Genomic DNA, 144,179 nt, shown 5'->3' on the forward strand with positions numbered 1-144,179 from the left:
TAAAATAGTACACATGAAAAGGGTTTATCATCAAATTTGCATGACCACAGAAATGCTTATGCAAGGTAAGGAATGGAGGAATCAACAAATGCAGCTGACTGGCCAAGTAGTAGCATTATTTCAACTAGAGGTCATTGCAATGTGCCTCCTGAATACTTGGCCAAACAATATCTGAAGTTCTCCTCGAGTAAACAAGTGTTTCAACACAAGGAAAGACCAAAATGCCCCTTATCCCAGAAAGACATTGATCCAGAGAGGTAAACAAGAACAGAGTGCTGGAAATATTGGGAACAAGGATTTTATAACATTCTCAAGCCTTTCAGCCTTGTCAGAATTTCAAGAGATAATTGTATCACACCATTGAAACTCCCAATGATAACTGCCAGTACGGTTAAAAGCCAGGCATCGGGCGCCTGGGTGGCTCAGTTGGTGAAGCGACGGCCTTCGGCTCAGGTCATGATCCTGGAGTCCCGGGATCGAGTTCCGCATCGGGCTCTCTGCTCAGCAGGGAGTCTGCTTCTCCCTCTGACCCTCTTCCCTCTCATGCTATCTCTCATTCTCTCTTTCTCAAATAAATAAATAAATAAATCTTTAAAAAAATAAAAGCCAGGCATCTGCTAGCAGTCCCTCTCAATGGGGACATTAGGGAATAAAGCCAGCTGGTCATCTCCTCCTGTTTCAGACCTTGTACAAGTGTGTCTAACTGCACATAGAAGTAAGTGTGAATACCTGAACTTTGCTGCCAACATTAACTGCTTTCTCATTTTCTAAGTTAATTAACAATAAAACCAATAGCTACCATTCACTGAACATGTTATTATGTGCCAATACACGGGCTATTTCCCTTCTGTATATTATCTCATTCATTCTCCTAAACAAATTATGATGTTGATATTACAATTATTATTTTTCCTATGAGGAGATTCAACCATAGAACAATTAAGTATATTTTTAAAAGTTCACATACTTAGAAATATGATAGAATAGGGATTTAAGCTCAGGCAGCCTAACCACAGGGTAAAGACTTTAACCCAAATTTAGAAGGGCATCTGGCTGGCTTAGTTGGAAGAGCATGTGACTCTTGGTCTTAGGGTTGTGAGTTCAAGCCCCATGTTGGGTATAGAGATTACTAAAAAAATAATCTTTAAAAAGGATAAAAAATAAACTACAAATTTAGAAGGAATCGTTAGGTGCACTTGGAGATGAATTTTTTTTAATATAAAACTTTATCTTGTAACAATGTTTTCTTTCCACACTGGAATTACATTGAGTATTTTTTCGTTTCAAAGTTTTTAATATTTAAGATTTAATTCCATATATTTTATTACATATTTATTCTTATCCTTTCTACATTTTCTTTTGAAGAATTTATATTTTTTTATTTCTTTGCATTTTATAAATAAAAACATACCATTAGTCTTCACTTTTTTTTTCACCATTTATACTTCAGCATTTCTGGGGATTTTTCACTTTAATTTTTATGTTTAAAATGTGTTTATTGGGGCACCTGGGTGGCTCAGTCGTTTGAACTTCTGCCTTTGGCTCAGGTCATGATCCCAGGGTCCTGGGATCAAGCCCCGTATCAGGCTCTCTGCTCAGTGGGGAGCCTGCTTTTCCCTTTCCTTCTGCCTACTGCTCTGCCTACTTGTACTCTCTCTCTTTGTCAAAGAAATAAATAAAATCTTAAAAAATAAAATAAATAAAATGTGTTTATCATATTTTTGCCTCTTTTTAACATTTAAGATAATTTTATGATTGTTTCTTCCAATATAGCAGACTAAATGTCTTAACAGTCCTCTTTATACTAACAAGAGTAAAATGGAGCAAACATCCTTCAAAAGGCATTGTTAAACTGGTACAAAAATAAAGAAAATATCTTGGGGATAAAAGTTAAAAGGAAATGGAAACCAGAGTATGGAACTGAAATTCTACTTATGTGTTTCCTGTGGATCCTTGTTGATTCCTGAAACCAACAGGATTGAACATTACAGAGCCCAAATCCCAGAAGACAAGGTCATGAGCCTACTCAAAGGGTAGACCCAGAACGTAGACTCCCAGAATCAGGACCCTTATAAAGCAAGAACTTAAAAAAACTGCTTTTGCTTTATAGCAAGGCAAGATAACATACTACCAGTGTGATTTAAGAAACCCTACAGTGAAAAATTAAACTTGTCTTGGTCACATGTGAAAAACAAATGTAAATCTTAACTAGGGACACACACTAGTGTAGATCTCCCAATATGCCCACAGATTAAGGCCCCTCCCTGAAATGAGTTTATAAAAAATTACCATACATGAAGAAAACAAACCACTATAAACAAGAGACAGCAAATTAATAGTCAACATAAATACAGCAACAATAACTTCAGACATCTCTTTGTTGAGTAAAGAATATAAAATATGATGTCTAAAATGTATAAAAAGTAAAGCATACAAATGAAAACAGAAATAATAAGATGTTTCCATCCTTGACCTCCTACAGTCTATTCTGAACGTGGAGTCCCAAGTGATCAACTTAATATATATGTCAGATATGATGATTCCTCTGTTTAAACCCTGTGATGGCTCCCATCTCATTCAGAATAAAGACGAAGTCCTCAAAATGGTCTGTAATGCCCTACATGATCTCACCACCATTACCTCTTCCGCCACCTTTGTCCTTCTTCATGGACATGCTCCAGTCAGACTGGCCCCCTTGCTTTCTTTGACCCCACTTTAGTGCCTTTGCGTTGGCTAACAAATCTGCTTGGAACTATCTTCTCCCAGATACCCATATCCTTCACTTCTTCACATCTTTAGAATCTTGCTTACCTTCTCAATGACACTTTCCATGAACACCCCTTTTAAAATGGTAACCAACTTCCAACCATAGCGCTACCAATATCTTATACCATGCTCATGCTTACTCTATGTTTTCTTTTACATAATATTACTTGCCTTCAATGGACTTATTATATCCATTGTTTTCTGCCTACCTTGTTCCACTATGCTTTATACAAACAAAGATCTTGCTTTTGTCTGTTTTTATTTTTCATTAAAATATCCCAAGTGCCTAAGAAGTACCTGGCATAGTAGGCAAATTTGTTGAATTAACACTATCAAACAAAGATCAGGCATATTTGATAAAGAATTAACTGAGAAAATTCACCAGACTTTAATCAATGGGGTGTCTTGGTGGCTCAGTCACGTGTCTGACTCTTGATTTCAACTCAGGTCATGCTCTCAGGGTTGTGAGATTGAACCCCATATTGGTCTCTGCACTGGACATGGAGCCTGCTTAAGATTCTCTTTCTCAACCTATCTCCCTGTCCTCTCCCCTGCACGCTCTCTTTCTCTCTCTCTATGAAAAAAAAAAAAAGGTAACTTCTGAAAGATGAAATTTCTTTTTTTTTAAGAATTTATTTAGTTAGGTGACAGAGAGAAAGACAACAACAAAGATAGTGAGAGAGAGCATGAGCGGGGAGGAGAAGGAGAAGGCTCCCTACTCAGCAGGGCTCCATCCCAGGACCCTGGGATCATGACCTGAGCTGAAGACAGTTAAGCATCTGCTTAACTGACTGAGCCACCCAGGCACACCTGAAGGATGAAATTCCAAAGGGGAAAAAAAATAACTCCAGAAGGAAATTGTAATATTACAAAAGTTACAGTGAGCAAAGAAATTGGTGGACATCTGTGTAAATCTAAACATACATTTATTTTATAACATGAAATATTTTTATAACAAGAAATAATGACACATTGTCTAGAGATAAAGCAATCAAGAAGGGCAGACTCAGTAATGACCTATATGCTAAAATTATTAGACAAGAACATTAAAATAATTATTATTACCAGATTTTATGTTATAAACATATGCCAACACAATAATTTTTTCTCAAAAACAGAGAAAAAGAAGCCATTAAAAATAATGCGGTAGATTATAAATACTGATCAATGGAATAGAACAGAGAGTTACCAAGTAGACCCACACATATACAGTCAATTGATTTTGACAGAGATAGCAAGATAATTCAATGGAGCAAGAGTAGTCTTTCCAATGAGTAGTGCCGTAACAGTTGGATATCCATATGCAATATGGATAACTGTCAACCCTTACCTTTCATCATATAAAAAAATTAACTTGAAATGGATCAGAGGCCTTAATAATAACTGACAAAAGGAAAATATTGGCAAGTTGAACTTAATAAAACTTAAAACTTCTAATCTTTGAAAGGCCACTGTTAAGAAAACGAAAATATAAGACACTGGGAGGAAATATTTACAAAACTTATATTTATCTGTTAAATAACTTTTTTCTAAATATATTAACATTTACCACTTAATTATAAGTAAATAAACAACACAATTTTTAAAATGGGCAAAATATTGCAACAAATATTTCACCAAAGAAGAAATGTGAATGGCAGATAATCACATGAAAAGATGCTTAAGCTGATTTTACTCATTAAAAAAATGTCAGTTGAAACCACAATGTGATACAACTACACAGTTCTGGAATGACTTAAAAACCATACAACAACAACAATAGCAAAACAGATGATATGAAAAGCTTACCAAGTGCAGGGCAACTGGAACTCACATTTCTGGTGGGAATGCAAATGTGATAGCACCCAGGAAAATAGTTTGGCGGTTTCTTCTAAGGTTACACACACTGGACATGGGACACATAAGGAGGAGGAGTTAAGATGGCAGAGGAGTAGGGAAACCATAGGCTTGCCTCATCCCTTGAACACAGCTAGATAAATATCAAACCATTTGGAACACCCAAAAAATCGATCTGAGGACTAGAGGGCAAACATGTACAATGAGAGGTGAAAAAACTGCCACATCATGGAAGGTAGGAGCTGTGGGGAGTTGATTTGGGAGAGAGAAGAGCTGCATGCTGGTGAAGGAGCGCTGGGGAAGGAGCGCTGAACGTGAGAGAGAATCAAGAGAGAAAAAAGGAGACAGAGAGAAAGAGTGAAAGTACATATGGGGAATTGCACAAGAAAAATTCTTCCCCAAAATCATTGACTGAAAAAAGGAGAGGGGCTGAATACCACAAGTTTTTATAAAACGGTGCAGTGAAGAGTCTGAAGTTTCAGAGGTCTGTGCCATCACCAGGGTCGCACCTAGCAGGCTGGGACCTGGGAACAGGTAGCAAAGTCTGAGAATCCCCTAAGTCACACAGGGAGAAGCAGTTCCCCTGCTTGGACTGCATTTGGGAGAAGTGACACAGCCTCCCTGGGGATGAAAAACCTGCCGGGCACCACTGAGCTGCCCTATTCACTAACATAAGAATGGGGATGCTGGTTGAGGGCAGTGAGTGAGCCTTGGTGCGGTTTTCTGCTGTGCTTTACCATACATAAACTCCAAACCCCTGCTTGGCCGCACAACTGATTTCTGGGACAAGCCAGCACTGGCCACAGTACAGCGAGACCCTCCCCCAGGGGATCAGCAGGGTCCCACTGCACAGATCTCTAGAATTTGGAGTTTTGAAACCCAGCCGCACGCCTGAGATAAAACACAGGAGCGTTATGCCACCTGGCAGGCAGACAGCTCAGGCACAGGCAGGGAGAAGGCAGGGATTGGGAGGAAGCTGGGGACACAAGAGAGGTGATTGCTTGCTCTTCAGTGAGGGTTTCCTGAAGAGCAGTGGGCCAAGCTCCCTGCCCTGGGGTGGAGAGAATGGGGTGAGTCTATTTTCACCCTGCCCATTAGCACTGACCTACCTCAGTGAGGAAAACAGTGCCACCAAGTGGAGCCCAGAGCCGCTTACACAAAGCCCCACCCTCTTGCACCCTGAAGATGCATCTCCCTTAGGGTAAATCCATCTGAGAATCAGAACAGCAGGCCCCACCCCCAGAAGACCAGCACGAACCCCTCACATGAACCAAGTCCACTGATCATAGAGTGCTAGAAAGCTTCAGCTCTAGGAGAAATAGGATCTAGCTTCCTTTGTGTGTGTGTGTGTGTGTGTGTGTGTGTGTGTGTGTGTGTGTGTGTATTTTCCCTTGGCATACAGAAAAAGCAAATTTTTTCTAATAATCTTGGCTTTTTTTAATTTTTAATTTTATTTTATCCTATTGTGTGTGTGTGTGTGTGTGTGTGTGTGTGTGTGTGTGTATTTGGATATAGCTTCTTTTAACCAGCAGACCAAAACATTCCTAGGATCTAGCCTCCCTTTTTTTTGACCTTGACAGTATGACGAGATGGAGAAATACACCCCAAAAGAAAGAACAGGAAGAAGTAATGGCCAGGGATTTAATCAATACAGATACAAGCAAGATGTCTGAACTAGAATTTAAAACAACAATGATAAGGATACTAGTTAGGCTTGAAAAAGCATAGAAGAAACTAGAGATAAAAGAACTAAAAACTAGTCAGATTAAAATTAAAAATGCTATAACTGAGATACAAACCCAAATAGAAGCTATGACAATGAGGATGGATGAAGTAGAAGGATGAATTAGTGATTTGGAAGATAAATTATGGAAAATAATGAAACCGACGAGGGAAAAAAGGTACTTAATCACCAGTGTAGACTTAGAGAACTCAGCAACTCTTAAAGCATAACATTTATATCATAGGAGTCCCAGAAAATGAAGAGACAGAAAAGGGGGAAGAAGGTTTATTTTAGCAAATTACAGCTGAAAACTTCCCTAACCTGGGGAAGGAAACAGACATCAAAATCCAAGAAGCACAGAGAACTCCCACCAAATTCAACAAAAACCGATCATTGCCAAGGCATATCATTGTCAAATTCACAAATACACAGGCAAGGAAAGAATCCTGAAAGCAGCAAGGGAGAAAAGTTCTTAACCTACACGGGAAGACAGAATAGGTTCAGAGCAGATCTGTCCACAGAAACTTGACAGGCCAGAAGAGAATGGCAAGATATATTCAACATGTTGAATGGGAAAAATATGCAGCCAATAATACTTTATCCACCAAGACTGTCATTCAGAATAGAAGGAGAAATAAATAATTTCCCAGACAAACAAAAAATAAGGAGTTCATGACTACTAAATCAGCCCTGCAAGAAATATTAAAGGGGAATCTTTGAGTGGGGGGGGAAGACCAAAAGCAACAAAGACTAGAAAGGAACAGAGAACATCACCAGAAACACCAACTTTACAAGTAACACAAAGACACTAAATTCATATCTATCAATAATCACTCTTAATGGACAATGGACTGAATGTTCCAGTCAAAAGACATAGGGTGTCAAAATAGATTAAAAAAAAATAAGACTAATCTATATGCTGCCTACAAGAGACTCATTTTAGACCTAGACACCAGCAGATTGAAAGTGAAGAGATGGAGAACCATCTATCATGCTAATGGACATCAAAAGAAAGCCATAGTAGCCATACTTATATAAGAAAAACTAGATTTTAAAACAAAGATTGTAACAAGAGATGAAGAGGGGCATTACAACATAACTAAAGGGTCTATCCATCAAGAAGATCTAACAATTATAAATATTTATGCCCCCAACTTGGAAGCACCCAAATATATAAATCAATTAATGACAAACATAAAGAAACTTATTGATAGTAGTATAATAATAGTGAGGAACTTTAACACACCACTTACAGCAATGGACAAATCATCTAAGCAGAAAATCAACAAGGAAACAATGGCTTTGAATGACACAGTGGACTGGAGGAACTTAACAGATATATTCATCCTAAAGCAGCAGAATACATATTCTTCTCAAATGCATATGAAACATTCTCCAGAATAGATCACAAACTGGGGAACAAATCAGCCCTCAACAAGTACAAAAAGACTGAGATCATACCATGCATATTTTCAGACACCACCACTATGAAACTTGAAGTCAACCACAAGAAAAAACTTGGAAAGACCATAAATACATGGACAGTAAATAACATCCTACTAAGGAATGGATTGGTTAACCAAAAAATTAAAGAAGAAAGAAAAAAGTACATGGAAGCAAACAAAAATGAAAACACGACAATCCAAAACCTTTGAGATGAAGCAAAGGCAGACCTAAGAAGGAAGCATATTGTGATACAGGCCTAAATCAAGAAGCAAGAAAAGTCTCAAATATACAAACTAACCTTATAACTAAAAGAGCTAGAAGAGGGACAGCAAATAAAGCCTAAAGCCATCAGAAGATAAATAATAAAGATTAGAGCAAAAATAAATGATATAGAAACAAATAAACAAACAAAACCACTAGAACAGATCAATGAAACTAAGAGGTAGTTCTTTGAAAGAATTAATAAAATTGATAAACCCCTAGCCACATTTAAAGAATCCAGATAAATAAAATCATGAATGAAAGAGGAGAGATCACAAACACCACAGAAATACAAATGATTATAAGAAAATATTATCAAAAATTATATGCCAACCCATGGGCAATTTGGAAGAAATGGAGAAATTCCTAGAAATATACAAACTACCAAAACTGAAACAGGAAGAAATAGGTAATTTGAACATAACCAGAACGAGCAAAGAAATTGAATCAGTAATCAAAAATCTCCCAACAAATAAAGGTTTAGGGCCAGGTGGCTTCCCAGGGGAATTCTACCAGACATTTGAAGAATTAATACCTATTCTCAAACTGTTCCAAAACAAATAGAAATGGAAGGAAAACTCCCAAACTCATTCTACAAGGCCACCATTATCTCAATTCCAAAACCAGACAAAAACCCCACTAAAAAGGAGAATTATAGGCCAGTATCCCTGGTGAACATGGATGCAAGAATTCTCAGCAAGATACCTAGGAATAAACCTAGCCAAAGAGCTAAAAGATCTGTACCCTGAAAACTGTAGAACACTTATGTAAGAAGTTAAAGATAACACAAAGAAATGGGAAAAGATTCCATGCTTATGGATTGGAAGAACAAATATTGTTAAAATGTCTATACTACCCAAAGCAATCTACACATTTAATGCAATCCCTATCAAAGTATCAACAGCATTTTTCAAAGAGCTAGAACAAACAATCACAAAATTTGTATAGAACCACAGAAGAGCCAAAATAGCCAAAGCAATTCTGAAAAGGAAAAGCAAAGCTGGGGGTGTGTGAGTGGCTCAGTTGGATAGTCTAACTGTTGGTTTCAGCTCAGGTCATGATCTCAGGGTTGTGAGATCAAGCCCTGTGTGTCGGGTTCTACACTCAGTGCAGGGTCTGCTTGAAATTCTCTTCCTCGCCCTCCCTCCTTCTAAATAAATAAATAAATAAATAGATAAATAAATAAATAAATAAAATCTTAAAAAAAAAAGGAAGACAGGTAAAGCTGGAGCATCACAATTCCAGATTTCAAGCTATATTACAAATCTGTAGTCAACAAAACAGTACGGTACTGGCACAAATACAGACAGAGATCAATGGAACAAAGTAGAAAACAAAGTAGAAAACCAGAAACGGACCCTTAACTCTGTGGTCAACTAATCTTTGACAAAGCAGGAAAGAATATCCAATGGAAAAATGTCTCTTCAACAAATGGTGTTGGGAAAACTGGACAGCAACATGCAAAAGAACGAAACTGGACCACTTTCTTACAACATATGTAAAAATAAATTCAAAATGGATGAAAGACCTAAATGTGAAACAGGAAACCATCAAAATCATAGAGGAGAACACAGGCAGCAACCTCTTTGACATTGGCCATAACAAATTCTTACTAGACACGTCTCTGGAGGCAAAGGGAAACAAAAGCAAAAATGAACTATCGAGACTTCATCGAGATAAAAAGCTTCTGCACAGTGAGGAAACAATCCATAAAACTAAAAGGCACCCTAACTGAATGGGAGAAGATCTTTGCAAATGACATATCTTAAAAGGGGTTAGTATCCAAAATCTATAAAGAACTCACCAAACTCAACATCCAAAAAAAACAAATAATCCAATTAAAAACTGGCCAAATGAATAGATATTTTTCCAAAGAAGACATCCATATGGCTAACAGACACATGAAAAGATGCTCAACATCACTCATCATCAGGGAAATACAAATCAAAACCATGATGAGATACCACCTCACACAAGTTAGAATGGCTAAAATTAACAACACAAGAAACAACAAGTGTTGGAGAGGATGCAGAGAAAGAGGAACCCTCTTGCACTGTTGGTAGGAATGCAAACTGGTACAGCCATCTGGAAAACAGTTTGGAGAGTCCTCAAAAAGTTAAAAATAGAACTACCCTATAACCTAGCGATCACACTACTCGGTATTTACCCAAAGGATACAAAATACAGATTCAAAGGGGTACACGTACCCTGATGTTTATAGCAGCATTATCAACAATAGCCAAACTGCGGAAAGAGCCCAAATGTCCACTGAATGATGAATGGATAAATATGTGATACACACACACACACACACACACACACACACAATGGAATATTATTCGGCCATCAAAAGGAATGAAATATTTCCATTTGCAAAGACATGGATGGAGCTAGAGTATATTGTGCTAAGTGAAATAAGCCAGGCAATGAAAGACAAATATATGATTTCACTCACATGTGGAATTTAAGAAACCAACAGATGAACATATGGGAAGGGGGGGAAAAAGAGAGAGGGAAACAAACCCTAAGAGACTCTTTACAATAGAGAGAAAACAGGGTTGATGGAAGGTGGGGGATGCGGGATGGGCTAAGTTGGTGATGGGTATTAAGGAGAGCACTTTTTGTGTTGAGCACTGGGTGTTATATGTAAGTGATGAATTACTAAATTCTACCCCTGAAAATAATATTACACTATATGTTAACAAACTAGAATTTAAATAAAACTTTGAAAAGGGAAAAAAAAGTATCATAACCTTAAAAAAAGAATATATATATATGTAGATATATATATATAATGGAATATTATTCAGCCATATAAAGGAAGGAAATTCTGCCTTTTTCATCAACATGGACGGACATTGATGGCATTATGTGAAGTGAAATAAGTCAAACAAAGAAAGACAAATACTGCATGATACCACGTTATGCAGGATCTAAAAAAAGCTAAAGTCAGAAAGAAATAGAGTAGAATAATGGCTGCCAGGAGCTGGGATGGGGAAAATGGGGAGATTTGGCCAAAGGGTATAAACTTCCATCTATTAGAGGAGTAAGTTCTAGGAACCTAATTACAGCATCATAACTATGACTAACAGTACTTCAATATATACTTGAAAGTTTTTAAGAGAGTACACCTTAAATGTTATCTCATGCACATACAAAATGGTAATTATGTAAGGCGATGGAGATGTTAACTAACTTTACTGTGGTAATCATTTTGTAACATATACAAGCATCAAATTATCACATTATACACCTTAAACTTCCTTATGTTATGTATCTTCCTTGTGTCAATACTATTTCAACAAAGGTGGGAGAAAAAAAAAAAAGAAAGAAAAAATAAAATCAATCATACATTTACCATAGGATCCAGCAATCCAAGTCTTGGGTATTTTCTCAAGAGAATGAAAACACAGGTCCACACAAAAACTTCTACACAAATGTGTATAGTGCATTAATTCATAACAGCCGAAACTAGAAGGAAGCCAAACACCTACCAACAGATAAATAAACAAAGCATGGTACATCCATACAATGAGATTGTCAGCAATGAGATAATTGAGCAATAAATAGAACTAAACTACTGATTATGGGACAATATGGATGAACCTCAAAAACACTATGGTGAAGAAAGCCAGGTACAAAAATCTACATCCTATGTAATTTGATTTATATGACATTTTACAAAAGGCAAAACTATAAAAGTGAAATCAAATAAGTGGTTTTCAGAAGGTGGGGTTGGAAGAAGTCGATTAGCTTTTCCTGTTTTTGAACTTTAAATAAATGGAGTCATCTTTCTTTTAGGTCTATTTCCTTTTGGTCAACATTACATTTGTGGTTTTCATCTACAAGTTTGTGTAGAGATAAAGTTTGTTCATTCTCATTGCTGTATGGTAGACACTTGCAAAGCTGTGCCACAATTATGAAATTGCTACTGTCACATTCACATTTTAAAATTACAACATAATAGCCTAATTAAGTAAAATTCTTTTAAAATTTTTGTCTTAGTTAAGCCTTACAAAAAGTAAATGGGATTTTCCTTATCACATCACTTCTTAAACACACACTGAAACTCAGTATCTACCTATAAAATGCATTGAGCCTTTTTATGAAAAAAAAAAAAACCTTTTATCATTTGGTCAGTTCGGGTTCACCCACAAGTATTAATTATCACATCTGGTTTACCGCTACCTGTCCACTCCCAAGTTTTGTTTTTCTTTTTCCTATGGAATTTCCATTTTCTCAATTTTTAAATTTGGAACTGAAGATACTTTCACACTTCTTATGACAGTAAATAATTTCAGAATATTCATCTCCCAAATTATTGGCATCCTCCTCAAACAACATCAAAATACTCCCTGAAAGAAAAAAGGGAGTGTTGGCTTTCAGCTCAAATACAATTTAGATGATAAGCGCTTCTGCCCCAAACAATGACCACAGTAAATCAGGTTATCTGTAATACAAGACAAAATTCTTGAGAGCATTAACTTCAGTTACTATGGTAGATAGAGCCACGGATATGTGAGCTCATTTTAAGTGGAAGAGGTTTTGGCATGATCACGATGAGAGATTCTTTAGGACCACTCTACCGTGAATGTTTCCAACTCTCAGAAACCTGCACACATTGAGGTAACAAGGTAGGTTTAAACTTGATTGAGTATTGAGTTTTTGCATTTTATTGTCGCAGTGAAAATCATGTCATGAATACTCCATTTATTCCTCCATATAAGGATGTTCCTAATTAATCTGTTATTCAAAAGCCACCAGTATTATATTAGTAACTGCATTATTTCATGACATTGACTAAAGCCCAGAAGCAGGTTCCTATGGCCTAATTAATTTTTTTAAAGCCTTTTACTCAGCGGGATGCTGCATACCTGGATCTTTAAATGAAAGGGTATTAATGAAGCTGCAATGCAGATGATTATATTGAAAGTGATGAAGAATTTATTAGAAAGACAGTCATCACGGGCTGTGCAGTATATGAGGCATAAAACTGCTATAAGTAATGACAGAGTGTAGTTTAGGCAAGTAATGGGCAGCAGAGCTACAAAAAGAGAGCTTGGAGATATATTATTTAGTAATAAAGTTCCCATAAAAATTGAAATATGAGGTGGAAAGATTAACATGGTCATACAAGTCATCTTTAATGTTCATAGCCAAGTTCTGCCTTTTAGAAAGAGTAAACTGAATTTATGCCTATGACAACATGTAAGTCAAACCCCTTATTTATACATTTCATGCAAATAACTGCAGACCTTTGGTTTGCAGTTACCAAAGTAATGTTTAGTAGCATTTAAATTTATTACATTAACATTGGATCAGGAGCTGTATTTCTACCTGTCAAGTGGCTAACATTTGTAGGTCATGTCATCAATAAATAGACTGCAGTTTACAGACCCCTGCACTGTTAGTCCCATATCTATAAACAAAGGATTTTACATTTTTTTCTACCTTCAACTGAATATATATATGTTCTCATTTATTCCATAATGATATTCTAATATTATTAATGGACACACACTACTAGGTCTATGTTCACTTCCACAGAGGGGATGCATAATGCTCTAATTAAGAGCAAGGGCCTTTAACGGAGGTAGACCTAATGAAAACCCTGACAACCAATTACCAGCTGGGTGACCTTGGTTAAATAACTTTAAAACTTTGGTCTCATTTTTCTCATCTAGCAGAGGGATATAATAATACCAATCTCATGAGATTATTATAACAATTCAATAAAGTATATAAAAAGTATGCTTAGCCTGTGGTAACCAACTCAATAATTATTGTCACAATTACTCTTGTCAATATATTCTCAGTACTTCCAGAATGGATAGTGGCATCAAAAGTCTTGAAAGAATGGCAAAGAATACCTTTTTCTTCAAATAGTCCCAAATCAGCTTTATTTCTAAAATTAAAGCTCTGAAAGTTAACTTATGTCTGATGAGGTATGTAATTAAAATGACAGCCATTTGAATTTAACATTTAATATGCTTTATGAAAATTCTTTTATGATTTCTCAGAAGTGGGTACATAGTATAAAAATAAACTGAATCTTAATAGAGAACACAGATATTTATAAAACATTCTGAATGTGAAACCCTTCCCATTTAAAATCAATAGAGAATGGGTGTAATAAACATAGTAGTAACAGAGGTCTTAATGAGAAAATGCCATCTGAGGAAAGGCCTGAAGGAGGTAAGGATACAAACCACACGAGACTCATAAGAAAGAGTAATTAGGTAAAGGTAATAGCCATTCTAAAACCCCTAAGATGGAAACAAAGGCATAGCAAGGGAGGGAGTGGTCCGTGGTAGTAGTTCACCATGGATGCAAGGCAATAAGGTACACATTGTCCACAGAAATTTTTTAAAACTATAATAAAACTGGTTAAATTTTTGTTGTCGCCATGCATAGGCAAGTGTAAACAATATCAGTGATAAAATACTCCTCCATGAAAAAAAAATTTTTTGATCTAAGTTCTAAACAATCACTGTGGTTTCTATTGAGCTAGGTAAACTGCTTCCACTAGACTATCTTTGGTGTGCCACGTTGTGGGAACATATCAGGAAGGAACAGCAGGGGAAACGTGTGTCTGGATCAGAATGAATGAGAACAGTAGTAGTAGGAGAGGGGGGTCAATGAACGATAGAATGACTAGAATATGTAGGGCTTTGTAAGCAATGTTTGCTCTGGGGTTTTTTACTCTACATGAGATGAAAAGCCATTGACTGGGTTATAGCAGAGGATTTTCAAGATATCACTTATGTTACAACAAACTGATTGCAATGCTAACAATATTCTATGGATAAGGGAGAGGCAATAGTTGTGGCAGAGAAAAGACAAATAGATGGTGATTTTTCTGACTACCTCCTATTCACCCCATTGGTGAATAATGAATACCCCACCCTAAATAGTGTAAAATAGCTGAATGACACTTGACCTTAGAGGGATGAGATTGAGGACAGTTTCTTAGTCAAGCATACTTATAGCCTGGGAGAGGAGGATACCCCACACCATACAGGACCACACAAGAACACTTGGGAATACAGTGAATCAGCAGGGACCGTAGGAAGCAGGCTTTACAGTAACAAGAGGTTACGTCTTGAGGATGTGATTGATTTGGTTGAATAATTTTACAGGATGGCAAGGAAGTAAGATATATTAGGTTGAAATCCAGGTGGGGTGCAGCTGGCCTGCCTGATAGGGAACTAGGTGAATGTGGAGTCTTTCCCACTGAGTATGGGGCACATCTAGCAAAAACAGAGGAACTCACAGTTAAGCCTTTGGGGATCTGTGATATTCAAAGATGTCCAGGAAGCACATGATACCTCAGCCTTCGAATACAGTGACACCTTGGGATAGAAGTGGAAGTGGTAAAATTAGTGAGAAGTGAGTGGATGCTGAATGCATTTTGAAGGTAGAGCCAGCAAGAATTGTGGAGGAATTGGTTGTAGAATTTGAAAAAGAGGAGTCAGGAATGACAGTAAGGGGCAGACTATAGCAAATAGAAAGATAGAGTGTCAATTACTCAAATGAAAAAAATTATAGTAGTAGCACGTTATGGTATATATGTACACTGGAATACTATGCAGTTGTAACAAACAAACTCTTTATAAACTTGTATGGAACTATCTCAACATATAGTAAATGGAAAGTCAAGGCACATGGTATCCAATATAACATTTAGGATTTGTTTTTTTAAAAGGAAAGAAAAAATAGATATTTGCATTGGCTTGTACATGCATTTAAAAAAATATAAAATCTGTAGGAAATAAAATTAAGTAATGACAAAAGTTACCTTGTGGAGGGAAAGAATAGAAACTAATTGAGTGGACATTGGGAACAAAAAAGGAACCTATTCACTACATTTTTATAATTTCTGATGTTTGAATAATATGAATGCATTTTTTAGTTTAAAAAAAGGCTTAAAAAGATATAGGCAAAATTTCTGTTTTAAAAATGAGTATAGCTGAAAGTCCCAGAGATAGTATCTCCAGATATTCTCTTGAAGAAAGAAGAAGGAGGAGCGGAGGCGGGGGGAGGAGAAGGTGAAGAGGGAAGAGGAAGAGGAAAAAGAAAGAAGAGGAAGGAGAAAAGGGAGAAGATCAACAAAAATGATAATTATAATAAAAACAATTATAATAAAAACTTAAGACTAAGGGAAAAAGGCAAAAATTCATTATTAAATTATAAATATGGCAACCCATTACTTATTGCTATAATTTGGAGATGAATTCCCACTAACATGACTGATAAAATCAGGCATAAAAGTAAAATTCATGTTTTGTTCTGAAGGACAATCATCCTAAGAAAAAATAAGTCTTGTATTACACGAAGTGTTGGCAAATGTTTAACAAACGATTTTGGTGTGGGAATTGTAGCTCTATGGCTCTGATTTTTTTTAAAGATTTTATTTATTTATTTGAGAGAGAGAGAGTGAGAGAGAGAGAGCCCAAGAGGGGGTAGGGTCAGAGGGAGAAGCAGACTCCCTGCTGAGCAGGGAGCCCGATGTGGGACTCGATCCCGGGACTCCGGGATCATGACCTGAGCCGAAGGCAGTCGCGCAACCAACTGAGCCACCCAGGCACCCTGTGGCTCTGATTTTAATGTTTGCCAATTTTGTTGACATAAATATTTCCATTGTGGCTGATTTCAAGATACTAACATGACCTTACTTATTCCTTCTCTCTCTTCCTTTGTTTATACAGATACAAGTTTCAGATGTTTATCATTTTCATTCTTTATGAAGAACTTTTTTTTATTATGTTCAATTAGCCAACATATAGTACATCATTAGTTTTTGATGTAGTGGTCAATAATTCTTTAGTTGTATATAACACCCAGTGCTTATCACATCATGTACCTGCCTTAATACCCAACACCTGGTTACCCCATCCCCCACCCCCTCCCTTCTGCAACCCTCAGTTGGTTTCCTGGAGTCCAGAGTCTCTCATGGTTTGTCTTCCTCTCTGAATTCTTCCCATTCAGTTTTCCCTCCTTCCCCTGTGGTCCTCCACACTATTCCTTATATTCCACATATGAGTGAAACCATATGATAATTGTCTTTCTCTGCTTGATTTATTTCACTTAACATAATACCCTCCAGTTCCATCCATGTTGATACAAATAGTAAGTATTCGTCCTTTCTGATGGCTGAGTAATCTTCAACAGATGAATGGATAAAGAAGATGTGGTTCATATATACAATGAAGAACTTTTTTAAAAAAAGATTTATTTATGAGAGAGAGAGAGAGAGAGAGAGAGTTCATTGGGGAAAGACAGAGGGAGACAGAGACAATCTCCGACTCCATTCTGAGCCCAGTGCGGGGCTCAATCCCAAGACCCTGAAATCATGACCTGAGCTGAAACCAAGAGTCAGACATTTAACCAACTGAGCCACCCAGGCACCCCTGAAGAACTTCTTTTAAAATTTCTTGCAAGGCAGATCTATTGGTCACAAATACCCCAAATTTTTGTTTGTCTGAGGAAGTCATTATTTCTCCTTCACTTTTGTAGGATAATTTTTCTGGATACACAATTTTAGGTTGGTGTTTTTTCTCTCAACGCTCAATATTCTATTCCACTCTGTTCTTGCTTACATGGTTTCTGAATAAATGTTCAATGTAGTTCTTACATTATCCTTCCACAGATTAGGTGTTTTTCCCTCTTCCTTCTCTTAAGATTTTCCCTGTCCTTAACTTTATGCTGTTTGAATATGATATGCCTAGGTGTAAATTTTTCTGTATTTACTCTTCTTGCTGTTCTGAGTTTCCTGGATCTGTGGTTTGGTGTCTGTCATGAATGTTGGGAAATTCTCAGTCATTGTTGCTTCAAACATCTCTTCTATTTCTTTCTTTCCTTGCCATCTGGCATTCCCATCACATATATGTTATAGCTTTTATAATTGTCCCACAGTTCTCAGATAGTCTGTTCTGTCTTTTTTGTTATTTTTCCTCTTTGCATTTAAATAGTAGTTGTGCTATTGCAGTTGTGAAGCCTTTGCTTTTCAAGACTAACACGGAATTAAGGAAAAGATGGGAGTGAGATTAGAGACAGTTAAAGCCATACAAGTCTTGCTGTTCTTGTCAAGATTCAACCATTATTGTTTGATGATCATTTCCTGGGTTACTGAAAGATTGGAGTTAATTTCTAGAGTTCTAAAAATATTTAGAGAGGAGCAGATATTTGGAGGTCCTTACACTGGCATTTCAGAAGTCAAGCTGTGTCTGCTTTTCTTTTTTTTTTTTTTTTTGTAGCAGTTACCAGTTAAATGTTATTCAAACTCTCATCTGAAGTGAAATTACTGATCATTTGTTTATTGTCACTAATCAATTCCAATTAGAGCTGTCAACTTCCAATTAGAATTTGAGCTCCAGGAAGAGGGGCACTATCTTGTTTACTCTTCCATCTATCAAGAATTATAGAGGATCTGAGATTTTTACCCTACCTGCCATCTAACAAGTTAGCTTGCCACAGTTTCATGGAGGTTAGCAGAAGACACAAGATTCCCAGTTCAAAGACATTGGATTCTATTACTCACTGCACAGGAAGAAGCATAAACTCATATACACATCAATTCTCCTTGCCTCTCAAATTCCACAGGAACAATGGTAGTGTGGCCCCAGTAGATGATGTGTATGTGATGAGTTTGTACACAGATGAGGAACGTTAAGATTAAAAAATTAAATCTTCTATAATGGGCCATAAGCAAAACTGCCCTTTGCCTGGATGGAATCATTATTTTTATTTTACCACAAACCTTTCCTTTGTTCCAGATAGAGGCACTATCTATCTTCCAAGGCTATTTGCTATACAGACATTTTTGAAAAGACAGTGTGGAACAAAATCTGTTAGTATGTCTGTGAGCAAGATATGTAGAAAAAAAAAGAAACCTACAAAGAATTATTTCTCAATATCATCCCCGGCCTAAAATAGTATCTGACACATGGTAGACATGCAATAAATAAATGTTGGATAAAACCTCCAAAAATTTCCATTTTCATCAATATATTCTATTTCCACAAATAAGGAAAAGTATATATTTTTAAACCTTGGATATAAGGAAAGTCTTGAAAAAGAACTGTCTTCGTCAGTTTGGACTGCTCTAACAAAGTACCATAGACTGGTTGGTTTCTAAACAATAGAAATTTATTTCTCACTGTTCTGAAGGCTAGAATCCAAGATCATGGTGTCAGCATGGCAGGGTTCCTGAGGAGACCCCTGTACCGGGCTGCAGACTGCCAACTCCCTCTGTGTCCTTACGTGGCAAAAAGAGACCCAGGTAGCTCTCGGGTCTCTTCTTATAAAGGCACTAATCCTATTCATAAGGGTTCCATCCCCATGACATAATTAGCTCACAAAGGCCCCATCTCCAAATACTTTTGGGAATTGGATTATAACATACAAATTCTGGGGGAGACACAAACAAATCTAAGGATAAAAACTTGTGTGGAGATTTGCTACAGTAGAGTGGCAAAAGGAAATTATAAAACTCTTGGTTTTCTCATTGGTAAATAGAAATGACAAATGATACATTTACCTTTTGATCTCTTGAAGGAGCTCAGTCTTCTCTAATATTTCTTTCTTGCCTAGCTCTGAAAAGGAAGAACTGCTATGTTTGATCAAGGCAAGAACATCTAGTTAAACCATGCAGTTAAGGTCTTAGTATACCTATCTTTTGCAATTCCCAAATCCTAGAAAAGTAGAGAAATAAGGAAGCCTGGACTATAATTCTTTGTAGGTAAATGGGTGAATATCCAACTTGCTTGGCTGCTTCTCTTTCTCCCCCTCCCTCACCCTCTCCTCTCTCTTTCTTCCCCTCCTTCTCTCTCCCCCCGCCGACCTCTCTCTTTCCTACTTTCTCCTTACCCCCATGTACATATATGTCTGTGCACACATACACATAAATACACACAAACACACACTGTTCTTTCATTGTGTTTTTCTCATATCTAGGAACATGTTGACAGTTTCTCAACATGAAAAGAGTAATATTCAATATTAAGTTTTGGCCTTGGGGTAGAAGTAGGCAGAGTGGACCTTTTGGCTACCCCTTTTCTAGGACCTGTATACCAAAAGCTTCTAGGCAAAAGAGGTCCATATACCACACCAGTCATGTTCACTGGCATTCTTTCCTGAGACTTTGAGCCATACTCTTACATTAAGTGTAAAATCTACTTTGGCCTTGCTTTGTCTTCTGGAAGGCATAGCTAGGTAAGAATAGAATCTATTTTTCAGGAACCCCAATTCTGTGCAATACCCAGAACACACTGATTTCTTTTTAAGTAGAACTATAGAAGAGATTGCATCTCAGTCATTTTATATTCTACCTCATGATTTTTAAACAAATAAAAAATGCTATAAAAGTTATTTGCATGATTTAGTCACATACCAAACCCTTATGATATCCTTTTTGTATGTCTACATAGTTTTATCTTCAAGATTATCATTGCCATTTTCAGTTACAAATTACTTCATATGTATGTATTATACTGCCTTTCCTTGGTATGTTTAAAATTCATATAATTTTAGTTGTTTATTTTGTTTTGTTATTGAAATGGATTCATTTTGTGTTATTCTGAGAAATATACTTAATCTGTGGATCATTTATATGTCTCCAGTATAGCTAGCTACTCTAATGTTTGAACAGTTTGTCTCACTTAGTAGTTTTTATTTTTTTATCATAAATGTTTAAATTACTTTATTTAACTCTTATTGGGATTGCTCCTTTTCCCTTGTGAATGGATTTCCCAGCTTAGTAATATACTTTGGGCCAATTCTAACCTCATAGCTGAGAATATTATTTCTTCACAATTGTACACATTTTCCATATTTCACACAAACCAATTGTTTATTATATATATTCATATGTTTATAATTAATTTTAAAGTATCTGCTTCTTGTCTTGAAAGTGCCCAGAATATCAAAATAAATACTCATTGTAGTATATCACAATATGTCCTCATATTTTATAGTTTTAGTCCTCCTGCCTTTGACATTTTATTCAACCATAAATATATCTCAAACTCCTTAACCAAATCTTGCACCATAAGAAATTATTAATGATAAAATAAATAATTAAAAAGCAAATTAAAAAAGAGATTTTGCTGCTATTCTTCTTTTGTGGTAGGTTTTCTTTTTCTGTTCTTCCAGAGAAAATTAAAATATTTTAATAAAGGCATGCTTGCCTCTACTGAGAAACACATTGTTTTGCATGTAATAAAATACCATTCAGTAATTCTAAATTGAATTTCTGATCATAATAACCCACTCCACCACAGTTCCCAGTAATAACCCTCAAAAATATTAAAGAAGCAATTGCTTTATTAGCCAGACTAGGTATTTTACTGCAGGTATTTTATATCATTTTCAGTAATTTTCACATGAGTTCTCCATTATAATTATTCCCATTTTTCAGGTGAAAAAATCGAGACAGAATTTGACACTTGTGGTAGCTAAGCCAGAAATTAAACTCAAGTCTTTCAATTTCCAAATATATCAATATATCACGCCACAAATTTCTGTGTATCTCAATTTGGATGGACCAAAGTCAAAAGGACACTTGAACAATTGTTTTTTGATGTCTAAGTTTTGTTTTGTTTTGGAAAATATGTAGATATACTTCCTGTTCTGTTCAACTTCAGTTGTCTTTTTCACTTTTAAAAGTCGCCAAAGATAGCAAAGATGAAAAACAATGAAAAGGGGACATTACTTTTAAAGTCTCCTCAAATAAAAGTATTATTTGTAGCTTGCAAAGAATTTTCACTGGTGACAGATCTTGTGCCTTCTTACTATTCAGGGAGTGCTGGTGTTGCTTTGTCTTACCTTCTGTTACATTTCATCCACGATTAAAATCACGATGAAATTGTGGTAGGGCTCACTCCTATGACTCTTTCCACCTTACCTCAAATCAGTAGGCGCTGCAGTTTCTTTTCAAAATATGTTATTAAGTGAGAGATATAATTTTACTTTTCAGATCAAAAAACATGCTAAAAAGAGTCAATCTGTGGGGTGTTTTACTGAGAATCCAAGCCCTTGGAGTTTTTCTGCCACTTGCCTTGTGCCTTTCTACACATTTCCTTGTATTTCAAATTTCCTTCCTAAGTCTTTTATAGTTTATAATCTGTCCCAGAAGCAGGTTTAAATGACAGGCCTCATGGAATATTTTTTTAAGATCTAAAGAGTGGAAGAGGGAATACTTTCCAAAGGGGGGGGGGGGAGGTATTTACTTGGAAAGAGAAATTCTCTAAAGGACATATCTACCACGCATACTTCTATTTTTTACTATTCCTTTAGCACCACTGCATAGACTTTCCAGGCCACATTATGTGGTGAAAGGAGACTTCGGGAAGAAGCAAAGGAGCAGAGCAGGATGATCTTAAGATGGAGAAGAAAAAGAAGAAACTACATAAAAGCAGTATGACATTCCTGTTAAGTATGAAAAGAGACCCCAACCCAGTAGATATAATACAGATGTTAACAATGGGGACCTTAGGTGGGTCAGCCCTCGGGCACCAAACCCGCTAGTAAAAAAATATATATATATTCAAAGAGAAGAGAACCCTTTCTTCTGAGGAAAGATGGTCTCTTTTTTTAAAAAATTCACACTCCCTGGAATAAAATATGATTGAAAATGTGATGATCTGATTAAGCCTCCAAGTATAGTATTAGTCCATAAAGTTTCCTAAAATGTTGAGTTTATTCCAATTATCACCCAAGGTGAATCTAACAGTACCTTAACCTTTTAAGAGACTATTTATTGAGTACTTACAACACTGGTAGATAAAGAGATTATTCACAAGAAGTTTACAGTGCAGTAGAAAAAATAAACTATAAAATAGATGTCTCATGGATAATTGACAACCAGGTTTTAAGAGAACGTATAGAAAGAGAATTTAACCAAAATGGAAGTCATGAAAAGCCAGAGATTCAATGTTTATTTTGAAACTTAAATGATGAGGATGCATTAGCCATCCTTAAACCATGGTTAATCCTTAAACCATTAAGGATTAAATGGTTAAAGAATCATCCAAATTGATGGCATAGCCTGGAGAAAGTTCAGAGGTAAGAGAGGTCATTTAGAAAATTCAAGGTGGGTCCCCTGGGTGGCACAGTTGGTTTAGCATCAGATTTCCGCTCAGGTTATGATCTCAGTGTCATGACTGTAGGGTCTTCAGTTTGAGCGCCACTCCCCCGACCCCGCCAGGCTCTGTGCTGAGTGTGGAGCCTGCTTAAGGTTTTCTCTCTCTTTATTCCTCTGCTCCTCCCCCCATGCACACCCTACTCTGTCTCTCTCTCTCAAAAAAATTTTTTTAATAAATAAATAATAAAAAAATTCAGGGCTACTGAGTATTGCTGAAAATTTATGGAAGAAGGAAATGGTAGGGATAGAGGCACTGGATGAGGATGGAGTAGTAGATAGGATCACAGTACTTGAGGGCTTTTTCACAAAATTAAAGAAAAACTATCAAAGGGCTTAGTCAGTCAAGTGAAATTTAAGCTGTAATGAAGAGAATGAATAAGAGAGAAATGATACTTGTGTCAGGGAGAAAGTGAATGGGGCTATTACATCTGAGGAAAAAATGTAAAGGGTATGACAATGGACACAGAGAAGAGTGGACAAATGTATATATGGTATAATTATGACAGGTCTTGGGTATTTTTTTAGGAGGAGTTTAGGGGAGGGGAGAAGGGTGAAGAATGACTCTCAGGTTTTTGTTTGGTCAATCAGGATCCAAGTGATGCCATTTACTAAAATAGGGAACATGGGGGGGAATAACTGGTATGAGAATAAACATGATGAGTCTGAGTCTGAAGATACACATTTGGCAATAGCATGTTAGCTAATAATGCAGGCTTTGAGAGAAAAAAAAGACCTTATGGAAGATTATGAATGTTCTTTATCTGTTGTGCTTACTACAAATTCCTATTGCTTATCTCTCTATATAGCACTTAACACCCTCAATTATTATTCTCTTCATGCCCATCACTTATATCTGATGTTACCTCTAATGGCAGAGATGCAAGCAGGGGGAGAGGGAGAAGCAGGCCTCCCACCGAGCAGGGAGCCCGATGCAGGACTCGACCCCAGGACCCCGGGATCATGACCCGAGCCAAAGGCAGAAGCTTAACAACTGAGGCACCCAGGCGCCCCGTCAGGGATAATGTCTTATTCATTTCTGTGCCACCACAATTTACCATGTCTGGAACATATTAGTCTTCAAGAAATATTTGTTAAATGGGTAGGCGAATAAACAATTCTTTGAATGAATGAATAAAAAAAAAAACTTCAACTAGAACTCTGAACTTTCTTTAAATTCTAAAAGTTAGCCACCTATAGGATCTGAAATACCAGGAATCTTTCCCCAATCTCCATTTATGGTATCCATGATCCCTCTATGTTCCTGGCAGAACATAGAACTATGCTTTCTACATCTAGCTGCATACTACCATCACTGGAGTATTTAATATGCTACTTAATATACATGTTCCTGGATATCTCCTCATTCCTGATGAATCAGAATCTGTGAGGATTAAATTTAACAAGTCATTCAGATGATTCTTATGCAATGAGCCTAAAATTGGTCCATCTCTTGAAATGACCAACATGAGAAACCAATCATTGTAGTTCTCAAAATTAGAGAAGACATCCCAATTATCCCCATTATGTCAAAGGAAGAATATGAGCAGGTGCTTCAAGCATCCAAACTTTATGATTGGAATTTATATTTTAAATAAAAAAAAAAGTTAAGGCAAAACTTTCCAAGATAAAATGGATCACACATTTTCACCAGATGTCCTTACTTAGGAAAAATAAATGTTAAAGAATTAAACAGTGTCTAAACTGGAAAAGAAAATACAGAAATTTTCACCATTAAGCCATGTGCCTCGTACAACTCTGATTTAGCATTTGTTAAGCCTTAAACAACAGTCTCTATTTAGAACATTCATAAGTAACCAATTTTGTAGGAAACACCAATCTTTCCTCATAGGAAATACAAGACCGCTTTATATTCTTATTCCAACCTACCTTTTACACTTTATTTTCCACCATTTGGCAACTTACACCTTATACTCCAGTTTAAAAAAGAAATCTCTTGGAATCCTTTAAATATGCTGTGTTTGTTCTCATATCCAAGATGTTCCTCCTGCCTTATGTCCTTGACCTTTTCTCTAGATGGACAATTTCCAACATTCAAAACCCCTTCCTCATCGTTGACACTCTCTTCAGTATCCTCAAGCAATGTTGTTGCTCCAAGTTCTTTTTGCAAAATTACATTTTTATGATCTATTTAATAGCATATCTCCTTTCAATTTGTAATGAGTCATTTCCATATCTCTCACACTGTCTTTTGATTCTTGTAGGCTTTATTTTTTCTTTTGCTTCTGGCCCATAAAAACAGTGCTTGCTACATAGTTGGTGCTCAAAGGTGTTGGCTAATCCAGTAAAGACACCTACCAGCTCCAATATTTTGTGAATCTCATTTAAAATGACTTCAGACTACCTTTTCTTTTCTAACTTAATTTCTAGAGTGTGAACCCAAAACACAGTCAGTGGACTACAAAGTTAGTGCTCTCACTGGATCTCATGTATACAGTCACCTGTATAATTTTACGTATACAGTTGCCAGACAGGTTCTTAAAAAAAAAAAAAATCAACCCCTCACTTACTGGGAAACTTCCAGAAGCTCTCCATTGCTGGTTGCATCAGGTTTCACTTTTTCTACCTGATTTTTCAAATATCCTCTGTCTTAATCTACTTAGAACTGCCTTTTCTACTTTTGGCTTCATCTTCAATTGTATTCATATCATCATCTGCATTTAACCCATAGAACCAGGCATATTCCAGTGTCTTATATTAGTTTCCTCAATAGAGGTCAAAGAGGCAAGGACTATCATGATAAAATATTAAGTGGATAGATAGATGACAGAACTTAGTTTCACCGCACTGAGAAAATGACTACGTGGGACAAAATAATTCTGGGAACTGAAGGGATCAGCCCAGTCAGCTTTGTTTACTGCAGACTCGAATCAATGCCTTGTCTTTACCTGAGCTCTGGTTACATTTAGAAAAAAGTACTATTAATACAGTGAAGGGGCAGGGCCACTGAGATGTGTCTGGGTCCTTTGTACAGCACTTGGGGGGGTCGTAAACTTTGGTCAATGTTTGTTGACTGATGGATAGCTCAAGTTAAGCCTCACCATCAGAAGTCCAGATTTTTTAACGAGCTTCTCAAAGCTTTCGTTCCCAAAGAAGAAACTAAAGAAAACCAGATGACAATAATTTCAAATTGTAAAATGTTCTGGTTGTCAAATTTAAACAGGAATATCCTGTGCAATGGAGAGCCTGGCTGGTGCCAATTTCACATTTTGTTCTTTGGTGTCTGGACAAAGCCTGCTCTGCCAGTGAGCTGACAGGTCGAGAGCACTCCAGGTTCCAAGGCACAAGAGAACATTTTACTTTTCATAATGTTCCTGCATTACGTAGGGAAAGGACTATATTCACAACGAAAACAGTTATGATTAATCATCAATAGAAAGAGTCTTCCATTTTCTGGGTGCCCATATTAGAGTTTGGTATAGTCAACACTTCTTATAACATAGATCATGTATTGAAATAAGAAAACTATCACCTAATATGGCCAGAGAGATTAAGGGAGTTGGCCCCGCTGACCACAGGAGATACCCTTAATTCAAAACCTAAAACATGACCATAGTGACTGTGATCAAGGAGCTTTACAGCACATAAGGGATTCAAAAAGCATATTAATCCACCTCCAGCAACACTACCAATTTAAGATAATGATTAACCTTTTCTCCCACTTGATTCAACCTGGCATATGTATTATACCACTCTAAATGCTAGCAGACTCTATGCTTATGGCTTCCATTAGGTAGCATTTAGTATCCATGAAAACTTTTTTCAAGCAGTAATTACTTTTGAGACCATAAACATTTCAGATGGGAAAAGAAAAAAAGAAAAAAGGCACAAGTAAAGAGAACTAGAAAAAATAAGAAAATACCCCAAAATATAAGTAAGTTGATTCAAGAAGGTAATTTAAAGATTATTTAATGATACTAGATGAGCATTTGCTCTGTTTATGCTTTAAATAAAGTACTCTGTTCTACTTGTAGGTGTTGTTTATTATCTAGTGTATGTTAAAAGCCTTTTGAAAGAGAGATTTATTCATTCTGGTATTTCAAGCACCTAGCTAGATAAATAGCACAAGCAAGGGGAAATCATGGGGCATAATGGACCCCGCAGAGACTCTAGAATCCATCTCTTATGGTCTTTGAGTCTCAGTCTCCTTCTCTGTGTAATGTCATAAAACTTATTGTAGATAGAACACTGGAAACACAGAAGGTACTCAAGATTATAGATTTTTAAAAAGTAAGTATTCAATACTACCTTTCAAACATCTTTTAGTAAAACAAATGCATTTTCTTTGCAATGAGGCTTTCTTGTAAATTCCACACTTACAGAAAATAATACATTTAGTGAACAATATATTTGTTTGCCTCCCTGTCTTATTTTACTGACAATATTCAGGTGGGGTTATTTTTATCTCAAGCAGTTACCTTCTTGTGATTTGCATTTGCAAAAAAAAAAAAAAGATTTGGGGGGCACCTGGGTGGCTCAGTCGTTAAGCATCTGCCTTCGGCTCAGGTCATGATCCCAAGGTCCTAGGATCTAGCCCCACATCGGGCTCCCTGCTCAGCAGGAAGCCTGCTTCTCCCTCTCCCACTCCCCCTGCTTGTGTTCCCTCTCTCTGTGTGTCTCTGTCAAATAAATAAATCTTTAAAAAAAAAAAGATTTTTTTGCTCTTCTTTTCCACTCATGTCCATTCTACATAAAATGTCGTGATCCACTGTTAAAATGTAAAGGTCACTGGAAAAACAAGAATCAATTTGTCCATCGTTGCCAGTTCTAGAAGGACTATATCAGAGGCTAAATTATAAGTGATGAAGCCAGAGTTGGAACCATATCTGTCAACTTCAGAAATCAGAAATCTAGCTACTCCATGCTGCTTCATTGGAACTCAAATCAAGGCTGAGAATGGGGAGGAGGCTCCTGATCAGGAAGGGACAGTACATGAAGGGCAGCATTTAATTATTTAATAATCAGTAAAAGAATTACTATGATGTTTTTACAGAACAAAATATAAGACTGTGCTCAAACAAAATCCCTCAAAGTGACACAGCAACATAATGGAATCCACTTGAACTACAACCTTTCCTAAACCACACCATAACATTCTTCCCATGCAGCCTGGAAAGTCAAAAGAGAAAGGGGATACTCACCTGTATCACACTGCTATTAGATGCAGATCTAGTGTTAATGATGTTTTATTTCATGGACTGAGATGTTTCCCCAAAGAAAGTATGAGCTCTCTCTTCAAGCAACATCACTATGAAATCATCAAGGAGCTAAAGATGGTGATATTAATTATTCTAAGTGCAGGGATTTGTTCTGCAAAAGAAGTGGCAATCAGAAAGAGAAGTGCCCAATAACTATTTAACAAAATTGTTTCAGAAGTAAATTTTTAAATCTGTTTGGATTAATTAATTGCTAGATAAAGTTTCTTAAGTTTATTAATTTAGAGAAAATCTGAGTATGCTCCTGAAACCAAGAGGTATTTTACTAAACACTATTCAAGAGTTACTTTTTCCTCAAATGGCCACAACATAGTCATTTCTGACACCGAGAAGTAACAATAAGTATTTTTAGGAAACTAATGTGAAAGAAAAATTTACCATCTTATGATAAGATTTGTTGTAGCTGATTCTTTGATCTCATAAGCATGTATTAACTTCCTAAATTTGGGAGTGAATCCTGCCATTAGAAAATGCTCCTTGAAAAATTGCCCTGAAAATCTCCTATCTTTTATTCTTCAATATGAGCACTGCATATGTTATTAAAAGATCAATAAAAATGTTGGTATTGGGGCGCCTGGGTGCCTCAGTCATTAAGTGTCTGCTTTCGGCTCAGGTCGTGATCTCAGGGTGCTGGGATGGAGCCCCGCATTGGGCTCCCTGCTCCACAGGAAGCCTGCTTCTCCCTCTCCCACTCCCCCCTGCTTGTGTTCCCTTTCTCTCTGTGTCTCTCTGTCAAATAAATAAATAAAATCTTAAAGAAAAAAGTTGGTATTGACTACAAAATAATTTTCCTAGTAGTGGAATTGAGGAAAATACATCTTCTATTTTATTATATTTCTACAAAATGTTCTTTTCCACAAAGACTCTCATCAATGTTAACTCTGAAGAGACATTTGTAGTTGTCTCATTGTTTAGTGGTGACAGATTTGCACTTTTTCATATGCTTCTATTGTTGAAAATGGGGGCACATTTTACCATGCTGTGGTAGTAAAAGAAAAAAGAAAAAATATCCTCATTAACACTGTGCTTTAACTAGCCCAGTTAATGGGCCTCAGGCATTCTAAACAGTAGCAATTAAAAAATAACTTTAAATTTTATACCTTTTTTCCAGTAGGATGAAAAGCTGAGATATGTTAACCTTGATTTTATTATTTGGGCAAACAGAGTTAGATTACTCCCTGTCAAAGCAGAAATCAACCTCTTACAGAGAAAAAAATGCTAATTAAGAAAAGCAGTAAGCATATTTTATTAAGTATATTTGTTTCTTTCCTGAGCACTTTGGTTGCACAAGCTCTACACACAGTTTCCAGAGTGACCATCAATGCTTTCTAACAATGACAAGGCAGTGCTCTGTCCAATTAGTGGAGCACAGAGACCAGTCAGATGCTGATGCATTTCACAAAGGTAGTGGTGACAAGAAGCAAATACAATTAGGGAATATTATCTCTGTCCTGTGTGCTTTACAAAACAGTATCTTCTCATGACTCCTCTATCTTTTCCTTGACTAACATTACTTAATATGTGTAAATGTTATAAGTCCTAATAAGAGAAAACTGAAAATGCCCAGGAAAAAAGGTAAAACCACTTCAATGTAAAGAGGTCGCCCTGTTCCAGGTACAGAGGATCTAGAGTTACTAGGAAATATCCAACTCCTGAAATAACTGTATGAACATAGATGCTTCCAAGATTTGCCCAAGTTCTCACTGGCCAAGCTATAAGTAATTTTTATTATTATTCTTTAAGATTATAGTAGATAAAAAGTTTCAGTTATACCCTCTTTAACACTTGTTCACCTTTCTTGTTTATAGCCTTCCTTGTCCCAGGTAACAGCCAACAGTAGCAGTAACAGATACCCAGATCTTAAGAGGCCAGAACTACAATGGTGCATTGACTACAGAAAGAAAGGAAGAAACATAATGGTTCTTATATATTCATAAATTGAATCAGAATCAAAGGAAAAGTTTTTCCCAAGAATAAACTAGCAGCAAATAGTGGCTCCTATTAATAAATTCAAGAAAAACTGAAGTTATCAGCAACCATTGCTTCTGAAGCAACCAATAGCTTTGTAACTATTAGTTTACTTTGATTAATTTATTTTAGAGTAACTTATATTAGAATTTAATGCAATTTTTCACAAATTGTAAATAGTTTTGTACAGCAGTGTTCAGCAGTGTTCAGCATCTGTCTTTAGATAAAAAGTTTTCCTAAGCCCAATACCACTCTTTTTATATTGCATAAATAGTGAAATTGCTGTGGAATATCTGGCAACCCTGATAGGAAACCTCAGATGTCACCAATCTGCTGTGTAAGACATAATGTGGCCAACACAGTTAGTCTTCATCAGGAGCAATATTGGCAGGCTGACCCATGGGGCATGACCATCACATTCACCAAGGCTAACATGACTGAGGATCAAAGAGCAGTCAAACACAGACCTCTATGCCCAAATTCTACTAGCAAAAAATGACCTAAGTCAGCTCTTGTTATTGAAGAAAATAACCCTTTAGGAACCAGTGGGAATCCTATCTTAAGTTTTAGAGGAGGAATGATATTATTTAAACTATGATGAAATGTGATCCTTAATATCTGTTCATTGTACTGGGTACATAAGATTTCACTTTGTGTGGGGCACCTGGGTGGCTCAGATGTTAAGCGACTGCCTTCGGCTCAGATCATGATCCCGGGGTCCTGGGATCGAGCCCCACATCGGGCTCCCTGCTCAGCGGGGAGTCTGCTTCTCCCTCTCCCACTCCCCCACTTGTGTTCCCTCTCTCCCTGTGTCTTTCTCTGTCAAATAAATAAAATCTTTAAAAAAAAAAAGATTTCACTTTGTGAAAGATATGACAGATTTTGCAAAGGGAATTCTTTTCTATGACATTTTTGTGGTAGAGCCAACACAAGTGAGATCAATTTCTTTGAAAAAATAAGTAACAAATGTATAGAAAGTAAATTATAGTTTATTCTAAAAATGAGTTGAGTCAAAAGAACATGAAAATTGAAGAGAAAGAAGAGTGGGGGAAAGAAGGGGAAAGAAAGAAGGGACTTTCCTGATGTGCAATTGTGATCTTTCTTCTGGTGTCAAAAAAATGGTTATATAACCACTTTTATCCCAGTGGATTTTACAAACATACCAGAATCTTCAGGCTTTCATAAGCATTGATTATTGCCTCTTAACTCCACCCACACCAACTCTCTCACATGCATGTATTTTTTTTAAGATTTTATTTATTTATTCATGAGAGACAGAGAGAGAGAGAGAGAGAAGCAGAGGGAGAAGCAGGCTCCCCACTGAGCAGGGACCCCCCCAGGGACCCCCCTCCCCCAGGAGCCCCCCTCCCCCCCGATACGGGACTCGATCCCAGGACTCTGGGATCATGACTTGAGCCGAAGGCAGACATTTAACCATCTGAGCCACCCAGGCTCCCCACATACATGTATTTTTTATCAGTTGCCTTCAGAAGAGTTTCCTTTATATAATTATTGTAGTATGTTGTTAGACTATTGACCCCAGTGCATCATGTCTCACTATTTTCTTACTCTGTGTAGTTCCCTCCCACACTGACCTGGGCTTGGTCATGTGACTTGCTTTTGCCCAATAACATATCAAGAGCTGGAAAGTATTTGTGCATCAAGCTTGTCCTTATGGAAACCTGCCATGTGAGGAAGTCTGGCCAACCTAATGGAGATACCTGGCCAAGCTGACAGCCAATGCCAAGGACCAGACATGTGAAAGCAACCAGCCCCAGTCAAGTAACTAGATGTTGGCAAACTGGTGAGTGTCCTCAGGTAAAAGCAACATAGATCCATCCAATGGGTCCCAGCCCAAACTGCTGATTCACAAATTGTGAGGAGATAAAATGTTTGCTGTTTTAAACCACCAAGTTTAGGATTGGTTCATTGCATAGCAATAGCTACAACTATTTACACTGTTAAATTATCATCCTGTTTTATATTACATTTCCCCTCAAATGTTCCCAGATTCTAGAAAATAGATAGCGAATGATAGAGCCTTAACATTTTCCTCTCTCCTCCCTCTCTCTGTACACACACACACACACACACACACACACACACACACACATTTATACAGTTGACTCCTCAACAATGTGGGAGTTAGGAGTGTCAACTCCCTGCACAGTTGAAAATCTATTTATATATTTTGACTCCAAAAACTTAACCAATGATAGTATTGAACAGATGTCTTACCAATAACATGAACAGTCAATTAACATATATTTTGTATGTTATATATATAATATACTGTATTCTTACAATAAAGTAAGAGAGAGAAAAGAAAATATGAAAAAAATCACAAGGGAAGGGGTGCCTGGGTAGCATCCAACTCTTGGTTTCAGCCCAGGTTATGATCCCAGGGTCCTAGGATCGAGCCCCCCATTGGGCTCCACGGCCAACGTGGAGTCAGCTTGGGATTCTCTTTCTCCCCTCTCCCTTTGCCCCCTCCCCTCTCTAAAATAAATAAGTAAGGCTTTAAAAAAAGTTCTAAAAAAAAGGAAAATCACAAGAGAAAATATACTTATAGTACTCTACCATATTGGAAAAAAAACAATGTATAAGTGGACCTGTGCAGTTCAAACACACATTGTTCAAAAACCAACTGAGTGTGTGTGTATACAAACCAAAAATAATTTTATTTAACATGATAATAATAATAATTTTATTTAATAAAATCAATTTTTACTTTATCACAAAATTTTTTTCAGTTACTAAGAAGTAATGCAGAATTGTACTAAATTTGTAAATTTGAAGGCTCTAAAAATGTTTTATTCCTTGGATTCAAGTCAGTGTGCTTTATGTGGGAACTCATCTTTACAATATGATTCCAGGAAATTTGAGATTTCATATTAAACTTTCAGCCTAAAGATTCTTAGGACATTTTACCTGAGACAAATAATATATTAATCCACTTTCAGGCAGTAAGCTCATGGTTTCCTTTATTTTCTAAATTTCCTATCAGTGAAGAAAATAATGTAGAGTATAAGACTGCCATGATCAGGAGGAAGGCAGTACAGAAAAAGCCCCCAAACTTAAGCATTGTCCAATCATCTCAGTATACTACAGTGGGGAGCTATGTAGAACTTGAAGCCTGGAAAAGGAGACAGATACAATATAATTATGATTAAGATAGTAACTCCTTAATTTTGTTTTAAATATGAATGGCAGAGGATTTTGGGGAAATGATAGTAGCTTCAGAGAAGGTGTTCAGCTCTGAATATCTTATCCCTTCCCTAAATACACAGGCTAAAAAAGAAAAGAAAAAGCATCTGGTATAGCAAGAACACAAACTCACAGGCAACATCTATGATAAGGTACCAACATGAACTGCAACACACAACCAAGTAGGGACAAATCAGCAAGAGCAAAAAGACCTGCATATGGTATCTAAAAGTATGTGGAAAGAACTTGAAAGAAGAGAAAGGTGATTTTATCTTTCAGGAGAGCCAGAGATTCCAATGAGGGGCATCACGAACTCACAGAATACACCAGCAGAAACTAGGAGTGGACATTGCAGGCTCCAATTTGCAAATAAGTGCAAGAACTTTGAGATGTTCTGAGGATGACAAAATGTTCTGGGGCTTATGAAACATTGATACCCATCAAACCAAAGCACCCTTCTAGAATAAATCCCCAGGTTCAACAGGGCAGAAAAGAGGAGAACCTGAGAAATGAAAGTTAGAGGACTGAGGAGGGAGATTTTAGAATTTTTAAGATCATTTTTTTAATCATGTCATTAAACTAATAGAAGACAGTGAGAACTGGAGTTCTGAAGATAGAAAATATTTTCTGACCTATGCTTCTCTCCTCAAATGGAAATTTATTTCATTTAAAAATGAGGAAGAGAAGAACATTCCAGTCAAATATGACAGAAAGTTAGTGGGGGTAGGGAGGAAATAAGGGTAAGAAAGTCCCAGTAGACCCTGAAAGCATGACCGAAAGATACACGCGCAAAACAAATAAAATTCATTGCCTATGCTTTTTAAAAAGTAGAAGGAACTTAAAAATGATAGAAACTGGGATTTTAAAAACATAAAAAGATAATTACAAAAATTCAGAAATGAAGTGATTGGAGAATAGGGAGATTTGAAAAAGTGAAAGAACTCAACAAATAATTTCTTTGAAAAAATCATTTCTTGAATGAGGATCAAACTAGAAAGAACACGAGTTCGAATAAACACAATGGATAATGTCTCCTTGGAGAAATGGTTGATTTCAGATCCAGCACAGGAAATGAACAAGATGTTCCTGTTACATCTTGTCATACCAGAGAGTTGGGAAGACTATCAAAGACTACCTTGGATGTGTCAAAAGGACTCAGAAGCCAACCTGAATATGGTCCATGGACCTAATAGGGCACAATCTGTGTGCTGATAATTAAAATAATACTAATGAAAACAACAACGAGGAAATAAAATACTTCACTTATCGTCTTTGGAAGATACTCTGGAGTATTTTTTTTCTTTTTTTGGTAAAATTGGTAAATAAAAAAAAGAAAAATTTATTCTGCCCTTTCTAATTAAACTGTGACCCAGGGCAACCAAATAGTTGAAATGAATATTCTGGCTAATAAATGAAGAATAATAATATAATTAGTAGAATATCACTACCTTGGTACCCATAATAAATTAATGAGTCTAGGCATTGATAATTGGTGGTCACAACATCACAATAAGACAAGCAGACACTTTATAACTCATTTTGGAATTAATCAACATCACCTATGAAGTAGACTTGCCAAAAAAAATCAAACCTGAATTTTTTCCATCCTCTAGATCTATCTACAGATTGACAGTAAATACATAGGTCAAAGGAACATGATAAATGTATAAGCATGGAGGGGATGCAATTGACATAATGCAGACAGTTGGAAACCCCACAGGAGAAGTGCTTTGGATTCAATGGCAAATAAATAATTTCAGGAAAATATGGAGGTTTTGGGGGCACCTGAGTGGCTCAGTTGGTTAAGCGACTGCCTTCAGCTCAGGTCATGATCCTGGAGTCCCAGGATCGAGTCCCACATCGGGCTCCCTGCTCAGCAAGGAATCTGCTTCTCCCTCTGACCCTCCTCCCTCTCATGCTCTCTCTCTATCATTCCCTCTCTTTCTCAATAAATAAATAAAATTTCTTTAAAAAAAGAAGAAAAAGAAAATATGGAGGTTTTTTAACTTATAATTTAAAAGAAATTGTGTCTGGATCATTAATCAAAGAAATAATTGTTATTAAAATGAAAAATACAATAGGACAATCAAGGAAAAGTGAACTGACTGGCTATTTGTTAATATTAAGGAATTATTGTTATTTTGGGATGTGTGATGATATTATAGTTGGGCTTAAAAGGGGCAGTTCTTACATTTTAGAAATAGATATATTAAATTTTTTTCTGAGAAAGGAAAATCTGGAATTTGCTTCAAAATTGCTGGCAATTATGATGACGGAAGTAAAGGAGGCATAGAGAAAATAGCCAGCAATTGATATTTGATGAGATTAATTGATGAAGGTTTCCACTTGTTTTTTTCTACTTGTGCAGATGTTTGAAATTTTCCATAGTAAATTTTTTATAAATGTAGATAGATCGAAATTTGTTCTTCTGAGCTCTCAGAAGAGAGAAAGCTATTCTTAAGTCAGGAGCCTGCTCTGGCCAAGAAGTCTAATCATAATTCTGCCCTACCTGTCCAAGTTCAGAACTCTGGCACCTAGATTACTCTGAGGTCTTTGGTGATAAAATCTACAAGAATAATAAAAAAGGCTCTTAGTCTTACCTAGAAGACAAAAAGCCCAGATAACCAGCCAGAGTAAAGGCTGTTCCCAGGCCCGGGGCAGGTAATATAACTTCAATATATGACCAAAAAAATTTATATTCCTCTAAAAACTGGTTGTTACTATTATGTATACTTTGTAGAAAAATTTCTTTTCTGCATTTTCAATATCAAAGTATATCAACAATTAGGTAGCATTTGAATTATCATATACTCAAAGCCAAGAAATAATCATTTAGGCTGAAATAACATTAAATCTGTGTTGGCCAATGTAGTATACTCTCCAGTCTTATTTGCTTTGTCTATATTGACATGAAAAGGTGTGAGGAGAACTGCAAATCATTGATGCTATTTGAAATGGTTTATTTTACCTTGCTTCCTCCATACTCAACTCACTCTCAGGAACCTCTGCTCTCAGACTCATTTATTTATTTAATATCTCAGATTATCATATATATCACATCTTTCCAAATAAACCACAGGCTTCTTTAAGGGCAGCAACCAGTATTATAAACACTGAATTCACTTCTTTTTTAAGATTTTTGTTTATTTATCTGACAGAGAGAGAGAGACAGTGAGAGAGGAACACAAGCAGGGGGAGTGGGAGAGGGAGAAGCAGACTCCCCGCTGAGCAGGGAGCCTGATGCAGGGCTGGATCCCAGGACCCTGGGATCATGACCTGAGCCGAAGGCACACACTTAACGACTGAGCCACCCAGGTGCCCCTGAATTCACTTTTTGTCTCTCAATCCTCAACACCAGTGCTTTCAAAATCTGTATTACTTAGGAGATATTTGACCATAAAAAAAATATAGAAACAGCCCAATTCTAACTAAATAATAATAATTGTTGTACTACTACAACTACTACTACTACTACTACCACTAAAATACATGAAATAGAGTATAAAATAGGACAAAGTGAATTATCCCACTGGCCAACATATTGATTGCAAACAGGTACTTGTGAACTGGTCACCATTTAAATTCATAATTAAGCAAAGGGTCATAATGACTTTTATCACCAAAAAAAATATTTTTTATACCTAAAAAATTTTAGCTCAACTACCCTGTAGTTTTAATGGAAATAGATGAGATGTATTCATTCAGATTCCTAAATAATCCATTCCCTATTTTTTCTTATGAAACAATCAAGTAGAACTATTATAATTGGTCAAGAATTCACCAATCTCTCCTTTTATTTTCCACAGTTTGGTATCATTACAAAACCAAGACATTATGCAGAATTTAACAATTTCCAAAATCCCTCATCAATGTTACTTCCCTAGCTCAAAATAAGGTCAAAATTAGAATACCAATGGCTAATGCTGAGAAATGATCTCTCATGATTCACTCAAGGAGGACTAGCTTGAGATTACACCAGAACTGGGATTTGAATTCCCAAGTGGACCATAAACCACAGTTTATCTTCTCTCTTTAAAACCATCAGAAATGAACCTGCTCCCTGACCTTTGAAATTCTGCAGAGACAATAGTTAGATACTTTGTGTCTTTCAACTTCCCCAGCCACCTTCTCTAGTTTCAGGAATGGAAATTCCAGGTAAGTACAAAGGTGTGGTTAAAAGGGCAATTTTGTCTACTGTTGCAGTCAAGTTACTCAAAGAATAAACAAGTTGGTTCACACAATTATTAATTTCTTCAAGGGCTTTGTTTAGAGGGGTCTCAGCTTAAAGCAAGCAACCCTGTCAGTGGGTCGAAATAACTCTGTGGAAATCGAATTGCATATATATGAAATGTGTCTATGAAACTTTTTACTCAATCTTAGATGCAAAATTTTATTATTTCTTTGGGCTTGGAAAAATATATTCAGGAAAAAAAGGAGGAAAGAAAATTTATAATACCCCATACCTCTTCACCCCCAGCTCCTTATTTTCCCCCTATTTGATTGGAAAATGATATTCTGTAGGAAAGATTTTTTTAGTTAGTAGATCACATATTTAAGTGTGCTAAATGTCTATATTTATGAAAATTCCTGAAATATAGTTGCCTTTCCAGCACTTTCTAAAAGAAAGGAAAGGTACAGCTTTGTTTTTTTCTTAAGACTCAAGTTTTATTAATATTAATTATTATTACTATATTGAAGCCAAAGCTTGTTTTTAGGAGGCCTTTGAGATATTCCAAGCTATTTATTCCCATACTAAATGGCACTTCTTTCTCCTGTGCTTTCTGCTTGTATTTTTCCTGCTACAGTTATATCCTACTGAGGCTGCTACATGTCATTGTTTGATTTGAGGTTCTGAAGGTGAGATTGTATATTCTCTCTCCTATAGAATAATAAGAATGGGTTTTATGATGACCGTTTGCCTTCAGATGCCTTCTTTTCCATTTATTCTCACTTCATATCTATGATAAGATGTCTAAAATAGATGATAAACTCTCTCCTAGTGATGTGTGAACTTAATTATTTGATTTATTTGACTCATATTCAAACCAGCTACTCCCAAAATACGGCCTTTCTGCCTATGGGATGTTGCCTAATCTAGAGCCAGGATCTTCTGGTACCATTGGGAATTTTTCTCCATTGTAACAGCACCCAGATTTTGTCTGTTGTTACCTTAGTCACTTGTAGGAACTGCCTGAGTTTCCATTATTATACTGTTCACTAATGGATGAATGAATAAAGAAAATGTGATATATACAGGATTATGTAATACATAAGTATATAATATATGAACATTATTCGATCTTTAAAAAAAGGAAATCTTGCCACTTGTAACAACATAAATGAAACTTAAGGGCATTATGCTAAGTGAAATAAGTCAGAGAAAGACAAATACTGTATGACCTCACTTATATGTGGAAATTTTGATAAGCTGAACTCAGAGAATAGAATAATGGTTGCCAGTGCCTAGGAGTGGAGGAGATGTGATATTGGTCAAAAGGTACAAACGTCTACTTATAAGAGGACTAAGTTCTGGGGACTTAATGTACAGCATGGTGACTTTAGTTAATAATATTGTATAGTTGAAAGTTGCTAAGAGAGTAGATCTTAAATGTTCCCACCACACACACACACACACACACACACACATACACACACACACACACACAAAGCAATTATGTGAGGCGCTGTATTTGTTAACCTTAGTGTGGTAATCATTTTGCCATACAGGCATGTAACAAATCATCACATCACACACTTTAAACTTACACAGTGTTATATGCCAATTGCATTTCTATAAAGCTGGGGGAAGGGGGTGAAGAGTCAATGAGCTGGATGAGGCCTGTGAAGAACAGCCACTGCCCTGAGCAGTACCCAGGTGGGCAGGGAACTATGGGCCTGTGCCAGTATGGCCAGCCATCTGCAGGGAGAGGGTGGGGGTGGCACAGCTGTGAGGCTTGCTGTTCATTCTAGGTAGCCTCAGGCAGCTTTTCAAAGTTAGATGTTGAAAACCAATAAATGAAATTATAAGAAAGAACAGCATAAATGCCTTTACCTATGGTCCTCTTGGCAAATTTTTCCATCCAACTGCTGCTCTCTGCAGTCTCAAATCAGGAAAATTAATATAGAACAGAAGTTTCCAAACTTTTCATCATAAATCTCTCTACCAAAAGAAAAGTTAAAATTTTATGACCCCTAGTAAATAAAACATCTTTTAGATTTTTAATATTTATCAAGAGAACATCGAACAGTTACCTACTATGTGCCCAGGAAAAATAAAAACAAGACACAGACTTTAAACATCGACTTTGTTCCGGTATTATTCTTCCTTTTGACTTCTCTGTAAGAGTTTTTGGTGTCTGTGTAAGAGAATAAGCAGACGATGACAGAATGCAGGATATCTCTTTCCACATTTTGTGACTACAAGTTTCGAACAAGAATTGCTCGATAACTTTGCACTCTGATTTAAAAGAATATGAACAACCCACTTATCCTAAAGTACCTGTTATGTGGAAGTCAGAGGTGCCCTGCAATTGGCTAAAGATACCGTATATTTATTTAAACCGTAAAAGTGGTTTCTATTTAACAAATGAATACAGATTTTCACCAAAGTACCTACCCCACTACATAGCTCAGAGAAAAAAAATCTGAGGGAAAGAAAAATTATATGGGCAAAATTTCAAGGTTCCATGCCGTGTACATGGGATATTGATGGGCTTGTGAAACTTACAGAGGTAGCTAAGGACCCTGGGCATTTAGTAAATATGGCAGCAAAGGATGGAGGAAAATAAGACGTTCCCTGGCCAGGGGTTAAATTAAGTAGGTGAAGTTTGTCTTTTATGTTCTTTTCCTTCTCATATACCAGTGCTCTTTCCTGTCCAAAGTGTCTTTTGTATCCTCAGTAGACTTATACATCCACGTAGCACACAAACACGCACACACACATACATGTGCACAGAGACAGAGTCCCTAGTCTGTTCTGTTGAAATTCAGCTATACTAAGAAAGCTGTATGATACTCTATATTTTACAGACTTCGAAAATACATTTTAATAGTAAACATTGTCTCAAAACCCTTTCTTACAAGGAAAGCTATTTCTAGTACTGGAGGGTGACAGCTGACAGAGGAAATTTGGGGAGCACAGAGATGTGTCTGACCTCTCCCCATCCACATCTTCTACACCCTGGGGAAAGCTCATCAACACGCAGGCCGCAATCCCTTCTGCTAAGTCAAAACCAAGCTTTACTAACATCACAATTTCATACAGAGTTCCTTAACTTATATTAGGCACTCAGTATGTTTTTTATTTGTTGAAAGGGGGGAAGATATGAAGGAGGGAATCATCTGAAACTATAGTGTACAACATTTAAGTCAATATAGATATAAATATTTAAATTTAAGGTAAATCTAAATTATAATTTAAAATTATTCGTGGCGTTTTATTTTTAAAAGAATCTCTTGAAAAGTCCAACTCTTTTTTCTTTTTTTTAAAGATTTTATTTATTCATTTGAGACACAGAGACACACAGAGAGAGAGAGCCAGAGGAGAGGCAGAGGGAGAGGGAGAAGCAGGCTCCCCGCTGAGCCAGGAGCCCGATCCCAGGACCCTGAGATCACGACCTGAGCCGAAGGCAGACGCCCAACCATCTGAACCACCCAGGCGCCCCTCTTTTTTCTTTTTTTTTTTTATGTCCAGTTAGCCAACATATAGTACATCATTAGTTTTTGATGTAGTGTTCAACGATTCATCAGTTGCGCATAACACCCAGTGCTCATCACAACACGTGCCCTCCTTAATACCCATCAACGTGTTACCTCATCCCTCACCCCCCTCCCTTCTGTAAACCTCAGTTTGTTTCCCCGAGTCCAGAGTCTCTCATGGTTTGTCTCCCTCTCTGATTCCTTCCCATTCAGTTTTCCCTCCTTCCCCTGTGGCCCTCCGCGCTATCCCTTATGATCCATTAGTTTAACTCTGTACTTTCAGAAAAGGCATTTGGTTCAAATTAAGAAAATCTTTAATAATTATTCTTTAATTTCAAAGCAAACAAGGGTCATATTCCCTTTTCATGAAATATTATTATTTGACAAGAAGAGAATAATTATTTCATATTTTTAAACTAATGATCAAATTATTGACCTCTGTAGTCAGTTTCAACAAATTTGAATGTTTTCCGTTATCTACTCTTTAGCTTGTACGGGAGGAATTGAGTACCTTCCTGGAAAATAAGGCGATCAGATCTCTAAATAGGCAGTTCACAGAGCCCACCACCAGAGGGCAATAAAGAAGTTGAATCTTGAAACTGTATAGTAAAATAGTGGGAGTTTAAATAAAAGCAACATTTCACAGTATGTTTTTCTGAACAATGTTATATATATAATAACTTAATGGACTATATGTACATGTATTCTGAAAACCCAGCAGCACACTTTACTGGTCAATTTCTATGACAAGGGGAATGTAATTTGAGTATAGAAAAACAGTATACTTACATCTTAAAATTCTACCCCTACAGAATCTACTCACTACTGAAAAATTGTAGGAATAATAGCTTTCTGTGACTCAATGACCAGGCTACCATTATCAAGAGTAAAATTTATTTTCCTATGATGCTCAAATGCACAGGAAGAATGCATATCTAAGAGAATGTGTAAACTCAGAGTGACATACAAAAATAAATAATACTTCAAATGGAAAATGTATGAGATCTAGAAGGAACAGTTTTCTCTGTACTAGTGTGGATATATGCATAGTTTCTAAGAAACATAAAAATAGCTTCTAGGAAGTATTTTTAGCTAGGAGAGGATTAACGTGGATGAGGGAGAAAAGACAGCTGGCCTTTAAAATAGTTTCATTTATTTATCTATCTGCTTATCTATTTGTTTGTTTGTTTGCCTTTATGTTTGGAATATGGGGAAATGCTGGATTTAAGACCAGATCCCAATAGAACAAAGGAACTGAGGACTATAGTGGAGCCCAGCCACCATTTGACTATTTTGTAATAATACTGTGAAATACAGCCAAATCATTTGAACTGTAAGCATTCTCTCTAAAAATAATCTTAGGACATCAACTTTAACTTAGATGGTAAGAAAGTAGCACAAAATATGTTGTGCTACTTGTTATGCTTTCATTAGAGAAAGAATACAGATTTGGGATCAAATAAAACATGTCAGCAAGCCCCATGGATATAAAATATTCTGATTCCTAACATTAAGAACATGCCTCTAGGAAGAGGGGAAACTGCATGATAATTTTCCCAGATTTGATTTTCTATGCATAGTTGTTAGGTAAGAAGCATCTCTAGTAAAATAAAGTGTTACAAATTCTTTCTCGGATGTTCTCCAATATAACTGCAAGGAGTACTCTCTTTTCTTCACCACTATATATGAGGAGATGGAGGTGGGTGTGACTTGGAGGAACGATCGAAATGGAGCAAGGTGATCAATACTTTGTTTTTTAAAAATAGAAACTTCTATGTAAATAGTCTTCCCATCAAACAACACTTAATACAAGTTCTTAAAGCCTGGGGTAACAAATATTTTGAAGTTTATAAATTGGTCATGACTGAGTTAATTCATATGATTTTTTCTGCCAAAATTTCATTGGTATAATTTTATATGAATATACTTTCAATTATGAATTACAGTTCTGTGGGGACAGTAACTGTATTTAGTAAGAGTTCAGTGGAATTTAATTGGATATATCACTGACTAAAAGAATATATACAAGAAGAGCAAGACAGTTTTAAATTTCACTAAATCATAACAATTTTTATAGTTAAAAGTACATTTAATATTAAATTTTTGAATTTCATAAAAACCATGATTTGAAATTATTGATGTATTTTTGAGGACTTATATATTATTAATGATAAATGTAAAAATCTTTGAAGAAATTTTAGGATTCCAGGTTATTTTTGTTAGTAATTATAGGAAAATAGTGTTCTCATCACAGATGTCTCCTTCATAATGCAAATAAGTCATGATAACTTTATTGCTTAAATTTCAGCTAAATCTTTTAAAGAAGAAACTGTCAGCATTTTCCTATCTATTGCTGCTGTTTTCTTCCTTTAGATGTTTAACCTTAATTAACAGAAACTCCTGGAATGGAAATATTTTGCGGGAGCAGAGTAGGGAAAGTAAGACCAGGTCAGGGAACAATGAATCACAATGACACACAGAAATGTACAGACCGAGGACCAGATAGGAGGGTGACTATTTTGGTCTGATATAAAGCCTAATTTTTTAGACTCCAAAACATAACTCCAGGAGATTCATTTTCCTTCAAATGGGCATTTATTTACACTGAGTCTCATCAATTCTGAGTTAAACACAAGTAAGATTTAATGCCCCCTACATGTGCTTAGACCTTGTGGGAAGCAAAATCCAGGATCAATAAACCAAGAGTCCACATACTAATAGTGGAGAAGTGGCCCTAGAAATTTTCCCTGAGCCTACAAGATTTCAGAAATAGGCTCTGCCTCCCCCTTGGTGGGGCAGGGGGAGCAATTCAGTAAACAAGGTCCTGCTCATACAGTCACAACACAAAGCAGACCACGCAGCCCTGTCCTTAATGGGTTATCAGGGTATACATATACCTAGATATTTATCTGGGGACTGACCCCCCAATAAGAATGTGACCCACCGGTTCTTTTAAACTATATTCCTAAGATGAATCACACAAACACACACAATTTAAACATACTTTCTGACACAAAGATACTTTGAGAAAAAATAATTTCTTCTGTTATTTGAAATAACATACTTAACACTGCTAATCTTTATTTCATCTTTTATTTTTAAATATTATCCATTAATTTTTAATGAGATTTTCATTTAGCAAATTTTTTGTACATTTCTTTTAAGATTTTATTATTTATTTGACAGAGAGAGAGTGCAAGAGAGCACAAGCAGGGGGAGCAGCAGAGGGAGAGGGAAGCAGGCTCCCCACTGAGCAGGGAGCCCCATGCAGGACCCTGCAGTCATGACCTGAGCCAAAGGCAGATGCTTAACCCATTGAGCCACCCAGGTGCCCCAGTTTTTTGTAAATTTTTACACAAACTTTTGCTTTGCCTAGACTTGATAATTGCCACATTTATGATGTTTGCTGGTTTGCTTGGCTTTCCGTGTACCTATAATTAAAATATTTCCTGTCTCTCTAATAATATTGTAGAACTCTTCCCAATATGGTCAAATGGGAAGCAAAGTTTTTTGAAATATTTTTTGCAAGAATTCACAACTATTTTATAATTAAGTAGTATTAGAGATTTGAAAATGTTTCAATTCGACATTCATACACAATTGATACTTTGCCTAGTATGCAGTTATAGATTGAAAATTATTTTTTTCAGAATTTTGAAGGAATTGTTCACTTTCCTTTGTTTCCAGTAGTGCTACTGAGAAGTCCAATACCATTCTCACTATCGAGTCTTTAAAGATGACACTGTCTTCCTTCTTCCAACACCCCAGATTCTTTTAGCACATTCCATTTATACCCAAAGTTCTGACACTCCATAATAATATCCAAGGATATAATGTTTTTGACTCATTGTACTTAGCTTTCATTGGGTTCTTTATATCTGGAAATCCACACATTGTATTTCTGCAACATTGTCTTATATTATTTCTTTGATAATTTCTTCCTAGCTTTTTTCTGTTTTTCCTTCCTGGAACTGGTATCAGTTGGATGTTGTGTCTCTGAGATTGGTGCTCTAATTTACTTTTTTTTTCCTATTTCCATCTTTCTTTCATAGTTATTCTATTTTCTGGGAGATTTCCTCAGTTATATCTTCTAAGCCTCTTAATAATGTTTTATTTAATTTATCATGTCATGATGTTTTCAAAGATATCTCTCTTGTTGCTTTGAAACACAGCATTAGACTCATAGTTTGTTGAAATTTTTCAGAGAGTATTAATTCAGGATTTAAAATTTCTTAATTTTTAATTATTCTTTGCCTATTTTTATTTTATTTTTTATTTCCCTTTACTTTGTTTGTTTGTATCTATTACATTAGATGTTTTCCACAAATACCTCTTAAACTTGATCATCTATCCATTTTTAAGAATAAGGTATTAAAAAGTTGACTGAAAAATCTGTGAACATCAGTGGACATTTCTGCTGCTTGTCCATAGCTGGACTGCAGAGTCATGAACAGGTGGAGACAGGGACATTTCATTGTGCTTAATCCATATCAGTGGGTCCTTTCTCCTTGGATATTGAATTTCTCCATAGAGGAATTCCATTCACCTGCATAAAGAACATAAACTTAGTAACCTATATTTAGGAAAATATGCTGACTTTAAGTCAAACTCTCTGTTTTTAATTAATTATCTCACTTCTATTTTCAGTCTGGATAGTACTCCAGAGCCCAGTCTTTCTAATTGAAAGACTAATTTCTAATTTCTCTCCATAGAAAACTCCATGCTTCTGCTGGAACAGCAGAAGGAGAGTCACGTTGTTGTTTGTTTGGGGATGGGAAATTTGGAGGTAGGTATATCTACCTTACCCAAATTTTCAAATAATCTCTCACTTTTCAGGTCCACTATGTGTGTCTATTTTAAGGTACTTCCAATTCCTGAACCTTACCAAGGTTTTAGGGGCAAATCAGCTAAATTCTTATTGATTTCTTGCTTGAGGGATCTTTGCAAAGTGGAGAAAATCTAAATTTAAATCACATTAATCCATCCATTTCCCATCTACCAAAATTTTATTTATCATCTGTTATAATCTCCTCACCAATAATCCTTGTCCTTCTGAGCTTGTACCATTCATATTAATGTTATCTTCCCATAGGTATTAACCCAAGGATTTATTCACTGAATTCTAGGACCTGTATACTTAGCAAAAGTGAAGATTGCTTTCTATCAGTATTTTCTTCCTTATCATAGGTCTATTGCAAGAATCTTGAAAAGCATCATGCCCTACCTGGAGTTTGAAAATATTTATGGATAAAATATTTTCAAAATAATTTTAAAATTAAGATGGTAGACACAAATACCTTGGATTCTGATTATGGCTGTAACTTACATTCGAAAATTTTAATCACTCAGTACCCTAAGTTTCCTTTTCTGTAAACTGGGGATAACAATAGTATCTAAATCGTGTGGTTATAATGAGAACTAAATAAGTTTATATGTGTAAAATACTCAGAAAAGTGGTACAGTTTCACAAAGCATTTCAGTGTGCTACTGTTCTTCCTGAGCTCTCCCAGACTTAAAATTTCCCTCAATTTTTGTACTTAGTTATTTAGATCTCTTTGTCTAACTTTTCTGCTTTTTAAGAGTATCTGGGACCAATCAAGTATTGTTATGTTGTATTTTCAATTTACTTCATCTCAAAGTATTTCTCATACTCCTTATTATTTCTTCTTTCTTCCATGAGTTATTCAGGAATATATTGTTTGATTTCCACATTCATGAGTTTCGCAAATTTCTTTCTGTTAATGACTTCTAATTTCATTCCATTGTTGCCTGAGAGCATACTCTATATTGTTTACATCCTTCTAAATTCGTTGTAATCCATTTTACATCCTCACATATGTTTTATCCTGGATAATGTTTCATGTGCACATGAAAAGAATGTAAGTTCTAACACTGTTGGGTGGAATGTTCTAGAGGCAGCTCTTAGTTCTAGTTGGTTGATATTGTTGTTCAAGTCTTCTATTTTCTTGTTCATTTTCTGTCTAGCTGTTCTGTTGTTGAAAGTAGGGTATTAAAGTATTCAAATACTATTGTAGAACTGTCTATTTCTTCTTTCAGTTGTGCCCAATTTTGCTTCAGATATTTTGAGGTTCTGTTGTTAGGTGCATATATGTTATCACATATTTTGATGGAATGATCATTTTTTAAAAAGATTTATTTATTTATTTTAGAGAGAGACAGATAGAGAGAGCATGAGCAGAAGCAGAAGGAGAGAGAATCCTCAAACAGACTCCCCATTGAGTGCAGAGCCAGGGCTGTATCCTAGGACCCTGAGATCATGACCTGAGCCAAAATTAAGATTCGGCCATTTAACTCACTGAGCCACTCAGGAGCCCCTGGAATGACTGTTTTATTATTATAATATCTGTTTGCCTCTAGTAAAAATTTTGATCTTAAAATATATTTTTCTGGGGCACCTGGGTGACTCAGTCGGTTAAGTGTCTGATTTCAGCTCAGGTCATGACCTCCATGCTCAGCAGGGTGTCTGCTTCTCCCTGTCCCTCTCCTCCCCCTTTTTGTGCACTCTCTCTCTCTCTTTCTCTCAGATAAATAAATGAAATCTTTTAAAAAAAATTTTTTTCTGATACTTGCTTAGCAGTCCAGTTTGGTTTGGTTACTGTTTTTCCTGGTATATCTGTTTCAATCCTTTTATATTTTACCTATATATGTTATATACATATAAGTGTGTCACTTTGTAGAGAGCATATGTTTGGATCATTTTTTTTAATTTATCCTGCAAATTTCTGCCTTAGATGGAATGTGTAATCTTTTTCTATTAATGATAATTATATTTAACTTTGTAATTTTATATTAAATGTAATTCATGTAGAATGTATGTCTGGCATTTGCAATTTGTTTTTCATGTCATATCTTTTTCTAATTTCTCTTCCTCTATTACCAACTTGATTTTGTTGTTGTTGCTGTTAAATAGATATTTTTTAGTGTTCTACTTCAATCCCCTTATCTTTTACTGTATTTTGAGTTATATTCTTAATGCTTGCCCTAAGGAACATAATTAACATCTTAACTTATAAGTAACTAGCTCTGATTAATACCAACTTAATTTCAATAGTATATAAAACTTTGCTCCTATGTAGCTCCATTCCATTCCCCTCCTAGAGCCTAGCATCACCCTGTTTCTGTGGAATCTTATGTGGAACTGTTGAGCTTCTAAACACTTCAAAGAAACATTTAACAAGACCTAAGGCTCTGGAGGGAGAATGCATTTTCTTGCCATCATTTTAATTTTACTCTATGACCAGATAATCCATGCTTTTTGTGCAAAATTCAAAAGTAACAGTGGTGAGTGCAAAATAATTCTCTTATACACCTTTCCTTCAACCACCTATTTCCTCCTCCCAGAGGCAATCATTGTAATGAGATTCTTATATATTTTTCAGTATAGGCATACATGAACATGGGCCATATAGAGGATAATTCCTCTTATTAGGGTAAATTTGTGTTTTATTTTTCTGAATTGTAGTCTGCAGGAATCTGAAGTCTTTTTCTAAAACGAGCCTTAAGAGGAAAGTCAGCTTCAGTATAATCTTTATTGTCTCCTTATTCCATCCTACACAAATAATATCATCTTTGAATCTCATCAGGGAAAGTGAGATTCATTGGCTTTGACTGTGCTGATCTACTCTTTCAGGAGAAAGAATGATATGGTTATAAGGTTCTAAACTATATGGATCTACACATTTATGAACATGTTGAAATCCTGGCTACATCATCTCTCTGTGTTTATAGCATGCAGTCATGCTGTTCTCTGCTGTTAATATGATCGTAGGGATTCCCTTCCCATCTCTCCTTGATTAAATCTCTTGTTTTCCGTGTCCCATATTTTCCTTTTTTGTTTGTTGCCTCATGTTTATGGAGCATATAGTAAGGTTTCTTCATAAGAATCAGTATGTGGAAAATATGTTTTTTGAGATTTTGCACATCTCCAAGTCTTTATTCTAGTCTCTGTCTGATTAATACTATAGAAGTCTAGATTAGATCTAATTTCCTTCAGAATATGGAGCATATGAATCTACCAACTTACCTTCTGGTATTGCTGTTGAGAATTCTGAAGCAATTCTGATTCTTACTGATATATATGTGTGTCTCTTTATTTATCTTTCTTTTTGTGAGAATTAGAACTGTATATTTGTTCTTAAGTGTTGTTCCTAATTTCACAGTAATATGCTTAGTTTAACCCATTATATTGGGTGCACTCAGTAGGTCCTTTCTGTAAAGAAATGTGTGTTCTTGTCTTGGGAACTGCACTGGCATTATTCCTCCTTCTATCTTTCTCTGCTCTGTCCTTCTGTAGCTCATATTATTTGGATATTGCATCTCTTTAATGGGCTTTCCAATTTTCTCTCTTCTTTTCCATCTATTTGTCTTTTTGTTCTATTTCTTATTGATTTTCCATACTTATCTTCCACAACTTCTATTTCTGTTTCTTCTCTAATGTGTTTATAATGTTTTTATAAAGAAGCTGAAGAGTTGAAATAGGAATATCTGGAAGTACTAGCATATACAACAAAGGACCAGGAAGTATAACACACATTCATATTTGTTTCTTTAGATTCCATGAAAAGTGCTTAGTACATAACACACTCTCAATAAATGAATTGGTCATGGAATGAATGAATAAATAAATAATAAGGCCCAGATTCTAGTCCCAATACATATATCTTTCCTATGTCATCATCATCACGGTATGCCCTCTATTGGTCTCCATTTCTAACTAGCAATTTAAGACTACATTTTCTCTCTGCCACTGACAACTCTAATATTAGTTGATTCTACTAATATAAGTAATCTGGATTTTTTGTTAAATGCACACTTTTTAATACCAGGGACTATCCCCTGATGATGAATATGATTATATAATACACATACACAAATTTTAGTTAACTGAAATTTTTAAATTATGTCATATATAGAACTTACTATACAGGTTAAGTAAAAGAATTGAACTCTCTAGTACTTGAAATCCACTAAAAATCCATCCCAATTTATTATGTATTTGCTAGACCTTTACCATTTAATTCTAGTAAACAAACCAGGACTGCAATTTGGTAAACTGAGTTCTTCCTTGAATAACTGAGTTCTTCCTTTCAAAACTATTTCTTGTATTATGTATCATACAAAGATCCAACCATCCACATTGGTTCGTTAAAATGTGAAGTAGTTTCATACAATTCTACTCATTGAGCAGGGGTCATATGAAGAATTTTCTTTTGACGTGGAATAGCGCAAAAGGTTTATATATCTTGATACTGATTATAGGGAAGCTATCAAGCTTTATCACAGAGGAAATTCATATTATAAAAAATAGTTTCAAAGTAAGTCTTCCAAATTCTAGATGTCTGTACCTTTAAATCAGTCGGGCAACAGCCAGATCTTTGAAAACCTTTGATTCTGTTTGCCAATCCACTAGCTTAAAAAGCATGCTTTTCATTCCTCTTTTTAAATAAAAGCAGCCTTGTCTGCACTGATTTCATCATCTCCATTGAAAATGTTTATCTGCCAAATGAAAAAGAAGAGTACAAATTAGAAACACTGAAACATCTTCTGACATTATTCATTTAGAAGCTAGTTTTCAAGTTGTCATTACATTTACCACATAAAAATTAGAAATGATTTGTTTGGAGGCCTACAGCTATTTCTAGACCCAAGATGTTTGGACAACTGTAGATAAAGTTTCATTATCAAACTGAACTAAATATGCTATAATTATATATAAATCAGGATGATTTTTGTTCCATGAACTTAAGTTATTAATCTACTCAGGCCAAGCATCAGGATACCATCATTCTCCAAAATTATACAAGTGTATTTCCCAGCCAAAAATGTAAAAAGTGATGTTTGAAAATTAAGGTCAAGGACTGGTTGGACAATACTCATGTTTCTATGATCTGATTGTTTCCATCTTTATTCTGGTCTGTGAAACCCAGGCTAGCCTTGTACTTTCACAAAACCTTGTGTTTCCTTATGTTTCATTAGCACTCATCACACTTGAAATTATTAGTTAAATGTCTATTTTTTCTAATAAATTTTAGGCCAGGGCCCTCTGCTGTCTTATTCTGTACGTCTAATAATACCATAGTAGGTATCAATATTTGTTGAATGAATTAATAATAAATGAATGAAGAAGAAGAAACCTAATTTATTATGCTGAGTTGATTTAAGGAATGGAAGTTGGAAAGTTTGAATGACCCTGTATTTTCCAAAATGTTTACATGATGATAGCTTTTTATAACTTTGGTATGCAAAATGTTATATGCATGGAGTTAACAAATAGTAAAAAAGAATGCTGGGATAGCTGAAAATGTAGATTTTTTAAGTTACCTAAGTCCTAGGGAAAGTAGGAAACCAAAAGAAATTCATATTCCGTACTTAAATTTTTAAGAAGTAGGATTTAAGAATTCATTAATGTACTGAATTATTATGATTTCTAGGCTAATTAGCATCATAATTGATTCAAATGACATATGAGATGCAGACCTCTAAGAATATTTACCATGTTAATGAAACAAAGAATTACACTGAAATATGAGTTTGCTTTTCTAGCATATCAAAATTTTATACTTAGGCAAAGATGACATTTTTAAAAACTTATTTTTCAGTATAGAAAACTTTTGCTAATTTTACATTATATGTTATTAAAAGAATTTTCTAATGTTTTCTTTTCATATGTTAAGATATTTTGTTTATAAAAAAATATGTTATGTTTCCCTGTAGGCCTACAAGCATGACTAGAATGCTACATAGCAGTGCCTTGGATATAATCTAAAAAAATGTCCTTATGTGCAAGAGCAGAGAAACCAATGATTCATGAAATTGCTCGATGTTGGGTATATTCCTTCTTATAGAACGAGTAGTTTACACAAGACATTTTTCCTTCCAATTTGAATACAAATATAAATTCTACTCAGTATGTCAGCATTTACATTAAAATGAATTTCTTACTCATGGGAAAAGGTTTAATTAAGTGTATTTAAAAGTTTGGAAATCAGCAGCACATTATGGTGAACAATATAAATGTGACTGCCTACTTGGGCTGGAATAAAACAGGAAACAAAAGAGAAAGAAGAAAAAAAAAACAGGGGAGAGGTCTTTCTTTTGCCTACCAACAAAACCGTTACTTTTTCTGCATCTATACCAGTATACTCAGCTTCCCTTCTCTGTAACAGAAGGAATGCCCATTTCCTACCATAGGCTCTTGCTCTGTTTGTGTACAGGATCCCATCACAGTTCACCACTCAAGACTCCACTTTTGAAACTATCCCCATTTATCCAACATCATCAGTTTCTTCTTTAAACTTGATTTTTCTCCAAAACATATAAGTATACCTTAATATCTTTCATTTTATGTTTTAAATATATATATTTAACATAAATTAAATCCCTTCATTTAAAATCTCTGTCCATAAACTGTCCATGTGTCTTCTAACAATTACTGCAAGATATAGGAAAATGATTTCGTTATCTCCTAAGAGGTTTACCTTCAGTAACCAAGGTAAGAACTTACATTACCTTCTATCATGTCTCATTGTTAATTCCCTTATTTTACCAATCACAATCTGAATCTTCTTTATTTTGTTAACTTGTTAATTTAGTCTTTTTCCTCCAAGTAGCATGTAGGCTTTTTGAGGCAGATCCCTTAACTCTTGTTCATCACTGTATCTTGAGCTCCTAGAAGTGATCAGAACATGTGGTTATTTAATGTGTATTTACTAAATGAATGAAAGACTTACCCAAGTCCCTTTAGAAAAATTAAGAATTTCAACCCTAAGAAATGATGCAACTGAGGCAAAATGTCTTATTGTATTTCTCTCTTTCCTCCTTTTTTTCTTCCGGATATCCAGTACCCTTTTGCTTTTTCACCGTAATATTATCCCCAGTATTTTGCCCTCTAGACAAATCTCATTGTCCAAAATAATAACTCATTTCAAAAATCACTCAATTCACGTAGCCCATGGACCTTTAGATGAGCAGTAAGAGAAGCTCAGTTATTTAATTTAATTAATTCATATTAAGGCAAAAAATTAAGATTTGTATTTTCTTCCCTGCCAGCTTTATCAAGTGCATCTTAGATTGTTTAAAGGAGCAATCATATTTTAGCTGTGGTTGGCAGGAAATCAAGCTCTGTCTGATTCTCCAAACATCTTTACTAATTCCTAAGAAGATCTGTGTAACTGTTCCCCAGACAATTTTTACCATTTATTGCAGGATCATGTAATATTAGCCCTGGGCCTAGATACATATTTTCTAAAACTACTTTCATCTTTATCCTTCAAAACATTTTTATCCTGCTTTTCTTATCTCTATTAATGGGAACATCATGTTCCTTTATCATATATGACCATCATCATATGATTTTATTGCTCAAGGCACAAAAAGATTATCACCTTCTCTCACCTCCTACATGTTTAGTGAACAAATGTTCTCAATCCTATCTTCAAAATAACATGAAATCCATAAGTTCATCTTATTTATATTCCTATTTGTTCCATCTTAGTTGAGGACCTTGTGTTGTACCTCTAGGATAAGCCTTCCTCCACACAGCTCCTTGTCCACACAGCCAGTATGATCTTGCTAAAATGCAAACTTTTCAGGCCATTTCCACTTACAACAGGAAAATAATCCCTTCAGGATCTAGCCTTTGCCTTCCTTCTCAAACTAAACTCTCAATTTTTCCATATGGAGCACATGATAATTACAAGTAAAACCAGCATTTATTGGGCACTTACTCCATTCCAGGTGGCATTCTAAATACTTCACCAGGATTGGGTGCCTGGGTGGCTCAGTTGGTTAAGCAACTGCCTTCGGCTCAGGTCATGATCCTGGAGTCCCGGGATGGAGTCCCACATCGGGTTCCCTGCTCAGCAGGGAGTCTGCCTCTCCCTCTGACCCTCTTCCCTCTCGTGCTCTCTATTTCTCATTCTCTCTCTCAAATAAATAAATAAAATCTTTAAAAAAATCTTCACCAGGATAATCTCATTTATTTCTTATAATAACATACTAAGAAAAAAGTACTATCATTATAATAAATGTTAAAATGAATAAAGTAAGGTGCAGAGAGGTTAAATAATTGTCCCATGCAAATGAAAGGAGCCAGGAATCAAACCCAGGCTAGCCTGCCTCCAGAGCTCACATCCTATTTTTTTTATTTAATTTTCATTTTTTTTATTTTTTTACGATTTTATTTATTTGACAGAGAGAGAGAGCCCAAGTAGGCAGAGCAGCGGGGCAGAAGCAGAGGGAGAAGCAGGCTCCCCGACTCGGGGCTCGATCCCAGGACCCTGGGATCATGATTCGAGCCGAAGACAGACACTCAACCGACTGAGCCACCCAGGCATCCTTTTAATTTAATTTTTAAATGAAATATATTTGTTATGTGTAAGTTTAACATCATGTAAGCTTAAGATATATAACCAGTTGATTGGTTACGTTTATATATTGCAATATGATTGCCACTGTAGCTTTAGCTAGAACCTCTATCACATCACATAATTATCATTTCTTAATGGCCACACTACAGCATCTTGTTGTTCCCCCATTTAAAAAAAAAAATATTTTCTTTCATCTCTATCATCATCGCTGTGCACAAAAACGGAGGCTTGGGGTGCTGGGTGGCTCAGTCGCTCAGTCGGTTAAGTAGCTGGTTGGTTAAGCAGCCATCTCTTAGTTTTGGCTCAGGTCATGATCTTGAGGTCGTGGGATCCAGCCCTGCATCAGGCTGGGAGCTGAGCACAAGGTCGGCTTCAGATTCTCTGTCCCTCTGCTTGGGATTCTCTCCCTCTCTCTCTGCCCCTCCCCTCACTTGTGCTCTCTTTTTCAATCTCTCTAATAAATAAATCTTAAAAAAAAAAAAACCTGAGGATTAGTGACAGTAGATAAATTTCCCAAGATTGCAAAATAGTAAAATTATAGGGTGGCCCTGAACCCAGGCTATTTTGAATTCACCCCTGCTCTGCCTCTGCCCTTGGACTGTGTGCTCCCTAAGATGAGATGGATGGAAACTCCCATAGACACTCTGTCTTCTAACATATTCTTGATCACTGACTACAATCAGAGGACTTTATTAAATGCCTTGTGCTATACATGGCAATGTTTGAAAAAGGAAAGATGTTATAGGAGAATGCTGACTATTTCCTTCTTTCCAAATGCCATCCCTCAATAGTTTAAAGTCAATTTGTGCGAACATCAAATCTATGCTATTTTCTTTTGACATATGAGGAGAAAACATTAATTTGTATGAACTAAAGCATGTGATTAAACTATGAAATTCTTTCCAGTCATGACTATGAGAAAGGTTTGAAATAAATTGTAGTCTTCATACTACAGTGCATTAATGTAATCATCCCAAGGGCCCATAGCTAGGAATGTTTCAATGGCTCAAGTGCACCCATGGGTGGTTATCCAGACTGCATGTAGATTCAAAAACAGCTTCTGTTTTGAGTGAAGACCAAAAAAGGTGCGGAAATTCCATGGAACATTGTCATTATTAGTCATATTTGGCAAATGTTTTAATATCTAACACAAACTACAACTATAAAATTCTTTTACTTTTTCTCCTCCAAAACGTAAAGTATCAGAAAATATTTAGACTTTCCTTATACTGAAAGAGAAGTAAACACAGCTAAACATATCTGTAGGTTAGAAAATTAGCATACAGATTTTTTGCTGTTGTTGATCACAGACCATATAAACCAAACAAACAGTAATAAAACTATGCAATAGTTCTAATACAAGAGCCACATTAATAATCAGTTCATTTTGAAAGCAAATTTATTGCAAATAGCTACAAATCATAAAAATCTTTTGGCACAATAAATAAAATATAATTTTACATTGTCTAAATGTCCCCTATCTTGGTAGAAAGACAATTTTAGCTATTATAACTGGTATGGTGTATGGACTTTCATTTTATAAATATTTAGGCTCTGACAGTCAAAGTGCGTAACTGAGAAGAGCAGAGCCCTGTGCAGATGATGAACACCGGCCCCTGAATAAACTGGAGAAGACATAAATGTAAGCATGGCGGTTCTTTTATTGCACTATGCTTTGTTTACTTTTAGACACTGTGTATCAATAAAGCCACAGGTGTCCAGTCTCCCACTAGGTTGTCACCAGAGAGTTTATCTTTTTGGCTTTCCAGTTTCTATAATAACATTATTCAAAGGATGAACCCATCTCACTTTTATTAACTAGGAAGTAATTTAATATGAACAATTTGAATAATTCCTTCTGAAAATATATTTTTATGGCAAATCTGTTGCTTGGAGTCTTAGGGTCTGATAAATGACAATCTAAACAGTTATTACTCACTGCAAAATGGTCAAAGACAGGTTTAGATATACCAAGCTGAAACCTTCCTTACTTCCATAATTCTCCCATTAAAGGCCCAAACACAATCATGCCAATTCTAGAGGCAGAACATATGAACAGAGCAATCTGTTTAAAATACTATTCCCGCTGAGAAAACACAAGAAGACAAGAAATAAAATCTCTACTTGAAGAAAAAGGCAAATAGGAAAAATAATGAGCTTTCAAGTTAGAGACAGAGTAACTCTCTTCAAAGATGATATAGACAACTACTTATATACAGCATTGATGAAATATAATTCAGAATAAAACATTCAAGAAAAGTCATAATTACTGTAATCACTGTCAGTAATAATTTTAAAAAATCTTCTTTTTCAAACTACAATATTGGAACATCTATTTACTGATATGGGATGACGTGTTGTGTTGCACAGGTTTTTTTGTTGTTTTAAGTGTTATTACATTAATATAATGTTTAAAAATCAGAGCAAATGCAAACTGAAATGCATTAGGTTGAATGTGAGGTGTGTTGGCAAACCACTTTCATTTGAGTGACATGGGATCTGATAAACTTTCTTATGTCCCCCCATTTATGGCATAGGTTGATTCTGTCAAGCACGGTGCTTTTTCTCTCACAACTCCACATTTCCACAATTCAACATATTCCAAGATAAATGAGGTCATAGGTCATGTACATAACATCACCACCATCACCAGCCTTTCTTCTGCAGCTTTTATACCCAACTTGAGTGTAAGCCTCCTGAGGAGGGAACAGGGACGATTTGCTTATACTCGCTGTTCCATCTCCATTGCCTACGCAGAGTGCCTGGTACATGGAAAGTGCTGAATAAATATTTGTTGAATGAACAAATGAATGAATAAACACTATTGCAAGTTGGTAACACCTATTTTCAAATGAAAATCTCTATAACAACAACAACGGCAACCTCTCATGTGTCAGTATTGTGCTAAATGTTGAGCACACCAACATTAAGGTAGATATGACTATTTTCCTTTTACAAATGGGAAAATGTGTTTTTTTTTTTAAGATTTTATTAGGTTATTTGACAGAGAGAGACACAGCAAGAGAGGGAACACAAGCAGGGGGAGTGGGAGAGGGAGAAGCAGACTCTCCACTGAGCAGGGAGGCCCAATCCATGGGGAGCTGGGATCATGACCTGAGCCGAAGGCAGATGCTTAGCGGCTGAGCCACCCAGGTGCCCCGGAAAATAGCCAAGTTTCTAACTGATGTTGGAAGGGTTCATATATCAACTCAAATTAAGTTTGGCTGAAAGTAACAGAAAACTTCATGATAGTGGTTTAAACCCAAGTTTGGTATCTAGCTGTGCTCTACGAAGTTCTTAAGAGCCAAGACTCCATCCAGGTCACTGCTCTAACATATTTGGGTTGTGTCCTTTATTCTCATATTCTAAGGCAATATCTCTCTTCCAGAAAGCAAGATGGAAGAGGAATTAAAGAAGAGATGTAAAAAATATATGACAACTCTGTCTTAAGGAAGGTGTCCAGAAGCTGACACATTTGTTTATATCTCACTGACCAGAATGTAGTCACTGTAACGGGTTGAATTGTGGCCCTCCAAATTCATTGAAATCTTAATACTCAGTATTGAAATCTTAATACTCATTGAGTATTAAGTATTAAGACTTAATACTCAGCATTGAAATCTTAATGCTCAGTACCTCAGAATATGGCCTTGTTTAGAAATAGAGCCATTGAAGATGCAATTAGTTAAGATGAGGTCATACTGGAGTAGGGTGGGCCTGTGATCCAATATGACTGATGTCCTTATAAAAAGAATGCCATGCAAAGAAGCAGACATGAACAGAGGGAGAACATTAGATGAAAATTAGAATTAAGTTGCCATAAGCCACAGAGCTACCACATGCTAGGAGAAACGCCTGGAACAGATCATTTCCTAGCACGTTCAGTGGAAACACGGCTCTGCTGACATCTTCACCTTGGACCTCCAGACTCTGTAACCATGAGACAATAAATTTCTGTTGTTTAAGCCACTCAGTTTGTAGTACTTTGGTAAGCCCTAGCAAATCAGTAGAGTAACCTTTAAGGCGGTCTGGCAAAATTTAGTTTTTTGGCTCTATGTTCAGCTAAATTTTTGAAAAAGAGGGAAAATAACTATTTCAGGACAACAATCAGTCTCTGCTAAACTATGCTACTCTCTGAGAGGTGGTCTCAACATTCAATATTTCACTGAGTCAGTCACAATTAATTGTGAAAAGTACATTAGCACATTATACTTTAAACCACATAGAAAGAAAAAATGCTAGCAATTTAATTATGACAGGTCACTTACAAAAAGGTGCATTCCTATTTCAGAGTTGTGAAGTGTAAAAAAAGAAATGGGCATCTTAGAATCAATAAAATATGGTAAATAATCTATAGACATTTGGTTATAACAGTAAGCACAGGAAAGAAATAGTTTACATGAGCTATAATATAATATTTTACACTCTAGCTTATATAAAACAAGATGACTTGTCTTACTGCAGGATTAAAAAAAAGTATACATAACTTAATCAGATACAGAGATTATAAAAATGTCAATATAAATATTGATATAGATATAAATATATAAAAATAAACCTCTTATTTGATTAACCTTATTCAAAATGCTTCCACTGTATTAGTGGAATGCAATATCAGTGGTTTCATATATTCCCCTTAAGTCAAAGTAATATTTGGTATCAGTTATGTTTATTCCAGAAAAGAATTTTTGAACAATTTGATGCCCCTTTCTCTACCAAATAAGAAAATAATAATACTGTTTTAATTGGGAATAATAAAAAGATGATCTAATAAGTAAGATTATAAAAACCATAAAATCATCAAATGCAGTCATAATTTCCTGGCCTAAAAAAATTATTTGCTTTTATTTTCCTTTTCTCCATGAAACTCAGTCCCATTTACTTGAATTATTCTTTTCATTATGTATTGGCTAAACTTCTTTAGAAGCAACTGGGATTTTTCTCTTTGGTCCCAAAGGAAAGTTTTAATTGCATGTTGCCATGACAAGTTGAATTATTAAGACACATATTACTAGATAATTCTACAACTTTCTAATTTTAGAGGGTCATATCAAGAAAGCCACTTTCTTTAGATGTATGTAGCTGAGATCTAAAAAATGCAAAGCATCTGTCTCACAATTAGCAAGGAACAATGTAAGGATCAGTTCACTGGCTTAACCAGGGCCAGAGAAAGGAAACCAAGATCTCCCACTGTGCAAACTTTGATGATTTTACATTTGTAAACCCATAACTGAGCTTAATTCAGCAACTGACCTGTGAAAGAGCACTAGTTATTAACATTAATATTAATAACTATCATAATATTTAGAGTGTCTCCCCATAGTATTACAGAATATAATAAAAACAATTTGAGATTCAATTACATCGATAAACAGCTAAAACATTAGGAAAGACATTAGGTAACACAAAGACAAAAATGCTTACAGTATAAAGCAGGCATTTGTGAGGCAAAGAGCAGGGCTTCTCATAAGGATTGCTGTACATCATGCCTTTAAGCAATGTCTCTAGGCAGACATTTTTGGGAGGAGGTAGAATTTAGTGGTCATAGTAATTTCAGTAAAGGAAGAGGAGAGGGAACAGTCAAATGTACTTAGAAGAATGGAGGTGATAAGTAATTCATTCTTTCTCTAGATGGTGCTTATTCAATTGTACTTTGTCCCCATGATCACCTATATGTGTGACTTATCTATGTTCTAGATCAGGATTCGGCATACTTTTTAATGAAAGTACATATTTTGGGCTTTACTGGACACTCTTTCACAGCTACTCAACTCTGCCATTTTAAGGTGAGAGAACCACAGACAGCACACAAATAAATAAATGTGGCTGTGTTCCAATAACACTTTATTTATGAACACTGAAATTTGAATTTGATATAATTTTCACACGCAATAGAATTTTTTTTTATTTTGTTCTCAACCATTTAAAAATGTAAAAATCCTTCTTAGCTCACATACCATACAAAAACATGTGGCAGGCCAGATTTGGTCCACAGACTATGGCTTGTCAACTTGTGTTCAAGACTGTGAGTTTCGTAAAATGAGGCATCTCTTTTTTTTTTTTTTAAGATTTTATTTATTTATTTGAGAGAGAGACAGAGAGAGCACAAGCAGGAGGAGAGGCAGAGGAAGAGGGAGAAGCAGACTCCCCAATGAGCTGGGAGAAGTGAGGCATCTCTTAAACTCATCTCTACCATCCCTCCAGTACCTAATATATTGCCTTATACTTTGTAGGTGCTCTATAAGTACTTGTCATAGTGAATACTTGCATTATAGAGGTAAATTGTAGTGGATGAAAACAAAATGTAAAACACATTCATCCTTTTGTCTGCCTCCTCAGAATGTCTTTAAGCAGCTTCCCCCATTCTCATTCATAGTGTCCTGTTCTTTTCCATTAGGTAGTTACCACAATAGTTAATTACATATTTATTTGTGGGTTTTCATGCTTATTTATTAATTTCTATTTCTGGTGTGATGAATTACCACAGACTTAGTGGCTTAAAAGTAACACATATTGGCTATCTCACAGTTTCTGTAGATCAGCAGGCTTGATGATTTGGCAGGGTCTCTACTTACAGTGGCATAAGGCCAAAATCAAGGTATCTACACGACTGTCTTCCTTTCTAAAAGCTCTAAGGAAGAATCGGCTTTTCGACTCATGGAAGCTATTGGTATAACTCAGTTCCAGGGGATAGTAGGACTGAGGCTCCCATTTCCTTGATGACTGTGGCTATTATTCTCAGCTTCCAAAGTCCATTGCATTTCTTGACTCGTGCCCTCTTTGCTTTCAAAGCCAATAGCTACAGATCAAGTCCTTCTCATGCATCATCTCCACTATATTTTCTTCTGCTCTCCATCTCTCTGTGGCTTCAAGCAGGAAAGATTTTCTGCTTTTAAAGTTTCATGTGATTAGATTGGTCCCATTCATATAACCTAGGGTAATCTCCCTGAGTCAAGATCGATAACCTTAATTACCTCTGCAAAGTCCCTTTGCCACGTAATGTAACACAGTTATAGGTTTCAGGGATCAGGGCATAGACATCTTTGGGAAGAGGCATTATTTAACATACCACATTTACCATCCCATTAGGCTGTAAATTCCATGAGCAAAAGCCCTATGTCACACACACACACACACACACACACACACACACACACACACATATACACATACACACACCCAATGCTTGACACATTTGCCAAATACACAGTAACTGCTCAATAAGTATTTCTGGATTTAAAGAATGAATGAATGAATGAATGAATGAATGAATGAGTAGATCTAGGGTTAAGTAGAATACTCTAACCTAGAGTTTAACATCGAGGAGTCTTCAGTGAACCTTTAAGATGGTGGTTAAGAAAAGCACAGACTTTGACTTAGGAAGACATGGATTCAAACTGGTAATTTTATTGTTACTTAATAACTGAGTAGCCTCCGGGGATCTTTACCTAGAATCTCTGTGCCACACTTTGAATCTCTGTGCCACACTTTCTTCATCTGAAAAGTGGGAAATTAAAATCCTTCCCTAAGAAATCTGCTGAGGACTGAATATATACATGTATGTGTGAATGTATGTACATATTTCCTAGATATCATAGTGCCTAGCTTATAGTTAGCACTCTTTTTATTATAGCCATTATAAACGCTAAAGGTATTTTGAGGTCTTGGTAGTTGATGGAATTAACTTAAGTGGGAAGTACTAGAATAGAGAAAATGAGAAAAAATGGGAGAGTAGGAGAAGGGAAGGAGAGGAGAAAAAGGCCTCAGAGCAGAACACGGCCATCCATTCATATTTAAGAAACAAATAATTGAAGAGAAGTAAGACTCAGTGACTAGTATAAAGGAGGGTGGGCACTTATTGTATTGAACACTGAATGTTATATGTAAGTGATGAATCTCTAAATTCTACTTCTGAAACCAATGTTACACTATATGTTAACTAACTAGAAATTAAATAAAAATTTGAAAAAGAAAAAAGAATCAGTGGCTAAAGAAACAAGAGAAAGAGAAGAACATGGTCTTGGAAATAAAATGGAGGAGGGTTTTGAAAGATAGAGTGATTAACAGTTTCAAATACAGCAATAATAACATGTGCTGTAAAAACTGAAATGACATTACATTATTGGATAAAGAGGTCAGTGATTATTCTGTAAAGAAGGTTTGGTGAAATGGAAGAAGAAAAAAGAAAAAAAGGAGAAAGGAGAAAACAGGATGAGAAAGTATGGTCTATTTTTAAAGAAATAAGTTTAAAGAAATAAAAGAGATGGGCAGTACCTTGGGAAAGGGTTTTGGTCAAAAGGGTTGATGTAAAGGGGAATTTTGGTTGTGCATGTGTGATTTTAATGTCCTTCACTCATTCCTTACCACAGATATTGCAATCCCTTACCTCTTCTCATGCCCCTGTCCTTCTCATCTTCCCCCATCACGCTCAGCAGAGGCTCACCCATTTCATGCAGCATATAGGAACCATCAAGTAGGAACATTCTCAACTTCTCAATTCAATCTCCTTCCCATATATCAATTCCCCCTCCCAATGTCTTATTCTTCCGTTTTACTATCACCATGGAAATGATAAACCTTCCCAATGCCAGAATAATTCTTCTACTTGTGCTCTCAGTCTCTGCCCTACTTGCTTCCCTGCTATGACCTTGAATTAACTCCTTTGTTCCTCATTTTCTTCCGTGGAAAAGTGGAAGCAGTCTACTATATAAAGTCTACTATTTTTCGTAGACTAAACAAGGTAAGCAGGTATAAAATGCTTAATACAATGCCTGGCATTTAGTAGGCACTCAATATATATACTCCCTTTTCTCTCTTGCTTCTACTACGAAATACCTCTTACCTGGCTTGTTTTCTTCTGTTACGCTTTCTCCCCTAAGATCTCATCCTCCTCTTGCATTGTCAAGCATTAGATTTTTTACATAAATCACTTTCTGTTCCCCCAATACCTGAGGTTTATCAATTCTTTTGTCCGGTACATGCCCATCATTCTTTCATCTCTTATAAGCTACCTCTGCAGTTCTATTCTAATCTCCCCACCTCTTTTCTACCTCCACCTCTACTCACATCCTTATTGTAACAGCAGACCTGAGCATCTAACTTATGAACCCTGCTCTTCCTGGCCTCTCTACTTCACACAGTCCCCTTCTTGTCCCATCTCCTTACTCTTTGACTTGACATCTTATAAGCCTCAGATGGAATGCCACCAATTAGATCTAAGTCTCACGAGGAAAGGATATTATCTGTCTTGTCCACTCTGCATAACCTTGAACTTTGTTTCTAACTTGAATATTGAGGGAATAAATTAATGAATATGTTCCTGCCTTCGGTGTCCTCTGTCAAAATCATTGAACCACTTCACCTCACTGCCTATCAAATCTGTGTCTTTAACTAAAACTTTTGTTTTGTGTTTCAGGCCTAATTATCTATCTACATGATAGTTCCTTCTTGAATGTCTCATAGACATCTCAAATGTGACATGTCAAAACTAAATTCAACAAAATTACTTCCACTTCCCACCCCTTTCTCCTCCAGAACCCCCAAGTTTAATGCATGCAATCATCACCCATCTAGTTGTTCTAACCAGAGTTTGGAATCATCATTTACATACTCATCTTACTCATTCCCCCAACCAATCCTTCTACTGACTTTACTCTTGTATATCTCTTGGCTCTGTCCACTTCTTTTCATTTCCATTGCTAACATCTAGCCAGTCACTTTATCTAACCCGGACTACTACAATAGTCTCTCTACTGGTCTTCTCATATGCATGCCTAAGTCCTATACAATCCATTCTCCATATGGTGTAAGAATAATCTTTAATGCAGATTTAATCATATCACTGCCTTGTTCAAAATATTGGAATGAAATCCTAAACATGGCAATGAGGCTGAATGTCACTTAGCTCCTGCCTATATCACCAGCTTAATTTTTTCCACTCTGCTCAGTGTCTGCATTCTCACCACTTTCTCTTAAGTCCCCACTTCTTCCTACCTTGGGATCCCAATGAGTTAGTTCTTTCACTCATGCTTCTGAGGTTAGCTGCATATCAGCTAGTTGGTTTACCTTAGCAGGCTATTAGCTGGGCATCTCAGCTCTCCTCCATATGGTCTCTCAATCTCTTGCAGGCTATCCTAGGCTTGTTCTATGGCAGAGACAGAACCCAAAACAAGAAAACAAGTTACAAGATGAGTCCAAATTCAAGAAGTGGAGAAATAGGGGTGCCTGGGTGGTTTAGTCATTAAGCATCTGCCTTCCCAGGGTCCTGGGATCCAGCCCCACATCGGGCTCCCTGCTCAGCGGGAAGCCTGCTTCTCTCTCTCCCACTCCCCCTGCTTGTGTTCCCTCTTTCTCTGTGTCTCTCTCTGTCAAATAAATAAAATCTTTAAAAAAAAAAGTGGAGAGAGAGATTTCTGCTAGTTGGGAGAAGCTGCAAAATCATGTTGCAAAGGGCATGGATAGAAGACCATTATCTGGGTACCTCAGTATGATCTATCACAGCAGCCAAATCTCAAAAGAGAAGTTAGTTTTTTATTTTGTTTTGCTTCTTACCTTAAGTCTAAAATATAGGATATTGATGGATGCAAATATAAACAACTTACTCTATATTTAATTGAGTATTGGGAGATATTTATGCCCCAAAACTTCTCCAAGAATAGTAGAAAAGTTTCCCTGCTGATAAGGATAGAAGCTGTAGGGAAGTTTGGAATGAATCGTTGGGAAATGCAAAATCCTTATTTTATCTTAAGCATTATGATAAATATGGAATTTACCTGAGTCTCAAAAAAAGTATTTTAAAAATCAGAGAAGTTGCGAGGGCAGGATAAAACAGCAAATAAAAAGGACTGATCTTTGGAGTAAGAGAAAATCCCCAAGTCTTCCCTGCATAGGTGATTTCCTCTGTGTTTCTTTATGTTTTCAAAAATCACATGTCCCCATTTTAAATAATAGCACCGTGTATCTCTCTTAATAGTATTTATCAATGTTAAAATTTTACATTATTTTTTGTGAACTTCTGCATAGGAGGGCAGACACTCACCGTCTGCAATTTTTACTTTTCTTTGAATATAAGTATTTTATATATGAAAAGGACTTTTTTTGAACATATAATATGAAAAAATAGCAATTTATCACTTTGCTTAAGAAATACACCATTATGGGTCACCTGGGTGGCTCCGTCGTTAAGCGTCTGCCTTCAGCTCAAGTCATGATCCCAGGGTTTTGGGATTGAGCCCCACATCGGGCTCCCTGCTCCGAGGGAAGCCTGCTTCTCCCTCTCCCACTCCCCCTGCTTTTGTTCCCTCTCTCGCTGTGTCTCTCTCTGTCAAATAAATAAAATCTTTAAAAAAAAAAAAAGGAAATACACCATTATTAGTATTGTTGAAGCCTTCTGCATACTTCTCAGCATATCCTTTCTCCCACTCATTACTATTCACACTTACTGTTTCCTACCATTGTGATTTTAGTACACACACATATATCTGTAAACAAATAGTGTTTAATTTTATATTATTGGACTTTATATAAATCATTCATTTTCAATGCTGCATAGCATACCATTATCTGTGTATATGTATATAAATTCATATATATATGTATATATATAATTTTATGCATTCTTCTGTCAATGGATTTTTGGATATTTAGATTGTTTCCAGGTTTTTTTTTTTACCATTACCAATACAGATGCATTCATCCATTTCTTCTGGCATACATATGCAAGAATTTCTCTCAAGATTATACCTAATAAATGAATTTCATATTTTCAACGTTACTAAACAATGCTAAATTGTTTCCCAGCAGTAGTTTTACAGAAACAAATTCTCATCAGAAGTGTATAAGACTTGACATTATTGCACCGATACTTGGTTTTATTAGACTTCTTAATTTTTGCCAAATGGTTAGGGATGAAATAGCATTTCACTCTAGTTTTAATATGTGTTTCCCTGGTTATTAATGAGGTTGAGAATTTTTTCTTATATTTCCTGGTTCACATGTCATATGCTTAAAATTCCCTGTGTTTATTGGTATATGTGCTATTTTTTCCCAGTGTTTTATTTCTATCCCATTTTGTTTTTCCATTGCATAAATTAGTTGGTTTTGGGTTTGTTATTGTTGTTGTTATTGTTGTTGTTACCTTGGTAAGGTTAGGTAAGCTGTCCTAGCAATTTATTTATTTGAAAATATCTTTGATCTTCTTTTGGAAAGCTTGTTGCAGTAAGTGCACAATTCTTCATGGACGTTAACTCCTGTGATAGTTAATTTTATTTCTCAACTTTATTGGACTAAGAGATGCCTAGAGAAAACATTATTTCTGGGTGTGTCTGTGAAGGTGTTTCCAAAAGACAGTAACATTTGAAACAGTAGACTGAAGAAAGATTACCATGACCAACATGGGCAGGCATAATCCAATCCAGTGAGAGCCTAAATAGACCAAAAATATGGAGGTGAATTTACTTTGCTTGAACTGGGAGATCCATCTTCTCCTGCCCTTGGACGTAGGTGTTCCTGGTTATTGGGCTCTGGATTCAGATGGGGACTTAGACCATCAGTCCCTCCGATTCTCAGATCAAGTCAGGACTGAATTATACCACTGGCTTTCCTTGGTCTCCAGCTTGCAGACAGCAGACCATGGAACTTCTCAGCCTGTATTACTGTGTGAGACATTTTGAATAATAAATCTCCACATACAAAGAACCAATGCTATCATATTAGTTCTATTTCTCTGGAGAATCCTGACAAATATGCCTTTCTATAACTAAGAGTTATTTTTTCTACTGGCTTTTAATTTTACAAAGTTCAATTTCAGCCTAAATCGTCCTTTGTAGAGGATATTTCTTTTATCTCTGGTGACTGTTATAATGAGTCCTTGTCTTTGTTGTTGTGTGGTTTTATGTTGTTGTGTGGTTTCATGTTGTTGTGTGGTTTCATGTTGTTGTGACTAAATATGATTTTCTATGTATTCATCCTGTGTAGCTCATGTGATGGTTTTTGATTCTGAATTTGCAATTTTCATAAATTCTCTTAAGAAATCGTCATTGTGGTGGCACCTGGGTGGCTCAGTCGTTTAGCGTCTGCCTTCGGCTCAGGTCATGATCCCGGGGTCCTGGGATCGAGCCCCGCAGCGGGATACCTGCTCAGCGGGAAGCCTGCTTCTCCCTCTCCCACTCCCCCTGCTTGTGTTCCCTCTCTCGCTGTGTCTCTCTCTGTCAAATAAATAAACAAAATCTTTAAAAAAAAATCGTCATTGTTTTCCCCCATAGTCTCCTTTTAGAATTCCAATTTGACACATGTTAGCTCTTCCTGTTCTCTTCTTCTATGCCACTTAAGCTGTCTTTCAAGATTTCTATATCCTAGCATCTCTGTGCTGCATTTTATTATTAATTTATACATAGTAATTTATGATCAACAATTTATTATCTATCTTCTAGTTTATGACTTACCTTTTCTGCTATAGTCTAGATTAACCCATAAATTGAGGGGTTTTTTTTAGTTTAAGATTTATTTATTTATTCCAGAGAAAACATCCCAGCATGTGAGTGAAGGGAGGGGCAGAGGGAAAGAATCCTCAAGCAGACTCCCCTGCGCGCAGAGCCTGACATGAAACTATCTCACCTTGAGATCATGACCTGAGCCAAAACCAAGAGCAGGACACTTAACCAACTGAGACACCCAGGCACCCCCATAAATTGAGGTTCTAATTTAAATTATTTTTCCAGGGCACCTGGATGGCTGTCATTAAGCATCTGCCTTCGGCTCAGGTCATGATCCCAGGGTCCTGGAATCGAGCCCCGCATCAGGCTCCCTGCTCAGCGGGAAGCCTGCTTCTCCCTCTCCCACTTCCCCTGTTTGTGTTCCTGCTCTCACTAACTCTCTGTCAAATAAATAAATAAAATCTTTAAAATATATATATAAATGAATGAATAAATTATTTTTCCATTCTAGAAATGTAGAGAAGTATTCTCTTTGTTCCTACACAGTTCTCAGCCCTTTTGAGAATGATGCTGCCTAGTGGGTTGTGGGGAGACATGGTATTAGTAACTTCCAAGAAGAATCTCAGATGAGCTTGTTTGCTACTTTTCAACCATCCCTTAGCTTTAGCCAAAAAGAGGGCCTTATGTTGAGATGACAGAGCCATGACTTCCAAGCAGCCTTGATATATATCTAAGTTGCTGCATAGAGGATAGTTAACATAGAGTCACCTGATCCTCGGCCTGTTTTAAGGGAGAAAAAGGAACATTGTCAGGGTTGTTTGCTCTGCCACAGCATAGCTTATCCTGACTAATACAAATTACCAATTCACTCCTTTTCAACTCTACTTGGTTATTTTTTATATCCTTTTATACTTTGGTAATTTTTTTTAAATATATATTCTTTCTTTCCTTATCTAATATTCTATAAGCAATGATTTCAATACCTAATGTCCTCAGGGTTTAAATGTGTTGGTTTTTGTTTTCTCCTGCACATATTTGATTTTTGTTGTTGTTGTTGTTGTATGTTTATATCAGATTGAATTTAGGCTGTGGAAGAATCCCTCCAGAGAGGACTTTTATAGGCTTCTGCTACAGACAAAACATCTCAACAAACTGGGAGTACTATAATTTAATCTCTCCAGTTCCAGTTTCCCCGGCCACCCAGCTAGGATAAAGTAGAATCCTAGAACCATGTGAGGCAAGCCTGTGGCACACATTCTGAAGAGCTTTCCCCCCGCTCTTAGCTGTGGCCAAAATAGAGGTTCATATCTGTTTCCATTTCTGACCAATGAATCTTTCCAACCTACCCTTTCGCTGATAGTATATCCTTTTGGAAAAGCAAGATTTTATGAAAATTCTCCTGACTTCTCCCACTAGGCCTAAACCTAATACCTTGATCCCCATTTAGCTATTATCCCCTAAAATTCCAGGTTACTGGTATCATCGTGTTTTCCCTCCCTATGCCTCAAATTTTATATTGACTTGCAATTTTTCAATTTTTAAATCCTTCTGTGTTGTTAGGGAAAGAGAAGATACTTGAAGATTCCCTTTATTTTCTTGAGAACTGAGCTATGAATTTAAAAAATTATTTAGTTTAGTTTAGTTTATGTCTATGTGTTTTTCAGAAGGAAAGCTTGAAAGAAAAAAACTGTGTTTTTAAACACAGCTATATTTCCACCTCTATATGAATATAAAAATATTATTTAACAAATGTTATAAAACTGTTCAGATTGAAGAAAAAAACAAAAATAAGACATACTAAATATATTTTTAATTTCTAAATACTCTAAACATATAGAAAATTGAGAATAATATAAAACAAATAGCCACTTTCTGACCACCCATATATTATCAATGTTGACATTCTTCTACATGTGCTTCAACATTCTTTTAGAGTAATACACTGTTGCCAAAATAAATAACTTCCAATTAGAGCTAATTGAAGAGTAGCAGGGTTATTTATGCATTCTTTCAATTAACATACATTTACTCAAAATTAAATATCATATACAATGCTTAGCACAGGAGATTTAAATCACATATGTTAGGTCAATACTGGAACTATGCCTTTCAAAATAAAATTTTACTATGACTGTATTATTGATGATTCAATCTTGTTCCATAAACATTTATTGAAAACCTAGGGAAAATCTAGCAGTAAAAATAAAGAGGAAGAAAATGCTCTAATTATGAGGAAACTTCTTTACTTACTGACACTGTATATCTAAAAAAAATTGACTCATCTATGTATGTTACCCCTTGCCTTTCACCTCTATGTGGATTATTTATTAATCCTTGACAAAAAGATCAATATATCATGGATTCATTTATATATACTCAATACCAGTGAGATAAAATATAATTATGAAGGTACTATTACATTAAAAAGTACCAGATAGAACTATTATAGATACTTAGAGATGAGCTATGCCTCTCTCATTTCCTGTACTTTACTGTGCAAGTAGATATAATACTATTTCTTCCATTATGAATTGAGATATTCTTAAATTTGTTGAAGAATTTCAATAAAGGCAATGAAAAGAATTATTAATCCCTTTGGATAGTAGTGGGAAATGCACTGTAATTGGTAGGCTTCATATCAGAGTTCTTGGAATTTCTCCAATTGCATTAGCAATTGGTCATCTTAATTACATGGTCCATTAGCTGAAATCTGCATCACAAAACTACCATGCACAATTCTTGCCAACTCTGATCCATTCATTGTAGGGTCAAAGATTCCTTGCTCATTGCAAAATGAAACTAGATATATTAAGTTAAAGTATTTTGAGCTCATTAAATATACAACCTGAACTTAACCACCATATCACATACAGAAAATAACTGCAATTCTACAATGCCTCTAATACTTTAAACTTTTTATGATGTAAGATAATTCTGCAAAAGATCTGGACACAATAAAAAAAATTTTAAAGAGCATATCAGTTATTGAGCTTCTATTTTCTGTGCCTTATAGATATAATTACCTACAATGTTGACACAAATGTATCAATCTAATTTGATAATCATGAATGTGTTTCTAAATTAAAATTAGATTTCAAAGGCAACCTTACCACTACCAGTAAGTATTTAGTCCAGAAGTGTATGTGGAACCTTAACAGAAGCCACCTTGCAACGTTTCTTTTAGCACAGTTCCTACTCAAAAGTACTTAGATAACCAACAATTCTTTTTTTTAATTTTTATTGTTATGTTAATCACCATACATTACATCATTAGTTTTTGATGTAGTATTCCATGATTCATTGTTTGTGCATCCTAGCCACAGCAACAAGATAACCAACTAATCTTGAATGGCTCTATTCAATATCCATTCGTTCACTCAGTCAGTTTTTTTTTTTTAAGATTTTATTTATTTATCACAGAGAGACAGTGAGAGAGGAACACAAGCAGGGGTAGTGGGAGAGGGAGAAGAAGGCTTCCCGCTGAACATGGAGCCCAGTGCGGGGCTGGATCCCAGGACCCTGGGATCATGACCTGAGCCAAACGAAGGCAGCCGCTTAACGACTGAGCCACCCAGGCGCCCCTCTCGGTCAGATATTAACATTTTTTTAGTATCTACTATGTGCCGCATGCTGATATATCAAGATAAAGTAAGAGATACTGCCCTCAAGACACTTGAGACCCAGTCCATTCTATATACATTTTTCAAAAGAGTTCAAATTATCATATGTTGTTTTCTATCATAGAGTGCTCAATTCTGCCATTTTCTTGCAAAGGATATAATGGAATTATTCTTGCGAACATCCTAAGACTGTATATTTCTTGAATCTCACCTATCTAATTTATCAAAATGTTGAGGCTAACCTAGAATATAACATATGATGAAGTCAGGCTAACATTGTTCTAAACCTTAAATATTCATGCAAATTACTTATATGATAAACCATTCTAGAATTTTACCCAGTACTGAAGCCATGTTTACTGGTTTTATTTTGCAGCTTCCAGCTTTCACTCAATGAAAGTGGGGACGGTAGGTGCCTGTCTCTTGTCCTCCTGTATTTCTTTTTCATTCCACTGATTCCTTAGAGATCACCAAGGAAAATTTCAAGTGCATATGCAAGTTCTTATAGTAGCTGAGCTCCAATTATTCTGAGTCAGAAGAACTGCTACATCATCTCTTACAGCTTTTTCATTCAACCATAATTTCATATCAGTTTCATAATTTCATATCAAACTTTCTCATCTAAAACTTATCCCCTTTGGCACAAAAAAGAAATGGAAGTGGTTGAGCATAGAACTGTTTTCCTCACCTCTTTACATTATACCTTTGTCGTCACTGCATAGTCATGCCTTAATCTTTCTCAAGATTTGAACAAAACAACAAAAACAAAAGAAAAGGAAAAAGCCTTTCTGTTGTCTCTACATTTTTTCTTATTGCAGATCTAAGCATCCATGGCGCGTCCTTTATTGTTCAGTGTCACTCTAATGTAGAGCCTTAGCTAAATTCTATCCAGTCCGCCTTTTTAGCCAACTTCTCAAAAATTACGTCTTACTAAATTGCTATCTAGGCAGCTATAACTATCCCTATATATTATCTTTTCCGTTTTCTTTTTCATTTGAATCAGTTGCAAATGTGGACTCTGAGAGTCATTTTTGGAGGCTCCCAGGCTTCTTAACTCCTCCTCCCTTTAGAGGGTCAAGGAGTGGGATCAAATCTGTTATGGTGGAAGCTTAGAGATGATATAACTTAAGTCAAATCATCTTACACAACTCCAGCTGTCTGGAAACAGGAATGAAGCAGTTTCCTGGAAGGAACAGTGTAGATGGGATGAGCTCTACAAAGTCCAACCTAGTTTCTAATCCTGTTAGTCCTAGGGGAGATAGATAAAAGAACCCTTAAACTGTCCTGGCCTTGTGATTGCACCCCAGTCTCTACGACGGCTACCTCCTTGTGGTCGGCCAAAAGGCTGCTAGTGCCAGGGCCTTTCAGCAAAGGTGATCTTCGGTGATGGCAAAGATGACAGTAACAAAACTATATCTTGTGTGTTTCTTACATTGTAGCCACACTGTTACAGTGTTACTGAAATACGTTAGAAGGAACTGGAACCAAATTCTACCACAAGGGGAGCGAAGAGACAAGTCAGAAGTGGCAGAGGCTTTAGTTAAAGACAATGCTGTAGAGCTATAGGATTATCATCATCACCATCATGAGCTAGTACCATGACCAGATCCCAGGCTTATGTTGGCTGGGAACTACATCTCTCTGAAGTATTAGAACCTACCTTTTATAAAATTTCTGGCCCATGTCTGATTATGACCAACATTTCCATTCATCATCAATTGGAAACTTCAAGGTGACATCGCCCTTCTCACAAGGTCCCCATTATACTCATAGTAAAGACAATTTTCCAAAAAAAAACACATAATTTTCCCTTGTTTTATTTTTCCTAAAGATTTTACTTATTTATTTGAGAAGGGAGGGCAGAAGAGCAGAGGAAGAGGGAGAGAGAGTCTTAAGCAGACTCCATGCCCAGGCAGAACCCAACATGGGGCTTGATCTCACCACCCCGAGATCACGACCTGAGCCGAAACCAAGAGTCTGATGCTTAAACGATTATGCGACCCAGGCACCCCCAATTTTCCCTTGTTTTAAAAGTTCGGTTGATGAAGTCCCAATAGCTCATTTTTGCCATTGCTTCCCTTGCCTTTGGAGATGTGTCTAGCCAGCATTTACTGCAGCCAAGTTCAAAGAGGTTGCTGCCTGTGTTCTTCCTAGGATTTTCATGGATTCCTGTCTCACATTTAGGTCTTTCATCCATTTTGAGTTTATTTTTGTGTATGGTGTAAGGAAATGGTCCAGGTTCATTCTTCTGGGTGTGGCTGTCCAATTTTCCCAACACCCTATGTTGAAGAGACTTTTTTTTTCCTTCGGATATTCTTTCCTGCTTTATCAAAGACTAGTTGACCACAGAGTTGAGGGTCCATTTCTGGGTTCTCCGTTCTGTTCCATTGATCTATGTGTTTGTTTTTGTGCCAGTACCATACTGTCTTGATGATCACAGTTTTGTAATATATCTAATTCTTGAAGTCAGGCATTGTGATGCCATCAGCTTTAGTTTTCTTTTTCAACTTTCCTTTGGCCATCTGGGTTTTTTTCTGGTTCCATACAAATTTTAGGATTATTTGTTCCAGCTCTGTGAAAAATGTTGATGGTATTTTGATAGGGATTACATTGAAGGTATAGATTGCTCTGGGAAGCATAGACATTTTAACAATATTTGTTCTTCCAATCCATGAGCATGGGATATTTTTCCATTTCTTTGTGTCTTCTTCAATTTCTTTCATGAGTGTTCTATTGTTTTCAGGCTATATATATATATATATATATATATGTATGTATGTATGTATATGTACAATGGAATATTACTCAGCCATTAAAAAAATGAAATCTTGCCATTTGCAACAACATGGATGGAACTAGAGGGTATTATGCTAAGCAAAATAAGTCAATCAGGGAAAGACAATTATCATTCATGTAATATGATAGCACTCATATGTGCAATTTAAGAAACAAAACAGAGTAGCATAGAGGAAGGGAGGGAAATAAAATAAGATGGAATCAGAGAGGGAGGATTAAGAAACAAACTGAGGGTTGCTGGAGGGGGGTGTGGGGATGTGGTAATGGGGTGATGGGCATTAAGGAGGGTGCAGGTTGTAATGAGCACTGGGTGTTATATACAAGTGATGAATCACTGACCTCTACCTCTGAAACAAATAATACACTATGTGTTAATTAACTGAATGTAAATAAAATTAAATTTAAAAAATTAAAGATCAGAGAAATCTAAAAAAAAAGTTAGGTTGATAGTAGTTCCCATCATTCTCTTTACTTTCTTATTGTTTAAACATGAATAGAAATTTTAGAAGCTATCTGAAGAGTTGAAGTTTCAGAAAAAGAAATAAATATTCTCGAACATCTGCTATGTATCTCAAATTTTACGTTTTCAGTACATTGATTCTCATTGAGCTTAAAAGATAGAACCAGAGCTATGGAGCTGTCTCCACTGCACATCTGGCCTGCCCAGGTGATGGCTTGAGATTGCATCTCCGTTACTCCTACTTTTTCTTCTTGTCTGGCTACACCGGTGTTTTGCCATGGTGACAAAACCCCTTTTTTATTCCCTTTTATTTTCATCCACAGTGGACTTTCTGTTTAAAAGCAGAGAGGGACTACACACAGTTCTTTGGCCTTTCTCCCTGCAGATCTGTTTCTATCTCTAGATCTACCTCCTTCCCTCCCTTTCAAACTACTACAGCTGCACCCCATGGGAAGATTTTGTTCTTGATTCCATGAGCAGGACTCAGCCATTCTCTTCATTCACCATCATTCCAACAAATCTCAGCTATATTCTTCTCAGGAATAAGTGTTTTATTAAGGATCAATAAAGGAATTAATAGAAGGGCTTTCCATAACTCAGCATAAACCTTCACTTCAAGATTCCTGTTTTCTTTTTTTTTTAAGATTTTATTTATTTATTTGACAGACAGAGATAATGAAAGAGGGAACACAAGCAAGGGTAGTGGGAAAGGGAGAAGAAGGCTTCCCACTGAGCGGGGAGCCCGACGCGGGGCTCGATCCCAGGACTCTGGGATCCTGACCCAAGCCGAAGGCCGAGGCTTAACTAATAAGCCACCCAGGCACCCGAAGATTCCTGTTTTCCTTCCAAGTTAAGTCCTTAGCACCCAGCATCTCTGTCTTTTAGAGACACCCCCCCTGCAGCCTTGCACCCCCCTTCTCGCAACATGCTCCACTTTCACCTTGGTTCTTTTATGTCTTTCCTTTTTTCAAGTGTGAATCAATTTATCTTCTCTCATATATTGCATCCCGCACTCATCATTTATACAGCCTTCAGGTTGACAAAAGGAGAGAAAGTAAAATTTGTTTTCTGGATCCATCCTCCTCACAGAGGACTATAAAATTATTATATCGCATTTTTCTATTGTATACTTAATATTTTTCGAATGCTTTTTATATACAAGACTCCATGTGAAGTGTTAGAGAGAGAGAAAGAAGTGACATACAATCACTAAGAAATTTCTCTCCACCCAGAAAGGCACTTACAGAAATGTACAGTCAGGTGAATAGGATGTAGGAGGACATATAGTCAGATGATATAAATGGGTAATTAAGAATTAAAAGATGAGAGATGGGAGGGGTCAAGTAAGACTCCAGCCAACTACAGAGTTCCAAACTGAAAATTTGGTCAATGATATTGACTCAATTCCAGGTAGAAATAATTCTTGAGGTCTTAAGCTCAGCAAATATGCCTAATGGAAGGAGACAATATGAGTCTTGCATCATCAAACTCACAATGACTCCTATAAGGTATTCCTTGTGTTCTACCATAGCATCCAACAAAATCTCACCTGGTCTCTTCTCCATGCTTTGTGTTCCCATACTGTGTCCCGTCTGACTGTTCTAGGCCCCAGTTATAATGATCTCATCCTTGTTACTTTCTCCATTTTTATCGTCTTATGTCATTCTCAGTGTTTTCCATAAAAATATTTTTTATAGATTTTCCCCCCTCTGACCACTGAATTTTCATATTAAAGAGGTCTTGATAAATCAAATGAATAACCTCTAGATAAATATGCAAATTGCAGTTCGTCCTGGAAAAAATCCAATCTTGTAATATTTTAACCCATTGTCCAAAGGGGCAAATGGGCAAATTCTATTCCTCAACACAATATCTGTAGCCAGTCTTCTTTTCCTATATTCTACCTTCTCTCCCTAAATCCCATGTTTTATGAGAAAAATTAGATAAAAATAGCTCCCATACTTCCAATTCCTTCCCTTTTTCCCTAAGGTAGCATTTATGAGATAGATCTTACTATCTCCTGAGCCCCTACTGTTTTTCTACCACTTACATGTGTCATTGTACTCATTCAACAAATATTTAAGCAAATCTCTGACAGCTTCTGGAGATACTGAATGTAAAAGATGACTTCAATGAATCTGAGTCAAGTGGGAAAGGCCATGCAGTATGGTAACTAGCATGGAGAATTGTGCCCTCAGGGTGCTATAAAAACCCAGAGAAAACTACCTATTCCCAACTCTGTGGTGGAGGATGTGTGTGGAGAGAGCAAGCAAATGAAAAGCCCCCAAAAGTATTTAACTTATCAAAATGCAGTAACTTATCAAAATGTCTAAACGGGAAGCCGAGAACCCAACCACTCTTAACTTATTCCCCCAAACACTTCCCTCAATGAGTCCTGCTAATACTGACTCTTGCCTCCTTAATATCATTTAAAAACTCCCAATTTTCTCAATCTCTCTGCCACTATCTTAGTTATACTCCTATCTTTCTCTGGAACACTAAAATAGCTTCCTACATGTTCTTCCTAATTACAGAATCATTCCCCTCTAATACTTTACATTCATTCATTCTTTCTTTCATTTAACTTTGCTAAAATTCAAGACCTAAAAGTCTTCAATGGTTACCAAATGCTGTATAAAAGTACAAACCCCTCAACTTGTCTCAGCTTGATCATCAGAAGTCACACAGTGCAGTGGTTACAAACATGGAGCTTAAAGCCTAGGTTTGAATTCTGTCATCTAATATCCAGGGATCTTAGACAAGTAATTAATTTCTCTAAGCACCAGGATTCTCATTTTTAAAATAGGAATCTCTGTTCACATGATTATGGTGAAGACTAAATGAGATGAATTCTCTAATGTTCTTTGACTACAGTATGGCACATAGTACTAGGTAAATATCTATAACTGTGATCACTCCAATTTCATTTTCCTTAATATTTTCCTTTCTGTGTTTGGCATGGCAAGTCTCCTTACTGCTCCTCCAAGTGACCATGTTTTTCCATCTTTGTATCTTTCATGTGCCCCTCTCTCTAACTAGATCTTCTTTCCATGCCTTCTCCAACCTGCTTAACACCAACTCATCTTTTACTTCTAACTGTGGATGTCATTTTCTGTCTCCAGTTCCCCAGGGCTGAGGTAAGTGCTTTTCCTAATGGTTTCTATCACTCCCTTGCATTCTTTTTTTTTTTTTTTTAGATTTTATTTATTTATTTGACAGAGAGAGAGCGCGAGAGGCAGAATACAAGCAGGGGGAGTGGGAGAGGGAGAAGCAGGCTGCCCGTAGAGCAGGGAGCCCGATGCGGGGCTCGATCCCAGGACCCTGGGACCATGAACTGAGCCGAACACAGATGCTTAACGACTGAGCCCCCACCCAAGCGCCCCACTCCCTTGCATTCTTTATCCTAGCGTGAATCACTCTATTCTCCTTTGATGTATTATAAATTTCTTAAGGTCTTATTCCTCATTGTCTTCCTAATACCTAACACTTCCCCTGGTTATATAGGCATAGCATTGGTTTTGTAGAACAATTCATCTGATATGGCATATACAATTTGGTTTGACCTGACCAGGAGCTACATCATTATTATAAGCTCTAGAATAGCCAAGCTTTATAAACTGTGCTTTTTGAAATATACTTTTCTGATGTTAGGATCTGTGTCTCATTCACTTTTACCTCCACTCCTCATCCCTAACAACGAGGGAAGTATCTACTACAGAATAAATAGTCAGATGTGTTAATTTAGCAAAAATGAAACCAAACATCTTTAAATTACACAATTCTAAGACTCTTTCTGTGTGAATGAAACATGGAAATACAAGTTTGGGACCAAATTTATTTTTCTACAGATGAATGCCACTGGTTTTATGTCTTAATCCTGATGGCTTATATTATTTTAAGGTGAACACTAAAACCAAACAAACAAAAAAAACATAATGGACACAGCATTATTCAAAGAGAAATTTTGGGAAAGGAAGAAAATCTGAGGATTAATGTCCTTAATATTCATTTCTGACAGCCTATGTTCAAGTTTAGGTTGTCTGGTCAACATTTGGGTCTGACTCGTAGTTTCCAAATCATGGTGTGTCGTGTTCTAAATCAATTCCTAGGAGAGATTTAGGGATAACTTTTCCACAGGTTTTCTCAATTAAAGATGCATCTAGCTCTTTGCCCACATCACCCACATCTGCTCATAAAAAATGAATAATGGAACACACATGTGCTGACTTGTGATTCATTTCAGCCTTTTGCAGGTGCAAATGCAAGTTTTAAGGTGCAAAGTGGAGCCACAAATGCTGTGGGCTTGTCCAGCTGAAATTCTAGGCTTTAATCACATCTAAATAACTCCTCAGGTGATGCAATCACAGGATTTTGCTCAAAAAAAGAGTGTAATAAATATTGTAGATTGAACTGGTGTGCATTAACAGATGAAGCTATGTTATTTAGAGAATATGAAATCCAGCTAATTTTCACCAATCTGGTGTTTGCCAAAGCATTCTTTTCATATATTAACCCAAAATTCACCTTGAGTACATTTCAAAGCAACTTTGACCAACTAAAATAGGAAATAAAATACTTTTATTTGTATACATAACTGATTCAGGGTTTTACATTGACAGATAACCCAAATCTAATGTAATTACTACATATCCTTGCAGCTGGGGTAGCCTCCTAGCAGACAAACTAAGTCAACACTCTGTTATAAGCAGAACAGAGGGGCTCACTGGTGCAGATAATCCTAAACAGCAGAAAATCCCAAATCATTTGTTTTCAGCTTAGATATACATTTAGGAGGTTTGGGAATTTTGATGTTGTCGATGTTGTTTCAGCAGACATCTGTTCCTAATTTCATTTTCTTTATTAAGATTCTGTGAATTATACACCTTCCTAATGATTAAATTGTCACATACCTTTCATTAGCCAATGCATACAAGAGTGTGTCCCTTGCCCGTTAAGATGACACAGGTAAAAGAGCTCTTTGTTGAAGCTCTTTGTAAAGCTTTGTTTTCTGAGGTGACAAATATTCCTATAGCCACCCCTTGTGGCCAAACTTCCATGAAGTTTATTTAACGTGGTATAATCTGATGCCAAGCTGTACTTCAATTATTTTGCTTGAGTAGGAAAAGTACCTCTCTCCTTACTCTGACAGAAAAAAGCACAGCTTCCTTGTTTCTTTATGAACTAGAGAAACCCAGGTTATAAAGAAAAAACACATGCACACACATGCACTTTTATCTCCATATTGCAAATACGAAATAGTATCATAATTACGGGAATATATTATTTTAAGGCAACAGATATGAATATATCATTATAAGGGAGCACAATAGAAAGGAAAATTTTTCCAGGAAGCCTTGTTTTGAAGAATATAGTGATAGTGGGAAGGGGTTCAAACGTCATTGAAAGAGAGAAAGGAGATTTCCCTCTTGGCTTCATGTTTTATCTATATTTATCTCCTCTCATCAACCCCAAGGCAGAGAAAAATGAAAATTAAGCTCTGCCTTTACACTTTACTTCTGTTATAATGCCTCTCAGCCCAACCTTCTTTATTCTGTTTATCCAAATCCTGCCCATTTTTCAAAGTGCAGCTCAAATTCTGCCTCTCTTGTACAGCATTCCCTGAGCATTTCATCTGGAAGCAATCTTTCCTTCTTCTAAACTTCCACAAGAATTACTTTCCATACCACTCATTTAGCACTTATTATTTACTGACTGGTAGAGATATAATGTTTTCAGAAATATTGCAGCCATAGTGGAGATGTTTTTTATCCTTTTGTATGGAAAACAAATATGTATTTTTAAAAACAAAATACACCTAGTGTTTTTATTATTCTTCATAGATCTGAAATCTAGTTTGTTATAGACTGTATCATCATAACAAAAAGGAAGTACATATGTAATACTTACAGTATGCCACATATTGTTTTGAGAGCCTTACAAACATTAAAAGTTTTAACTACTTTACAAATATTAGATTGCTAATAATGGAAGATTCATATGTGTGCATGCATTTTTGTGTGCACCCACATATACGTACATATATGCATGTGACTACATATATACGTGTATATGAGTGTATGATACAATATAATGTGGTAGACATAAACTTGTTTTGTTCGTAAAAATATTGCATTGGAGAATTGAAATAAAACAATGTTTATTCAGGAATTTATTAAAATACATCAATAAATTGTGAATAACTTTAAATTTATTACTGAATTTATGCTATAATAGAAAAAGGAGCAGGCTGCTAAACAATAAGGAACACAGTCTATCTTAGTATTGTCTGTCTTTTAGGAAGAGATGGAAATTTTAGAAGGGAAAAAAAATCTGTATATTTAGAGCAACACAAAATTAAGGTTTTCTGAAATTGGGGTCTTTTTTTTTAGGGTCTTTTTCTTTGAATCCAGCAGATAAAACATGCTGGTTTTATTTTTCTGAGGGAAAAAAAATAGATAAACACAAAAACAAAAAATACTCAACAATTTCCCATAAGTCCTAGATTTTAATCTAGTATCACCATCTACTAGCTACAAGTAATTAAGCTTTCTGTTCCTTGGTTTCCTCATCTGAAGATAGGGGGGGCATTAATTTATTTATTTATTTTTAAGATTTTATTTATTTATTTGAGAGAGAGAGAGAGAAAGAGAGCACGAGTCGGGGGAGGGACATAGGGACAGGCAGAATCCCCACTGAGCAGGGAACTGAACCCAGGGCTCCATCCCAGGACCCCAGATGGTGACCTGAGCCAAAGTTAGATGCTTAACCAACTGAGCCACCCAGGTGGAGGAGCACTAATTGAATAGTATTATTTCAGTTTCAAATTTCAAAGTCCATGTATAATTTTGTCCTTATAAAAAAGAGTATTTTCAAACAAATTTTAAAAGCCAAGTCTATCATTAGTTGCTATAATTATGTGACTTAATGTAATCCAAGGAAATATTTCCATTTCCAGAAGCTGATAAGGATGAGTGATTAAAATAAAATTGTAGGAATCTTATATCTATACCAACATTACCCTTTTATAGGCTTAAATATTTCCTTTTTTTTTTTAAGACTTTATTTTTGAGTAATCTCTACACCCAGCATGGGGCACGAACCCACAACCTCAAGATCAAGAGTGGCACGCTCCTCCAACTGAGCCAGCCAGTCACCCTTATAAGTTTAAATATTTCCTGAATTGGCATCATTATAAGCATGCTGAAGATGACAGAAATCATTTAATGCAGACAAGCAGAGAAAGGTCATTCAAAGTCCTTGCCTCTGTGCCAGGTTTACCCTTGAAAAAATTCCACCTTTATTCTGGACTAATGGATACTCTACCTGTTTTTAGGTGCCTTTTCAACATCTAACACTGAGGGTAGTGTGTGCTATGCGATTCAGTCAAATACAGTCACACTTATATCACTGTTATTCCAAGCTTCTGGATTGTGTCTCTAACATTTCTTAGAAAAGGACTTTGAATTTGAAAGATTTTTGTTAAAAATATGTTGTGAGACAAATAGATGACAAAAATATATCTTCATGCCTATATGAAAAGTCAGCGCACTACAAAGAAGTGTTCAAACTCAGGTTTTTTGTCACATTTCTTGTTAAAGTAACAGTGACTTTTGAAAAAGAAACTCTTTTTTTTAATTTGTAATGTTCCATGTTGTGTTAATTTACTAATTATCTAAAACTATAGATTATTTCCAATGAAACAAAAACACCCAGAGTGAGGGTCTAAGCTAGATGAACACTCTAAGAATATATATATGCATGTATATATACTTACATACATATACATAAAACATATATTCTTAGAGTAATACATATATAGTAAAGTATATTATACATTATTAGGTACATAAATATTCTTGGATGTGTATTCTTAGATACATATATTCTTAAATATATATTTTTTTCTTAGAGTGTTCAATCAGATATATATACACTTAGGCAAGATGGTCCCACTAAGGATTAATTTTAAAAAGAATGCCAATAAGCCTCGAGTATATGGTGATTTAGAGGCTAAGAGTTAACCCACAACCCCCTCCCTCACCAGTGAAAGTACTCAGGCTAATAAGGGACAAAGCCCATCCCTTAGCTATCCAGGTATTACGCCCAATAAAGAAGGGACTTTCCTTAAAAGGAAAAGATACTTAAGGGACAAACTTGATCCAGGACAATGATTCAAAGTTACGCTTCTCACACTGTCCTCTAGCCCAAACTCTAGGATCTCAGAGATTTTAGGAGGAGAAGGGAATATGTAAATTTAAAAATGCAAGATCTGATAAGAAACCAGGAGCAAAGAACTCTTCTGTTTTTCACAAATTTCGGTAATGGATATTTTCTTTACTGCAGTGATTATAGGAATAAAACAAAGGGAGAGCAATAGTCATTACAAAAAAAGCACAAAGTACTATTTAAGCAAGCTGATCCAAGAGTCTTTTGGGAAGCAGAAAAGTCCAAAGTACCCCCATCTTACTAAGGTTGGTTGTAGGTGAGGAGAGAGACGTTGGGATGGGAGTTACAAGAAACATTGTCAGAGGATCCCAAATCCCAAAGAAACTAAAAAGAAAAGATTGAGATGTTGTGTTATAAACTATTTTTATGAAGCTTTGTACCAGCACAAAAAAAATTATAAAAAATGAGAAAACACAGTAAACATATAAAAATCTTTATATTCCGTAGACTGGGGAAGCCAACTGCAGGTCATAAAGGCTGAGTAATCAAACACAATTTGCCCATCTTAAAATGTTTTGGGGGGAGTGCCTAGGTGGCTCAGTCTGTTAAGCACCTGCCTTCAGCTCAGGTCATGATCTCGGGGTCCTGGGATCGAGTCCTATGGGGAATCTGCTTCTCCCTCTCCTTCTGCCCTCTCCCCCCACTCCTGTTCTCTGTCTCTCACTCTCAAATAAGTAAATAAAATCTTTTTTAAAAATGTTTTTTTTTGTTTGATTGATTGATTTACAATTGGGGGTAATTCATTATATAGCATTTTAAGTTTTTTCTTAATCAAAAGCCATCTTGCACTATTTTTATTTCCTAAAATTCAAGGCCTTCAAATTGTTACTGACTGTTATTATTACTTTTAGATATACTCATGCTTTCACTTGAGCTGGTTACAAGTAACTTTGAAGGGATAAGGAACACATCTTACATTTATTTTACTCCCTCTCAATGTGTAACAGAAACCTAGTGCACAGATTTGATATACGGAGATGCACGCATAGCAGGGCACTCATTTGAATGCACACATTAACTATGTCTCATCTACCAATGAGAAGTATAAGACAACAGCTGAGATTATTGCCATTAATCTGAAGTAAGATTTATTATGGTATCAAATTAAATTCTAAACTTTGATTCTTTAAGACATTGGAAAATGAGTAAGGTATCATACCGGAAAGGGCATTTTTTTTCATATTTTATGATGTAGATTTCCTTTTATAGTGGATTCTTTATTGGCCATCGGCTAAATGTGTATCTTTCAAAGTTATTCAGACACGAGTTTATTGTTATAATTAAATCAAGGAAATCTTTTTTTTTTTCCCATCAGCATGTTTTCCTTGCTGCAGCAGAGGACATAAACTGGGAGAAGTGATCATGAGAAGGAGACAAAGTAATTGGAGAGAAAGGAGAGAGAAAGTATCTTGCGTAGTGAAAAGTAGGAGGGAATTATAACCATCTATACCAAATGGGGCATACCCAAAACTGTACCAACTCCTCCAACCTTCTTTATGTGGAAAGTTAAGCAAACTTGATTGTCCCTTGCTAATTTTCTTTATTTTTTTATTGCAATTCAGTAAGTAATCAGGAACTCAAAAAATAATTTCCTACCCTTTAGTGCCATCATGAGGCCAGAATAACAAAGTACTCAGGAAAGATCTCCAGAGGAACCCAAGGTTTTGATATTTTCTTTTCATTCAAAATGTAATTATCCAGAGAATGAAAGTTTATTTCAGAAAGAAATATAATTACCTTTACTATAATTGAAACCTTCCAACCAACAAATCAGAGCTTATATGTCTACATAGGTATTGCACTGAGTGGAATAAAATGTACCTTAAATTTTTAAGCAACTGTGGAATAACAATTTCATGAATTTGAAATCATTGAAGTATTCATGTTTGAAAGTAACATAGCCATGACCTAAAGCTTTTAGAGATTTTAAACTAATTATAGGAATATCTTAGCTTTATTTATCTTTCTTTTTTAAGATTTTATTTATTTGACAGAGAGAGAGAGCACAAGTAGGCAGAGCGGCAGGCAGAGGGAGAGGGAGAAGCCGAGCAGAGAGCCCGATGCGGGGCTCAATCCCAGGACCCTGGGATCGTGACCTGAGCCGAAGGCAGACGCTTAACTGACTGAACCACCCAGGCGCCCCTATTTGCCTATTTTATTATTCTATGGTGTCATAGGACAGCACAACAGATGGTAAGATAAAGTCCTCAGAGGTCTCAAAATACAATGTTATGATATCACAAGAAGAAAATATGCTATTTTAGGAATGGAACAAATGACAATAGAAAGAATATGGCAAAGCAAAACATTAGAAAGAATAACTAATGAATATCTAAGGACCTGAGAGCCAGATAAAATCAAAATACAAAACACTATCAGGTGATGCAGTATTTGAAATCATCACCACAAAGTATATCTAAAAAATGGCAAAGAGATATTTTATTAAAAGTCTCCACCAAATACACCTTATTCTATTTGTGTTGTACCTATATTATTATCCCTAGGTTTAAATTACATCCATGGTAAGCCTATTGTACAAGTAAACCAATAGGTGCAAAATGTTTATTATTCATCTGCTTTCTCAGTCCATTAAATTTTTTCTCACATGATGAAAATATGGTCCCTAAAAGATGCCTGGTGATGCCTAAATCTTATTTCCTCCCATTGCTCCTAAAAATTCCCCCTATTTTTCTCTCATTTGCCTTCTTGGCACTTAGAAACCGAAAAGCCCCACAAATTTCATCTGTGAAGTATGGTAGACTCTCCTCTAAGGCGGATGGAAAATTCACTATGCATATATATTTCTTGCTTACTTCAGCTTTTCTTATTCACTGGAAAAGCCACAGACAGTGGAAAAAATAAAACTGCTGAACTGGTTTTTACCTGGTTTTGTTCTTTAGAGTGTCTTCTTCCCATTTTGTTCATACCTAGCACCTTTATACAATATTTTCATATTTTCAGAATTATCAAAAATATAAACACCATCATCAACTTCAGTTATAATGAAGGCAGCCTGAATTGCTTCTTTTTCTTTCTCTTGTCTCAGAGACAAATCTTATATGTGAAAATAGTAATAATTTGCTCTTGTTTAAAGTCAGTGGTGATCTCCTTTTGTGACCTGGCCTCCAGTAGTCTTTCAGTAGAATCATAGTGCTACTCCCAGCTTGGCTTTGGGCATATGTTGCCCTCATTTGGCCCCTTTAACATTGCCAAAGATGGATCATTATCTTTAACATTATCCCAGAGATGAAGAGAAGTTAAATTCACCCTCCATTTTAATAGCATCAGAAACTCCTTTCATTGGCAAGACTTACCAAAAAAGACTTTATTTCTGCCCTGATAAAATTCTCAAAGCTCCTAGTCTGAGGGAGGAAGCTTGGGAGCCATCATCAGGGATGAAAAGGAGCATTCGGATCACTTATAACCTCCTTCAGGCAGGACAAGAGTATTCCTATGTCAGATGCTGTATAATGTTCAAATATTTAAATGCCATCTCATCATAATTCAATTCATCTCACAAGCTCAGATGGTTGCTCTCCATTCCAATGACATCATCTCTTGCTTTTACTTCAATATGTAGTTTGGGGAAAGGGAAAGAAATTTAGCAGAACACTGAGTATGTGAGTATCTGATTCAGTTGGGATCCAAGAAAAGTGTCCAGTTACTTATAATAGAAAATATTTAATACATAAAATTACACAGGTTATAGAAGGGCACAGTGAAGAAACTCAGAGACTGTCAAGAGCAAGGAGTGACTACGAATCTCTAGATGAAAGAGAATGGGTGACACAGAGTGGGTGAAGCCCAAGAATGGTGTTACCTGCTAGGAAGTGGAACCACATCACTCCTCTCTGGAAGGAACTGGAGCCATGTAGGATTCAGACATAAATGGTGTGCCTGAGGCATCTCTGCCCTTTCTTCTCCCCTACAGCTGCCTTCCAACTTCAGGCCAATGACTCTCACTGTGCAAACTTACCATAACCTCTCAACAATGGAGCTTGAGTTATGCAGCCTGCATGAGTTACCTCCCTGATACAAAGAACAGAACAGTGGAATTGGGAGGAATTGATCTGGGTCAAACTGACCCAGGACTGACACAGAACACTAAGTAAGTGGGGGAGAGGGGGAAGTGTTGGTGGGTTTTTGTTAGAAAGAAAAGTAAAAAAACTAAAAGGCTATAAATGCCCAGTATATACCTCTCCTACTTCACATATTTTCCTTTTATGCCTGCCATTATTGCTTTAGAACAATCCATGGTTGGTTTCTCCAAATCAAAAGACATTCTTTTATCATAAAAAAGACACATTAACTTTTTTTATATCTTTGACATGTTGCAATTAGAATTGTGTATAATTTATTAATATTAATTTCTCTTTTTAAAAGATAAACTATCCTTTCTCTCTTAAAATGGAGTTACTGTGAAAATAATTTTCAAGTAAATTAGTTTTCCATTTTATTCCCTACTGCTAGTAATGAAAACACATCTCCCAGCAATGATGAAAGCATAATTTCTAATGGTTCACAGCAAAGAGAGTTTTTATTTTTTTATAAAGTGAGGATGGTCAAAAGCAAAATCACAACTATTAGGCTATTGTACTTCAACTGAATGCTTTTTTAAATGACATTATTCAAGAACTCTTTGTACCACAGGGCACCTGGGTGGCTCAGTCATTTAAGCATCTGCCTTCAGCTCAGGTCATGATCCAAGGGTCCTGGGATTGAGCCCCACCTTGGGGACCCTGCTCATCGGGGAGTCTGCTTCTCCCTCTCCCTCTGTCACTCCCCCTCCCCCTGCTCGTGCTCACTCTCTCTCTCTCTCTCTCTCTCTGTCAAATAAATAAAATCTTTTTAAAAAACTGACCCATATTTCTAGTGTATTTATATAATTTATTTCTGTATTTCTATAATCAATTAACTAATTTTATAAGATACCCTGTTTTGTTTCTACCATCAAAATAGTCCCCAATTTTGACTATTTTGAAGGATTTATACTGCACATAATGCATTATAAAACACAAATACAGACATATGAACATACATCCTAAATATAGCCAATTCCACTTTCTATTACATTTTTTCAGGGGTTTTTTGCATAATACCTATAAAGTTTGAACTTTAAATTTGCACTATGATTTTGTTAGTATCTGTCAAAAATGTAAATTGAAAAAATAGTAAGTTGACCCTCTATATTACAAATTCATTAAATAGATACTTATTGTTTGCTGTCATCTTCATGTAACAAAAGAAATATGTTTCCTTTTAACACGAAAAATCTTCCTTATACATAGCCAGATTCTACCCTCATGAGGTCCCACAGCTTTTCTGCCCCAGAGTAACTATATAGAGGTCAATGCTTTTCATTTTATTCTTCATATCTTTGAAGTTAGCTGCATGCATTCTTATTTCCAGAAGAGGATCTTTATCCCATAATTGGTTTCTAGGTTCATTTGGGGGCTGACCCTTTTCTAGAAGATGCAACTTCCATATAGTCACTGTTACTTGCAATAAAAAAATTAGATCATAACTTTTGAACACTTAATAATTTGAGGCCCAGCAGCACTCTCTCCTGTACCCAAAATTCCATTGAAATAAGCCACCGAATATATAGTAAGCAAATGATCATCATCAAAAAATATAAAATGATAGAGCACCATCAACACACTAGCCAAGTGGGGGAAATTCTGCTTAGATATAATTTCTAAGGGACATAAAATAACATTAGTTCTTGACTCATTTTGCTTTGTACTTTTTTGAGAAATTGCAACATGCATCCACCATCTCAAATTTATACAAATCTCATAAAGTTGTCACTCACAGAACCTCACTGTCCAATGACAGAACTATATACATGATGTAAGTTAGGCCAACGAGACAGACTCTCCCAAGAATATGAACTACAAGTAATTATGAAGTTTTAGATGAAGATGACTGATGTTGTTTTCTAAAGGCAGAACTTTGAAAAGAAAACCATGGTAACAACCTAAACATTCCTCAAATGATGAATGAATAAAATGTATATCCATAAAATGAAATATTATTCAGCCACAAAAAGTAATGAAATAGAGACACATGCTGAAACAGATGAAGCTTGAAAACATCATGCTAAGGGAAAAAAGCCAGACACAAAAGACTACATATTGTATGATTCCATTTATATAAAATATACAAAATAGGCCAAGTCATAAAGCAGAAGGCTGGTTAGTGGCTGGCAGGAGCTGGTGGAGACAGGAGCGATGGGAGTAACTGCTTAATGGGTAGGGGTTTCCTTTTGGGATAAGGTTCTGAAACTAGATCATGGTAATGACTGCAAAATATTGTGAATGCCACTGGGTTGTCTATTTTAAAGTGACAAATTTTTGTTCTATATATTTTACCACAATAAAAGAATTGTCAAGGGGGGATAAGAAAGACAACCACTAGTTCCCAGTTCTGATATCCAAATCCCTGGTTTCTATCTTTCTTAAGACCTGGTTATCTGGCGATTCCTTCTATTTTATTACTCAGTAATTTTCTAATAAGTTCTTTCCTCCCTATGTTTCCTATAATCAATTTTTGGTTACCTTCAAACAAAGACAACCTAATTCTCACATCTGTTGTTAAGAATGTAAAGTAGCACAACTTCAGAAGATCAATTTGGCAATATAGTAAAATATATAATATCCAATGTAGCTATAGTCAAATATACATCATCGGGAGTAGGAGCAAATAAATTGTGGTATAATTACACAAAAAGATATTACGCTGAAGTTAAAATGAAAGAAAAAGGGCTACATATATATGTGTGGATTAATCTTTAAAATATTAGGGAAAAAACCAGCACAAATAGCTCAAAATATATATGCATGCTATACAGCTCTAAAACTTTATGCCATACCTATGTGTGTGAGTGTACAGCATTCACATAAGTTTTAGAACACATAAGACAGTATTATAGTTTCATTTCTTCGTGCATATATAGTAAAAAATTTTAAATATGCAGAAATGTTAAATACCGAACTCAAAGTAGTGATACTGCAGCAGACTGTATATTCCAATAGTGGCCACAATAATGCCTAATAATAACATGTTCTTCTTACAATGCGATCTTGTCATTTTACTCACTGAGTATTGGGTCTGTATCCTTTGCCATGATTCCAGGTGGACCTTCGTGACTATCTCAACCAACAGAATACAGTACAAGAGACTCAATATAACTTCTAAGGCTAGATCATAAGAGTGTCATGCATTTCTGCCTTGTGCTCTCAGGATACTTGTTCTTGCAACCCAAGAACCATTCTGTAAAAAAGCCCAAACAGTAACTTGGAGGGACCTCAGGTAATACAGAGCCCCAGCTGAGGTCTCAGCTGACAGTCAGCATCAACCACCACACATACAGGTTAACAAGCCTTCAAATGATTCCAGCCAGTCATAGTGCCCCCTGTCTTTGAGTCTTTTCAGTTGAGGCTCCAGACATCATGGAACAGAGATAGGGCATCCCCCCTGAGCCCTTCCCAATTTTTGATACACTGAATCCATAAACAATATAAAGTGGTTTTGGGTCATACCACTAAGTTTAGGCTGGTTTTCTATTCAACAACAGGTGGAATAGGTCACCACTGGAGAAGAAAATGAGCAATGAGATGTGGAGGAGTTCTAATACATTACAAGTTGGAAAGGTAAGTAACAGACACTCATATTCTTTGTACAATTCTTTACAGTTTATTTCCTAGTTTTAAAACATTTTATAATAAATATAGAAAACAAATATGTATATCCTAGAAATTGTTGTTCATATATACAAATATTTAAATCATGACAAAATAGGCACCATGAATTCATGGATAATAAAATCATTATAAACAAAATGGTGGGAGAAAGAAAGGACTATTTACATGGGGGAAAATCAACCTAATCTTCTTGTCATTCCATATGTTAAAATATACTAGAAATGGAGCTATAGAGCCAAATGTAGAATTCTAACAAGCATTTTTATAATAAATAGGAAAGTAGTAAAACATATATTCTAGGATAGAAGACTTTCTAATTTTAGCTTTCTATGCATCAGAATCTTCATCTATAAAATTGGGTGACAATAATATTTCTATTATCATCCTGATATTATTATCACAGTAATTGACAAATGTCAGTGACATCTTTAAGGTTTTTTAAAAGATTTATTTATTTATTTGAGAGAGAGAGATGGACAGCACAAGCATGGGAGTGGGGTGGAGAGAGAATCCCAAGCAGAGTCCCCGCTGAGTGTGGAGCCCATGTCAGGCTCAAACTCAAGACCCTGAGATCATGACTTGAGCTGAAATCAGGAGTCAGAAGCTTAACCAACTGAGCCACCCAGGCACCCTGATGACATCTGTTAAGTTCATAATTGAGTTTATTCCTGTTGTTGATTACTAAATCTCTACCCCACATTATTTGCCTAAATCCACTCTAGTTTATTCATTCACTTAGTCACCTATATTCAATTTTATTGACACCCTATAACAAGTACTTGCTAGATACTGATAAAATAGCAGTAAAGTAGAATTGTCCCTATCTTATGAAGATTTCAAGGTGGTTGGGGAGACATACATTAACTCATTAATCACAAAAAAAATGTAAACTTAAAACTGTTTTCCACGAATTTAGATCATCAGTCCAGACCTTCCTTTGTAGCAACTGCCTATTGAAGCTCTCTGTTCTATTGTCTAATGACAGAATATGGCCAAAGTTGAATTCCCAACTTTCAACCTCCTAGACTGCTCTTCCTGAAGTTTTCCCCATCTCAGATGATGGTAATTCCATCCTGCCTGGCTCTCAGTCCCCAAAATTTGCTGCCAGTTTCCCGTTTCTGTTTTACATCCCATAACCAATCCTCCAGGAACCCTCAATACAACCACTTCTCACCATTACTAAGACCCTATCCAAATCACCATTATCTCTTATTTGAGTTACTAAAACAACCTTTTAATTAGTCTCCCTGTGTGTACCCTTCTCACACACCCACCCACTTGCTGTCTTTTCTCAACAACAGCCTCCAAAGAGATCTTAAAACATAACTCAAAAAATGTGGCTCTATTTGTTTCAAATATTCCAATGGCTCCCATCTTATTTACAATAAAATGAATAGTTTTTATAATTGCTTATGAAGCCCTACATGATCTGGTTGATTAACTCTCTGAATTCCATTCTATTATTTACCCCTAACTCATTTTCCTCCAGCCACAATGGCCTCCTTCCTGTACCTCAACAATCCAGACACACTTCTGCTATGGGGACATTGCCCAACTCTTCCTTCTGCCTAGGTCACTCTTCCCTAGATAACAGCATACCAACTCCTTTCCATCATGTCTTTATCCAAATACCAATTGAACAAAGAGCTCTATCCTAGCCATTTAAATTTTAGACCTCATCTGCATCCCATTCTTCACAGTCTTTATCCCCCTCTTCTATCTTACTTTTCCCATAACACCTCTCCCCTATTCACGAACTGTGTAATCTATTTATTTATTATGACTCATGGTCTGCCTCCTTACCACTAACTTCTCTTTGGAATATAAGCTCCATGACAGCAGAGATTGTCATCTATATCATTCAATATTGAAACTCAGATGCCTACAAGAGAAACAGAACCACATATATATTATGGAGACAGAGAGAGGGAGAGGGAGAGAAATTGTGTTGTAATAAGTATGTCACCAATAAAATATCCTAGGTATTGATTAATCATTTGGTTATCTATTCTTTCAAAAACTAAAATTGGACTGCAACTTCTGAACAAGATGAAATGACAGAAACCAAATCTGTCCTTCCACATGAAACAGTAACACAAATATGTGATGCAATGGATTTCAAAACGTTGAATATCAGGCAACAAAGGACAATAATCCTTGAAAAATGGGGAAAAATATAAAGTCAGTCCTACAGTTGTTACAACTTACTACTCAGAGTTGCTGGGTTGCAGCACAGGGAAAGGAAAATGAGGTTAAGGGTAAGAGTCTCCTTGAGTTGAAGAGGCAGAGTTGTGGATCTGGGAGGCACTGAGGTGGCTGCGTTCACAGGACCAAACAGTGGATATAAGAGCAATGTACAGAGGGGCGCCTGGGTGGCTCAGTCATTAAGCGTCTGCCTTCGGCTTAGGTCATGATCCCAGGGTCCTGGGATAGAGCCCCGCATCGGGCTCCCTGCTCCGCAGGAAGCCTGCTTCTCCCTCTCCCACTCCCCCTGCTTGTGTTCCCTCACTCGCTGTCTCTCTCTGTCAAATAAATAAATAAAAATCTTTAAAAAAATATTTAAAAAGAGAGAGAGAGAGAGATGTACAAAAAGATCTGGAGTGGGTATCATCAAGTTTTTTTTCTTATTCTTTTTTTAATTTTTTTATTATTATGTTATGTTAATCACCATACATTAATTACATCATTAGTTTTTGATGTAGTAATCCATGATTCATTGTTTGCGTATAACACCCAGTGCTCCATGAAGAACATGCCCTCTTTAATACCCATCACCAGGCTAACCCATCCCCCCACCCCCCTCCCCTCTAGAACCCTCAGTTTGTTTTTCAGAGTCCATAGTCTCTCATGGTTTGTCTGATTTCCCAATTTCTGATTTCCCCCTGTTCATTCTTCCCCCCCTGCTATCTTCTTCTTCTTTTTTTTTTAACATATAATGTGTTATTTGATTCAGAGGTACAGATCTGTGATTCAACAGTCTTGCACAATTCACAGCGCTCACCATAGCACATACCCCCCAATGTCTATCACCCAGACACCCATCCCTCCCACCCCCACCACTCCAGCAACCCTCAGTTTGTTTCCTGAGATTAATTCCTCATATCAGTGAGGTCATATGATACATGTCTTTCTCTGATTGACTTATTTCACTCAGCATAATACCCCCGGTTCCATCCACGTCATTGCAAATGGCAAGATTTCATTCCTTTTGATGGCTGCATAATATTCCACTGTATATATATATATACCACATCTTCTTTATTCATTCATCTGTCATTGGACATCTAGGCTCTTTCCACAGTTTGGCTATTGTGGACATCGATGCTATAAACATCGGGGTGCATGTACCCCTTCGGATCCCTACATTTGTGTCTTTGGGGTAAATATCCAGTAGTGCAATTGCTGGTTCATAGGGTAGCTCTATTTTCAACTGTTTGAGGAACCTCCATACTGTTTTCCAGAGTGGCTACACCAGCTTGCATTCCCACCAACAGTGTAGGAGGGTTCCCCTTTCTCCGCAACCCCGCCAACATGTGTCATTTCCTGACTTGTTCATTTTAGCCATTCTGACTGGTGTGAAGTGATATCTCATTGAGGTTTTGATTTGGATTTCCCTGATGCCGAGCGACGTTGAGCACTTTTTCACGTCTGTTGGCCATTTGGATATCTTCTTTGGAAAAATGTCTGTTCATGTATTCCACTCATTTCTTGATTGGATCATTTGTTCTTTGGGTGTTGAGTTTGATAAGTTCTTTATAGATTTTGGATACTAGCCCTTTATCTGATATATCATTTGCAAATATTTTCTCCCATTCTTTCAGTTGTTTTTTGGCTTTGTTGACTGTTTCTTTTACTGTGCAAAAGCTTTTTATCTTGATGAGGTCCCAATAGTTCATTTTTACCCTTGCTTCCCTTGCCTTTGGAAATGTTTCTAGGAAGAAGTTGCTGCAGCTGAGGTCGAAGAGGTTGCTGCCTGGGTTCTCCTTTAGGATGTTGATGGACTCCTGTCTCACATTTAGGTCTTTCAACCATTTGTGTCTGTTTTTGTGTGTGGTGTAAGGAAATGGTCCAGTTTCATTCTTCTGCATGTGGCTGTCCAATTTTCCCAACACAATTTGTTGAAGAGACTGTCTTTTTTCCATTGGACATTCTTTCCTGCTTTGTCGAAGATTAGTTGACCATAGAGTTGAGGGTCCATTTCTGGGCTCTCTATTCTGTTCCATTGATCTATGTGTCTGTTTTTGTGCCAGTGCCATACTGTGTTGATGATGACACCTTTGTAATAGAGCTTAAGTCCCGAATTGTGATGCCACCAGCTTTGCTTTTCTTTTACAACATTCCTCTGGCTATTGAGGGTCTTTTCTGGTTCCATACAAATTTTAGGATTATTTGTCCCATTTCTTTGAAAAAAAGTTGATGGGATTTTGATGGGGATTGCATTGATATGTAGATTGCACTAGGTAGCATTGACATCTTCACAATATTTGTTCTTCCAATCCATGAGCATGGAACGTTTTTCCATTTCTTTGTGTCTTCCTCAATTTCTTTCACGAGTATCTTATAGTTTTCTGAGTAAGATCCTTTGACTCTTTGGTTAGATTTATTCCTAGGTATCTTATGGTTTTGGGTGCAGTTGTAAATGGTATCGACTCCTTAATTTCTCTTTCCTCTGTCTTGGTGGTGGTGTACAGGAATGCCACTGATTTCTGTGCATTGATTTTATATCCTGCCACTTTACTGAATTCCTGTATGAGTTCTAGCAGTTTTGGGGTGGAATCTTTTGGGTTTTCCACATAAAGTATCATATCATCTGCAAAGAGTGAGAGTTTGACTTCTTCTTTGCTGATTTGGATGCCTTTGATTTCTTTTTGTTGTCTGATTGCTGGGGCTAGGACTTCTAATACTATGTTGAATAGCAGTGGTGATAGTGGACATCCCTGCCATGTTCCTAACCTTAGGGGGAAAATTCTCAGTTTTTCCCCATTGAGAATGATATTCACTGTGGGTTTTTCATAGATGGCTTTTATGATATTGAGGTATGTACCCTCTATCCCTATACTCTGAAGAGTTTTGCTCAAGAAAAGATGCTGTACGTTGTCAAATGCTTTTTCTGCATCTATTGAGAGGATCATATGGTTCTTGTTCTTTCTTTTATTAATGTATTGTATCACAATGATTGATTTACGGGTGTTGAACCAACCTTGCAGACCAGGGATAAATCCCACTTGGTCGTGGTGAATAATCCTTTTAATGTACGTTGGATCTTACAGGCTGGTATTTTGGTGAGAATTTTTGCATCCATGTTCATCAAGGATATTGGTCTGTAATTCTTCTTTTTGATGGGGGTCTTTGTCTGGTTTTAGGATCAAGGTAATGGTCGCCTCATAAAATGAGTTTGGAAGTTTTCCTTCCATTTCTATTTTTTGCAACAGTTTCAGAAGAATAGATATTAAATCTTCTTTAAATGTTTGGTAGAATTCGCCTGGGAAGCCATCTGGCCCTGGGCCTTGTTGGGAGATTTCTGATGACTGCTTCAATTTCCTTAGTGGTTATAAGTTTGTTCAGGTTTTCCATTTCTTCCTGGTTCAGTTTTGGTAGTTGATACATCTCTAAGAATGCATCCATTTCTTCCAGGTTATCTAATTTGCTGGCATATAGTTGTTCACAGTATGTTCTTATAACTGTTTGTATTTCTTTGGTGTTGGTTGTGATCTCTCCTCTTTCATTCATGATTTTGTTTATTTGGGTCATTCTCTTTTCTTTTTGATAAGTCTGGCCGGGGGTTTATCAATCTTGTTAATTCTTTCAATGAAACAGCTCCTAGTTTCATTGATCTGTTCTACTTTTCTTTTGGTTTCTATTTCATTGATTTCTGCTCTGATCTTCATTATTTCCCTTCTCCTGTTGGGTTTAGGCTTTATTTGCTGTTCTTTCTCCAGCTCCTTTAGGTGTAGGGTTAGGTTGTGTATTTGAGACCTTTCTTGTGTCTTGAGAAAGGCTTGTATTGCTATATACTTTCCTCTTAGGACTGCCTTTGCTGTATCCCAAAGATTTTGAACAGTTGTGTTTTCATTTTCATTGGTTTCCATGAATTTTTTAAATTCTTCTTTAATTTCCTGGTTGACCCATTCATTCTTTAGTAGGATGCTCTTTAGCCTCCATGTATTTGAGTTCTTTCCAACTTTCCTATTGTGATTGAGTTCTAGTTTCAAAGCACTGTGGTCTGAAAATATGTAGGGAATGATCCCAATCTTTTGGTACTGGTTGAGACCTGATTTGTGACCTAGGATGTGATCTATTCTGGAGAATGTTCCATGGGCTTTAGAGAAGAATGTGTATTCCATTGCTTTGGGTGGAATGTTCTCAGTATCTCTGTGAAGTCCATTTGGTCCAGTGTTTCATTTAAAGTCTTTATTTCCTTGTTGATCTTTTGCTTAGATGATCTGTCCATTTCAGTCAGGGGGGTGTTAAAGTCCCCCACTATTATTGTGTTGTTGTTGATGTGTTTCTTTGATTTTGTTATTAATTGCCTTATATAATTGGCTGCTCCCATGTTCGGGGCATAGATATTTACAATTGTTAGATCTTCTTGTTGGATAGACCCTTTAAGTATGATATGGTGTCCTTCCTCATCTCTTATTACAGTCTTTGGTTTAAAATCTAATTTGTCTGATATAAGTATTGCCACCCCAGCTTTTTTTCTGGTGTCCATTAGCATGGTAAATGGTTTTCCACCCCTTCACTTTCAATCTGGGGGTGTCTTTGGGTCTAAAATGAGTCTCTTGCAGACAGTATATCAATGGGTCTTGTTTTTTTATCCAATCTGATAGCCTGTGTCTTTTGATTGAGGCATTTAGCCCATTTACATTCAGGGTAACTATTGAAAGATATGAATTTAGTGCCATTGTATTGCCTGTAAGGTGACTGTTACTGTATATTGTCTGTGTTCCTTTCTGGTCTATGTTGCTTTTAGGCTCTCTCTTTGCTTAGAGGACCCCTTTCAATATTTCTTGTAGGGCTCGTTTTGTGTTTGCAAATTCCTTTAGTTTTTGTTTGTCCTGGAAGTTTTTTATCTCTCCTTCTATTTTCAATGACAGCCTAGCTGGATATAGTATTCTTGGCTGCATATTTTTCTCATTTAGTGCTCTGAATATATCATGCCAGTCCTTTCTGGCCTGCCAGGTCTCTATGGATAGGTCTGTTGCCAGTCTAATGTTTCTACCATTGTAGGTTACAGATCTCTTTTCCCGAGCTGCTTTCAGAATTTTCTCTTTGTCTCTGAGACTCATAAGTTGTACTATTAGCTGTCAGGATGTTGACCTATTTTTATTGATTTTGAGAGGGGTTCTCTGTGCCTCCTGGATTTTGATGCCTGTTTCCTTCCCCAAATTGGGAAGTTCTCTACTATAATTTCCTCCAATATACCTTCTGCCCCTCTCTCTCTTTCTTCTTCTCTGGTATCCCAATTATTCTAATGTTGTTTTGTCTTATGGTATCACTTATCTCTCGAATTCTGCCCTCATGATCCAGTAATTATTTCTCTCTCTTTTTCTCATCTTCTTTATTTTCCATCATTTGGTCTTCTATATCACTAATTCTCTCTTCTGCCTCATTTATCCTAGTAGTTAGTCTCCATTTTTTATTGCACCTCATTAATAGCCTTTTTGATTTTGACTTGGTTAGATTTTTAGTTCTTTTATTTCTCCAGAAACGCTTTCTCTAATAACTTCCATGCTTTTTTCAAGCCCAGCTAGTATCTTTAAAATCATCATTCTGAACTCAAGTTCTGACAACTTACTAATGTCCGTATTGATTAGGTCCCTGGCAGTTGGTACTGCCTCTTGTTCTTTTTGTTGAGGTGATTTTTTCCATCTTGTTATTTTGTCCAGAGGAGAATAGATGAATGAGAGAACAAAATGCTAACAGGGTAACAACGTCCCCAGAAAATATACACTAAACAAATCAGAAAAGACCTGAAAGAAAGGGAAAGAAAGAAAAAAATAAAGATAAAAACAAACAAAAACAAAACAAAATAAAAAAAACAGAATACGATCAAATATGATCAGGTTGGTGCATAGATCAGTGCCAGACACTAGATTTGGGGCATATTTTGGTCTGTTAGAAGAAAGTGCCTCCCAAAATTTTAAAGAAAGAAAAACATATATGTACAAAAATAAGGGTTAATACGATATAGGGATGGAATATGACTGTAAAGATGAAAATTATAAAAGATTTTATAAAAGGAATTGATAAGAAGTTGGTTGAAAAAAGAAAGAAGAGGATTTAAAAAAAGAAAAGGGGAGAGAATGTGATCAGGCAGGAGACTAGAACAAAGCCATACACTAGAGATTTAGGGTATATTTTGATCTGTTAGAAGAAATTGTATCTCAAAATTTTAAAGTGAGAACTATATATATATATATATATATATATACCAAAAATAAAATAAGGGTAACTACAATGAAGGGATAGAATATGACTCTAAAAATGAAAAATAAAAAATATTTTTTTAAAGTGGATTGATAAGATGTTCGTTGGAAAAGGGAAAAATTTTTTCAAAAAAAATACAGTTAAAAAAATTAACTTTGAAAGACTAAAGAATCATGGTAAAAAAGCCACGAATTCTATGTGCAGGATTCCCCTAGTGCTGGAGTTCTGCCATTCTCATTGATTGGTAAACTTGGTCTTGGCTGGCTGTTCCTGCTGATCTTCTGGGGGAGTGGCCTGTTGCCATGGTTCCCAAACGTCTTTGCCGGAGGCGGAATTGCCCCACCCTTGCCAGTTCGGGCTAAGTAATCTGCTCGGGTTTGCTCTCAGGAGCTTTTGTTCCCTGCAAGCTTTCCTCACAGCTTCAGAGGACGAGAGTGAAAATGGCAGCCTCCCAATCTCCGTCCCGGAGGAGCCGAGAACTTGGGGCCCCACTCTTCAGTACGCCCCCCAAAAAAAGCAGTCAGTCACTCCCCGTCTCCCCGGTCTCCGGCCGCACTCTGTGCTCACCCGGCCTGTGACCGAGCATTTCTATCTCTGGCACCCGATCCCGTGTGCAGTCTCCAAACCCAGCAGATCCCTGCAGTGCACTCCTGCGCCGCTCCTCCCGGGGGAGGAAGGGGAGTCTCCCTGGATCTGCCGCTTGTTGGGTCCCTGCTGGAGGAGCAGTGGCCCGACTGTGCTGCAGATCATGGTTTATGGCAACCCCGAGCTGAGAGCCCACTCCTCGGCTCTGTCTCTGCAGCCAGCTTCCCTGCTCTGTTATCTGGGAGCTCTGCCACACTCAGGCACCCCCAGTCTTTCTATGACCCCGAGGGTCCTGAGAACACACTGTCCCAGTGAGGGTTCCACCCCCCACTTAGTCACAGGAGCAACGTCCCTCAGGGAAGGAGACTTCTAAAAGTTCCGATTTTGTGCTCCGCTGCTCTATCACTTGCCAGAAGCCACCGATGGAGGCCCCCTCCCCCGCCATCTATCCTCCCGAATATCACCTCAGATTCACTCCTCCGCACGTCCTACCTTCCAGAAAGCAGTGGCTTTTCTGTTCAGAGTTGTTGCTATTCTTTTCTTCGATCTCCTGTTGAGTTCATAGGTGTTCAGAATGGTTTGATCCCTATCCAGCTGAATTCCTGGGACCAGACAAAATCCAGGTCTCCTACTCCTCCGCCATCTTGCCCCGCCCCCTGGGTCTCAACAAGTTTTTAACTGAGTGTTGATCATCACATGTGTGTGAGGAAACTACCCCAGGCTAGGGAAAGAAGTACATGAGAGAAGCAGAGGAAAAACATCTCTGAAGCTCACACAAAACTGGAAAGAGTTCCTGGTCCCACTAGCTACAGTGGAAATTGTCTTAATTCTTGAAGCATGGGGACAGCCTCAGAGGCTTTTGCTTCAGTGGTGGGACAAAATTAGCTTTAGACTAAATGCTACTTAATCCCCTATAACAAAGCTAAAATGTTTGATCCAAATGATCAAATAGTTACAAAGAGACTTACCCTTGTCACTGAATAAATCCCAGGAATATATATAGAAATGAAAAATATCCAGCACTCAAAAGGTAAAATTAATAATATCTGACATCCTATCAAAATTTACCAGGCAAACAATTAAGCAGAAAAACACAACCCATAATGAGGAGTCATATCACATTTCACAGATGAAGAATTGGTGGGCAAGGACATCAAAATAATCACTGTAACTGTAATCCATATGTACAATAACTTAGGGAAAAAATGAGCATATAAAGTAGAAACATGGAAGATAAATAACAAAATGCCAAAATTAAACTTCTAGAGATTGAAATACAATATCAGAGGTGAAAAATACATTTGGTGGGTCTAAGAGCACAATTGACATTCTAGAGAATAAAGAACAAATGGGACAAATAGCAAAGACATATCAGATGGTAGATTTAAACCTAACCATTACCAATAATCACAATAAAGGAAAATTATCTAAACAACTCAGTTAAAAGTGAGAGATTGCTAAGTTGAATTGTAAAAAAAAAAAAGCAATTCTCATCAATATGCTGCCTATTAAAAACACACTTTAACTATAAAGAACCATATAGGTTAAAAACAAAAAGTTAGAAAAATATATACACTGATCAGAGGAAAACCAGAGTGGCTCTAATACTAGGCAAGTGAGGAGAAAATAAAGGATAAAGAGTGTTATTTCAACATAATAAGTGGGTCCATTCATCACGAATTAGCACTCCCAAATGTTTATGCTCCTAAAAAGAGGGATTCAAAATACCTGAAGCAAAAACTGATGTGACTGCCATGAGAAATTAGACAAACCCATCACTGTAGTAGGAGAATCCAACCTTTTTTTTTTTCAATAATTGATGCTAGAAATAGATAGAAAATCATTCAGGTTATAGAAAACTTTACCAACCCTATCAAAAAATGTGACCCAATTGACATCTATAGACAACTCCCACCAACAACAGAAGAATGCACATTCTTTTCAAGTGCACAAGGAAAATTTAGCAAGATAGTCTGTATCATGGATCATAAAACTATTCTCAGTAAAATTTAAAAAGATTGAAATCCTGCAAAGTATGTTCTTTGACCATAATGAAATAAAATTAGAAATCAATAAAAGAAAGATGTATTGAGTGTATTTGAAAATCAGATTACACATTTCTTAATAACCATGTGCCAATGAAGAATTCACAAGTAAAAATAAAAAGTGCTTTACCTGAATGAAAGTGAAAATGCAACATATCAAAATTTGTGGGATTCGGCTAATGTGGTTAGAGGGAAATAGCACTGAACACATATGTTAGAAAAGAAAAAAAGATAAAGGGCCTCAAACAAATAACTTCAACCTCTACCTTAAGATACTAGATAAAGAAAAGCACATGAAATGCAAATCAATATAAATAAAAGCTCAGAGTGAAAGCAAAGAAACAGAAAACAATAGAGAAAATAAACAAACCAAAAACTAGTTCTTTCAAAAAATCAGTAAAATTATGAACCTCTAACCAGGCATCTAGTAAAAAGTTAGAACTAGCATCATATCATGGTGAAAGACTAGGTGATTTCCTGCTAAGGAACAATGTAAGGATGGCTTTTAGATGAGAGACAGAGAGAAAAGTAATCATGATAATTAATATATGTTAAACACTACTTTAAAATCTGTTTCCAGATCACTGGCTAATCTAAATTTCCCATATTTTAAATTAGATAGATAGATATAGATGATATAGTTAGATGGAGATAGAGAGAGAGAGAGATTCAACTTATTCTTGCTCTTTGATAAATGGCCAAAAATAATACTGTTCTCAAAAATTTCATGATTTAAAAAATGTTAGATAAAAATTCTATTACCTTAACTAAAATCCAGTGCAGAAACAGAAAATATTATTTCCAGTCCCTTGTGTCTTTCCCTCTATCAAGATGGTTTTGTGAAAACATAATGGCATGAAAGTACTAAGATCTGGGTCCTACTACAGGATTCACTATTAACTAATTGTGACCCCTTAAGCATATGGCTTTCTTTCTTTTTTTTATGGCTTTATTTCTTTGATTTCAGTTTTCTCATGTGAAATATGAAGAAGTTAGAGTAAACTATGCTTTAAAACTAGAGTCTGAGACTCCTTGGTAATCTTTGGATATATCCTCAGTGACCTACAATCTCTACCTCAGAGTTTCAATCTTTTAAGCATTAATTTCAGTATTTTCCCAGATCATCCATAGGATGCCTCATAACCCACAGCCAACATGGATTTTAGGATTCATTTTTATATTTTCACTTATACCAAGCAATACCTCATTATCTGAAACAGTCCTGCAAAAACACTCATGGAATAATGAGATACAGACAACACCTTCACATCAGTGCAAGCTGTAGAAATAAAGATTTCCTGATACTGGGATAGATAAAACCACTGAAGAATTGAGACTTCTAATGTTATGTAGTAGTATGGGCAATATGAATATATCAAAGGCAAAAAAACAAAAACCAAACAAACAAAAAAATATACATAGTAAGAGACAGGACTACTTTTGGGCTTGAGCCAAAATTTAGTTTTAGAAAAAGAGCCACATCTATCATATTAATATTATTTGCAATCCATCACACTAACATCATTAATTTGAAATCCTCAATATTTTTTAATTAATGTGTATTAGTTGTATAATTTTAGAGGGACTTATGAGCATACCAGCTTATGTTTAATCATATTTAGGAAAGTGATAATAAAAATAGTTTTCCAAACCAGAGAAATCATAAGTTAGTTCCTTTTAAGCATCTCACAAGTCACCTAATGTGAGAAACATTTAAATATTCTCTAAGACTTAGGCCACATATAACCACTAGAGGGCAGTAAGACATTTGAACTAATGATTTTTCTTTCTCATCCCCCTTATTCTCCAGGAAATTTTAGGACTGAAAGAAGTCTGCTGGGCTGGGGAAGGATGGCGGAGGAGTAGGGGACCCTAATCCAACCGGTCCCCGGAATTGAATTGGATCTCTTCCAGACCACTCTGAACACCCACGAAATCAGCCTGAGATGTAAGAAGATCTGGATCTCTACAAACAGAATATCGCAGGCGCTTGGTTTTGAGGTATGAAGCGAGGAGCCATGATTCCGTGGGCAGATATTGGAGGATAAATGGCAGTTGGAGGGAGCCTGGCCATGGGGATCCTACACCGCCAGTGAGCGATAGCCTCCCGTGTTGGGGACAGGGCACAGACTCGCACACCGGAAGTGGCAGGGAAAGGACATTAGATGGAAACCAGAGCGGCGGGGCCAGGCGTGGGAACGGGAGGTGGCTGGCGGTTTTAGAAGCACAAAGGGCAGAGACGTGCCCCTACCTAGAGGCGAGGACTGGGAGAGCTGCTGAGGGGCACACAACCCAGGACTGCAGTTTATAGCAGCACAGACAGAAACAGAGATAGTGTGGCCTGGAGAGCTCACTGAAGAAGAGACTGTGATCTCTCTGCTCTGAGGCAGAGGGTTGGAAATGGTATCTTCTGCTCTGACTCTCAGAAGTGACGTGGAAAGATGCCAGAGAACAAAAGCCCCAAAAAACTGGTTCCCACGGAGACCATCCCCTGCCACAGGGTGCAGGGCAACTCTGCCCAAACAGGTTTGCCTGAGTAACAGCATGGCAGGCCCCTCCTCCAGAAGACAAGCTAGAAAAACAAGAGGCCAGCAACCCTAAGGTCCCTAGAAAACAAATGCATCTTTCTTGGGTTGTGGTCAATAATTTGGACTCTATACATTCCCTCAACCACCCATCAACAGAATGACTAGGAGGAGGGACCCCCAAAATAGGAAAGACTCAGAGATTATGACTTATGCCCCAGATTTACAAATGGATTCAGATATAACCAAGATTTTGGAGATTAAATTCAGGCTAGCAATTGTGAAGACAATAGCTAGAATGGAGAATCAATTAATGGCAACATAGAGTCTCTCTAAGGGCAGAAATGAAAGCTGAATTGGCAGAATTTAAAAATGCTATCAATGAGGGGCGCCTGGGTGGCTCAGTCATAAAGCGTCTGCCTTTGGCTCAGGTCATGATCCCAGGGTCCTGGGATCCAGCCCCACATCGGGCTCCCTGCTTGGCGGGAAGCCTGCTTCTCCATCTCCCACTCATCCTGCTTGTGTTCCCTCTCTTGCTGTGTCTCTCTCTGTCAAATAAATAAAATCTAAAACAAATAAAAAATAAAAAATAAAATAAATAAAAATGCTATCAATGAGATCCAATCTAATCTAGATAATCTAACAGCTAGGGTAAGTGAGGCAGAAGAACAAATGGTCTTCTAGTAACCTAGAAGACCATTTAATAGACAAAAAGGGAAAAGATGAGGTCAGGGAAAACAACTCAGAATCCATGAAAATAGAATCAGAGAAATAAGTGACACCATGAAACATTCCAATGTCAGAATTATTGGAATCCCTGAGGGGGTGGAGAGAGAGAGAGAGAGGACTAGAAGGTATATTTGAGCAAATCGTAGCTGAGAACTTCCCTAATCTGGGGAATGAAACAAACATTTGTGTCCTAGAGGTAGAGAGGAGCCCTCCCAAGATCAAGGAAAACAGGCCAACGCCCCGGCATGTAATAGTAAAACTCGCAAATCTTAGAACCAAGGAAACCATCTTAAGGGCAGTTAGGGGGAAGAGATTCCTTATGTACAGAAGGAAGAACATCAGAATAACGTCAGACCTATCCACAGAGACCTGGCAAGCCAGAAAGGCCTGGCAAGACATATTCAAGGTACTAAATGAGAAGAACATGCAGCCAAGAATACCTTATCTGGCAAGGCTGTCATTTAGAATGGATGGAGCGATGCAGAGCTTCCAAGACCAGCAGAAACTGAAAGAATATGTGACCACTAACCTGGCCCTGCAAGAAATATTAAGGGGGGGTTCTATAAAAGGAGAAAGACCCCAAGAGTGATATAGAAAAGAAATTTACAGGGACAATCTATAAAAACAACGTCTTCACAGGCAACACGATGACAATAAATTCATATCTTTCAAAAATCACTCTCAACGTGAACAACCTAAATGCTCCCATAAAACGGCACAAGGTTGCAGATTGGATAAAAAGACAGGACCCATCCATATGCTGTCTACAAGAGACTCATTTTGAACCTAAAGATACATCCAGACTGAAAGTGAAGGGATGGAGATCCATCTTCCATGCCAACGGACCTCAAAAGAAAGCTGGGGTAGCAATTCTTATATCAGACAAATTAGATTTTACACTAAAGACTGTAATTAGAGACACAGAAGGATACTTTATCATTCTTAAAGGGTCTATTCAACAAGAAGATCTAACAATTGTAAATATCTATGCCCCCAACATGGGAGCAGCCATCCAGATAAGCCAACTGTTAACCAAAATAAAGAGTCATATTGATAACAATACGTTAATTGTAGGAGACCTCAATACTCCACTCTCAGCAATAGACAGATTATCTAAACAGAAAATCAACAAAGAAACAAGAGCTTTGAATGACACACTGGACCAGATGGACATCATAGATATATACAGAACATTCCACCCTAAAACAACAGAATACTCATTCTTCTTGAGCACACATGGAACTTTCTCCAGAATAGACCACATATGGGGTCACAAATCAGGTCTCAACGGATACCAAAAGATTGAGATTATTCCCTGCATATTTTCAGACCATAATGCTTTAAAACTGGAACTCAAACACAAGAAAAAATTTGGCAGAAATTCAAACACTTGGAAGCTAAAGACCACTCTACTCTAGAATGTTCGGGTCAACCAACAAAGAAGAACTTAAACAATTCACGGAAACCAATGAGAACGAAAACACATTGGCCCAAAACCTATGGGATACTGCAAAAGCGGTCCTAAGGGGGAAATACATAGCCATCCAAGCCTCACTCCAAAAAATAAAAAAACCCGAATTCACCAACTAACTCTACACCTTAAAAACTAGAGAAAAAGCAACAAACGATGCCTATGCCATGCATTAGAAGAGAAATAATTAAGATTAGAGCAGAGATCAATGAATTACAAACCAGAAACACAGTAGATCAATTCAACGAAACTAGAAGCTGGTTCTTTGAAAGAATTAATAAGATGGATAAACCACTGGCCAGACTTATCCAAAAGAGAAGAGAAAGGACCCAAATTAATAAAATTATGAATGAAAGGGGAGAGATCAGGACTAACACCAAGGAAATAGAAACAATTATTAGAAATTATCAACAACTATATGCCAATAAACTGAGCAATCTGGATGAAATGGATGCCTTCCTGGAAACCTATAAACTGTCAAGACTGAAACAGGAAGAAACTGACAACCAAAATAGGCCAATAACCAGTAACGAGATTGAAGCAGTGATCAAAACCTCCCAAAAAACAAGAGTCCAGGGCCTGACGGATTCCCTGGGGAATTCTACCAAACATTCAAAGAAGAAAAAATACCTATTCTTCTGAAGCTGTTTCAAAAAATAGAAACAGAAAGAAAGATTCCAGACTCATTCTATGAGGCCAGCATTACCTTAATCCCCAAACCAGGCAAAGACCCCATCAAAAAGGAGAATTTCGGACTGATATCCCTGATGCATACGGATTCCAAAAATCCTCAACAAAATTCTAGCTAATAGGATCCAACAATGCATTAAAAGGATCATCTACCATGACCAAGTGGGATTTATCCCTGGGATGCAAGGGTTGTTCAACATTCGCAAGTCAATTAACATGATAGAACACATTAATAAGAGGGGAGAGAAGAACCATATGGTCCTCTCAATTGATGCAGAAAAAGCATTTGACAAAATACAGCATCCTTTCCTGATTAAAACTCTTCAGAGTATAGGGATAGAGAGAACATTCCTCAAGTTCATAAAATCCATCTATGAAAAACCCACAGCGAATATCATCCTCAATGGGGAAAAGCTGAGAACCTTTCCCTTAAGATCAGGAACACATCAAGGATGCCCACTCTTGCCACTATTGTTCAACATAGTACTAGAAGTCTTAGCAACAGCAATCAGACAACAAAAAGAAATAAAAGGTATTCAGACTGACAAAGAAGACGTCAAACTCTCTCTTTAACAGATGACATGACACTTTATGTGGAAAACCCAAAAGACTCCTCCCCCAAATTACTAGAACTCATACAACAATTCAGTAATGTGGCAGGATACAAAATCAATACACAGAAATCAGTTGCTTTCTTATATACTAACAATGCAACAGTAGAAAGAGAAACGATTCCATTTATTATAGCACCAAAAACCATAAGATACCTTAGAATAAACCTAACCAAAGAGGTAAAGGATCTATACTCTAGGAACTACAGAACACTCATGAAAGAAATTGAAGAAGACTCAAAAAGATGGAAAAACATTCCATGCTCATGGATCAGAAGAACAAACATTGTTACAATGTCTATGCTACCCAGAGCAACCTATACCTTCAGTGCCATCCCGATCAAAATTCCAATGACATTTTTCAAAGCACTGGGACAAACAATCCTAAGATTTGTATGGAATCAGAAAAGACCCCAAATCACCAAGGAAATGTTGAAAAAGAAAAACAAAGCTGGGGGCATCACATTGCCCGATTTCAAGCTATATTACAAAGCAGTGATCCCCAAGACAGCATGGTACTGGCACAAAAACAGACATATAGACCAATGGAACAGAATAAAGTGCCCAGATATGGACCCTCAACTCTATGGTCAAATAATCTTCGACAAAGCAGGAAAAAATATGCAATGAAAAAAGACAGTCTCTTCAATAAATGGTGCTGGGAAAATTGGACAGCCACATGCAGAGGAATGAAACTCGACCATTCTCTAACACCATGCACAAAGATAAACTCAAAGTGGATGAAAGACCTCAATGTGAGACGGGAATCCATCAAAATCCTAGAGGAGAACATAGGCAGTAACCTCTTTGACATTGGCCACAGCAGCTTCTTTCAAGATACATCTCAAACGCTAGTGAAACAAAAGCAAAAATGAACTTTTGGGACTTCATCAAGATAAAAACCTTCTGCACAGCAAAGGAAACAGTCAACAAAATAAAGAGGCAACCCACAGAATGGGAGAAGATATTTGCAAATGACACTACAGACAAAGGGCTGGTATCAAAAATCTATAAAGAACTTCCCAAACTCAACACCCAAAAAACAAATAATCAAGTCAAAAAATGGGCAGAAGATATGACCAGACATTTCTCTGAAGAAGACATAAAATGGCTAACAGACACATGGAAAAATGTTCACCATCATTAGCCATCAGGGAACTTCAAATCAAAACTACATTGAGATATCACCTTACACCAGGTAGAATGGCAAAAAATTGACAAGGCAAGAAACAACAAATGTTGGAGAGGTTGGGGAGAAAGGGGAACCCTCTTACACTGCTGGTGGGAATGCAAGCTGGTACAGCCACTTTGGAAAACAGTGTGGAGGTGTCTCAAAAAAATTAAAAATAGAGCTACCCTATGACCCAGCAATTGCACTCCTGGGTATTTACCCCAAAGACACAGATGTAGTGAAAAGAAGGGCCATATGCACCCCAATGTTCATAGCAGCAGTGTCTGCAATAGCCAAACTGTGGAAAGAGCCGAGATGCCCTTCAACAGATGAATGGATAAAGAAGATGTGGTCCATATATACAATGGAATATTACTCAGCCATCAGAAAGGATGGCCAACTTTTACATCAACATGGTTGGGACTGAGGAGATGATGCTAAGTGAAATAAGTCAAGCAGAGAAAGTCAATTACCATATGGTTTCACTTATCTGTGGAACATAAGGAATAGCATGGAGGACATTAGGAGAAGGAAGGGAAAAATGAAGGGGGGGAGTCAGAGGGAGAGATGAACCACAAGAGACTATGGAGTCTGAGAAACAATCTGAGGGTTTTAGAGGAGAGTGGGGTGGGGGGATGGGTTAGCCCAGTGATGGATATTAAGGAGGGCACGTACTGCATGGAGTACTGAGTGTTATACAAAAACAACGAATCATGGATCGCTACATCAAAAACTAATGATGTATTGTATGGTGACTAACATAACATAATAAAATAAAATTTAAAAAAAGAAAGAAAGAAAGAGGTCTGTTATATCTTTTTCTCACATTAAGTCCAAAATCCAATGGGTATTTTACACTGAGCTCTTACACAACAAATGTACTCCAATATCCCTACCTTCTCTGCATCTTCTGTCCACTTCTAGAATAATTTTTTAAGAAAATTCTAACATTTCTATTTTATTAATATAGGTCATTAATTCCAAAAATCAAGAAGCCATCTCAACAAACAACCAACTCCAGCTTTTCTTACCAAAACATTGAATCTTGAGTTAATGATGAATAGCCCTAAATCATGAATTTGCCCTCTACAGTCTTGTGTGGCACATTCCCATCAGTATTACACTATCCGTTCTTCTACATATTCCCCTGTTCTCTGATTACAGGTCCTCCAACTCCATTGGCATGTTACTATTTTTTTTCCAGAACAGAACTTCTCAGTTCTAATGTTCTTAGACCTAACAAAGTGTGGTGGAGGTGGGTTTTCAGAACAGTGTCCTCTTATGAGGCGCTCGCTTCAAGTAACATTTTTTTTTCATTTCTCCAGGAAATGAAAACCTGTTGTCCTCTGACAAAGGTAAACGGGTCGCCTCTGGTGACCAGGAGTCCCATATGAGGTTTCAGAGAAAAGGTTTTTCCTGAGAAGGACCCTGATTTTCATCTAGAAGACCTGTAGAGGTTATGCATTTAATCCTCTTTGAGGCTCAGTTAATCTTATAATAACACCCTGGGACTGATTTTCAGTGTGATAAGGCACTATGGGTGGAGGAAACGAGAGTCATCTTTAGTGCTGTCAGAGTGCCCTCTGATTTTTTCCAGTTTGCCTTACATGAGCAACTAATTGGTCTGATTTGTTTATTTGTGAGGAGGAGGAGAAGCTGGGTCTTCAATGACCTTTTAAAAAAACATCCAACTTCACAATATTACAATTATCACCTCCCCCACATCTATTACATGCAGTAGTTACTGTTCTCCGAATATACTAGCCTCCGTTTCTACCTTATCACAATCAGTCATAGGTAAAAAAAGTTTAGTAATTGGGGTGGCAATTTATCTTTCGGCTCCTAATCCTGTATTAGATTCCTTAAAAAATATGGTCTGAGCTCATGCAACTCAAGAGAAATGACAGCAAAAACAGCTCAGTTAAAAAATGGTCAAAGGAGAATCACAGACCTGTACCCCTGGAACAAATAATACATTATATGTTAATAAAAAAAAATTTTTTAAGTGGTCAAAGGACCTGAATAAACATTTTCCCAAAGAAGGCATTCAAATAACTAGCAGGTATATGAAAAGGTGCTCAACTTCACTATTGGGAAAAAGGAAATCAAAACCACAATGAGATATCAATCCAGGTCTGTTAAAATGGCTATAATCAAAAAGATAAAAGGTAAAAAAAAAAAAAAAGATAAAAGGTAACAAGTATTGGCAAGGATATGGAGAAAAGAAAATCGTTATACAATGCTGGTGTGGGAATATAAATTTTTGCAGCGATTATGGAAAACAGTGGAAGTTTACTCAAAAAAACTAAAAATTGGAACTGCCATATGATCCAGTAATGCCTCTTCTGGTTGTATATCCAAAGGAAATTAAATCAGTACTTCAAAGAGATACCTGCTTTCTCATGTTCATAGTAGCATTTTTACAATAGCTAAGATATGGAGACAACCTAAGTGTCCACTGATGCATGAACTGAGAAAGAAATAGTGGGAAATATATACAGTAGAATAAAACACAGTCTCAGAAAAATGAAATCCTGTCACTTGTGACACAAATAAACCTGGAGAACATTATGTTAAGTGAAATAAGGTTGACACAGAAAGAAAAAAAACTGCATCATCTCACTTCTCTGTGGAACTTTAAAAAGTCCAACATATAGGGGCACCTGGGTGGCTCAGTCAGTTAAGTGTCTGCTTTCAGCTCAGGTCATGATCCCAGGGTCCTGCGTTAGGCTCCCTGCTCAGTGGGGCCTCTGCTTCTCCCTCTCCTTTCCCCTCCCCCTACTCATGCTCTCTCTCTCTCTTTTTCTCTCTCAAATATACAAAAAAAATCTTTAAAAAAAAATAAAAATAAATTTTAAAAAAGGTCAAACATATAAAAGCAGAGAATTGAACTGTGGTTAGTAGGGGCAGGGAGGTGGGAGAAATGGGGAGAGATTGATCAAAGAGTACAAAATTTAAGTTATGTAGAATAATTCTGGAAACCTAACATATAGCATGATGACTATAGTTAACAATACTGTACTGAATACTGGAAATTTGCTAAGAGAGTGGATTTCATGTGCTCTCACCACAAAAAGAAAAAAAATGATAACTATTTGAGACGATGAATATATTAATTAGCTTCATTGTAGTAATTATGTCACTATATATGTATATCATAACCTCATGTTGTATACCTTAAATATATACAACTACTATTAAAAACAATAAACAACAACAAACCAAGAGCCTGAGGATAAACTTAATTGCTAATGCTCCAGCCTATAGCACTCCGAGTATGTTCTATTCATCATCCATCATCTGCATCTGCATGTCCTTGGAACTTGTTAAATTACAAGGTCTTGGGCCCTATCCCAAACATGCTGAATCAACATGGCTGTGGTGAGTTCAGTTATGGGTTTGTAAAAAAATCTCTTCAGAGGATTCTTAGTTTCTCTAAGGTGTGAGGGATTCTACTTTTTAGAGAGAGGCAAGTTGAGAAGAGTGAGAAGAGTGAGGCAGAAAAGGAGGGGCAGCAATACGAGGCTTCACAAAGAGATCATCCAGTTGCTTAGTCTGTGAGCATATTTCCAGATAGACTTTACAGAAACCTCAGTTCACTGAAAGGAGAAAATCCTCCCTCCTATTTCCTTTTCCTCATTGGTCCATGTTGACCCTATGGTGTATTACTTGCCCTGCTCATCAGGCCCCTTCATGTGACTATTAGGTAAAGCAGATCCCATGCCCTTGCTATGGTGTTTTGTCTCAGTGAGGAAGTCATAGGAGGAGCAAAATGTATGTTCTGCAAATTTTTCAAATGTATTTCCTCATTTGCATTTTATTTTATTTTATTTTTAAAGATTTGAGAATTTTGTAAAGTGAAATAAAAAGAAAGACATTATTTGGTAAATCATGAACTTGAATCTCTCCTCGCTTGAAAGAGAGTGTCAGTAATTGGCTTATGTTACTCCCCCATCTCTTGTACACAAACATATTCCAGTGAATCCCAAAAGGAGAATTCCAGTTCTAGGTTCTCACTTGAATATTTTTATTTGGAGTTGGAAGAAAAATGACTATCTCTCAAGTTTCAACTTCCATTGCTACAAGTTTTCTACACTGCCTTCAAAATGACTGCAGGAGCTTATGGAGAAGGAGGTCAACAAGTCTATTCCAAGCTTCATGTATTTTTGTCGGGGGTGTGAAAAGCTGAGAAGCTGAGGTGGCAGTACAGCCCCCTCATCACCTATATCATATCTGTCATTAATTCTTCCAAAGGCGCCCTTACTCACCCCTTCCCCTGCTTTGCCAGTCAACTGCCAAACTGAAATCCGATTATCTCCCACCAGGCTTAATGCAAATATCACTCCACCCCTATTTCCAGCTCTTCTCTCCCACTTTCTTGCCGAGAAAAATTTTTGAGGAATTGCTATTTCCTACATTGAAAAAAAAAAATCTAGATTCCTTAGCTTCATTTCAAAAACTTGCCATTAGCTGTCCTCATCTTACCTCCTACTATCCATTTTATAAATTCTCCACTCTTGTGAATAGGCCAGCTGGCTTCAGTTTTCTCTAAAACACAGGTTATTAATATACTCATAGGATAATCCCAGAGGTCAAAGTATACTATCTGGACTTGCTGTAGTATTTTAGTTAAGAAATTAGACTTTTAAGGGGCGCCTGGCTGGCTCAGTTGGTTAAGTGACTGCCTTCGGCTCAGGTCATGACCCCAGGGTCCTGGGATCGAGCCCCACATCAGGCTCCCGGCTCAGCGGGAAGCCTGCTTCTCTCTCCCACTCCTCCTGCTTGTGTTCCCTCTCTCACTGTGTCTCTCTCCGTCAAATAAATAAATAAAATCTTTAAAAAAAAAAAGAAATTAGACTTTTAAAAGAGATAGGAATAAAAGAAAAATCTGAAGAAGCTAAACTCTTGAGTGAAAAATTCAATGCATAAATAACTGGAGCAGAGTCATCAGTTAACTGTGAGTTCTGTTGGGACCATCTATGAAGAAACTAATACTAAATGTTGTTTGTAAACCTGGGGGAGAACAGTCATCATCTTGAATCTGCTCATTCCCACATTAAAAAAAAATTCCCTTTGAAAGTGACAAATAAAATACCAACTTGGGCCATCTGGTATCTGGACAGAATCAATTTCAAATACTAATCAAGCTCAATTCAGCCTGGACCATTGATACATACGGGCTTATTGCCCAAGAATTGTAGTTTCAGGAATCAAATAAAAATGGGACTCTTCCAGTAATTACAAGTGGACCAAGTTTTGAAAATATGCTACTAAGAGTTATTCAAATAAAATGCTTTAATAATAAGCATATGGTTTTATTTACTATTGCTCTTTCATCCCTAAATAATTATATTCAGTATTCATTTTGAAATTGGTATGAAGCCATGACAAAGAGGCCTAAGTATTTGGCAGTACAAAGCTGCACAATTTATCAATATTTGGTAAAGCAGAAACACCATTTATAAAGACCAGATGGTCTTTGAATATGAAATTCTAAGTAATGGATATCATTTACACATGAACTACAGGGTGAAAAATGGGGGTATAAAAGATTCTTTAAGAATACAGCAGGAGAGTGATTTTTTATTCACTTCTCTGTTTTTTATTTACAAGGTCATAAATAATCTTCAGTTGCTTTTATGTAAGACTCCATCAAGACTAGATCGTGAAAATTATTATAAAAATATAGATGACAGAGCTACAGTAGATATTAGAGATCATCCGATCTCCCAATTTTACAGATCATGAAATTGAGGTTCAAAAAATTTAAATGATTGAATTGCCCAACTGCAGGTAAGTGGACTCCAAGTGGGTTTGCTTACCCAATTCACCAACCATGCTTCATCATGCTTCCTCTAAAATAGAATGTTACTGGTTATAATATAATTAATATTCACTAAGTAGTGACAATTGATTAGGTATGAGACCAAAAACATACACACTAAAAAACATACACAATCAATTTGGTACACCGGATAAATAAGAAAAAAAAATTAAGATAGAAAAGGGACCACCACTTTAGCATTTTAGCAAGGTTGCAGCTTGAGCAGTAGCAATAAGGTGACGTCTTTCCTTGTTGCTTAAGTCAGCTGAACTTCTTGCCAAATGCCCTGAAAGTCAGGCAAACTTCTTACAGGTATATCTAATAGTCTGTATATTATTGTAAGGTCTGAGTGTGATACTGGCAATGATTTAAAATTTTCACACCCTGGGCGCCGGGGTGGCTCAGTCAGCTAAGCGTCTGCCTTCAGCTCAGGTCATGATCCCAGGGTCCTCTGCTCATGCCCATGCTTCTCTCTCAAGTAAATAAATAAAATCTTAAAAAAATAATAATAGGGGCACCTGGGTGGCTCAGTCATTAAGCGCCTGCCTTTGGCTCAGGTCATGATCCCGGGGTCCTGGGATCCAGCCCCGCATCGGGCTCCCTGCTCAGCAGGAAGCCTGCTTCTCCCTCTCCCACTCCCCCTGCTTGTGTTCCCTCTTTCACTGTGTCTCTCTCTGTCAAATAAATTAAAAAATCTTAAAAATAAATAAATAAATAAATAAATAAATAAATAAATAAAATTTTCACACAGAAACATGAATAAATCATATGTGTTTTATTTGTTAGAATAACAATTATATAAATCTTTATCTGAAATTATAGTATAATTCTGCTTAGGATTTGGAACATCAGAGCCAACTTACACAATTATTTTACAAATAAATTTGAGAATAATTCATCCAAAGAGTATTCACAATCTGATTCCTGATGTGATTTAAAAAATCCAAGCTATAACATAAAATAATTTTCCTTTGAATTCTTAAAGAAGGAATTTAAACTCGACTGAACATGTTTAAAACCATGTTTCAATAAAAAACAAACTCTCATTTAAGTCACTGATATCAATGTTACGCAGATGTCTACTCAGTTCGAAATCTAAAATCTAATATACGTAAACCAAACCTAATTCTGAAGCTGAAACATTCTATTAGATATCTAATAGATACATGCAATATATCCATTGCAATGAAAAAAATTATAGGTTAGTAACATAAAACAAATGAAGAGTCTAAATACAGGGGAAATACATGCCCCCCACTTCAAATAAATACATAGAAATATGTCATATGTCTGTTTGTATTAATAAAATCATTATCAAAATCTTGATGATTTCAATACAAAGATGCCTGAGGAAAGATATCTTTCTTCTCTCAATTTATGCCAACTAAAAATAATAAAAAAGAAAAAGACAAGACACTTCCTTTTCTAATGAAACTAAAGACAGCCTAACCCTACAGCCTAAGCTATGAATAATAGCTACCAAACACAGGACTAATTCCAGATTGAGAGAGGATGCCAAGTACATACACAAATCTCTGCAGAATTGACTTAAAGCACAGACTTGTCTGAAATTGCAAGGTACAGACCTAAAAGGCACTACCTTTAATTACTTTAGCCACAATTTGAGCAGAAAAGTATACTTAAGAGATGGGAAATACTAAGATGTTTCAGCTCACTCACTGTTTAAGCCTGCTATACCTTGCTGAAAACCTCTGGAACTATAATATGGATTGACATGGAATAGCAAGCTCTAGTGATGTGGGCAGACCATGAAAGAAGTGGTTTGCAAAAGAAGGGATGTTGAAGGTTTAAAAACAAAAAAGAAAAAGAAGAATCTTGAAGAACTGCCAGAATCCCAAGAAGAAAAAAGAGTAAAAATCTAGAAGAAAGAATGTTTCAGGGACTCGGACTGGCAGCAGTTTATTAATGTCTATTGAATAAAAATAAATTCTAAATCACCCCATAAAAATATTGTAAGGGAGACTTCCTGCTCATATCAACTCAAAAGTGAATGTGAAACAAAAAGCAAAGATGTGCCCCCTCAGGCAAAAAACAATTGTGTGTGTGCTGTAGCCAAAGTATATTACTTGTCCCAAAGGTTCTACTTTTCCCAACACTGACTTTCTTTCCCCAGAAATGAGTTAAACATAAAAAAAAAAAGATAAAATGATTGTAGTAAAAGCAATGTAAATGGATTCTCATAATTTGGTTTCCTAGAGCTCTGAGATTTGCATGCAGTAGATTATTGGGAAATACTCTGAAACAAAGCCTGTAAGGGAATAAGAGAAGTAGAACGGGCAGAAGTAGGAGTTGAACTGATGTGAAATTTCAACAGATGCCCCATTCAAGTCTCTAGCCCTGAAGTTGAAATGACTCTTCACAGAGGCCCTAAATTGAAGCACTGAGGTTAAGGCTAAGTACCCCCACATCAATCAGTCATTTGGTTTAGGCTGTCCCTAGGAATGAGCAGTACTCCTAGGCAAGGCAGCAACCATAAACTGAGAACCATCTCCAGAAAAAAATTCAGCTGTGAGCAGTCATCAGCCAGCACCCCTGGAAAGAACTTCTTATTCATAAAATTAATTCTGGGTGGCATATCCCAGCATCCATTACACAGTTCAACATCTATTTCTGCAAATGCTAGACTAAAAAACATGGACCATAGGCAGTTAGAAAACCCAAAGGCACTGAGGGCATTGAAGAAGTATTGCATCAATAGCCAGGAGAAAACATGGACCCAAAAAGGTGAACCTAGTATTAGGAACTAATTTTTCCTTAGGAACACATGTAGATTCCAGAAAGGTGGCTAAGGGCCTGAGAAACTGAACATAGGTGGGTTTTTTTTAACCTTGCAGGGCTAGTCGGAAACAGAATTGATATTGAGGGGCATCAAGTACATGGTGTTCGAAGAACCCCCTGAGGCTTTAAATTGGCCTGGAAATAATTACTAACCAGAAATTGTTCCTCCTACAAACACATTGAAGGCCACTTTTAAGTCATCTGAATTATAATTCCTTAATGTAATTCAGGATTGCTAATGCCCTTAAGCTGCCTCCCAAAAACCCAAATCCTCTGTAGAAGAAAATGACATCATATTGAAATATGCATTTTTATTATAATTTTTGATATGCAAAAACCAGGGTATAAAAATAACCAGATACATAAAGAAACAATAAAACAAGTGAAAACTAAAACAAAAAACAATAGAAATATATGTGAGATCCGGATAAAGAAGCTATCAAAAACAGACTTTGCAATAACTATCTTTAATATGATCAAAGAAATTTAAAAATTAAGAACATTGGTAAAGAACTAAAAATTATATTTAAAATTAAAAATCTGAAACTGAAAGATGTAACAATAGAAATGACAAACTCAGTAGATGGCTTTAGCAACTGATTAGATATAGCTGAAAAGAGAATTCATAAACAAAAAAATATGTAATTCTCTAGAAGGAGAGAAGAAAAAGCAAACAGGGCAGAAGGAATACATGTAAAAATATTGGCTAAAAATTTTCCTAAACTAATTAATGACATCAAGCCACAGCTCTGAAGGCATCACTAATTCCATGAAGAATATACCAAAGAAAACTACATCAAGGCATATTATGATAAATTGCTGAAAACTAACACAAAAATTAAAGCACAATCATAGCAAGGCAGGGGGTATAGTATCCTTGAAACAGCAACAATTCAACTTATAGATAACTTCTTAAAAATAATGGAAGATGGAGGATAATAGAAGTATATATTCAAAGTCCTGAAAGAAAATAGCAGCCAAATTTGAGTTCTATACCTAGCAAAACTATTCTTTAACAAAGGTGAAAGTCATTTTCAGATAAACAAAACTGAAAAAATTTCCTATCAGTAGAACTACACTAGAATAAATGAAACAGGTAAATATTAAAATCCATAAAAGAAAAATAATTCTGTGATTGAGAGAAACCTAAACTAAAGAATGCAAGTGCCCAAAAAGTATACTTGTCCATAAGGTGCTTCCTGAATGCTATGACCCAGAAGAGGGGTTGACAAATATTTCCCCAAAAAATGGCCAGATAGTAAATTTCTCAGCTAACTAGCTAGTTGTAGGGTCACAGCACTTGACTCTGTTGTAACACAAAAATAGTTATAAGCAATATATAAATTAATGGACATGGCCTGTTCCTGTAAAACTTTACTTTCAAGAACAGTCTCTGGGGCTAGAATCAGTCCATGGGTGATAGTTTACTGACCTCTGACCTAGAGGCTTTTGTTGGAAGGGCTGCTTTTTAAACATAAGAATAGTATTTGGACCAAAGCAAGGGAAGGAATTGGAATGAGATCCACACACAAAGCCATGACTTGCAAAAAACTCTACCATTATTAAAATAATGAAAAATAAAGCTATCGGTCTCTATTTCCATATGAGAATGAGACTGTCTTTTAAAGGCCTCCTTAGTAATTGGTAAGCACAGGTTTATCCTCACAAACTCAGGTTTGGTGTTTGAATTTACACTGCTGCAACTTTTGCCAAGGTTTGTAAGATCTATATAAACCACCTATCAAGAAATTAATGTAACAAAATTAATGTAAAGCAGTTCTAAGTTGGTATTTCCATGTGATCTCTTACAGAAAAAAAAATTCTCATTGAAAGTCCACAGTCTTATAACAACAGTCTGCCCATTATTTTGCTCCTACCAAAATAAAAAAGAATATTTGGCAAAAACATATTAATAGATAATAAAATCTATTGGCAGAAGGTTGTTGGAGGACAGGTTAGTCTTTTTAATGTAACACTACATAGGTTACTTATTGGTTACAGATGGAAAGATATGCATTTACAATGAAAAGTATGCCCAATACCATCTTAACTAAGTAATCAAATTAATAATGAGATAAACTGACATAATGTGGTCTTCCGATATCCTTTTGTTGTTATTTATTTTTTAAATTATCTATGACTGCACTGAAAAAGGACATAAGATAGCCTATGTAGAATTTAATGCCAAACATGTATAACCTGAATCCAGTAATGATGGAAATGTTCCCAACAGTTTAAGCTATATTTTAGAGAGAGAGAGAGCGAGGGAGAATGCGAGCAAGTGCAAGGGTGAGGGGCAGAGGGAGAGGGAGAAAGAATTCCAAGCAGACTCCCTGCTGAGCCCGGAGCCCTATGCAGGGCTGGATCCCAGGACCCTGAGATCCAGACCTGAGCTGAAATCAAGAGTCGGGCCCTCAACCAACTGAGCCCCCCAGGCACCCCCACAGGTTAAGGTATTAATCAAAGTTGATTGCATATGGATATACATTTGCTGAAGCAGCATTTTTTGGAAAAGATTATTCTCTCTCCATAAAATTGCCTTTGCAACTTTGTCACACATCATTTGGCCATATATATTTGCAGGTCTATTTTGGACTCTCTATTCTGTTCCACTAATTTATTTGTCTAACCTGATGCTAATACCATTCTGTCTTGTCTGTTGTAACTTAATAAGTCTTGAAGTCAGGTGACATAAGTACTCCAACTTTGTTCTTCTTTTACAAAGTTCCTTTTGCTATTCTAGAACTTTTTTCATTACTATATGCACTTTAGGATCTCCTTGTCAATTTCTAGGATTAAAAAAAATGCCTCCTGGGATTTTGCTTGGGATTGTTTTGAATCTATAGATCAATTTAGGTAGAACTGACACATTATATTGTGTCACTGTATCCAATAACATGGTTCATCTCGGGCACCTGGGTGGCTCAGTCATTAAGCGTCTGCCTTCAGCTCAGGTCATGATCCCAGGGTCCTGGGATCGAGCCCCACATCGGGCTCCCTGCTCCACAGGAAGCCTGCTTCTCCCTCTTCCACTCCCCCTGCTTGTGTTCCCTCTCTTGCTGTGTCTCTCTCTGTCAAATAAATAAATAAAATCTTTAAAAAAAAAAAAACATGGTTCATCTCTCCACTTATTTATGTCATCTTTCATTTATCTCAGCAATATTTGTAGTTTTTAATATAAAATTCTTACATGTCTTTTGTCACATGTATCTCCAAGAATTTCCTATTTATCATGCTATTTCAAATGATGCTACATTTTTAAACATTTTAGTATCCAGTTAGTCATTGCTTATATATTGATCTTATATCCTGGGACTATGCTGAAATCACTTTTCAATTTTCCATATAAGTTAGTGTCAAAGGAGGAATTCTAAACAATAATAATATTCAGTGATTACAATGTTTGTATTATAGCAGCATGAATGCAGTGTTTTGACAATAGATGCATTGTCAGAGAATGAGAAAAGACAGTGGGTTTCCAAAACTCTTCCTTAACCAAATATAAACAGAAACATTATATATATATTTTTAAAAAGTGTACTCAGTGTTAAAAGGCCTGATGAAAGTGATTCAGTTTAAAAATGATCATCGTATTTGTAATCATTTATTTTCCTAACATGGAGTAATGATAGTATGTGCCTTTCATATGATTGTGAATGAGTGATGAAGTGAGTCATGTGAAGACTGAGTGCAACAGCTTTGTTTCCAAACGATGATAGTTCATTAATAGTTATTAAGAAACTTAACCCAGTCAATTTGTATATTGATTAGATATTATTAAGACTTCATATCTAAATCTAAATAAGGGGGGAGAACAGATATATAGTATCTACCCTCAAAAACTGATTTATTTACCTGATGAGTTGCTTTTGTCAATCAAAGTCCAATTCTTCAAACTTAGAAAGAAAGGAGGCTCAGACAAGAGATGATAAAAATCTCAAAAAGTTTTTAGTGCTATCAAAAGACATTAAATCAGATAGGAAGGGGTGGCTGGAGGGGTACAGAAAGACAAAAGACAGAGACAGAGAGAGTTGTACACTGACTGATTGTTGAGGACTCGAGGCAAGAACAGAATCAAAAGTCTCAGTATTTTAGCCTGAAGTAATAATGGTCCCTGAGTAATATGCACAATATTTTCCCTGATCATCTCCTATTACATTTTTTCTCATGATCATCATCTATAAGAAGGGAAGAATCTATTTTCCAATCTCCTCCATGAAAGTAAAATATATATAATTTTCCTAGTACTCGATCCTTAGTTGTGGTTTTATTAGACTCAATAGCATTTGACATGATTTCAGGTTGAGCACTTGAAGGTAGAGGACAGGGGAAGACAAGAAGAGAATATAGTTCTAGGATTTCCTTAGGCAACCCAGATGCAAATCAACTAACAAGTCATTTTTTAAGTTAATTAAAAATAAATAACACTTACAGAAAACAAGATAGCAAACATCATTTGAAATTGGTTAGGGCTACAGAACAATAAAATGAAATGGAAGGAATAATTTTCTATGTTTAGGAACATCACTATTTCTTTATAGACGGATATACTTTATTTTTCTTCTCATTTGAAAAAATCAAGTTTTTATGTTTTACGTGAATTTTAAAATTATTTACATGCTTACATATATTTTTTGGAATAGAACTTTGATTAGTTCTATTCAAAATCTAAACACTGAGGAAACAAAATAACAAAACACTCAATTTATAACATTATAAATAACACATAATATACACGAGAAAAATGTTCACTTAGCAAGGCACATACTATCATTACTCCGTGTTAGGAAAATAAATGATTACAAATATGATGATCATTTTTAAACTGAATCACTTTCATCAAATCTTTTAACACTGAGTACACTTTTTAAAAATATATATATAATTTTGTTTAAAAAATGCTTACCACTATCCTTAAAGTTAATGGAAAATAGAACACAAATGCTCATTAAGTTTAGCACTGGCACATACTTGTAGCAGTAGAGTGGACTCAGTAACTTCACATTCCTCCTCCTTTCAGTCTCATCAAACATCTTTACAACCAGGCACTCAATGCTGCTAGATCGCTATCCTCACTTTAAGGAGAGATAGTTTAGAATCTAAAAGTCTTACCGCCCATAGATCTCCTTTGGATTCTTCAAAAAAACAGTAAGGCAGCTACATACCAATTGCTATTTTAAACCATTTCTTCTAATTCCCCTCTTCTTGGGGAACAGATTAATAAGAATCTATTTCATCCAATATAACTTCTCAAAAGCAACTTTGAAGGAACATTAGTCCTTTTCTTTTTTTTTTTTTCTGAGTAAAACTCCATGGTCTCCACTTACTTTTAATCCAAAAAACTATTTCTCTCTACTTAATTATTAAGTCATTTTTCCTCCTTCAGGACTCAGCTCAGGTACCACCTTCTATATTAAGTTTTATCCTTCCATTTTAACCTTTATTCGTAATTGTGTTTTATGAACTGTTATGGTACTTATTCTTCCTCATATAGCTATCTAATCATATAAATTTCTTTAGAGAAAAGGAATATATTCAATTTTTCAACATTCCCTATAAGCAAATAGAGTTGTGGCAAGCATAAAGCAGGAATTAAGTATTTATTAAGAGAAACAGTTTTGGGGTTTTTTTTAAGATTTATTTATTTAATCTTGAGAGAGAGTGCACACAAGCAGGGACAGGGGCAGAAGGAGAGAGAAATCCAAGCTGACTGCTGAGTATGGAGACCGGTGTGGGGCTCAATGTGGGGCTTGATCTCACGACCCTGAGATCAGACCTGAACCAAAACCAAGAGTTGGACACTCAACCAACTGGGCCACCCAGATGCCCCGAGAAACAGTTTATTTTGGGGGAAACCCAAGCAATCGGAAGTCCTCCATGCATGCTGGAATGATCAGGACTTCAATTTCATTCATATGCATTTCCTCTGCCCTTATTATCACCCCATCCTGTATCTGCAAACCAAACGCATCTATTTGGTAAAGCTCTATTCATTCTTCAAGGCTTCACTGGGTTACTTAATAACCAGCTCAAGAAATGAAATTGAGGGGCAGTCTAGAGTATTGGAATAAGAAAAGACTTTGAGTTAGCTAGGCCTGGGTTCATCATCATAATCATCATCATGACTTTAATGGTTTTGAGTGTTTACACTGATAATTCTTCCAATGCCTTTATATGTATTACCTCATTTAATTCTCAGAATAACCCTGTAACATAGATGCTATTATTATTCTAATTTCATATATTAGGAACCTGAAGCACAAAGATCACAACCTATTTCATGGATTTGATATAAGTATTGAATAAATATGTAAAATACTCAGTATATAGTAAAATTTGTAGTTCCATCCCCCTTACATATGCAATAGGTTGTCAAGGAAATCAAAATAATAAGGATCTGTATAACCAAGGAAAGAAATGTTATGACTGAGTCTTGTCCAAATCAAAATGTTAACCCCAGAAATACCAAATTGTCTTACTTAAAATACTTCACAAATGAACTTATCACATTGATAAAGGAAAAGTAAGAGGTATTTAAATTTTGCTTCCATTTTCTTCCATTTTCCTACTCCAAAGCTGAACAGTAATCGGTAAGTCCTAATCGTTATCAGTTCAACAGTACTAGTGCTATCTAATACAGTTCTTTGTAATGGTAATTGCTTTTAAAAACAGCTGATATCAACATTAAAATATCTCTGCTTTATTCAAATGCTTAAATGTTTCCGTACTGATCCAAGAGTAAAATACCTTCATGATTGCCAATATTAATAACTTTTTTTAAAGACTTTGTTTATTTAACAGAAAGAGAGAGAGAACACAAGCAGGGGGAGTGGCAGGCAGAGGGAGAGGGAGAAGCAAAGGCTTCCCACCAAGCAGAGAGTCAAACATGGGGTTTGATCCCAGGACCCTGGGATCATGACCTGAGCCAAAGGCAGATGCTCAACCGAATGAGACACCCAGGCACCCCCATGATTGCCAATATTAAAAGAAGAGATAGGGAAAGACATTTGCTATTGAAAATGGCTTTTTCAAAATATTCCTAAATTCAGGGCAATCCTTAAAATGTCTAAGTAGTTGTCCACCCAAGTTTCTTTCCTTCAAATTTAACATCAATCCTTGTATATTCAGATATGCTTTTTCTGCATGGTAGGTAGAAATTTCATGAACTAAATTAGAACTTCTGATACTGGTTTCATACAGAATTTCTAAGTACCTTTCGAACATACTTATGTCCAGGACTCACTATTGATCAACTGATAGAGTATCTGGGGAAATAGTCTGAACATAATACTCTAAGAAAAGTTTTTAGTTGATTTTTATGTGCAATGATTTATACATATGTTCAAAGTCAACAACACCCACATGCATTGACATCCATGACAAAGTACTTATTGGCTTATGCATACCCCTATATCTTGGCTTTAACAAATATAAAGAATGAAACCTCAATGGGTTTCCTATAAAGAAACTAGAATACTGGTAAGAAAATAGTAGGACTCAGAGACCCAATATGGTAAAAACTGAGAGGATATGTCTGAGAATCTTGAACTCAGGATTCTCTTTTACAACCTTCTGAAATACTTACCCACTTGCCAGAGGAGAGCAATCTCTTCTTTCTTAAACATTAAGTACAAGCCTCACATGAGCCAAATGCCTTACTAAATGATGTTGGTTCTTTTCTTAAACCACACTTCTTAGCTCCCTTCAGAGCTTCCAGGCAATACTTAGGATTATAGCATAGCCTGAGCAGGGAAATAATTTCCCTACTATGGAAACAAAAGCAGTTTACTCAACAGAGGGTTACAAGACTTGGTCAATATTATAAGACTGAATAGTTGAGAGTTTATAGACATGATTATGCTCTTTTATATCTCAGAATTTAACCTGAAATTGATCTTAATATAATGTGAGAATGCCTTCTTAAAGCTTAAAATGGATGATAACATATAGTAAATAAGATGAGATGGTAGATCTACCTTGGTAGAGAATTGAGGAAGGTGTTAAAAGAGTCAAGATTTTGGGTAAATTAAAATAAATGTGTTACATGAGAACAGATTATCCACCATGTGACTCTGATCACCAAGAAGCCCCAGAATGTGTTCCCTTCATAAGACAGTAAGAAGTGTACCAACGAAAGGGGCACAGTCATCACTGAGAAACTCAGTGTAGGCTGTCTTTCATACTAAAGTTGGTAGTTGATGCTGCTGCTATATTAATGTGCCCTTAACATAAATAAAGATGATGGATTCTTAGAATAGTGAGAGGCTGGTGGTGGCAAGTAACCACCAGAGGCAATGTGGCTATTATTACCATAATAGGAAGCAAAGCCAGAATAGTACTTTGGCTTGAAGACTTTTTGGTGGTTCCTAATGACACATCATGTGCCTAGATGTGAAATAGGTGGGAAGCAGACTACAATATTTCATGATTTATATAACAAAGAAAATCAAAAATTGGCAAGCATAAGTTTGCTTTTATCCAAATAAAATATCAAAATCATTCACCCAGCTTCCAGATCTGAGTCAGTTCTCATACCCAGTGCCCATCAATTGAAAAGGAACCCAGAGTCTCTTCAGAATGGGTTCCATAAAGCTATGGCAAATATAAACAAAAATTGGGCAATAATATGTGCAGTTTTTATTTTCAGTGAGACTTGTAGTAGTTTACAGAGTAACTGGACATAGGAGAAGAACATCAAGATCTTTTGAAGTCTATTGAGTGTCAGCACTGACAATGAGAACAAGAGAACTGTACAGTTTTCAGGTTAGAGTGTGTCTTAAGGAGACCGGATAATAAATGGAATACTGACCCAAGTACATCTCACAATATTACTAATTGGCCTGTAGACTTAGACTGGTTCCTTAAGTCAACATTGGGAAAGATGTAGTTATAAGTTGACATACACCTCACATTAGTTCTCATATCTGTAGATTAACAGTTATGATACTAGAAATGATCAAAGAGAAGTCCATAAAATTCCCCCTTTGCTCAGAAAAATATTAAGTCACAAACAGAATGGTTTTCAGATGGAACTGCAGATATATATTGAAACTCCAAAGATGTATAGGCTTCTAGGGTACTGATCCCATTCATATGCTCTTTCAATTCTATTGTACATTGCATTTGCTGTTTTTCCTGAATAACAAGTTGGACTGAGGCGAGTGACAATTCACCACCATAAACCAAAGTCAAGTCCACTTCTACAGTTTTCTATTTCAGCAAGTCACCATAACCATTATTCTGCAAGCCAAAAATCTAACAGCATCTATGACATCTCAATCTATCTCATTTCCCATGGAAGTCCTGTTAATTTTACCTCCAGATTACTGTCAAATCTGTCCTCATCTCTTGCCACTGATTATGTTTCTCATTACTAAAATTTGTTTTCAAAGACCTCCTCTTATCCTCAGAATAAAAATCAAAGTATTTTACATTCCTTTTACCTACCTCTCTAACCTCAACTTGTACCAATAAACACCTCGCTATTTATATTTCAAAACCTTGGACTTTCCACTTTCCAAGTGCACTTTTATCCCTAGAGCACATTGTTTTCCTTTTCTTGGACTGGGTTGTTTCAGAGACATCTCCTCCCACTTCCCCTAGTCAACTTCAATTCACCCTTCTTAAATTATTTTGCTTGTTCCTTTGCAGGAAAGCCTTTTCTGATACTAGCACCCTATAGTAGGCATAATATATGGTAAGCATTCAATAAACATTTGTTGAATGAATATATAAATAATGCATAGACTCAAACCAGAAGATGGGAAGCAAAAGACTACCTGCCAAATCTGAGGCTAGAAATGAAAGAAAAAGCAAAATATTTCCTGAAGATCGTTTGAGACAAGGATCCCACCACTAATGCAAAGTAGTCAAACAAACAAACAAACAGACAAACAAACAAACAAAAATCAAGCTCTGACCAATTATATACTGCTCCAGAAAAGATTAAGTTCTTGGAGATAGATGCTAAGCTTCTGCAGTTTCTCTCTCTTTTAGGATGAGGTAAATTTGTGAGTGGAGCACACATTCTTCCTTTTAATAATAATTATTATGATGACAAGCCTCATCTGTTAAGGTGTTCTTGACTAAAAGTAACTCAAAACCCAACTAAAATAGTTTAAACTGGAGGAAGATTTCACAAAGTAAAAATCCTGGAATTAAGGAAGTATCACAGTTAATATAGTTGTTTTGAAATATCAAGTCCTGGAATTTTTTGCATCTTTCATTCTGCTCTCTTCATGAAGCTAGTTTTTGCCTCATGAGATGACACCAAGATCAAGACTCATATATTTATATAATAACATTCAAAGGTTGGAAAAGGAAAACTCGGTTTTTGTCTTTATTTAGGAGCAAGAAAGAACTTTTAAGAAGTCTCTCCACCACTCAGCAGACATTCCCCTCTGACTTATTGATCAGAATCATGTCGTAAGTCCATTGCTGAACCAATCCCTAGAGAACAGATTCATTGCAATTGGCTAAGACTAATAGAGCTTCGCTGCTAGGGCTGGAGAAAGGTCCTGAAGCACATGGCCTACAATCAACTGAACAAAATGAATATTATTTTATCCAGGAGGGGAGTAATTGACAGCGAACACTGTCTGACACCCTGTCATTCAGTAAGGGACCCTTATTAACCTATCATTCTACTTTATTTAATGTGCATATTCTATAGTCTTAACAAAAACCCAACAAAGTTGGTGTGATTTTTACAGATGAAAATATTAAGACTTAAAGGTTGAGTACTAGTACACAAGGTAATATGATTAATGACATGGCCAAGATTTAAATGCAGGCCTGACTTAAAAATCTGTTGTTATATTATATACATACTGAGAATCCAATAATAAACAAAATTCTAATAATTGTCCACTAAAATATTCAATTTCAAATACTCCATATTTTCTATTCAATAATCAGTATCTCCTAAAGTTTCTGACAAAAAGATAGATGCTTATAAATATATACTAAATTTCTATATTAGTCATACAACACTAAATTGTTTAATTTAAAACAGGCAAATTACTTAACCTCTCTGTGTCTTACTTTCCTTATCTATAAAATAGTTTATCTTCTAGTTCATAGGTTTATTGTAAGAATATAAGTGAGCCTGGCACAGAGTAGTGGCTTAATATACATTAGCTGATATTCCCAGCTCAAAACTGATTCCTGTTAGGTATTAAACAATGTTAGACAGTATAGAAAAACAAAACAAAATAAAAACAGAATTACCAGGGCGCCTGGGTGGCTCAGTCGGTTAAGTGTCTGCCTTTGGCTCAGGTCATGATCCCAGGGTCCTGGGATCGAGGCCCACATCGGGCTCTCTGTTCAGCGTAGAGCCTGCTTCTCTTTCTCCCTCTGCTGCTCCCCCTGCTTGTGCTTTCTCACTGTCAAATAAATAAATAAAATCTTTAAAAATAATAAAAATAAAAAAGTAGAATTACCTTTTTTTTTACTTTGCTTGATGGCTTTTCAAATATGTTCTTTGAAATATGTAACCAATTTTCATTCATAAGAACCACCTTTTATAGGATTAATGTAATAATGATATTTAAATGGCCCTATTTTTTTTTGGCCAGCTTCATTGAGATAGTATTGACACACTACTCTATTAAAAATGTTCAAGTATATAATGCAGTACTGTTGATCATAGTCATGATGTTGTAATTAGATATCCAGAACTTGACCAACATCTCCCCAGATTTTCCCCATCCCCAGCTCCTACCAACCATTATTCTACTCTATTTATTTCTAATTTCAGCTTTTTTTAAACTCTGCATATAAGTGGTATCATATAGTATTTGTCTTTCTCTATCTGACTTATTTCACCTCACATAATACCCTCAAAGTCCATCCATGTTGTCACAAAAGGCAGGATTTCCTTCTTTTGTATGGCTGAATAATATTCTATTATATATATGTATATTTTCTTTCTCCTTTCATCCTTGACAGGCACTTAGGTAGTTTCTGTATCTTAGCAATTGTGAGTAATGCTGCAATGAACATAGAGGGGCTGATGTCTCTTCAAGTTGTGTTTTCATTTTCTTTCGATACCCAAAAGTGGAATTGATGGGTCATATGACAGGTGTCAGCCTGGTGCTGAGGCGGGCAGCTCTGAGGTCCAAGATGAAGTTAGGAATTCACTTTTATTCTCCTTCTCCCAAAGAGATGGTGTTTCTCTCCTTGGTGAGCTGCTGGGGCTTGGAAGTGGGGTAATGGGAGTAGTGTGAATCTATCTTTCCTACTCTCCTCAATGTGTCCTTTCTTATTTCTATGCTTCTCGCCAGGTGCTGGAGTCACTCACCTGGAATTCTTGGCTTTTATGAAGGTATTTTTGTAAGCAGATAGTTATTCATATTGAGGTGTCTGGCAGGTGAGGGGTGCAGGTGGATTCCTAGGCCATCGGTTTTCTGTCCATACTTTTACACAGACCTCATACTGAAAGCTGAGAACAAAGGTGGCAGCTAGGACACAAGCTCCTTCCCACCACTTCACCAAAACCGAGCAATTTATTTCCACCTCTAGCACTTCCTTCTCCTGGAGATGTAAGTGTTCCACAAAGATGCACTCAATTTGTTTGTGTTGTTTTATGACACCATTAGTCATTCAGCTTTCTTTAACCATTTCTTTATTTTCCTACTGACCCATTACTCAACCCCCCAAATCTCATTCTCCCACTTTGTTTGTTCCTCATTGTTTCTTCTATTCCTTTAATACATTCCAGACACACATTTTCTGTGTTCTCTGAATATGCGGTAACAGCTCAAATTCCAACTATGAAGACAATAACAAACTTTCAAATGGACAAAGAGGAAATCCCACAGTTGTGTCTTGTTTACTGAGTTTATGCTTTGAATGGACTCTGCAGGGGATTATTGCTGCAAATCCATTGCATATACTATTGAGTTTTAAGGTCAGTAAATGCTATGATTGACCATAGATAAACTGAACCAGACATGAACTTTGTTTTTCTTGTCTTTTCAATCCATTTTCTCTGCCTACATTTTTCAGTACTACTGCCAACCTACTATTGTCCTCACTTCTCTATCTCATTGCCTCAAAGGGCCCTCTGCCATAGCATATCACTGAGCCTTTACCTCTGAATGTTGTGTATCTATCTATGACCAGTGACAAGGCTACGATATAACATTTGGCAATATGTATGTAACTTATCAAAAATTATTGGTGGTGTCTCATTTAATCTCTACTATCTAATAAAACAAGTCAAAGAAATTAGACCAATTAAATCAAGTTTATCCACGGGTTAGTGTGGTTATCTCCCTAGATTATATTTTAATTTTAAGAGGAGGTCCTCAGAAAATAACCCAGTGACCTACCTAGAAATGTAAAGTGCCCTATTCTGGTCACTCAGGATTACATCAGATGGGAAAGACAAGAGAGTGTTTGGTGCTGAGATCTAGAAGCAAGGCCTAGAAATTTGCTGTGTTCTTACTGATTATAAAATTGTATACCACCACTATGCTACAGATGTGAGTGGGGAAGCTGGTAGTGAAATTAGCACACATCACATCATATGATTATGTGGATGAGAAAGATAGTAAAACATAAACTCAGTAAGGTAAATCTGGGAAGTAGATTCATGTCATGAGCACGCTATGAAGGCTCGCACACAAGAGTTGTGTCTTTCCACAACGTCAGCTTTATTCAAATAAAGCAAAGTTAATCACAATTATAAAGCAGGTCAGGATTCCAAACTCCATGACATTTCACCATGCGATTAAACTTGGCTTCTTACAGAGCAGGACAGAAGACAAGCCACACAACAAACAAGAAGAGGGTGTAGGAAGTTAATGAACCAAAAGTGAAGTCAGTCTATGGGCACACAGTTGAGATAAGGCCTGGGTCCTGTCCGGGGCTGCTCTCAGCACTTACTGCTTATTATATTCAAGCAGCGAAGGATCTCAGTTCTGTTTGGAGATCCACCGGGCAGGGCTTTCTGCGGCAGCTGCCTTTTTTAAGTGGTCAGACATAGAGGGGTCGTGTCTGAAGAATCTGACAGTTTGCTACAAAAATCCTCCCCTTTTTAAAGGGATTGAATCGGTCTTGGGCCCCTGCAGACCTGCTCTGGTTCCGCTCATTATCAGTTCTGGGGGGTCAGCTGGTACCCACAAGATCTCCTAGCTGCAGTATCTTAACTGCTTGCATCATTTCTTGACACAGGGCCCTGATTGACACAGGGCCCTGCTTGACATGAGAGACTCTATTTTGCTCTCTACAATTCCCTCTTCAGAAAATGAAAAGTTGTGTAGGGACCTCCTAACTATGCCATTATTTTTGGAGAAATTAAGAATTTAAAGCTATGTTAATGGGGGTAAATTGATCTTCAACATGGATACAATCACAAGGACATTATTTACACTCTAAAGGTAAGTCATTATAAAGGGACACAGAAATTTCTAGGGTCCTGATAATATTCTGGAAGTCACATTGAGCTGTACTTTATAACTCCGGTGTGCATGCGTGTGCGTGTGCATATGCGTGTGTGTGTGTGCATACATGTATGCATATAATTTTTCGACTTCAAAAGCTTTTTTTCAATTTGACAAGAATTTTGAAGTGAGATCTTGCTTTTTGTCTCTTTTCCATGAAGTTCTGGCTTATTCATTCTAACTCCATATTCCTTTTAGACTGTTTTCAACTTGGGAGTTTTTGTTTTGTTTTGTTTTGTTTTGTTTTTCGTTTATCCAATTCTGAGTGGCCAATAACCTGGTTTAGCAGGTTTACTGAATGGAAAAATCAATAAAATACACAATAGTAAATCTTCCCAGACAAGATAAATTCATAAACCATCACAGCCTTTCTGCCACATGAGGCAGCCCCGATAAGGATCAGTGATAAGAACCACTTACACCTGAATGCAGTAAAAACATTTTTACTGACCCTAAACAGTTCAAGGCCATTCTACTTCTTCCAATACAAGTAAGGGTAAAAACTAAGAGTCAGACAAACTCAAAGGAATTGAGAATTTCAACACATTTTAAAAATCATTAATTCTAACCCTTTTTTCTCATAAGTAAATAAATAGTAACCAAGAAATTGAGTGACTTGTTCAGTTCTACCAAATAATTAGTAACAGAAATGAAATCAGACCTCAAGTCTCTGATTTCCCCATCAGTACATTTTACATCTCTGGGCTTCCTCTCCAAGAAAACCTTTTATAATCAATCAATCAGTATGCAATAATTCATGGAGCAGCATCACCTAGAAAGTAGAGGGGACCTCCATGGAGCTGTACCGAATGGAAGGCTTCTATAGGCAGAAATGGGGAAGAACAAAATGTTATTAGAAAAAGAAAAGACAGGATTATTTCAGGCTAGCTCACCTTTCTTTGGAGGAAGATGGAGGGTCGTCTCTTATGCAGATTATTTTATTAATATGATCAGGAAATTCCAGACTGACTGGTTAAAGGTCACATTCTTATAATTAAGTCTCAGTTTGCTGTCCTAGGAGCAAGTGATTCCATTTGGGGCCTTTTTAAATGTATTATTATTATTACTATTTTAATACTAGTTACAGACCTAGAAGCATAAAGGGATGGTATGGGTAGATTTTGAAGAGAATCAGCCTTGTTTTGCAGGGCAACTGCCTTAGGGGAGGACATTACTGTTTTCTCAGGCAAAGCAGAATTAACCCCCTTAAACAGAGATAAAAAGTCACACACCACTGTGGGCAGGGATGTCCCCTGCCATAAAGGGTGGGGAGACCTCTTCCGCTGGCAAAGACTACCCATCATAATTTAGGATTCAGTGTCCCCAGCTTCATCACAGTCTTCCCACATATCCCCAGCACAACTTATAAATACCATTTTTTCCCAATCAATGGCCTCACTTTAACAGTAGACACTCTGGAGGTAGAAGCTCAGGTTGCATTATAGTTGAGCCAATCACAAGATGAGATCGTGCATTCGGTTTTCAGCAATTTCAGCCCTGTGGTTACAAAAGGTAAGGCTCTGCCTCAGAGCACACAAGGAAGCTCTTAGGTCATTGCTGTGGCTTTAACTGGGAATCTGAATAACTGAATTCATTATTTAATTTTTTTAAAGATTTTATTTATTTTTGACAGACAGTGTACAAGCAGGGGATGCAGCAGGCAGAGGGAGAGGGAGAAGCAGGCTTCCCGCTGAGCAGGGAACCCAACGTGGGGCTGGATCCCAGGACCCTGGGATCATGACCCGGGCAGACGCTGAACCGTCTTGAGCCACCCAGGCGCCCCTGAACTTATTCTTTTATTTCAACACTTTGTCCAGAGGCATTAGGAACAACCAATCAATGTCACTATATTTCTTAGTTTTTCCACAATACTCAGTTATATGGAGTTACTTAGTTCCCTGCTTCTTGTACGTGGTGGATTATGAGTAACCAATGCTGTAATCGTGCATATCTCTAAACAATTCACGCCATGGATTATCAGTGCTCTGTACTTCTGGAAATGGAGTCATTAGTATCTTTAAACTTAATCAGATTAGAGAGACAATTCCAGAAACTCCAGAACCAATTCAGAAAATTCATCCTTAAAATTCTGTTCTTCTAGAACCACTCTTGGTAACAAAATCTGCATGAGTCAGGATTCTCCAGAGGAAGAGAACCAATAAGATATCGGTATGTATAGATAGATAAATATGTAATTTAAATATATAAATAAATAATATAAATATATATAATATAAATATAAATGTATATAAATCATGGCCCACATGATTATGAAGACTGAGAGGTTCATCAATCCGCAGTCTGCTGCAGGCTGGGGGCCCAGCAAAGCCAATGTTGTAATTCCAGTCCAAACCCAAAGGCCTGAGAACCAAGGGTGCCAGTGGTGTTAGTCCGAGCCTGAGTCCAAAGGCCTGAGAACCAGGAGCACAGATGTTTGAGGGCAGAAGATGGATGACCCAGTTCAAGCAGAGAGTACATTTGTACACTTCCTCCGCCTTCTTGTCCTACTCAGGCCCTTAACGGATTGGATTATGCCTGCCCACAGTGATAAGAGCAATCCTTTTTATTCAGTCTACTGGTTTAATTGATAAGCTCTTCTGGAAACACTGTCACAGACATACCTAGAAATAATGTTCTACCAGCTACCTGGGCATCCCTTAGACCAATCAAATTAATCACATATGTAAATACTTGAAAAATTATAAAAAGCATAATGAACAGAACTGCCTATCCAATGGAGGTTGACAACTAAATAAAATATGCTGGAAGGTATCTAGGTTTCTGAGAATCTTAACAATAATAAAGTCTCAGAGTTATCAAGACAGTGAAAGTGATATTGTGAAGTTCAATATTATTCTTACTTTTAAAAAACTGTATTAATATCCAGGGGTGCCTGCCTGGCTCAGTCTGTGGTGTATGTGACTCTTGATGTTGGGGTGGTGAGTTTGAGCCCCACGTTGTGTTAGAGATTAATATCCAGATATTCATTTTGAAATAATATTGTAGACAACTATAATCAGAATAATCTCCTAAATACTTCCAAAATTGTGCTTGGCCAAATTTTCCCCCCGAAAAATGGCATCTATAAGAAATTTACAAATATGATTATAATTTTTCCTTTCTAAGAGATTACAGTAAGTTATCTGCATACTACAATTTGAAATATAAATGAAAAGAAAATTCAGTTTTATGTCTCCTTTATTCTTTCCATTGTTTTCCTTTTTTAATCCTAGAAATAACTTTTAATATATTTGTGAAATATATACATGTTAACTATTTCTTCTGCAAAAACTTGTAGCTAACCATTAAATGCAGGGTATCTATAAACCACAGCATATTTGAGAAAAATCAATATCAGCAAAATCATTCTATTACTGAATATCTTACTCTTCGTGGGTATATGCTCTTCCTCTCTGTGTCTTTAAAAAATTTTTATTAATAAGAAAGAAAAGGGGCGCCTGGGTGGCTCAGTCGTTAAGTGTCTGCCTTCGGCTCAGGTCGTGATCCCAGGGTCCTGGAATCGAGCCCCATGTCAGGCTCCCCGCTCTGTGGGAAGCCTGCTTCTCCCTCTCCTGCTCCCCCTGCTTGTGTTCCCTCTCTCGCTGTGTCTCTCTCTGTCAAATAAATAAATAAAATCTTTAAAAAAAAGGCAATAAAATTTTGCAGATCTATTTTATAAGATCATCAAAAAGTATTTAAATTATGATGAAACTATTAACAAGGGCATAATAACAAATTTGATAAAAAGTTCGAACTCTGCTTTCTTTTGAATCAACCAAGATTTGTACAATTGTTTGTTGTCCTTTTTTTTTAAGATTTTATTTATTTATTCATGAGAGACTGAGGGAGAGAGAGAGAAGCAGGCTCCCAAGGAGCAGGGAGCCCGATGTGGGACTCGATCCCAGGACCCTGGGATCATGACCTGAGCCAAAAGGCAGATGCTTAACCATCTGAGCCACCCAGGCACCCTGTTTGTTGTACTTTTACCTTTGCTGGTCCAGTGAATTTGTCAGAGGAAAAGTAAGACATTTTATCATCTATTTATGAAGACAGTAATGAATTCCCTTACTACTCAAGACATAAATTATGTGTCCTGTGAAAGATTCATTGACAACTGCATGTGTGCTTTTCTGCTTTATTGACAAGTTTTTCAATGTAAAGCCAGGGTTGTTCTCTAAAATTTTTATTTTCATTTGACAAAGAAAAATAAACTACATTAAGTTAAAATCTAAAGTTATTTTCAATGCCCTTAAGGTAAGTCCTATCCACCTAAATAATATGGTGGCTGCCCATTAGAATAGGTAGGAATAAAATATATCTAAATATTCACAATTAAATCAAATATATATTTATATAAATAAGCATATTTTGAAATAGCACAATAAGGGAAAGATAGATAAAAGACTATTGATTATTTGTCTATGATAATACTATAATTTTTCTTTTCTTTTTTTTAAAGATTTTATTTATTTGAGAGAGAGAAAGATAGGGGGAGAGAGAGAGAGAGAGAGCATGGGGGTGGGGGTAGAGGGAGAGGGAGAAGCAGGCCTTCCTCAGTCAGAGCACTAGGAGCAGGGAACCCCCGAGGCAGGGCTTGATCCTGAAACTCCGGGATCATGACCTGAGCCAAAGGTAGATGCTTAACCAACTGAACCACCCAGATGCCCCTTCGTCCCCTCTTTTTTTTTTTTTTTTTTTTTTTTTTTTGGTTCAGATTTTATTTTAAATGATCTCTACACCCAAAGTGGGGCTTGAACTTACAACCCAGAGATCAAAAGGCCCATGTTCTACCAACTAAGCCAGCCAGGCACCCCATAAGTTTTATTTTCTTTTAATAGTTTCATATTGAATAGGAAAGTGCTTTAGGGGCACCTGGGTGGCTCAGTCGGCTGGGTGTCTGCTTTTGGCTCAAGTCATGATCCCAGGGTCCTGGGATCGAGTCCGGCATGGGGCTCCCTGCTCAGCGGGGAGTCTGCTTCTCCCTCTGCTTCTGTCCCTTCCCGCCCCTAGTGCTCACACTCTCTCTCTCTAATACATAAATAAAATCCTAAACAAACTAGCAAACAAACTCCTTACTAGTCTCCCTACATCTGCTCAAACATTAAAAAAAAAAAAAGGAAAGTGGTTTAGTACTTGTTAAAAAGTAAGTCAATACAAGGAAAAAATCTTAATATAAAACCCCAATATGGTAATATAAATAATAAAACTACAAAAATCCTTATATAAATTTAACATTGCACAAATGTAATCATGTACACTCTGCCCAATACCAAAGAAAAAATTAATGATTGGAAATTGAATAAACATGCATTTGAGTCCATCGGGTGAGGTTGCTAAACATCCCTTTGGCAGAACAATCAACTTGTCTTAACTTCATTTTCATCATCCATACAGTGGTTATAAGCGTCCCAACCTTAAAAGATTGGTGATTAAAAATATGTAATGTATATCAAACCCCTGACTGGTAATAGCCAACTAATGAGAGAGTTTATGTTTTCATTCCATTAATAGTATGACTCAAAGTTTTAAATAGAGAGCCCCTTCTCTCATGTATTCATAGTCATTCATTCTTTTTACCATCCATTCATATATTTATTAATTAATAGGTGTTTGTAGAGTGCCTATTATGTGTAAAGTCCTGTTAAAAACACTGTGAAACACTGAAGAAATACTTTCAATATGAAATTGTTGGGCCCCTGCGTGGCTCAGTCAATTAAGCGTCTGCCTTCGGCTCAGGTCATGATCCCCGGGTCCTGTGATCAAGCCTCGTATCGGGCTCCCTGCTCAGTGAGGAGCCTGCTTCTCCCTCTCCCTCTGCTGCTCCACCTGCTTGTGCTCTCTCACTCTCTCTCTCTTTCAAAAAATAAAATCTTAAAAAAAACTCTTTAAAATATAACAAAACTATAAATAATTTTAATGGTATGGAAAATGCATAATATCAGCTGAAAACTATTAGAAAAACTATGAAGGCAACATAACCTCATATATTTTAATGTATTTCTATATATATATGAAATTTAGTCTAGCTTTAGCCACAAATTATAGAAACCTCAATTCAAACTGTTTTAAGTCATAAGGAAATTAATTATTTTACTTAAGAGGAAATCCAGAAAAATGCAGACTTCTGATTCAATTGACATGCTGGGTTAACTATGTGATCAAAGAATGCAGTTCTTTCCATTTCATCACTCAACTAGTTATTGTCTGATGACTGTCAGCTGCATTCCCACCTCCGTACTCTCCTCTATGTCACAAGGGGCTAGACGCCTCCAACGACATTTCCAAGGTACCCATGTCAATGGAAACTCTGGTGGGAGATTGCAAAATGGGAAGAGAAAGAAACTATTTTGTTTCTTCTGGTGCTGCTTTTTGATGCAGCAGTATCAGTGAGTGGTGTTAGAAGAGAGCAGCCCAATGCAGAAAATTTCAGGCTTTATGCAGCATGGTCCGTAGTACAAGCTCTTCTGTTACTGCTCAGTGGCTCTAGTACTGCCTTCAGCAAACAGACAAGGTCTTGCGCCCAAGAGTGAGAGCAGCACTCTTTTCTTCCCTTTGTTCCTCCTGCCTTGCTCATTCTTTCTTTGCCACTCCAGCCCTTTCGATGGCTTTGTAATTAATTTCTTGCATTAAATCCTCCTCTGTTTGAGAACCTAGTTCCATTTTCCTGACTGGCCTCTGACTGATAGAGCCAACTTAAATGATGACTACATCCTTAGGCAGGAGCAAGATGACAACAGCACCAGGCACCAATCTAGGTATGGCAATGTTCACAGGGGAAAAAGAAAAAAAGCTTTCTCTTGGGAGTGAAGGTCTTTTCCCCAGAAAACCCACACCATATAGCCCTTCACATCACACTTAAGTCTTAAGCTATGTTAGCAGACCAAACATAATGTTTCTAAAGATAGACTTGTTTTGTCTCTCATTTAAGCATTTAGATATAGACTGGTTGAGATCAGTGCAGTGGCTCTGGTATTGTACAAAACAGAGTCTCATTCCGCTTTTTACTCCACTATGCTTAGGATGTGCTCTATTCCTCGTAAGCCAAGATGACTCTCCCTCCTTCATATCCATATTGCACCAGGATGAAGGAAGTAGAGAGGAAAGAAAAGGGCCTTCAGTTAAAAGACATGCCAGAACTTGCATGAATCACTTCTGCTTATGCACCGTTGGCCAGATCATAGGCACAGGGACACATCTAACTAAGAGGACTGGCGGTAGAAAATATCTTTATTCTGAGTATTTCTGAATCTGGGTAAAGATTAGGAGTTCTATTAAGGTATAAGAAGAAAATAGTTATCATCTGAAATCTGTAAGTCTCAGCCAATCTGCCCATTTGTCCATTCAAATATCAATATGCATCCTTCTTTCTACAAAAAAAAAAAAGAGGAACTGTCTTCCTTCACTGTCTTCCAGAAGGACAAGCACCAAGCCCCACCACTAGTGAATTCAGCAAGAAATCCAGGATCTCTTAGTAATTCAGTCCTCTCCACAAACTGCAAATGTAGCTCCTCAATGACAAGTAATCTATAAACTAAAGTTATCTGTTTCCAAATTAAATAATATACAGTAAGTGCTTGGAAAAGTTCCATAGCAATTTTACAACCTGCTGGGCAGCAATAGCAAACATGTTCTTTTCCATAGGTAAAATAAATTCCTTCATTAGCCAACTTGGTAGCTGCTGGTTTTGTTCTCTGCAAAGAATTCTTCGTCCATGGCCTTTCATAGTCATATCTGACATGGACTTTAAAGAGAATGGTATCCTTAGAGACTTTTACAGGCCATTTCCTGCTGATGCAAGTTAGGGACCAAACATTTCAAGTTGGGTTCGTGGGTTCTTTGCAAAGCAAGCCCCTCAAAAACTTAGTAGAATTGAGGTTTGCTCCCAGTCACGCCCATGTGTGGGTGACCACAGCAAAATTCTCATCTAACCACAAGTTTTCAAGGCTCTGGTATTGCATCAACTGACCTCTGTGTTGTGCTCATTCCACTCTATCCGAACTTAACTCTCTGAAGGCCCTATTCAAGTATGGGTTTAGGTGGTGTTTTAGCCAAGGTCTCTCTCATATCTAACACAGAGCCAAGATTTTTCTTATGTGCAAGGGGTTTATTTGGGAGTGCGTTGGCAGAGAGCAGGCAGGAGGTTCTGGAAATTGAACAGGGAAGGAAAGAAAGTGGTTTCAGTCGGGGCATGGCAGATGACTGGTTTTATGTGTGACTTTCTAAACAGACTCAGGAAATGATTCTCAAAATTTCCTGGCTGAGGAGACAAAGAAGCATTCAGCCACTGGCTCACATCCCCTATTAGGTGAGGGTCACCCCAATTTCCCTGAGTTTTGAGTACTGGGGGGGTGTCCCATGCCAAAGAGTTAGAAAAGCCCTAGAACAGGAAAAGAGAAATACCTAGTACATGGTCTGAGATCGAGTACTGTCAGGCAAAGAAAATTAATACCTACATGGGATTTTTTACAATAGCTGTGGCTGGAACCAGAGGTGAAGGAGAAAGTGAGCCAGTATACAAACGGTGACTATACAGGTAGAAATGTATTATCCTTAATCGGATCTTTGCTGCTGGACTGTTTCCCACTGTCTTGCCTTAACTTTCAAAGGAAGATGCTTACGAAAGACTTGAGACCACAGTCAAATCTCCTTTTGAGGAGATTGCAGTCATGCCTTGTAACCACTTCCATTTCAGGTAGAGGAACAGTTGGATTTTTCTACACTGCATGGTCCTAACTTATCATACTCTCAATCAGTTTAGATTACAGGCTACAGGCAAATAGTAATATTCCCTTTCATCTCCATTTGCAGGTTGGCTAACTCTAGCTTGAGTTCACCTCTCTTCTGAAAAATTATACCAAAAGTAGCAAGAAACAACGATATGACAGCATTCTGGGCAGCTCCCGCCATATAGGAGACGTAGGTTAGGTCAGCCCATGGCTGCCCTTCAAAATACAGGAAACATTAGTTTCCCCAAAAATTTCCCCTCAGTATAGCACAGCTCACCGACTCTCCAGGAGACTGCATGGGTTACATAGAGCAGGACTTCTGGGTAAAAAGAAGAGGCCTAATGTCTGGAAGAGGAGGAATGCCCAACACAGAAGGTCCAGATGAAATGATTAGTGAGGTTGGAGGGAAACTAGGAGAGGGTGGTGGCACTGAAGTCATAGGTAGCTCGTGGTTCAAGGTGGGAGAGACTGACTGTGTCACATGCTCATAATAGGTTGTAAAATGAGTTCTGAACACTGACTGTTGGGTTTAGCAGCAAGATGACCATGAGTGACAATGATGGAACATGCTTCTTATGAAGGTAGGTCCCGAGGCTCCTTGTTTTTCAGAGAATGTCCATCAATCCCACGGAAACTTTCCACACAGTCTCCATAAAAATAGAAAAATGAGTCCTTGCTTTTTAGTATCATGGGGATGATTTGGAACAAACAGCACTAACAGGATTATAAAAAAATAGGTCACTCCTCAAAACTAATAGCATTATTTACTCAAAATATAATTTAAAAAGTTCCATATATTTAAAATAACACTATTGTTTACTAGAGTTTTTTTAAATAAATGTTTGCCAATAATGGGAAAAAAGCATCAACCTCTAATTCTTACAATTATAAAATCATTAATATAATCTATTTAAATGTCACAGGAACCCAGTCAATACTCAGACAATAAGAGTTTTAGTAATAAGTAATGCTAGTGACTTTATGAAGAAAGTCAATGAGCAATCATGATCTTAAATTCTGATTTTCTAATTCCTCTAAGTACCTCAAGATATTATAATAGTCACAGTCAATTTTTTCACTTCAGTTAAAAATAACTATCACCACTCAGTATTTGGAAAGAAAAGGGAAATATGTAACTACAAGGAGACTAATCAAAGAACTGTAGCTAAGATTTCTTGTTGGCATTATATATATTTATATAATTACATTTATATAATTACATATATAATGAAAAATTATAACAGACTTTGACAGGAGCTTTAAATAAGTGTGATTTAGGCAGTTAGTAGAGCTGTCCTACTATATGCAATTGGACTCCACTCTTCTTTATAAAGAGCAGAACAGCTTTTCCAAGGGGAATTCTAAAACTCATTAGATACGTGAGATTCATTATAATTAGTTTCATTTAATACCACAAAAAGGACTTGTTCACAGGCTATTTTACTCTCTTCTTCCTCGATAGATGATTAGTTAGTTTCATTTTTAAATGGAAGATATACTCTAGATACTTAAATGTAGGGCATCTCTTCCTTTCAAATCTCAGAAAGAAAGGTATGCTTCAGTTTCCCTATGGAAAGTTCTAGTATTTTGCCCCTCTTTTGAAAGAGGAACTAATCCTGCTTTCCCTATTCTTCTTTAGCTTCCTCCTTTCATCAGCATTGAGCCTCTTTAACCTTTTGTTCAACCCGAAGGATAATTTGTCTCATTCCAGGCCATTCAAAAATTGTACATTAGGAGGTAAATGAAAACAACTCATCTTTAATTATAAAATAGGACAGCTATGACATTAGTTCTTAAATAGTATAAAATTTTGATCCCTCACTACATCAAAAAGCCTTCTTAGGACTTAAGTTTCAATGACAGAAAATAAACAAAAATGTTTTGGTGACTCATTTGACATCTTTACTAACAGGTGGATATAAGGCACTTATTTGTGTTAGGCAATTAAAATGAAATAATTTTCATACGTATTTTAAATTGCCTTATTAACATTAAAACTCATCTTTAGGGTAAAATATACTTTTGCACTTCATAGTGAGAAAAATCAACAAAATATGCCAATATGCAGGGAAAATGTAAATATAATACCAACTAATGTTAACTGGTGGCTTTTTTAAGTGCCCATTGCAGTACTTACATGATTTTTTTTCATTAACCCTGAATATGAATAATTTATAAATGAAGAAATCAAGATTAAAAATTGCAAGGCTGGGAATCCAATGAATTTTGGTCAATCAATAAGGAACTAGCAACACCCTGGAAGCTCCATGTGATGCACAAGGCTCTGGATCAAAATTGGACCAGCATCATACAACTGATATGTAAGACAAGTGTCTAGAGCTACCATGTGGCATCAAGAATCAGTAACAGAAAGGAACAAGTCTATGCTTGTCACAACTAGATAGATGGGGGCTGTTACCTCCTTGAGCTGCGTAAAACCCAGAGTTTTAGGATCATTTATGGGAGAGGGTTTCCACAAGAAGGGAATATTGGTGTATATGGTAATCTGGCAAAAGGAGCTTGAGCTCATCTTAATGTAATGTAAACAAAACATTTGTTCTAGTATTTCTCCCTCAAGTTAGTGAAGAGTTCAGAAAACTTACCATATAATGCTCTCACTGATTCCATTCTTTAAAACTTTTGCTAAATTCTGATACCAAAAAAAAAGTGTCTGTCCATCTATCTACATTTCTTTATTTACAAGTGTTGCTCAGAAGGAAAAAAAAAGTGATTAGATAAAGACTAACTGAAGGGAGAGGAGAGTGACTTGTTTTAGAAAAGGTTCCAGAAAAGGTCTTTAGGAGGAGGTGACAATAAAACTGAAACAAGAGGATTAAAAAAAAAGGGATTAAAAAAAATTTTTAAAAAGAGGAAGAATAAGAACAACATAAAAAGAAAGTACCTACTCAAAAGCCCTACGTGAAAAATCCCGTCCTGTAAATGATTGATACCAGTGTGAAGGAGATCAACATAAGACACAGTTGATCAGATTGATAAGGGCCAGAATCTACAAGGCTAAGGATTTTTATTTTATTTAGGATGCAAGTGAAAATCACTAATGGTTTGGAGAAGATAGTGGAAATGATCAGATTCGCGTGGAATACTAGACTGTTCAAGTAGAATAAGGGAGAAATGATAGTGGCTTAGACTAAGATGGTGGCGATTAGCAATGAATATGAAGAGAAATATATACATATATATTTGGAAATAGATACC

General features: G+C 36.5%; 1 long non-coding RNA gene across 2 annotated transcripts; it reads right to left on the reverse strand.

The window, feature by feature from the left end:
* Positions 1-44,459: 44,459 nt before the first annotated feature.
* On the reverse strand, positions 44,460-100,573 carry LOC141372735 (uncharacterized). Of its 2 annotated transcripts, XR_012378137.1 has the most exons (5): positions 100,418-100,573; positions 64,735-64,813; positions 52,811-52,969; positions 50,647-50,797; positions 44,460-45,827 (listed from the first exon to the last, which is right to left on the reverse strand). It is a non-coding gene; the product is annotated as an uncharacterized lncRNA (long non-coding RNA). The 2 variants fall into 2 exon arrangements; XR_012378136.1 differs by lacking the exon at positions 64,735-64,813.
* Between the last annotated feature and the right edge of the window lie 43,606 nt (positions 100,574-144,179).

The sequence above is a fragment of the Callorhinus ursinus genome, unplaced genomic scaffold, assembly GCF_003265705.2.
Source record: "Callorhinus ursinus isolate GAN/ISIS: 27379988/994484 unplaced genomic scaffold, GSC_fseal_2.0 scaffold5, whole genome shotgun sequence".
NCBI lineage: Eukaryota > Metazoa > Chordata > Mammalia > Carnivora > Otariidae > Callorhinus > Callorhinus ursinus.